Raw genomic sequence first — 144,179 nt, 5'->3', positions numbered from 1 at the left:
TGGCATAGTTGCTAATCCCTTGGAAGTATGTTTTTAATAAGCATAGAAGAGGAGGTCAGGGTGGGTGGTCCTGGGAGCTGGGATCTAGTGTCTGCTGTTCCCCCAGCCCTTGTTCCTAGGCAGGCACGGTGGGGTATGTTGGGGCAGGGGAACCACTTGGCAAGGCTGACCAAATCCACAGCAGATGGAGGTGGTGCCTGGTGCACAGCTGCCCCTGCTAGTGGGGCAGGGACAGACTTGTGCCAAGGGTGTGCCTGGTGTGGCTGAACGAAGTGCCCAGGGTCAGGAGGCTTGAGCCACGTGGAAGGATTAATTCTGAGCCTTGTATTGCTCACTCCTATGCCAAATGCTCAGGGAGGAACCACGGGTTTCAAGGATCTTCTTACCAAAGCAGCCCAGTTTTAGGCCTCCTCAGCCTCTCCCAGTCAGAAAAGCCCCAAGTTAGAAGGGCTCCATTTCCATTCCCTTAGTTTTCTCGGGCCTCCTGATCATCCCATTCAATCATTTAATTTATGTAATGCCTTTAATAATACATAATTATAACTGTTCTATTAACAATATAATCGCAGGCACATAATAAATGTAAACTATATGTTAATATATTACGTGTAATAACATAATTATTGTGGTTAACATTTTATTGACTAACTATTTTGTCAGGCCCTTTATATATATATTACCTCTTCTGTTCATAACACCCTGCTAAGCAGGCCTTATTATCCTGTTTTATATATGAGAAATCTGAGACCCAGAGAGGTTAACGTGCTCAAGATCCTATAGCTAATAAGGGGCAGGGCCGGCATCAACCCTAGGTCTCTGGCTAATAGCAAACCCATTCTTTCCAAGCCTAACACTGTAGGGAAGTTAAAGAATAAAATAATACATCATCAGTGCTATTTAAACACTGATAATCCAGTTCCTGGATATGTACACACACACACACACACACACACACACACACACACACACACACTGAAAGTTAAATGACAGCACAAAATAGCTTTTGGTGGGCTGGTACCAGGCAATGCAGCTGAGGACCCAGGGAGTGGTAGTGGCAGTAAATGTCACAGTTTGGAGGAGGAGGAGGCCACCATAGGCAGCAGGGATCACTGAAGACTTTTAGCAGGGAGGAGAGGGACTTAAAGGACAGTAGGAGTTGGTGGTGGGGAGAGCAGAAACAAAGGTAAGCAGATGGGCATTCAGTGGCAGTGAGTAGATCAGACTGGTCTACCCGCTCTGATAACTTCTATCCCCTCCACCCACCATCCTTGTACACAGGCTGCCTTTAACATTTGTGGGGCTTGGGGCATGAGTCAAATAAAAAGTCACAAACACAATTTCTAAATATTTAAAAGTTATAAATCAAGTGAACCAGTGTTAAATAAGATATATCCTAGCTTCTTACCTTGACAAATCCACTTTCTTAATAATGACTTTGGAGTTTTGCCCTGGAACCAGGGGGCGTTGCCCCATCCTCTCACCTACCCACCTTCTCTTGCCACCAAGAGTTCCTTTGTGTTCTGCTCATGAGAGGCCAACTCCCCAGCCCATGTGTGCAGGCCCCACCGACCCCCAAAGTCAGCCATCCCTTGACCACCCCTCAGCCCGGAGGGTATGCTCACTTGCACTTGGCCTGCCTTCAGGAGGAGGGATGAGGGCAAAGCGCTGCATTCCTTGGAAACAGTGTGGGGTCACTTAGGGAATTCTGAGGATCAGTGAGGCCCTCAGCTCAGGTGTGAAATTGAAGGGACACCAAAAATCTCAGTAATAAAGATAAATCGTATTTTAATGCAATATTTTAAAAATCAAAATGAATGCCAAAGATCGATAATGAACAAAATATCAAATTTGTAAATAAAGACAGGATCCGTAATTACTGATTTTGTTTTGCAGGCTCCAATATGGTTCCACACTGCGCTGGGCCAGGAACCCAGAGTACCGTGTTAGAAGGGAAAGTGGAGGGGGCTGTGTAGGCTCTGGGTGGGTACATCCCATGGACCCTTCGCTCTGTGGGATGGGCAGCACCTGAGAACCCAGAATAGGGAACCCTTCTTGCCTAGAGCCTGAGGTTGATATATGCTAACTGTGAGCTCTATGAAGGTATCTAGCATCAGATCTGGCATGTAGTAGGCCCTCAATAAACACCTCCTGAATAAGCAAATGAATAGGGCTAACTTTTCCAAAATCATCACGGTCTTATTCATTACAAGGTTACTGGGACAGTGACTCTCAGTGCAGTCCCAGCATCCCTGTTATCACGTTGGCTGGATCAGGGCCATGAGTCAGAAACAGGCAGGGAACCTGTCAAGGCTTAGAGGAAACTGATCTAGGATTCTGAACAGTTTGGGGAAGGAGGCAAGGCCATGGTTAAAAAGAATGTAAGCTCCAGGGGGAGATCCAGGAGAGATGGCAGTCAGGGGTCTCAGAGGCTAAATTAGACATTTGGAAGGGGTGCGGCGGTGGGGGTGGGAAGGGGGCTTTTAGTTGGAGATGAGGGGGAGGGAAGAGCTGGCTCCAGGAGGACCGAGGGCCAGGCTAGGGAATGAGCAGCAGTGAGATGCAGCAAAGGGAACCATGGAGCCTGGCAGGAAGAGTACAGCGTCTGGAAGGAGTGACAGGGGGGTGTGTTTCTGCAGTGAATAGGGGCCTGGAGAAGGGGCATCAAAGCCTCTGAGTAGGGATCCCAGAAGCCAAGAACAGGTCAGTTCCTCAAGAAAGGCTCTGGGCAGCCCCCTCTCCACCGACTCAGGTTACACACTGGTGTTTCCTATTTCAGGCCCTAAGCCCTTGCCGATTGCCCAGCCTCCACCCTTATCCTCCCTTCCTCTTGCCCCACCTTCCCTAGGGAGGGACAAACACACTTGATATATGAAGTGTTTCCACCTCGACGCTTGGGAGTCCCACAAAGACTTCAGTGTGTGGCGGCCCCTCCTCCCCTTCCACCCCAGCCCTCCCCTTCCTCCTTCTGTCTGGGAATGCCTCTTTTTCCGGGGGTGTCAGAGAGAAGGAGGACAAGTGGTAGGTGGAAAGGTTCCTTGTCCTCTCCAGCCTCGCCAGCCTCCCATTATGGGTGGGTCAGTATGGGTGAATGTTGGGGGTCAGGATGATGATCCCTGTTTCTTTGGCTCGCCACTAGGACCAGGCTCCAGAAGTTGAAGTGGTGGTTGGGGCTGTGTGGCTTCCACATTTGCCTCTTTGCCTACCCTGCCCATCTCACCCCTTCCTGCTGAAGCCCCCTCCCACTGGTCAAAAGAGTGCTTCATGCTCCCCTTTTCTCCATAGAGGAATCCAAAGGAGAAAGAAAACTGAGTTTTCAAATGAGCCCTATGTGCTAGGCACTGTGCTAGGCCATTTTACAAAAATCATCTCAATTCCTTCCCAGAAAGCTTTTGAGGTGGATATTTTTACAGCAAGTGAAGGTAGAGGTAGTATGGTGCATTGTTCAAGAGCATGGACTTGGGCCGGAGACAGACCTTGAACCAAATCCCAGCTCTTGACCTCATTAGCTGTAGGAATGGAGCAAGTTTCTTTACCCCCCAAAGCTTCAGTTTTCCTACCCCTAAAGGAAGAGTAGAAAGCTCTTCACAGGCTAGGTAGAAGTATTAAATAAGATATTGTGCATGAAATACCTGGCAAGCGGTATGTCGTAGGTGCTGAGATTATTGTCATTGCACAGTCCCATGAAAAGGGACGGGGCAGAGCAGTCCCTGAGCTTTCCACTTCCCGACAAGGCTGGTCTTAGAGGTCAGGAACCCCGAGCCCAGGGGAGTGGGCTTGGATCCTGGATAAGGAGGGTAGGTAGAAGAAGTGTACGTGCAGGAGAGAACTCCCTTCTAATTCCCTGGAGCCCTCTATGGAAGTACAGATTGGGGGCCCTGTGGACACAGATATCCCACCTTCCAGCCACAGGCAGGAGAAGGACCCACCTGAACGTCCTGGGTGGTCTCTCTGGCCAGCTCCTCCTCTGACTCAGGGAGAAGCTGCAGCTGGCCCTGGGCCACACCAGTACTCACACCGCCAGTCACACTGCATGTGTCTGTCACTCTAACCCTTCTTGCAACCCACAGTACAGTGAAGAGTAGAAATGGACACACTTGGGTATTTGGAATACTGCTGCATGTATGAACAGTGACGTTGTGTGCTGAACATGTAAACACAGGTATCAGAACCCCGTGTGGGAGATAAGCTTTGGGTGTACATGCATTATATCTTATCTACAGGTGAGGGGTGCCTGTGTGCAGACACATTTGTGGTCACACAACTCCCAGACTCACCCTGGGGCCCCTGGGTGCATGTGTGTGCCATGTGCCAGGATATGTGCATGTGTCCACGTGTGTGACTGCATGTCAGACAAACTCCCTGGAGCTGGGGCTCTGCAGGAAAGGTCAGACGCCAGTCTGAGACACTTTTCATGTGCCAGGAAAACCAGGCTCCCCTTTCAGGAAGCCTGCCCAAGGAAAATAAACTAGCCCAGTTCCTGGGGCAGAGGGGGCGGGAGCTAGTGATGGGGAAAGAGAGAAGGTGACTGAGCTGGTGGAGGAGGTCACAAGCAAGGCAGTCAAATGACACCCTTTGACCCACCCCATGACCCCATCCTGATCGCTGGAAATTCTCTTCCTTTCACTTTGTCCTAAGGGGCCTTTGTCCTCTTTCTTGTCTTCAGATCCTTTTTCTCCTCTCCATCTCTCTTTGCTTTCTTCTCTCCCTTTTCTTTCATCTGTCTCTTTCCCTCTAATTTTCTCTCTTCCTTTTGACTCCAATGACTCTGGCTGCCTGCCAGTCTCCTCTCTCTCACCTCCACTGCAGGAGCCCAAGCCATGGTCTACCTATGAGAACAGGTGGTCAGAAATCCCAATGAGCAGCTGTCCACATGCACAGGTTGTTCTTAACTTTTGTCTTTTGGTGCCAGATTGGCCACAAGCCTCTGGATCTTTTATGTGTCGATTGGCTAATTGACTGCATCAGTTATCATATGTTTATTAAATACTTGGTCTGTGCCAGGCTCTGTGGTTGGCTCTAGAGCTACAGTGGTGGGAAATAAGCAAGAGAAATAAAGGGACTCTGCCTCATGGAAATTTCATATTGATAGGGGAATCACAAATTAATCAAAGCCACACACATAACGTAAAATTAAAACAATGTTGAGGGTGGCAGAGAGAAGAATAATATGTGTATTGTGAGAGCCTCTAATGAGAAAATTAACATGGTCGGGGGATGGAAAAAATACAGTTAGGAGGAGATTATCTTAGGTTTGAGGGAATAGTAAGAATTAACCAGGCTAAGGAGTAGAGGGGGTAGGTGTGAAATGACACAGATTATTGGATTGTCAAATGCAGGGGAACAGCATGTGCAAAGGCCCTAAGGCCAGAGGGAGTGAGGCCCATTTGTGTAACTGAAAAAAGGCCTCTGTGGTGAGGAGAGAAAAAAAGCTTAGATGAGACGGGAGCAACAGCCTGGATCAAGCCATGCACACTTTTGTAGGCTGTGTTAAGGATCATCAATCTTGACAAAACGCCAATATGCTTTATAAAATTGATATAGTTAATACTTTTTTAAATAAAGAAAATATAAATTTAGTAAGACTTTTGAAGGATTTTATGTTTTTTTTCCACCATAATAGCATCTACTCGTATTCGAAAAACCATAGACCTAGGAAACTGTGGGAAATTTGAACTCTACATGTGATGCTCGGTCCATTTACGAATTCCCACAAGTTTAAGGTCATTGCACCAAGGAAAAGAGCCAAAAAGAGGATAGAGAATCACCTAGTGTGTTGCCAGGGCTTGGGTCAGATAGGAGTCAGGCTGAGTCCAGCTTCACAGCCTCTCCTCCAGGAGGTTGTGACCCTGTCCCTCTTCCACCCCAGCCATGTGCTCTGCCCCTAACAGCTGGGGTAGCTTGTGCTGGGTTGGGGGAGCAGGCAGGAGCTGCAAGAGGGATGAGACAGCTAAGTAAGAAGAGGAGAACGAAAGGGTAGAGTACTATAAAGTGTGGCCTGTGGACCCAGAGCACCTGCATCACCTGGGTACTTGTTGGAAATTCAAGTTCTCTGCCCTCACCCTTGACCTACTGAAACAAAATCTCTGAAGCGAGGCAGCCTTCACGGCAATATGTTTCCACAAGCCCACCAGGATCTTTTCAGGCACTACTAATGTTTCAGAAGCAGTGGTATAGATGGCAAAAGATTGGTGGGAAGTGCTCTAGGCTGAATCAGTGAAAATAGGAGTTGAGCCCCCCATTCAGCCGCCCAGCCATCATTATTGCTGGGTATTCCTTGTGACCCCAGTGTTTCCATGTGAGCTTTTCTGATGGAAAGGCGCAGAATGGAAATAACATGGCTCCTTAAGCCCAACCCCCTCTCTAATCTCTCCCCAGTCTCTGTCTGGCCTCTTGTTCTGGGTGGGTGGAGAGTACGCCGCCCCCCCATCTCAACCCATGTGTGTTGGGTGGGGGAGGAAAGTGTCTCGGGAGGGGTGTCAGGCGAGGCTTTCTGGCAGACCCAGCTGTCCTTTCCAATCCACACCGCCCCCAGCCCCCTCACAACAAGCACACACAGCAGCTGCAGGAACCACCCAGCATGGCCCACCTCTAGCCCCAATGTCCCCCAGCGCAGGGAAAGTGGAGTTCAACCTGTTCTTCCCTGACGGCCCCTCCCAGACTTCCACATGGGACCCAGACCCACCACAGCCTGAACCCATGACGTCCCCTGAACCCTCCTTCTCTCTTTCCTCCTTTTGGAGGGTATTGGGAAAAGCTGCCACAAGCCATGTTCTCACCCCACTGGCCCCAGCCTGAGCCCCAAACCCAGCTGTCAGCTCCTCAGGTCACAGCCCACCCCCACTGAACGCCATCCCACACTGTGGGTGGGATCTCATCTCCACACAGGCCAAGCAGCTGGCTAGACCACCTGCCTCAGGAGAGACCAAATGGAAGGCCGAGAGGAAGGGCAGGGGTGGGGGAGGCTCTGAGAGAGAGGAAGCAGGGGTGAGAGGGCTGGGGCCAGGAAGTCTAGGCTGTTAGAGCTGGAAGGGATCTTAGGGATCAACTAGTGCAGTCTGGACATTTTACAACCGTCCCCCAGAGGCCGGGAGAAAGTTGGGCATCTGTGCATAGAAACATGCCCTCCCCCAACTGGCTATAATCCCCTTCATTGCCTGGGAGCTTCCTTTAGTCAACTTTGCATTTCTTCTCCCCTATCACTCATTCTACTACCCCTGATACTCAGTTCACTAGGGCATCTTGTATTCACTGCATGTTTTCCACGTTTACACTTTTTTTGTCTTAGGAGGGTGTGTGTGTGTGTGTGTGTGTGTGTGTGTGTGTGTCCCTGTCCTGCCTTCACCCGCAGACTGGGGGTTTCCCAAGCACAGAAGCTGTGTCTCTATCATCAGACTAGGTGTTTCTAGAGGACAAAGATAGCTCCCTGAGGGCTGGGCTGTCTCCCTTATCAGACGTGGGTTCCCTAAAAGCAGAAACTGAGCCTCCAGAATGTTGAGCCTCTTTCTCACCACCACAGTTCTCTTCAACAGAGACAGCCCTGGTGTGAGTCCCTGAGCCATGTGGCCTAGGACTTAAGCACAGTGAGGTCCTTGGAAAAGGAGCACTCAGTTTAGAGACTATGCCTGAAACGGTTAGTGGCATTTGGAGCCACTGGGGCCACCACTTTGGGACATGACTTGGGAATTCTCAAACAGCTTTTCCCATTCCTTGTCCATCCCAAGATGCCCAGTTTTTCTCACAGGAATATCCAGTCTCGGTGTTCTGTGGTTCCTGTCCTCTTGGGAAATTCTCTGAAGTTTTGAAGGGAGCTCACCCTACCTAAGCTGGAGACCCTGTAAAGTAAGGGAGGCTTGTCGGGAATGAGGGTGAGAGGAGAGGCCTTTTTTCCTTCTCTTGGCCAAGGCCTCTGGGAATGGCTGAGGCAGATGACCCCGCTCCAAAGCTCCCCAGGCCCCTGCCCCTCACTGACCTTCCCTCTTTCATTTGCCCTAACCCCTCCTCACTATCTCCCCTGATGAGTTGAGACTGTAGTTCAGCAGAGACATCAAAGCTAACCCTCTCTCTAAGAAATTAGTCATACAGCCTCCTCCCTGCTCCCCAGAGAGGGTGCTGGGATATTTGTCACAGCTCCCAACCTATCAAAGTCCTAGCAGAGTTCATTCTGGAACCTATCTGGTATTATGATCCTGAGCATCCAACAGGCTCAGCTCTCAGCCAGAGCTGTGGCAGGGTCTGAGTGAGTTCAGTAAGAACCAGGGGACTTCATCTCTGTCCCAGAGGATCCCAGAGGATCCTGCCACAGCCTCCTCCCACACTGTGCTGGGCCTTACATTGTGCTGGGCCTTACGTTGTACAGGGCACCTTCATAGATGTCATCCCAACAACACATATGTAACAGGCTAGCCAAGAGTGCTTCCTCCTCTATTCTCCATGGCACAGTTAGAGCACTTTCCACATTTACATTTTATTTGTGTGTGTGACTAACCCCACCCCACCCCACACTATTAAGGATGAGCTCCTGCTGGTCAAGGTTCTATTCACTTTTGTGGACCCAGTAACCAGCAGAGTATTTGGCATATAGTAGCCATTCAAGTTTGTAGGATGGATGGATGAATGGATACACAGACAGAGAAAGGAACGTGATCTGTACAACATCTCTATAAAGTGCGCAGGACAGATCCTATCCCAATTTGTGGATAAAAGAAATAAGGCTCAGAGAGATTAAGAAATGTATCCAAGGCCCCACAGGTAGCCAGTAGAGCTGGAACACCCTGCCAGGCCTTTCCTTGGCTTTAGTGCATTACCCTTAGTACCACATCCTATAGCAGTGCTAGCCTGGAATCAACCCAGGACCCGAGACTCCCTGCCCCCAGGAGCGCTGTGTGTGTTTAAGCAGCTTTTACACTGTGCAACCCCAGGAGGTACTCCTCACATTGGAGTCTCTGTAAATGGCATCCCCTGGACTCGCTGCAGGACGTGACCTACGTGGCTGCCTCCACACTCACTCCTCAGTCCTATGTGCATGCATTCAAACACTTGGGGCAACAGAAATTCATTCCCTCCTCTTCTCCTGCTAGCCAGGGTTCTAGAAGGAGTTCTGGGAGGGGGCAGGTGAGGATCCCTGTGGGGTACACAGCAGCCCCTCCCAGGCCCACTGTGCGCCTCCTGCCTCCACAGGTAGGAGCACTTTTGTCAAACCTCACCATGCCCCCAAAGGGCCCCTTACATATGCCCACACCCCGCCTCCCCACACACTGCTCACACACATGTGCACCATGCAAGCGGGGTGCAGGGCCCCAGATCTCCAAGCTCCTGTCTGAGACTCAACCAAGCAGGGGGCTGAGGGCTGGGGGCTGGCCTCCCTCCCGTAGTGGAGCCCTGTCCCCCTCCACTCGTGTGCAGGGCCCTGGCCCCTCCCGGGGAACAAGGCTGGGATTAATAAGCGCCGGGCTCCCTCCCCTAATGGGCTCCAGCTGCACAAACATTCCCAGAATTCAGAGCCAGCTCTGTCTGGGGCAGCCCAGGCCTCAGCCCCAGCATTCCTGGCCCCCTCCCCCCCAAGCCTGGGACAGCTGCTCCGGAACTCTGGCAACTGGCTGGGGATCGAATCCCAATTCAGCTTTTCCAGAGGTGGGGGACATTGGAATGGTTGGGGCTGGGGGTGGGGTGGGGTGGGGAGAAGAAGAGAAGGGAAAAGGTGAGCAAACTCTGAAGCGACATCTCAGTTCCTGCCCCACCTGCCCCTCCCCCTCCTGCTCTGCCTCCTGCCCTTCCCCCAACAGTGCTCACACTCTTAGCAGTAGGTACCAGGGGCCCAGCTCAGTTTTACCTAATTTGTCTCACCAGGCAGTGCCCTTGGCTAGCAATGCCCAGGAGGAGGTGACAGGACAGAGCTGGGAGGAAAGATAAACATCTCCCCTTGTGTTTTAAGAGATCCAGCTGTGTCTCAGATGGAATCAATGGCCTGGCAGTAGCTTCATTCAAACAGATTCTTATCAAGCAGAGGGAGGAGCATGGCAAAAGGAGCAGGAAGGAGAAAAATGGGGTCCTCCTTCTCCTAATACCCCCTCAAAGAGGGACATTTAGGGACCCAGTGGCAGGAGTCCTAAGTGGACAAAAATGGGTTGTGTTGATGAAAACTCTGAATCTGTCTTCCCTTTTCCACCTTTGGATGAAGGGCCAGGAGGGGCCGTTCAACTGACCTTGCCCAGTTGCCACTGGTTAGGCTAGTTTGTGGGATACCAAGGGCTGAGGCCCGGAAAGGAGCCCTGGCCTGTATTTGTGCCAGGGTCCAAGTGAGTGGGGAAACTAATGGAGAGCATAGGTGATCCTAATGGAGGTGTGTGTGTGACTGTGTGCATGGGTCTTGATGCCCAAACATGGGTCTTGAATAGCTGTGTCAAGTAGCCCTGCTTGACAGTGTTTCGAAGTGAATGAGTATGTGAGCACACACGCCCATCAGCCTCTGGTGTTCAGAAATGCTGAAAGTCCCAGACTCACTAGGAAAGTCTGCCTGCTATCCATTCCCTCCCCTAGTTGGAAGTGCCCCTACCATGGGCATGTGCTAGAGAGAAGCCGAGAAGAGCAAGAATGGTAAAAAGAAAAGGGAGGTTGGTGAGGGGGAGTCCTGCAGGAGGCTGTGTAGGCAGCAGAGGGCACCAACTTGGGAGTTTAGAAATGTGGATCCTGGCCTCAGCTCTGCCATGAACACCCGGGGGACTTTGGACAAGCGACTTTCCTGGCCTTGGTTTCCTTATCTTGAATATGAGAAGGTTGGGTTAGTCTCTCCTGAGTCCTTTCTTAGATTCTACTGTGACTAGGGCTGGGTTTGGGGGCACAGGGAGAAATAGACTCTGGGCAGGCCACAGAGAGCAGTCAGCGGGGACCGAGTGGCAGGTGGCCAGATCTCCTGGCCCTGGACGGGCAATTCTGAGGAAGGGGGGTGGTGCCTGCCCTGGGGAAACCCAGTCTGTGGGGAGGCCGAATGCACTAGACATGGAGGCAGATAACAGCAGATTCTCCCTACTGGCTGAGCTCTTGGTGGCAGTCCTATATTAGGGGAGAAGAGGATCATTGAGACAGTGAGCACGAGTCAGTCACCCTCTCTCCTTCATGTGCACGTAGCAAAGACACACACCCCTACTCAGGTCCCTGCTGAGGCATACAGACAGACCTCCCTGGCCATGTCAGCACCTGCCATTTCTCTGTGGGGACCCAGAGGGTATGGCTTTCTGATTGTGTCTGAGTCCTTTCACTCATCATTATCATACATCTCCACCCTACACTCCGACCCAGCTATGGGACAAGCTCCTGAGTTGCATAAATGGAGAAACTGAAGGGTTTGGGTTGGGGACAGGAAATCAGGAATTGGACCCCATTTAGGACTCTCTAAAGTGAAGCTCATTAGCCATTCATCTAGCACTTAGTGAACAACTACTTCATCTTTAGCCCTGCGTTAGAAACTGAGGAATTCGAAGAAATAACATTTTCCCCAGGAGTCTGATGTCAGAATTTTTTTTTTTAATTCCTTCCCTAAAACTAAAGGTGGATTGGAAGCAACCCTAGGCTGACCCGAGGAAACAGAAACCAACCTGCAATTGGATGTCAGAGCTATTGTTGTGGGCACTGGAGAAACAACAGACCAGGACACCTGAACCTCTTAGACGGAAGAAGCTCTGGATTATAAAACTGCAGGTGTGTAGCAGAAACACTGGGGATTTTAAAAGTGAAAAAAAAAAAGAAAGAAAGAAAGAAAAAGAAAAGCAGCAGACCATGGTATGGAACTCCAAGGTAGAGACGGGTACGAAACTGAGGGCAAAACAAACCCCTCCCTACCTCTTCCAGTTGTCTGTTGACAGTCCACCCCAAAACTGAGTGGCCTAAAATAATAGCAGTCTTTCATTTTCTCACTATTCTGCAATTTGGGCAGGGTTTGGTGTGGACAGCTTGCCTCCACTCCCTGCGGTGTTGGCTGAAGCCTGGGCAGCTCCACTGGTCCTGGAGTATCTAAGATGCTTTACTAGTATGTCTGGCGCCTCCGCTGGCGTGGCTGGAAGAGTTGAGGGCTGGCTGGGCCTCTCTCTTTCCCTCCAGAGTCTCTCATTCTGCAGAGCGTATCTCTTTCCCTTTCTGTCCGTATAGCCTCTTTCTCTTCTGCAGGGTGGTTGGACTTCTTTACATGGTGACTGGCTTCCAAGAGAGCAAAAGTGCAAGCTGTGCCATGCCTCTTAAGACCCAGACATGAACAGTCAGGGCATCAATTTTGTTGCATCCCATCGATTGAAACAAGTCACAAGGCCAGCCAGATTTAAGGAGAGAGAAAAATAGATGAAAGTACACGGGAGGCATTGCTGCTGGCCCATTTTGCAGACCATCCACCACATTCCCCTAACTGTGCTCCCCTTTGGTTCCCCCTTGGTTCACTGATGGGTATTATCCTCCCTGCGGTGTCATCCCTAACCCCTTTCTCTTTCATACTCCATGTCTAATCAGTGTTCAAGTTCTGCTGTTTCTGCTTCCTCGATATCTCTCAAATCATTCCCACGGTTGCTACCATTCTCTCTTACCTGGAACGCTCAATAGATTCATAAAAGGTCTCCTGTTTCCACTCTGGCTTCATTACCATGTTGCTTTCCACATTACAGCCAGAGGGATCATTCTAAAAGCCACACTTGTGCAGAGCTGGTAGGTGGGGACAGGAGAGCCATGCAAACTGTGCTTCATTATATATATGCCTTTTTGTACCATGCGTGTACTTTCCAAAAACTTTCCAAAAACTCTTAAAAATAGACTCAAAATCAAATTTAACAATAAATAAAATAAACCAAATCCTCATTGTGTCACTCTTCTGCAGAAAACCCCTCCACGATGGCCATGGCTCTTAGGATAAAGTTTGAACCACTGAATGGAGCGTACAAGTCCTTCATGATCTTCCCTGCCTGGCCCTGAATCCTCATCTCTTCCTACTTTACACTCTATGCTCCAGCCAAGCGGAACTTCTTTGAATTTCTTGTAGTTCCTTGAAAGCACCATTTTCTCTCTTGCCTTGCAGTTTTTGCACAGGCGACTGCTCGCAACACTTTAGTCTCCAGATTGCACCTTAGATGTTTCCTCCAGGAAGGCTTTCGTGGTCCATAAAGTTGGGGTTTGACGCCTTTTCTATGAATTCCCATAGCACCCTGGACTTGACTAGCACTGTCCTCATCAGGTATTTTAATTACCTGCGGCTTCCCCTTGTCCCTCACTCCAGAGCACACACTTCCAATAGGGAAGGAACCAAGTCTACACTGTTCCTTGCTGTTTTCCTAGCACCTGTGCCTGGTAAGGAAAGAAAGGGAGGAAGAGAGGAAAAAAGAAAAGGAGGAGAGAGGAAGAAAAGGAAGATAAATTGGTTTAAAAGCTGGAGCCGCTCAGGATGTGGCCAGGATTCAACTATGAGGATGGATCTCACAGATATTAGATACAAAAGAGGGCATATTATATTATTCCATTTCTAGAAGTTCTAGAACAGGCAAAATTAATCGATAGTGATAGAAGTCAGAATAGTGGTTACTTCTAGGGCAGTATTCCCTGGGAGATGGCAGGAAGAAAATGTCCTATATCTTGATTTAAGTAGTGTTTACATGGGTGTGGACACAGGTAAAAATTCATTAATCTGTACTAAAAATTAAAGTGCACTTTATGCATTTTACTCTGTTATATTTCAGTAAGAAAGTAGAAAACAAGGGAAGGGACGAGGGAAGGTAGGAAGGAAGGAAAAAATGAATTAAGGAAGGAATTATGTGGTCAGAAATTCAGGTAAACTGCCTAGTTGGTTACAGTGGTAAATCAGTTATTATCTAGGACTGAGGTACAGAACTGGGATCTGGACAGAAAAAGGTGGTGTGCGTGTGTGTGTGTGTGTGTGTGTGTGTGCGCACGTACACTTGTGCATGCAAGTGAGTGAGGAAGCTAATAGGAAAGTAATGCAAAAAATGTGCCTGTGCATTCTTCACACATCTACCTGTCCCCTCCCCAAAGCCTCCACTTGTTGTCCATAGCTATAGCATAAAGCCCAGCTTCCCTGATCATTAAAACAGTCCACTGTCTGCCCCCTGCCCACCTGCCCTTCTAGACTTACCTCCATTGCTTCATGTCCTCTCTCCCCAAATCCACCATATGTTGCTGCTCCCATGTACACATTTACCTACACAGGTGTACCACTGAGAAGTCCGCTATCACTGCTTGTTGCCGATGGGACTCCTACTTACTCTCATGGGATTCACTGCTCCTCCATCCCATAACCGAATAGCATGTAATTTGACCTCTTGCAGATAATAGCTTTTGTATCTGTTTTTCTGCATGTCTAGAATATAAGCCCCCCAGAAGGCAAGGACAAGGTCACTGCTCAAACCCACAGCTCAAGCTCCCAGTTTTTATCTAAACATCAGAACCATATTTCCAACTGCCTACTGAATATCTCCTCCTCAAAGTAAATGTGTTCAAACCTGCATTCATTACCTACTTGTGGCAGAGACAACAATCATGCCCACCACGCATTCCGTGCAGCTGAGGAGGTGACTGAAGTAGCCATGAGTTCTAAATGGTGCAGATACAAGATGGTGGTGCCTCTGTCACCTTGGATCCCTGGGTGGCTGCATGGAGTCGAGATCCCAGCAGACCATGTGGGACCTATGGTATGAGTGAGAAAACAAAACAAACCTTTTTTTAAAAATTGAGGCAATGAGATTTTGAGGGTATCTGTTACTACAGCATAATCTACGTGATCCTGACTTAATAGATTCTCCACTCCCAAATCTGCATGTTATTTTTATTCCTTCCACTGGTAAAGGGTTTAGCATTCACCCAATAATCCCAGCTGGAAACTACCTCAAGCTCCTTCCTCCTTCACCTTCCTCCTGATTTGACAGACAATGCTTGGTCCAGGCCTTATTACCCTCCTCGAATCAGAATCAGCATCCCACCTGACCTATCTGACTTCTGCCTCCTCTCTCCAGCCATTCTCCATATTGCTTCAAGAGTTCTTTTTCTAAAACACAAATTTCATCACACACTCATTGGCTACAAAACCTCCACCTGCTCTTCATTTTCTATAGGATAAAAGCCAAAAACCTGAGGCTGACACCAAGCACCTTGACTGCGCCTGACCAACCTACCTTGACAGCCTCCCTTGCAACCTACTCCTCTAAGAGCCAGCCACATGGGATGACCTGTAAGTCCCCAGACCCACTAAGCTCTCTTGGCCTCTCAGTCTATGTCCATGAAGCTCTTATTACCCAGAATGCTTTTCCTCCCATTGTCTGCTTGGCAAATTCCTACTCATTCTTCAAAACCCAAATTGAATGTCCTCTCTCTGAGGCTTTATTTCTATCTCCAGGCAGAATTATTTTATCCTTCTTTTGTGTTGCCCAGGCACCTTGAACCTTCCTCTATTAGCACTTTTCACTAAAATTTTAATAATCCATTTACAAGTTTGCCTCTCCCACTTGACTGGAAGCTCCTCAGTGGCAGAAATGGTATCACTCATCTTTGTACCTCTAGGAGCAAAGCAGGTAAAAACATGTTGAAAGAACAAGTGAATGAATGGATAGATGGAAGAAAGAATTCTCTTATACCTGTTTCTTGCTTAATGTATACATTGTTTGTGCCCCCAAAGTTCCTTAATATGCAGTGTATTAGCTATCTATTGCTATGTAAAGAATTACCCCCAAACTTAGCAGTTTTAAACAATAAACATTTATTATCTTACAGTTTATATGAGTCAGAAGGTTGGGCACAGGTTAGCAGGGTGCGTTTGGCCCAATATACCTCATTAGATGGTAGTTAAGCTGCCAGCTGGGATTGGGGGCCCATCCAATGACTTGACTAGGGTAAGGTGGGGGAGGGGAGTCTGCTTCCAATCTCACTCACATGGTGTTGGCAGACCTCAGTCCTTCACCACACAGGAAGGAGATTACACAAGGACATGAACACCAGGAAGCAGGGATCATTGGGCGCCAACTTAGAAGCTGCCGACCACATGTTGTCATATAGTTTTTCCACTTTAAGTGACATGAGGAAAAAATGGAAAGAAAAGAAGGACAGGAGAAATTCCTAATGTGGGACTTTGAGTCAGATCTTTGAAAGCAAAAATCCTGATCCCTTAGATGGTATCAACAGAAATTTTTACCTAGCTCTGATGAAAATGGATGTGTGTGTGTGTGTGTGTGTGTGTGTGTATACACCCAGAAGTCCTAAAAAGGAGCTAGTCATTTTTGCACATCTACAGTGAATGGCAGAGATTGAAAACAAGCCTTTTAATACCGTGATCCTGGGAGAGGAGGCAGGTATGGTGGTCCAGAGGAAAGGTGTGTTGAGATAGAAGAATGTTCCATCCTGTTTTGCCCCCAGAATGAGACTCAGCAAACTTGGGATCTGGTCCTGACTCAGCAAAAATATGCTGTGAGGTCCTGAGGTAATTCATTTAATTCTCCTGATTCTCCATTTCTTTACCTGTAAAATAAAAGAATTCAGTCCTGTGATCTTTAAGATCCTTTTAATCTCTATTGTTGTACAGTCTAAGGTAGGGGGTAAGAGCATGGGCTCTGTGTCAGACTGCCTGGGTTCAAGTTCAAGTGATCACACAAACTGTTACCTTGAAAAAATTACTTAGCTGCTCTAGTTTCTGTATCCTCTTCTCAGGAATAAATGAGTTAACACGTGTCAAAAACTTAGAACAGTGCTAGACACATAATAAGTACTTAATAAACTTTATTATTAGTTCCATTTGTTTCAGTTGTCTATTGCTGCATAATAAAGTACCCTAAAACTTAGTAGCTTAAAACAGCAACCATTTTATTGTATCTCACAATTTGATGGGTCAGGAATTGGGATAGGGCTTTGTTGGGTGATTCTTCTGTTCCACAGGCATCGTTGAGGATACTTGATGATATTCAGCTGGTAGATAGCCTGGTCTGAAGGATTCAACATGGTTTCACCCATATGTCTGGTATGTGAGTGGGGATGGCTGAAAAGTTGGACTCAGCTAGAACTACATGTGGCCTCTTTAGCACGGTGCCCTCAGGGTAGTCTGACTTACATGGCAACTCAGGCAGCTCAGAAGGAGAGGGTACCAATGAACAACATTAAAGCCACATAGTCTTTCATGACCCATTCTTGGAAGTCACAGAACATCACTTCCACCATAATTCAACTGGTGAGAGTAGCCCTGATTCACGGTAAGGTGGCATGGACTCCATCTCTCAATAGGAAGAGTGTCAAAGAATTTGAAGTTATGTATTAAAGCCACCTCACTCTTTGACCCTCAAAAAGTTTCCCATATGAATCCCAGAAGGGCACCAATGGAACAATCTTAGCGTCTTTCTCTAGCAAGGATTTGGGATTATATCTCTCAGCTGAGAGTTCAAGGCAACCAATTCAAGCCCCTCTCCAGAAGTGTACACGTGTACACTCACACATATACACATACAGAGGCACAGTCACACAGTCAGATCTCGTACATACGTGTATCCAGGCCTGCCCTCATCTCCAGCCATGTCTCAAGTCAGGGAGACCCAAAGTCCTGCCCTAGAGCTCTTTCCCAGGAAGTTAAAATTCACTGACCATTCCTGCCCCTATTGGTGTGAAAAGGAAAGGGAGTGTTGGTAAGGATAGAATCCAGTCAGTCGTTGATTGGAGAGAGGGCATAGATCCAAAACCCACTAACGTTTGGCTTTAATATGTCCTCTGTGGCGTGTGCATGTGTGTGTGTGTGTGTGTGTGTGTGTGTGTGTGTGTGTACATATCTCCTGATTCAGATTGGCTGAAGTCAGTAAAGAAATGAGATCTGGTGTTGAGAGCAGGCAGGGGTGGCTCAGACATGTGCTGTACAGCCAAGCCAGCGTGAGATTTAAATTTTGCTGGGGATCAGCCCAAATCCTCACTTAGATCAGCCCTGTCACTCTCCTCCACACTCATCCTATGTCCCAGGCACGCTCTCCTTCTCAGTGTTTCCTGATCATGCTGTATTCTTCCATAGCTTTGCCCATTTTTCTCTCTGCATAGAATGCCCTTGTCTTTTTCCTGACAATCCCAGTGTTTGCCTTTTGTATGACATGATACTGCAATTATCTGCTTACATTTCCACTTTCTCCAAGAGCAGAGACCATGCTCTATTCACTGCTGTGTCCCTTGTGCTTGACACAGAAGAGTTCTCAACAACACTAGTTGACCCAGTGATTGACCCAGTGATTAAATAAACAGCTTTGCTCTGACTAGCTAGCTCCCAGATTCAACCACTATTTCTCCTCCACATCTCTGTGCTGTCCAACTCCACCCCAACGCCTTGGGCCCTATGAGAAGGGGCAGAGGTCTCAAAGACTAGGGGGAAAGTTTGGGCTGGATTTTTTTTTTAAAAGAGGGCACAGCTCAACGTGGCCCATGCAGTCATCGAACCAGCCATCTCAGTGTTAGTAGCAATGTGCTCTAACCAACTGAACTATCAGGCCCCCCTGGGCTGGATTTTTGAGCCCCCAGGGAGACTCTGTAGAGACTCAGAAACCAGGGAGGGACACAGTGCTGAGCTATAGTGGGGTGGCTAGCAGCAACAGAGGAACTCACACTCCTAATGAGAAAAGCCGGGGAATCCTGCAAGGTTCTTCCAGTGTGGGGAGGATGATTTGAAGTCTCCATGCTTCAGTTGAAATAGTGCAGAAACCCTCCTGGTCCTACAGGTCCAGATGATTCTGGCTGCTGAGGTGGGGGCCAGTGCAGTTAAGAAAAGAGATCCTCTGGACCAGTGCTCCTCATACTTGAATATACAAACAAATCCCCTGGGAATCTTGTTAAAACACACTTTCTGATTCAGTAGGTATGAGGTCAGATTCAAGATTCTGCTTTTGTAACAAGCTCAAGGCGATGGCACTGTTGGGGCGTTGGGAGGGCGGGGCAGGGCAGAAAGCTGATGGAATCACACTTTGAGTAGCAAAAACCTAGAAAATTGGCATTAAAATCTAGACACCGAGGGCTCAGGGCTCAAGTCTTACAGGGAGAGGCTGACGTCAGAAATGTAAAAAAAAATAAAAATAAAAAAAATAGTCCAGGTAATGATGCAGGAGACAACATAGTATAAAGATAGCTGACAAATACATGACGTGCTTGCCAACCTTTCCATTCTTGGATTCTGGGACCATGACCGGTGTCACTAGTGGATTCCAGCATTCTCTCCCACTAAACCAAGAGGAGGCCTCAAAATCCATCTGAACACAGTACTCCAGAATCCACTACTAATTATTACAGTTGGCAGGATCAACGTCTTCATTTGTATTTCTGGTATTGTGGTTAAGAATCTGACTGCCTTTGCTCTGACTAGCTAGCTAGAGGCTCTTGAAACAGCTGCTTCCATGAACTTCAGTTCCTTTAATCTGCTGTAAAGAGGTAAAGATATAGCACTCATTTCATAGTTCTTTGAAACATTAAATAGTAGTATGAATGTACAGTGCTTACACAGTGTCTAGTGTGTAAAAAGTGTTACATAAATGATAGGCACCTTGTAGAGAGGTGCATGGGTTGGTTGCACAATTAGAGAGGATGTGAGTGGTGGACTGGAAAAGAGGAAGTCCAGGGAGAGAAGAGCCAGAGAGCTAAGGGTGGGGAAGACTAGGTGGACAAAGGCTGTGCCAGCCTGGGGAAGGCTGGAAGATTTCCAACTCTCTCTGGATACAATGAGGGTTCCTATTGGCACTAAAGCTCTTTGATTGAAAAAAGTACACAGCACTTGTCATCGGCAGTAGCTGAGTTCAGAGCTTTTCATGGCAAACTGCTGAAGAATTGTAAATGGTCAAAAAGATGACTGTGTCCTTGCTGGTTATCTGAGTTTTATTATTGTTTAGTTATTTTGTAATTCAGACAACTGATCATGGAAATGAGTTTTGTCCACAAAAATGTAAATTGTGTCTGTTGGATATGCAGTTGATTATTGCCCAGTGGATATCGCCTAGTTTTACATTAAGCAAGTTTATTTCAGCATTCTTGATGGCCTGGCTATGTTTCTGTTCTGTGGAGTCTCCTTTGAACCTCTTACTGGGTCCTTCATTAATGAATGAGTTAAATGAAAAGATTGATGGATTCATTGAATGTTTGTATGAGAGTAATTATTCTGCCTTGTAGAAAATAAAATTCTTTCACATACTCATTAGCAGTGAAGATTGAGCAGGAGACTTCCAGGACCCTTTGTCTTGGACAAGTTTCCCCACATATTTCAAACACCAGATTACATATATCAAGTTTATAAGGGATCGTCCCCAATTTCATTTCTTGTTTTACACTATCCAAAGAAATACATCATGACTCCATCTGAGCCTGGACACATATAGTGAGCTTGTTTAACAAAATATATACCAAACAAACTCGGAAGTACCATGCCTAATACTTATCTATTCATTCATTCCACAAACAAGATGGTAGTCTCTGTGTGGGAAGGGACTAAATTAGTGCATCTCTAGAACTTAGCAAGTTCCTGACTCATGGAAAGCACTAAAAACATATGTACTCAGCCAACACATGAATGAATATAAAGCTTAATTAGCATTTATTAAGTACTTACTATGTGCCAGACACTGCTTTAGACATTTTACTTGAATTGGTTTAAACTTCAAACCTGTCTTGCAAGGTAAGTATAGTGTTGTTCCCCATTTACAGACAATACACAGAGAGGTTAATTAACTTTCCTAAGGTCAACGGCTAGCAAGGGGGCTGAGGCCGGATCCAAGCCCAGGTAGTCTGTCTCCAGTGCCTGTAATCTTGGGCACCCACTGTGTGCTAGGCCTATTGCTAGGCTCAGGGAGACAGATAAAAGACTAAACAGACTCTCCCTCAAGGAGGTCACAGTAAAGAATGGAGATGTATAACTAACAATAATGTGATATGCTGTGACAAGAGTGGAGACAGGAGTGGTGGCGGATATGGCTGTCTACAGAGGGGCCACCTGATCTCAGGTAAGGTCGTTAGTAGGAACTGATATCCAAGTTAGGAGATGGGAAGTACATTAGGACCACAGGAACAGTATGTGCCAAGTCATGGAGTATGGCTGGTCTGAGAACGAAACAGTTCTAGAGGCTGGCACAGAGGTGTGTATGGAAGAACAGTGGGCAATGAGACTAGAAAGCTAGAAGCCAGATCCAGATCTTGGAAAGCTTTATATGCTGAGTGAGGGAGGAAGTCGGGACACTCCTTGGAGGCCTTGCAGGATTTTAAGCAAGGGAGTTATAAGCTCAGACCCCACACTCTGTCCACTCCCCGCCCCACAGGACACTAAACCCAATACTCAGAATTCCCAAAAAGCCACATCCCTCCCCAGAGAGTTCCCTGGGAGGCCTAGAACCAGAGGGAAATGTACTCTGAGTCTGGGACACACCCAGGGCCACCTGGGAGCCACGGCTGAGAACCCTCCCCCACCCCCACCCTGCTGATCCCTGCTGTGACTCCCCACCCTACCCCAGCACAGCCACTCCAGGCTCACTTCCTCCTGTCACATTCCCCTTTGAGGGTGAGGCCAGAGATGAGAATTGAGCACCCTCCCTTCCTACATCCCTTCCCTGCCCATCCTCTGACTCCACCATCTTAATCAGCTACAGAGTCTGGCGAATCCTAGGCCCCAGTCAGAGGAAGGAGAATATGGACACAGGAGCTTCCTGGGGGAGCTGTGGCTCTGGGCTGTACCCTCCCCTTCACAGGACTGAGGCTGGTGATTAGCTAGGTTAATTATATCCAAGCCATTTCCGATTGGCACAAGCCCACCCACCCACAGAGCCTGTCCAGAGGCTGTACAGGCCCAGCCAGAGTCAGGATGCCAGGGTACCAGCTACCCTGGGAGGGGTCCTGACCCCTGCAATGGCCAAGTGGAGAGTAGTTGTCCCCCCACCTCCACCCCAGGACCTCTGCCCCTCCCCTCACCTAGGTCTCCTTCTCATCCCCAGTCTCCGTTTTGCACATCCCCACACAAATCCCTTCCCCTCCCCTCTCCCCCCAGGTTTGGAATGAAATCATGGGGCTCTGAGTTCCGCACAAGGCCCCGACATAAACACTCTGATTGGGGCTAATTACAAGGGCCAGGTTGGGAGGCTGGAGCCTTCAGAAAGCTTGGCTTTCAAACAAAGGGCCCACGGCTCAGCCCCCAGCCCAGGCCGGCTCCTCTCCAGGCTTCGTTAGGAATTAGGAGGAGTCGGGGGGCCATAGGCAGTCCTATGGATTAAACAAATTTCAGTCAATGGTCTCTGAACTTGTTCTGTGTCCCAAGTTCCATCTTGTCTTTTCTTCAGGCCTCAAATCTTGGCCCTTCCCATGTGTCTGTGGAAGATCCGCAAGTCTGCAGTGGAAGGCTAGGCAGCTGGAGATTACTCAGGCTGTGAGGCTGGGAATGGGGCAGAGCAGGGGGAGGGGGAGACACCGGGGAAGCCAGCTGTGACAGCCCTAGCCCTAATTAGCCAGCTTCAAAGCCAGCTGGAGAGAGAGCCCTCCCGCGTGTGTGCCCTGCTCACTCAGGCGGGTAAGACATTTCTGTCCTAATCAGGCGAGAGGGAGAGAAACACTGCCCACCACCACCCTGACAAGCCTCCAGACAGTGAGCTGGCACCCTGAGTAAGGTAGAAAAACTGGTAGCACAAAAGATCATTCTATTCTGTTAAAACTACCAGTCGTAATAAGTTGGAGTCCTCAAAACAAAACAAAACAAAAAAGCACATCCTTTGATCCAGTGATTCTATTGTATTTTCAGGAATTTATCTTAAGTAATTGGAAGAGTGCTAGACTTTATTGAGCGTCTTCTATATGCTGGCTGTGAACATGCACCATCTAATTTAATTGTCACAATCCTGCCAGACAGGTATGATCGCCTTTTTACCGATGAGGTGCTGAACTCAGAGGTCAGACTCACACAAAGCCTCAAAGCAGGCACTGTCTCATGCCAAAGCCTGTAAGCCCTACACGTGGCCAGTCTGTATGTCTCTTTCTCCTACTCTTTTTCTCTCAGCTATGAAAACACTACATTCATTCCACCCTGCTTCATCTAGATAACTTGTTACCTACTGGAGAGACAGGAGCCAGTGAATAATCTGGTTTGGAGTGTTCCTGTTTTTGTAGGCCTGATGATTTTCCCTCCTGTACTCCCTTTCCATAGTAGAGGCGATTAGAGACAGGGGGACACTGAAGTCTGAGAAAGTATAAGCTGCCTCTTGGAGACGTGGAGATACCCAGTAATAAGGACTAGAAAATGTCTAAACCAGAAATTGGAAAACTAGCTTGGGGGTAGGGAGGGGAGGAGGGCACAGATCGATGGACCATAAACCCTCTAAAGTTACATGCAAAACTGTGTGTTCACAGGAGTCTGGCCATTTCCTCCCAGGAGGAGGTCCAAAAATGTTTCAGGTTCTGAGATGGGTAGGTGACCCCTGGTTTAAAATTCATTTGGAAGAGAGGAGGGTGAGTCTAGAAACAGACGCACTACAGACCTACTACAGTGAGCAGCTCTTGCTCAAAGGGGCATTGCCTCAGAAGTGGCAGGAGCCTGGGCTCAGCTCTCCCAGACATATGCCCCATGCACCGTGAGACAGCATCTCCCCACTCCCAGAATCTAACCCAGATCTGGGGGCCCCAAGACCCTCTTGGAGAGGCTCTTGGAATAATCTAGAAGTCAGCAGTTCTACATCCCAATGATCCTCACTCTGTGGGGATGTTCAGAATTTTGTCTTAGAAAACTTGTGTCCTTTTCTGGGGCTGGCTCTTAAAGGACGGTTTGTAACTAATGGAACTGTTTTAGGGATGGGAGAGGAAAAGCCAGTCTGATCAATGAGGGAGAAGTCTGGAGGAGATGCCCTGAACCTTGACCTTTGTGGGATGTGATAAGGTGGGAGGGCCGGTAGAAAGCTGTTGTGGTCTGAGACCTGCCCCAGGACTGGGACCTCAGGTAAAGGGCATTTCCCCTGGGCCCTTGACCCTCCATTAGACAAAGCCTCACTCTTCCAGAGGGAGGCACCTACCTACTTAAAACCTACCCAACCCATAGGGAGACCTAGGAATCTGAAGTAACCGACCCCCAAGCCCATGTGCTTAACTGGGTTTTCCAAACAAGGGAGTGGAGACCCTTCTCCAGTATAGCAGTGAGCTCAGGTGGTTTACCTTGGGTTTCTGCTCCAGGCACTTTCTCCCCTAAATTTCCTACTCCATGAGCTAACACCTCCCTTCCTCTAAGAGTTATTTCATTAGAGCAATGAGAGCAGGTAGGGAGGGAGTTCCCTACTACTTTCTGTAAGGCTATCCCTTTGGAGAAGGGGAGGACATCTAGAAGAACTTTCCTTTCCATGGGGCAATTATCATCTACCCTCCTCCATAAAACTCCCCCCCCCCAGTTTTCTCCAGCCCTCTTCCTCTATTGGCAGTAGATTTTAAGGAGTTGAGAAGAACAATCTTTACCAAAGTTTCCTCCCTCCCACCCCCACTTGGGAAGGAAAAGGTTATTACTGCTAGTCTACCATCTCCTCCCACTGAAAGCATAGATGTTCCCTGAAAAATGTACCTAAAGCACACAGAGCTGGGGTGCTGGGGGCTTAGAGGTGGGGGAAGTTCCTCCCCAAATCTTCAACAGAGACCAGCACTCCTCTTCCCACTAGGTTCCATCCCAGCCACTGGAAAATCCACCCCTCACCCCCCAATCACAGGCTTTCACCATTCTTTCCAGGAGAGGGACTCACAATTTGTTTGTAATTTAACTCTTTCCTGCAGCCCTTGTGGGGTTCCTTTAGAATTTTGCAACAAATGGAGCTACAGGGCGGTGACACCTTCCTAGCCTGCTTCTTTGATAGTTGAGGGAATCTCAGATTGGGACTTCATACACATATCACCATTTGAGAAAAGCTAGTTTTAACGTGTAATGTTGGCCATCAGCACAAATGATTTTGGGGAAGGTTATATATTTTGGGAAGGGGGCTCTGCTAAAATCCCCAGACTTCATACAATTCCAAACAAAGCCCCACATACGACTTCAATTACCACCAAACATTTCCAGATCCCCTCCCCCAACATAAACTAACACACGCAAACACTAAAGTAGGGGTCTAACTTACTTTCTCCCTCGTCCCAAAGATTGCTAACAAAGGGGGCTAAGGCACCATACTCCCCTTCATCATTTAGCTAAAAAAGCAAGGTCTAGGGCAGGGAACCTCTTCTCCACCTCATCCCCAACCAAGTAGGTCCGGGGAAAGGGAAGGAGGAGGTGTGGTTTGGTTAAACTAATAAAAAGTTACAACCCTGTTAAAAACAATTAAAGAGCTAAGATTGCTAGAAGATAATTAAATGCACTTTATTATTATGATTATTAGCTTCTAATTTGCACTATTATCAAGAAACAGGAGATGGTGAAAAATTGAGTTCTGTGGCATACTTGTTCCACCCACCCCCTTGACCCTCAAATCAATCCTTTGGAGTTAAAATTCTAAAATATTCCAAATAGTTGGGGGAAATTATGTGTATTGGAAACTGCAATTCTCATACCAGTGTCAAAGATACTTTAAGAAAAGTCTTGACTTTTATTTGTGGGGGGTAGAAGGAAGATAAGAAACATCTGTTATAAACATTCTATCAATCTTGAGATATAGAATGTCATGTAAACATTCAACCCCACCCCCACAGTCACAAAGAGCCTGCCCAGAGCCTTCTTCCAAAGCAAAGATACCCACTTTTTTTCTTCTTCTTCTTTCTGGACAAGTTTGAAAAGAAACCAGTCTTTTGTCAAAGGAAAACTAAAAATCCCACCAGCCCATCAGTCCCCTCCCTCCAACCCAACCCATTTTTATTGCTTTTTGAAAAAAAAAAAAGAAAGAAAGAAAAAGAAAACCCAAGCAACAAAAACCCACACATAACACACAAACTGCTAACCTTAATGCCAGAGAAGATACTCGGTTGAAGGGGTGTGGGGAGCGGGCGGGGAGCAGTCTGCAGAGGAAGGGGAGAGATGAAAGTGCATCACCAAACCCCAATATTTGCGAATTAATGCTCCTCCTAAAAGTGGAAGCGGTCACGATCAGTACTCAAGGTTGTGTGTGTGTGTGTATATGTGTGTATGGGTGGGGGGTGTATTTGTTTCAAAATACACTTCACAAAGCACTTTCGGCTCACTCCAAGCGCTTGAGGCAGCGAGTTGAAAAGTCACGGAGAAAGATCTTCCTGCCTGCAGGGGAGTGGGCCAGCCGGGTGGAGGCCATTCCACACACGCTCTCTGCCCTCTCCCCACCACCCCACCCGTTGGTTTTTTTTTTTCTTCCACGTCTTCATCTCCGTTGAGAGGGTTCCAAAGATCGAGTGAAGGAGACAGGACAAGTGCGAAGAGAAAGGGCGGAAGAAAAATAAAACGAGAATCCAACTAAGTCTTGTTCAAAAGTATCCAACAGCTTCCCCAGGCCCAGCGTCAGTGAGAAGGCTCACGGATGTGGCTTTAGAAGTTGAATGTAACAAACCAGCCAACACCTCTTCCAGCTGGCCCAGGCCTGCCAAATCACCAAAAAATCCGAACCAAAGTGGGGGTGGTGTTTGAAAGGGCACTGAGGAACGGCGAGAACCCCCTCAACACCCCCCCACCCCCCTTTCCTCAGCCCTGGCGCCCCTCGTTGCTCCTTTTTTTTCTTTTTTCTTTTAAATAGAAAATATATAATTAAATTTACAAAGACTATTTACAATTTTAATTACAAACCTGATGGGGTGTTGGGCAGTTATCTTTAAAAAGCGACCTAAAAAAAGAAATGGTTTCGATTGTTCTTTATTTAAAAAAATAAAATAAGGAGTCTGTAGGAGCCCCCCCGGGCGGAGGAAAGCGCACTGCGGCTCTGGCCTGGGGACACCCTTTCACACTGTGGTCTCGCCGTGCCGGCTGTTGGTGAGACGCGTGTAGAACTTCCTCCACGAGTGCAGCGTCTTGCCGGACCAGATCCAGAAGCCCGACGTGATGCCCACGATGAGCGTCATGAGGTATTTGATCATATAGACGGTGAAGTCGGGCGACATGCGCGGCGTGTAGTGCGCCGGGCACGGGATGGCCAGGCTCTTGCAATGCTGGCTCACCCACGAGCGCTCCCAGTGCTCTCGGAAGGCCTGCTCGTAGAAGTAGCAGGCGATGACGATGGTGGCGGGCACCGTGTAGAGCACCGAGAAGACGCCGATGCGCACCATAAGCCGCTCCAGCTTCTCGGTCTTGGTGCCATCGTGCTTCATGATGGTACGGATGCGGAAGAGTGACACGAAACCGGCTAGGAGGAAGGACGTGCCTATGAACAGATACACGAAGAGAGGCGCCAGCACGAAGCCCCGCAGCGGGTCCAGGCTGTTGAGGCCCACGAAGCACACGCCACTCAGCAGGTCGCCGTCAATCTGGCCCATGGCCAGGATAGTGATCGTTTTGACCGCCGGCACGGCCCACGCGGCCAGATGAAAGTACTGCGAGTTGGCCTCGATGGCCTCGTGACCCCACTTCATGCCCGCTGCCAGGAACCAGGTGAGCGACAGGATGACCCACCAGATGGAACTGGCCATGCTGAAGAAGTAGAGCATCATGAAGAGGATGGTGCAGCCCTCCTTCTTGGTGCCCTGTACCACCGTGCGGTAGCCGTCCTCGGAGAAGCGCTCGTTGCACACCACGCGCTCTTGGAGCACGAAGCCCGCGATGTAGGCCACGGACACCATCGTGTAGCAGCCAGACAGAAAAATGATGGGCCGCTCGGGGTAGCGGAAGCGCTGCATGTCCACCAGGTACGTGGTGACGGTGAAGAAGGTGGAGGCGCAGCACAGCACTGACCAGGTGAGAATCCAGAGGCGCGCGAAGCGCGTCTCCTCTTGCGAGAAGAACATAGAGCCATCCGGCCGCGCGGGCTCGCAGGGCGCCGCGCAATCGCGCTCGCCCAGGAACTTGTAGCTGAGATAGGACGGCACCTTGAGGACGCGCGGGCAGTGAAACGGGTGCTCCAGCGTGGCGTAACGCGGGGGCGAGCCGCCGCCGCCCGGGCCGCCTGGGGTGCCCCCAGCACCCGGCTGCAAGCCGGGCGGTGGTGCGGTGGTGAGCAGTGCTGGCGAGCCGTCCTCCGAGTGGTTCTGGCCCACGCAGATCTGCTCCGCACCGTGGCGCGGGAAGTGCTCGCAGCGCAGGCGCTCGGGCCACTGGAAACCGAACTTGTTCATCAGTGCCTCGCAGCCCTGGCGCGCGCGCTCACAGATAGAGCGGCACGGCGGGATGGCCTGCTCCAACACGGTGCACACCGGTGCGTACATGGAGCACAGGAAGAAGCGCAGTTCGGGCGAGCACTGCACCTTCACCAACGGGTAGAACTGGTGCACCTCCAGGCCCGCGTCCTCCTGGTTCGTATGGCCCAGAAGGTTGGGCATGATGGTCTGGTTGTAGGCGATGTCCGTGCACAGCGGGATGGAGATGGGTTGGCAGAAGCCGTGGTCCGGGATGGAGATGCCCTTCTCCCCGTGGAACTGGGCCGGCCCCGCGGCGGGCAGTAGCAGCAGCAGCGGCAGCAGCAGGCGGGGCAGGGCGCTGCGGGGCCGCATGCTGGCCGCCGCCCCCCACCCAGCTCCCCGGCGCCCCCCCGCCCCCGCCCCCAGCCCCGAGACCGCGCTCCTTCCCCTCCGCCGCCTTGCCGCGCGGCCGCCGCCTCCCGCGCCTCTTTGCAAACTTTGCTTGCGGCCGCAGAGTTGGGGAGGCCGGGCGGGGGAGGGGGCGGCGCGCCTGCCCGCTAGCTCGCCGCGGTCGGACTGAGCAGCCGGAGACACCGCGCGCGCCTTGCCCTCTCTCCTCTTCTTCCTCCTCCTCTCGCCTCTCCCCTCCCTTCTCCGCCCAGCGACTCCTTTGTGCCTTCCTCCAGCCCTCACCTCGGCCTCTCCGATCCCAATTAGTCGGTTTCAAGGGGGCCCCCGCCAGCGGCCCCGCCCTCTCCTCAGCCCCCCAAAAAGGGAACCTTGAAACCGCCCCGTCGAGCTCTAAGTACCATCCCAAAATGTGCTCTTGGCCAATCAGATTTAAACCCCAGGACCAGCCCCGAGGGCTGGATTGGTCGACCACAACATAATGAGCTCAGAAACCAGATGCCAACAAAACTTTCCCCCCCTCCTTTTGCTTTTAAAGAGACAAGCTATTATTATATTAAGGGCTGTTTGCCCAGCACGGGATTTCTCCTGAGTCGAGGCGGTGAGATCCGGAGACAGGCATTCCCCAGAACCGCCGCGGACCCAAGCCACTCAATCCTGGATCACTTTTCTTCCGGGGGCCAAAGCGCTCTTCAGGGTAGGGGCTCTTTAAATCCTTGCCTCCGCCCCTGCTCCTCGAACCCCATCTATTTCAGTTCAATTTTTCAGATCAAGTGAAAAATCTCAAGTTAAAAAAAAGTTTTTCAAAAAGAGACATTTAAAAAACTAACAGTTCACAAAGACTTTTCTCTCAGTCCCTTCTCATGGAGTCCAAACAAAAGTTTCACTTCACTCTTTAGGTAGACCCCTAGGAGTTTGCCTCGCCCCTCCCCCTACACACACCCTTAAATAACCCTCTGAAAAATGAGAGCCTGTCTCTTTAAGAGGCTCTTAAAGGGGCCTGGACTCCGGGGCGTAATTGCCCCGTAGCGAGCACAAAGGAGCCCATTATGGTTCTTTGTGTTCGGTGGCACCTCAAAGTGAGAAAACTCAGGAACTTAGAGGCCCGGAGCTGGAGGGTTGGGCGGGGGTGTGAGAGGGGTGAGGTGGAGGAGAATGGTCGGGAGCTGCGGCTTCTCCCTCCCCCTTCCGAGGCAAATCTTAATTATGCAAAGTAAAGTTTAGTTGCCATAAAGAGGAGGTCTTAATCGAAGGTTAATGGTGGGGGGTGGGGGGTGATGGGTTGTTTTGGGTGAAGAGATGACTTTCTTAGGCCGTTTGGGGGAATTTTGCTTCTCTCTCCCCAGTTTTGCCTCCACTCCCTAAAAGCTTCCAGATATTGTCTCTTGGGAGAGAGGAGAGTTTTACCCAAATCTTAAGTGATTCCACACCAGAAAGGGATGGTGTGAGTGGTGAGGGAGGAGAATGGGGTTTGTTGTGGATTATCACCCTCCCCCCAGCTCTCACCTGGTTTGGGGTGGGTGGCAGTGGTCAGCAGGGTTCCTGCTAGTTTAAAGATTTTTTTCTTTTTCCCCTTCTAGGATTTTAAATTTGAGAGGGGAGTTTTGCGGGAAGAGGGAGGATTTGCATGTAAATCTCCTGGGTCTAGTACTGGATGATGGATCAATTATTTCTATTGTCTCTCCCCAGGGAAGGAGGGGGGCCGGTGGTTACTTAAAAAGAAGAAAGAAAATTGAGTTTAGAAAAACCCTTTGCTTCTCAGTATGGGCCAAATCCTCCCAGCCTGGAGAACTGTTTCGTGCTCTGATCTAGAAAAGGATTGCTTTACAAACAACAACAAAAAGAAATGTAAGGGAAAGAAAGAAGAAAGGAGTAGCGAGAAGGAAGAAAATTCTAGGTGGATTCATACAACGGATACAGGTTTGACAGGATTTGATTTTTTTTTCTTGATTGAATGATATACAGTACAGATTTTTCAGGTTTTTCATAACGTGAAAATGCTTCTTATTGTATCCTGGAGAAGTTGACTTTTCATTATTTTAGGAAGTTTTCCTTCAAAATCAGGAGGATATGCCTATGCTCTCCATTCCACCCATAAGTCCACTTCTGTCCCGGAGTCATCTGGGGATGGAAAAGTTATGCTCTCCTGCTCTGCGGGGCCCAAACTAAGCCTGAGGTGCTGTTCCTTCAGATCTTCTGTCCTACTCTACCTCCAAGGCATCCATAAGTTAGTACCAAGCCTCAAAGCTGAGCAGTGAAAACAAACATGAATAAGATAGGTTTCTACACTCCACTTAGGAAGCTGAGTCCCATAGGAAATTGAAAGCAAATCTCTAATGGAAATGCAGCATCTTCGATTTCCTTGCATGACAAACCTGTTTTCCTGCCCTAGGGTCAGGCTTGAGTGACAGTTATCCTTCCCCAGCTACCCCCAAGGCAAAGGGAGAGCTGGAACTGGAAAAAATAAAAGACATTCTTTCATTCACTCAGTCTTTCACACTTTCAACACACTTTTATGGGGTTTTCTTATTTCAAACCACTGTGGTCGGTGCTGTGGGGGACATAGAGGAAAATGGTAGCCTCCCTGCCCTTTCAGAGTTTATAGTATCCCAGAAGAAAATGATTCTATGAAGATCTTACATATATCTAGTATTTTTACATGAAATTGAAACCACGATATTTCATGATTACCCTTGTCCTTCATGTGAGGGACTTGGGGGTGAATAAGACCACAGGCTGCATCATCAGACGGCAGGCCTACCCACAGCACTTTTCACTCCGCCAACCTGCCTTTTAATCAACCTGTTTTGATTAAAACAATTCTGTAACTAAAGGACATTTACAGACTCTCTATTTAAACACTTCATGATGTCATTTGATAGATATAGCTCTTAGTTCTGATATTTCTTTTTTAATTAACTTGAGCATTGACCTGGACCTGATCCCTAACTACCACTAGCAGCATGGCCTTGGAACAGTCACTTCACTTCTTTGAATCTGTTTTCCTATCTGCAAAGTGGGGATAAAGCAACAGATTTTTAAAATATGAGACTACACATCCAAAATAATTTCTGAATAACAAAAACAAATGTCATAACAATCATGAAGCACCTTTCAAAACAAAAAACTACATTAATTAATATTCACTCAACAAACATCCTTGGGTACCTAGGGTAATTGCCCATTTATTGAGCTCCTGCTAAGCATTGCCCGTACGTCATGTATATGCCTACAAAGTAGGTGCTGCATTTTGTTTACAGTGAAGAATTGGACCTTAGGTGAAACTTGCCCACTTTCTCGAGATCACAGAGGAAGTGGCAGAGCTATGATTTAAACCCAGGCTTGCTTGGCTCTTAAAGCTATGTTCTGTCTCCTACACCACACAACCTCTACTGTCTACAAGAATTGTGCTCTTCTATGCACTTAACAAATATATGTTGACCACCAGACCGAACCCCTGTTCCTGTGGAGCTTATATTCTGGTGGGAGAGACTCAACGTCCATCAGATAGTCACTTACATGGATGTAAAATTGCCACAGGATTTGGTGCTGTGAAGGGAAAGTCTGTGGTGATGGAAAAGCATAATGGGGGAGAGACTCTGAGTTGGGGGTGGGGGAACACAATGGAGGCCTGTGTGGTTGGAGTGAGGAGTAAAGTAGGATGAGGAAAAGAGAGGCCAACAAGTATCAGACCCACAGGGCTCTGCGGACCATGTGTAAGGTACTAGTTGTAGAAATATGAACCCACAATTTTACAGTGGGGTGAAATAGATGGAATGGGTGGGGTGTACAAGTATACAAGTATTTTAGCCCTCTTAGAGCCCCATGTACATCTGGGAGAGTGATGGCAGACGAGGTTTTAAATAAGCGGGGACCTTAGATACCATGTACACAGTCTGACCTCCTGGAGATGGAGAAACACTGGAGTGTTTAGGGAAGGGAAGTGGTCACACTTAAGTTTTAGAGAGTGCATTTGGGCAGCTGTGACGAGTCAGAGGTACCAGTGAGGAATAGATTGCAAGAGACCAGGTGAGAGATGGTGAGGGTATGAACTGAGCTGTGGCAGTGTAGAGGCAGAGGAGAGAGAGAGAGATAAGGGAGGGCCCAACCCAGGTTTCTGACCTAGATGGCCTGATGTCATTAACCAGGGTAGGAAATACAGGGACAGGGTAGATAATGAGCACAGTTAAGCCAGGTCAGTCTGTAGTATGTCCAGGGGAAGGTGCCCAGAACCCAGGAGGCTCTTCTAACCCAGTGCCCAAGAGGGAGCTCTGGGCTAGACATAGTTTGATACCTTTAGCCTACAGTTGGAGTCACCTAGGGAAGGCAGATTTGGTGGAAAGACCAAAGCTTTGGGGATGTCAACATTTAAGGACTGTGAGACTGTGGAGGAAGGAGATTGAAAAGGAGTGGTAGAGCCAGAAGAGAATGTCACAGGCTTGTTATTGCTGGTCTGGGAGCCTCAAGTCAGAATTATTATTTACCTTGTTTCAGTTGTGAGAATTAAATGATATGGCATATGGCACTCACTTGATCTGCTCGTAGGTTAAAAGTTTGGTAAATCATAGCTATTACTTTTATCCAGTAAATTATATGCAAGCCTACAAAGTCTGCAGAGACCCAGGGTCCAGCTTCAGGGAACTTACAGTCTAGGAGACAACCGTCTGATGGAAAATCGAGCTGCTGTTCCACCCTGAGAAACATTTCTCATTGGTCTTGGGCTCCTGCTGTGGACTGGGAGCCTAAGTGTCCCCAGGGCACAGTGCCAATGCCACTTCTCCCCCAAATCCTGGGGCAAGACTGTCAATCATTTCTCGGCTTACAAATCTGATATATGGAATAATTGTTGAGTGCCCCCTGTAAAGACGCTACACACTCCATTCCATGGGATGGTCTGCGGCAGTAGAAATCACAACCTGACGGAAGAGCAAACCAAATAGCTGGTGGAGAGGAAGGAAACCTGGTCTGGGGCTCAGAATGTGCAGGCTGCAGGTTTGGCTCCACCCCACACCTGCTGAGGAGCCTTAGGCAAGTCATTTTTCCTTCCTTAACTTCTGCTCCCTCATCTGTATGAGGATCAGAAAAACATTGATTGATTTTACCTTTGGGCCAGAGGTAGGGGGCTGTGAGACTAATGTTTGGATCATTGAAACGGTCCCTGCTTGATGCGACCTTGACAAGGTGAAAGGCTTGTGTGTTACAGATAAGTAAAATGACAACCAGCCCACCGCAGGCACGCTCAGGAAAGCACAGGGACTTCTCCCAAATAAGGAAACATGGGGGCTCTGCCCCAGGCTCCCCACTCTTATGCAAAAATCCTCTTGTCTCTGGACTTTCCCTTTTCACTTGCCAAGGGGGTGAGTTTAGGTAACTGCATGCATCCCTGCGTCCTTGGTTCTTTCCTGTTAGAACCCCTTCCTTCCAGAAAACTCATCCTTCCTAGTAGAGTTATGGGTCCCCTCTTTGTTTCCTCAGTCCTAGGTTGGTACTCTTTCCTTCCCGAAGCACTGACGTCCTTCCATCCTAGAGGGGAAGGGGTGTGCGTGCATCTGTTTAGGAGTGGGAAGAGTGAGGAAGAGAACCTCTTTTCAGGTACTTTGAGATCCTTAGAGGTTTTATTCTTTGGGTAACAAAAATACTCTACTCTCAGTGGGGTAGGTCCTAGACCCTCTGTGGAAAACAGGTTTGAGCCTTCAGAGAATCTACGTAGCTATCCCCTTCCCCAGCCCACAAGGTGTTCCTCTGCTCTGTGAGAATCTTCCCATCCTGCTCTCTCCCTGAGCCTGGCCACCAAGAACTGGAATCCACCCTCCACTGAGCTCTCAGGGAACCGGCCCTTTGAGTCCGACACTGAATAATAGGGCCTAGAACTCCTAAAGCCCCCACTTTTAAGTCCCCTATAGCACCTCATCCCAACCCCTGGCAAGTACCAAGGCTGCCCCCGACTATGGGGACAGAGGGGGAGTGTAGAGTTGGCAGAGTGCAGGTGTTACCCCCTTTATCTCTCCAGCACCCTTCTCCAAGGTCTCTGGATGGCAAAATGTGCCACAAAAGGATTAAACAAATATAACAGATGATCTATTAATTAAGGACTTTAATTAGCACCTGCCTAGGCCCAGCAAAAGCAAGGTGTGGGCAAGCGGGGGGGGGGGGGGGGGGGGGAAACAAAGCTGAAAAATCAGTGCTGAGTTTGTTAGTGAGGTTCTTAGGTGTGACTATGCCTTATTGGCCCAGGAAATAAGGGTCCGTGGGAATGAATGAGTCAGATATCTTGTGTCTTGGAAGCTTCTAGAATCTAATGCCAAGAGGAGAGGAATGGGGGAACTTGAATCATAGATTTGTAGATGTGGAGGGGTTGTAAGGAGTGATGCCTGTGGGGGTACTCACTGAGGAAGGAGGACTGAGATAGGTTTGTTTCCCAGTTGGGGCTCCCCTCCTGCTCCAGCAGAGCACACACTTTCATTCCTGGCTGCACTCCATCTCCTAACTTGCTCTTTCTTTTCCCTCTTTCTTTATCTTTCTTTCTTTCCATTCTTCCTTGTCCCCTTTGCTTCTCCCAGAATTTCTCTCCTTTTCCTCCAGGCTGGGCCACCTCACCCCCTCCCCTTTCTCTTTCCTGTAACTTAAGCTGTTGTTGGGAGTTGGAGAAGCTGGTCTGGTTTGAAAGGAGGCCCCACTGCTTTTCAGGGAGGAATTGAAACCATGGAGCTGGGGGTGAGGGGAGGCAGAGGGGGAGGGGGGCGACTTGAGAAATCAAAGCGGCTGCAGCTCCATCTGGGAAACCAACTTTGATTTACTAGCAAGGACCTGGCTCTCTAACCAACCCCCCAGCCCTGCCCACTCCCCCTCCTTCCCTGGACACTGCTTTGTGGTGTTAACTGGGGGGTAGGAGTGCTGACTCCCTCCCCCCAGCCTGAAAGCCTGTTCTTGTCCTGAGAGAATCAGCCTGGGGGACCCTGGCTAAGTTGGGCTGCAGATGCTTCTAAAGGGGACCCTGGGTTTCTGGAGCTGGGTGTGGGAGGGGCCCCCTGGGAAGGAGGAACACCCCTCGGCCCAGGCAGCCTGGCCCCACAGCCTTGGCCCTGTTCTGGCTTGAAGAGACCCCTTCCCCAGAGATGTGGGGCTGGGCTAAGGAGAGGAAGCCAGGACTTCATCTGTCTGTGGTCTTTCCCTCAGAACTGGGGGGTTGGGGCCAGGGATGGGGAGTAAGAGCCAAGAAGAGAAAATGGCTGAGAAAGAAAAGGAAAATCTATTTTAATAAATTATTTTGTGTTGAAATTCAACGTGGATTCTGAAAAACACTGAGTTCCAGTGGGGACTCAAGGCCATTTTGGATGGCACTGCCATCTCTCCTCCCTTCCTCTCTGTCACCTGTTTCTGTTTCACCTTGCTCTTTCTCTAGCAAATCCTTAAACTCCTCAAGTTTTAAGGTGCTCTCTAATGGAAACTCTGCAATCAAAATCGGGTCCCAAGGGTCGTGAATGTCAGTGCCTAAGTTGGAATAGAGAAGAAAACAGGTCATGACTGAAGAAATGCCTGGGTGTATTGATCAACTAGTCCACCTCAGAGGGAGGGTGGAGATTTAAATCCCTGGACTCCTGGGTACCAAGCAGAGCCCCGTTCCCCTGTACCCCTAGCTCACCAGTATTTTTCAGGGTCCAAGCATCCAACCTTTAGGACCAGCTCTCAGGAAGGAAAGGAAGGGGCTAACTTGGTATTTGCCCCCACCCACATCAAACCTTTTCAGAGCTTACAGCACTATGTGGAACATCCCCGTCAGAAGTCCTGCTCCAGGACAATGTTCTCGAGTCCATGCATCAGAATCATGGGAGAAGGGGTGCTGTGGCAGTGTTCACTGATTGGGAATACAGATTGCTGGGCCCTCCTAATGATCTGAATTTACAGTCCCGAAGTGATTCCTGTACACACTGTAGGGTGATATGCTTCCCAGACCACTCAGTTAGCTTTCAGAACCCGGTTTATCCTGGCAGCTGCCGAATCCTGCTCTATCTCCCACTCCAAACTCATTCCACCACCCTTCAAAACCTAACCCCAATGTATTTTTCTAGCATGAACTTCCTCTGCACTTGCTACATTGTGGTGGACAAGATGGGCTGCGTCCATTCCCACTTCCTCCTAAGTACCTTCCAGTGCTGCAGAAGCTGGACGGCCAAAAACCTCATCTCAGCCTCTCTTGCAGCTAGATAGAGCTCTAGATACAAAAGGCATTTGTTTGAGACTTGGAAGGTGGAAGGGAGATGAGGCCCTGTTCTTGTTGATCCAGCTATTTCTGCTGGTAGACAAGGTCCTGGAATGGGATCTTTCCTGCAGCAGCACCCAGTGTTCAGTGTCTTGGACAGCAGTAACAGCATGGCACTGATTCCTGTGGGGCTACGATGTTACTTCCTATGGCAGCCTCCTGATTCTCCCTACCTTGTGGCAGAGGTGTTAGCTCCTACTGGAGGATCGTTTCTGTGGCATCATGATAAAGTCTGCTCCTCTAGCCCATCCAACAATTTGCAAGCATCTAATTCTGGTTGTTTTAGTCTGCTCAGGCTACCATAACAAAATACCATAGATTGGGTGGCTGACACAACAGACATGTATCATCTCAGTTCTGGCTGGAAGTCCAAGAGCAGGGTGCCAGCTGGGTTATCTTCCTGACTTGCAGATGGCTGCCTTCTTGTGGTGTGCTCACATGGCCTTTCCTTGGTGTGTCCAGGTAGAAAGAGAGAAATCTCTCTTCTTTTCCTTGCAAGGCCACCAGACCTATCAGATTAGGACTCCACCCTTATGGCCTCATTGAACCTTAATTACCTCCTAAAAGCTCTGTCTCCAAACACATTCACATTGGGGGTTAGAGCTTCAACATATGCTTTTGGGAGGGGGGACACAATTCAGTCTATAGCACCTGCCCTAGATATCTTTCTGCCTAAAGCACCTAGAATGGTTTCTGTTTCTTCCACCAAATGCTGACTTTACCTATAAACTAGACAGAGCAGCACACTTGGTACTTTCACACTCTATGTCCTTGCCCCTGGGGGCCTTTTTCAGAATGCCCTCCCCGCACTGTAACTCCTTTAAGTCCCCTTCTCTCCGGCGCTTCCCTGTTCCTATTCCCGCCCTCCTTTCTCTGGGTTCATGCTTATAGCATTTAGCATTTGGTATGTGTTATTTATGTATGCCTAATAACCCCTCTCAACAAGACAGACTCTTGAGGGTAGAGGCTGTCTTAATTTTTGTGAACACTCTAGTGCCTATAATAGGTGGTAAATAGTACGTGCTCAGTAAAAATTTATTAAATGAATCAATGCCCTCTATAAGTAGGGCAGGGCCTACAGAAAGCCTTAGGTTGGGTGGTCTAAAGACTCAAGCATCCTGCCCTGGACACCCAGCCTGACTCCCTTTCCCTGACTGCTTTGCCCACCTCTGGAACCCACACTTAGGGAGTGGAGAAGCTAAGCTATGAGGAGGAGACTAAGTAAGCCAGGTTTCTAGGGTCCAGGTTTCCAGCTTCCAGTTTGGACAAGATTATCCAGTTCCTTAGAGCCATATTTAATTGCCAATCTGTGCAGGAGTGAAGGGAAAATCAAATTTAACATCATGGGGAGAAAGTATGAAGTGGACCCAGGAGATCTAAGTGCTCGGGTCCTGGCCTTAGTACTTATTAGCTCTCTGACTTTCAGGAGTCGTTTGGCTTCTCTGAGTATCAGTTTCTCCATCTGAAGAACAGGTACAATAAATCTGTCTTGTTCCCTTTGAAGTGAGACTTGAATGAGAAAATGGATTTGTAGGGACAATTATTTTGGGAAGGGAAGCTTAAGGTGGTACATGCTGCTCTGTAACCTGGAAGCAGAATGTCAACCAGAGGTCACCCGAAGGCCTGAACAGAGGTATAGGAAGAGGCAGACCTACTGAGGAGGCAGTGTGCTGGGGCAGAGCACTGGCCTCCACAGACAGAGGAGATTGGCATCGTGGCTCTCTACTTCCTTACTGTATTCCCCTGGACAGGTCACTCAGGCTCTTCGAAGCTCAAACCCTTCATCTCTAAGGTGAGGATGTTAATCTCCTCTTTCAAAAGGTTGGGAGGATTAGATGAAGTGGTAAGTGAGCAGTAACTTCACTTTATGGACACTCAATACAAGTCTTTTATATTTGTTTTTCCTTCTCTCCCTACATCAGGTAGAGGCATCTGGAGAGGAGGTTTTCTAGGGAAATTCAGACTTCTAATACCTGAGGGATTCAGGATGCTTTTCCCCATTGCTGGGCCACTCTGATTAACGCTTGAGGAATTCTGTGGCCTGAGAGCTGGCAGTATAGAGGGACAAATATGCTAATGCTGGGTTAAAGTCAAAATCTACAGGGGACTTCAGTTTTGGGAACCGAGTGACAAGGTATCTTTGAAGCTGGGGGTGACCCAGTTACTCTCCAGGCATCTATCTTTTGACACCCTCCCCAATTCTTTCAAACGTCTCTGAGCATCCCAAAAGGAGAGGAGCTGACTCATTAGGAAGCAAAAAAAGAGGTAAGGACCTTAGCTGAGCCCTCTGAATATCTTCTTTTGTTGGGCGGGGACTTCATGTTGAGGCAGCTTCTGATGGGACCCCAAAGATGGAATTGGGAGAAGCAGGTCCTACCTTGTGGATGCGGGTCACTGGAAGGAGAAGAAAACACACTTTCCTTCTCTCTCCAGGAAGCTTTCCTTCCCTGCAGCTAGTGCCCCAAGGATTCCCCCCCTCCATTCCTGGCCCTTCCCTTAGAGAGCCTGCTGAGCCTGGAATGAGAAGAATCTGAACTACAAACAGACCTCCCAGAGGCACCCCCAACTCTCCCCTAACCACTCCAAGCCAGCGAAAGGCTGGCTTCCTGGAGCGTAGACTAAGAGGCAGGGCTGGGGTTTGGGCTGTGGAGAAGGGGCCTAGGTGGGGGGACTTTTTTCCTGAAGAGGGAAGGGAGGGAAGGATTGAGGGCAGGGTAGGGACTAGGCCATACAAGGACCATATTTTCTAAGCCAAAAATCAGAAGCAGTAAAATTATACTTGCAGGGGCCATGGGATTGGCGGGGGGGGGGGGGGGTTGAAGTCAAGCCTGTCCTAGAATAATCTAAGCTGTGAGGTCCCCACCCCAGGAATGACAAGCAGTCACCCAAATATAACCCAGGAGGAGAGAAAGAACCCAGTCAGTCTCCTCCCCCCTCGGCTCTCTTTTTCTCCCTCTTTGGCTTCTTGCTCCACCCACCTGAAACAGTAAGTTATGGTGGTCAGGAAGGGTCTTGTAACCCCTCCAGGAGCTAGTCTCCCCCCTCAATCTGGGCTGCATCACTGGGTCTGAGAAGGCTCTGAATGAGCTCGGAGGAGTTGGGGGGCAGGGGCTGGCATCAGAGGAAAGATGGAGAGACTAGCCAAAAGGACCGAAGGCACAGAGCCAGAGGGGCCCCCTCCTGCCTGCCATACTTCCCCAGACTCTGGCCCCCTGCCCACTGTCCCCCTAGCATTCCCACCCCCACCTGGACCCAGGCTGGAGCTTTGATATGAGTTAGCCAGGGCTGTTAGTGTCCACAAATGGCCAGGCAGTGTATCAGAGGGGAAACCCTGGGGAGGTGACCAGGGAGCAGAGGCTGCTGGAGCTGGAAGCTGCCTTAGGCACAATGACCTCTTTGCGGGGGCCGCTCTCTCCAGCTTGTATAACACAGCTCCTGCCAAGGGTGGTATAGAAAGGCACAGAGCCCACAGCGGGCTGGGGAAGGCCGCTGAAAAGGCAGCTTACGGGCTTCCTGCTGGGTGAGATGGATTAGGGGCCTGTGGGGAGGGAGCCAGGCAGTGAGAAAGGCACTGGCCCAAAGCCAGAGCCCCTTGCCCAAGGCCCTCTGGGATTAGGAGCCCCTGGGTGTCTGGCAGGCAGGGGGTCAGCACTCTCCATCTGGCCAAGGGGCCCAGCCAAAGCACACTGGGATGAGGAGATGCCATGGAGTTCCCAAAACGGGGAGAAGGAAGGGGAGGAGACACTCCTGGATGAGCTAGCAAACTTCTAGTAGGAAAAGGGAGAAGGAAACAACTGACTTACCCAGCTATTTCACCTGTGTCTCCCTGCTGCCTTCCAGAGGGAAGGTTTCATCTTAGAGGTTCCCAGGGTGGGCAACCCTACCCTCTAGCCAGCCCTCTGCTTCTCGGGGACCCCAATGTGGAACAGAATGAAGGGGGACCCACATAGTCCTAAAGTTACCACACAAGCATCAATTTAGGGGAAGAGCCCAGGTAGCCACCAAGACAAGCTGTGCAACTGAAACCCTGGGGGATACCTGGACTGTGACAGCCAGGGCTGGTTTCACTCTGGCCCAAGGCCCTGCTGTTTAATCTGTGAGATAGGATGAGCCACATGATGGAGTGGGATGAGCACTGAGGGAGGAGTCAAGGGATCTGAACTCCACTCTGAAATTTGGTTTCACCATCAGTCAAAAAAAAAACCACATCTGTTCCACTTAACATATTGTCAAGAGATGACAAATGCATTCTGGACAGTAAAGTGCTATATGAATGCAAAGTACCAAGATATCATTCTCCCTGGAGAGAGAGAGACAGAGAGAGAGACAGAGAGAGAGACAGAGAGAGAGAAAGAAAAGGTGTTCCCAGGAAGGTGTGGGAACACACTGAGAACCAGAGACTACCATGGTGGGGTGCTTTGTGTCTCCCTATATTGTCACAAGGACCTTAAGGGCCTCATTGCCCCCATTTTATAGATGAGTAAACTGAGGCTCAATATGTTATGTAATTTCTTGTCCAAGTTTATACAAGTTCATAAAACAAGGCATCTGAAGTAGAAGGAAAAACTCTCCAGTCTTTAAAAGGTGATGTGGCCCCAGGGTCTGGAAGCATTATTCCTGTGCTCCTATGTTCAGAAGATTTCTCCCGAGGTTTGATTCTTTCTCCTCCCTGGCTGGGCTCAGGCAGGAAGCAGGCTTAGATCGTTAATACCCTTCCCACTCCCCATAGTACAAAAGGTTCGTTGGGTTGCCAGAGTGAACTAGGAAGTCTGAAAGGGGGCCCAGCTGACCAGATAAGGTACATGTGGCCACTGGGGCCATTCTCTGAGGAGAAGGGGCTCTGGCGATGGGTACTTAGGCTCAGGGCATCCTTGGATCAGAGCTGCCCTGTCTCCCAACTCAGCTGGGTCAGCCCCCTTCTTTGTACTCAGTTTTTTCCCACAGCCCGGCAAGGGGGGTGCTGGGATCCCAGGCCCACCCCCGCCTGCTGGGCAGCACCCCATCAAGTCCCACCATAAAAAGCTTGGGAGTGGAAGAGGAGGGGGTTTTCCTCCCTCCGAGGAGGCCTCGGCACCCTTCTCCCTTTCTGGGGAACAAGAAGCTTGCTAAAGGCTTGGGCCCTTTCCCCATCCCCTGGCCCCAGCCCTGGCTCCCCCAGACAAAAAGCTGCTTTACATGAGAAGAGCAGCCTGGCCTGGCCTTACCCGGGCACTCAAAGAAACGGTAGCCCCTGACAGCGGAGAGACTGCCCCTTCCCCCACAAGAAGGCCTCATTTAGTTGCAATTAGCAATTCTTTGCAACCCCTGGGGCTGAGGGGGACAAGTGCCCTTACCTCCCAAACCCGGCCTCTGGGCCTGGGCGCCCCTTCCCTCATCTCTCTCCTCCCCTCCGCTTCCAGTCCCTTCCTTACTGCCTCACCCCCAGCTCTCCTGCTAGTCTGCCAGCTTCCTTGGAGTTCTCCAGAGATTGAAGCACCCAAAGGGGCCAGACCAAGGGTAGCAGGAGCAGGGGTGAGGGTGGGGTGAAGTTGGGGCTGCCTAGACTGGGGGACTCCATCCTTTACTCACACAGCCTCTTCCTCCTCTCTTCCCACTTGCCACCCTCTCTTCGAATCAGGCTTAGCTTTTTCTTTTTCTTTTTCTTTTTCTTTTACAGGACTTTATTGGGGAACAGTGTGTACTTCCAGGACATTTCTTTTTTTTCCCCAAATCAAGTTGTTGTCCTTTCAATCTTAGTTGTGGAGGGTGCCATTCAGCTTCAAGTTGTTGTCCTTTCAGTCTTAGTTGTGGAGGGCGCAGCTCAGCTCCAGGTCCAGTTGCCTTTGCTAGTTGCAGGGGGCGCAGCCCACCATCCCTTGTGGGACTCAAGGAATCGAACTGGCAACCTTGTGGTTGAGAGCCTGTGCTCCAACCAACTGAGCCATCTGGGAGGCAGCTCAGCTCGAGGTGCCATGTTCAATCTTAGTTGCAGGGACCCAAACCCACCATCCTTTGCGGGATTCAAGGAGGTGAACAGGCAACCTTGTGGTTGAGAGCCCACTGGCCCATGTGGGAATCGAACCGGCAGCCTTCAGAGTTAGGAGCACAGAGCTCCAACCATCTGAGCCACCGGGCCGGCCCTAGGTTTAGCTTTTCGATCAGTCAGAGGGGAGAGAGGGAAGGAAGAGAAGTTCTCAGAAAGAGAACTGAAGACAAGGCGTGGGTGAGTTGTTGGTATAGGGCTGGGTGGTGAGGGAGAGGAGGAGGCTCTGTCTCAGATAAAGTCTTCTTCCCTGGCTGGCCTAACCCTGGATGTTACAATTTGGGCTCCCCCTTCCTTCAGGGGGCCTAAGAGTAGGGCAGGGGGCCTGGAGCCCTGATTCAACACCATCCAGGCAGAGAGAGGTTAGGGTGGTGCAGCTTGGGAAAAGAAAAAGTGGAAATAGAATCAAGAGGTTCCTTTTAGGCTCCAACAAATCCATTCCTTGGTGTCTAATCACTTCCTCAGAAGGGGGTGCGGGTACGAGGGAGGGAGGGAGCCGGGAGAGGTCTCCAAGCCCCTTATCCCCGTTAGTAGTTTCCTCTGGGGTCCTCCCTTCCCTTTTGTCCAAGTCACCGGTAGGCTTTTTCTGTCGCCACCAGGGGGAGCCCTAGGCACAGTGGAGGCTCCCAGGCTCCCCCGGAGTGGAGATATCTAGCGAGGTCTGCACTCTGGCCGCTTATCCTTCCCTCCACCAACTGGGCTTTGCTTTCCCCGAGGAAAGTGAATGTTCTGGAAGACAAAAGTCCATCTAAGGAGGTTCTGCCCCTGCTTTAAGGGTTTGTGGGGGGTCGGACGAGATGTCCAACACTGTGATTCATCGGGTGATCAAGGGAGGAAGCAAGGTTAAGGGACTAAGGCTCCCCTGGAGTCATCTCAGTGCCACCTCCGAGTGCAGCTTATTTTGGAGGCCTCAGGGATTCCTGGATGGTATGATGATGGTGGGGCATCTCCTAGGGATCTTCAGGATTTATGAAAGGAATAGGACAAGGGGGACTTCAAGGCAGAGCAGGAGGTTCATGGTTGAGCTGAACTGAGCTGGGTTGTTTTGGGGGGTCTTCTCCCCATTTTCAGTATCGATATTACACTACCCAGGCAGATGTGGAGGGGGTCATTGTTTAGGTTTGGGAAGTGAGAAAGACAGATCTGGCTCCTTTTACCAACCTCCGGTGGGCTCTCCAAACTCACATCCTTAGAGCCTCCATCATATCCACAGAGGAAACTGAGATCAGATGATGGCCCCAGGTGGTTGTAGGGAAGGAATCACTTAGCTTTGTTTCCTGTGGAATTTGCACATAACCCCCCTTTCCCTTCAGAAACCCCCAACTTCTGTTTGAGTAGAAAAAGTGCCCCATAAATAAAGAAAGGATGTGAGTTCCCACCCAGAGCTGGGGGGCCCAAAGGGGTAAATAGGCCAAAAGGAAAGTGAGGTCCTTCCCCTCAGGGGAGAGAGGCAGGGTTGGGCTCCTCTGGCCTCCAAAATCTGTCAGAGGGGAGTTTCACTGTGAGGCCCGATTGCAGGTCCTCAAAAGGGCTGGGGGAGGCTGGGCGTCTGGATACCTGGGATCTTGCCTCCTTTAGTTGCTGAGGTGCTTGGGTCTCTGGACCTGCAAAGCCTGTGAGGCCCTCATGACCACCCACCTCCCCTGGGAGGAAGGAATTTAATGGGGGTCAAGTGTTGGAGCTCTGGGCAGGAAGCAGTTGTGAGCCAAAGGCAGGAAATGCTCCTCAAGAGCCATCCTCCCACAGCCAACCTCCTCTAAGGAGTTTGTTCATTGCACTCCCCTGTAGGAGCAGTGAGGAGGGAGGACCTGGAAAGGGGAGGGAAATTGGGGCAGAGGTAGGAGGAGGCAGGCCTGCCACTCACCGCCCCACCCCCTCTCCTATCCCGGCAGGAGCCTCCTGCTGGCAATTTCCCCAGTCCCTCCAGGCCCTCCCCGATTTTAGGTGTCTGGAGCTCCATCCTGCCAAGAGCCTTTGGCCCCACAGTCAAAGGCCCCTGAGTCCCAAGGTCTACCGGCCTTGGCTCCCTTTACTTATCCCTGGAGCACTAGATGCTCCAGCCTCCCTGATTGACTTGGGGTTTCCTCTGCTTTGCAGCTTTGGCCACTGCTGTCCCCACTGGTCTTCTCTCCAGGGCCAAATTCTACAGACCTTTGGAAGTCTGACTCAAAGCTGCCTGCATGATGAAAGGTTCCCTGGGCTCCTCCACCACTTTATTCTAATTTCTCAGAACACAGACCACATTTTCCCTTGTTTAGAATTATCTGAGATCCTGTCTGTCTTTTCATTGGGCTGAGAGCTCCTAGGACTCCACTCCACTCCACAGAAATAAAAGGGGAGCCATCTATGCCATTTAAAATATTCTAGTAGCCACATTAAAAAGTAAAAAGAAAAAGGTGAAATTAATTTTAATAAATATATTTTATTTAACCCAACATATCCAAAATCTTATCATTTCTACATGTAATCAATACAAAAATTGTTAATGCTAATATATATTCAAACTACATCTTTGGAATTCGGTGTGCATTTTACACTGACAGCACAACTCAGTCTGGCTCAGTCCTGTGCCCAGTGGTCACAAAGCTAGTGTCATATCGGACAACATTGTATTGAGATCAGAAATGGAAGCCCATGTCTACATTAAACGTCCAGATAAATCTTGTTTAAACAACCCAGTTGTTGGAACCAAAGAGCTTGAGCTTGAATACTAGCTCACCCACTAGCTGTGTGACTTTAGACATGTCCTTTAGCCACTCTGCGCCTTAACGATCTCGTCTGTAAAATGAGTCTAACAAGCCCCATAGGATTGTTGTGAGGATTATGTGAAGTGCTTAGAACAATGTCCAGCACACAGTAGGTACTCACTACAGGTTTGCTTGCCTTCATCTCTACATGATGCTAACCTTGGCCTGAAACAATTGTTAGCTGGAAAACTGAATGAAATAGTGCTCTGCAGTACAGCAGATTGAGGCAGGAGTAAACTGGCTGGGGTGAGGGAGTTATGTCTGGAGAAGATGGAACAGGACTGAGGAGGAAAAGGCTGTGGGTGGCTTGTGGAAAGCTCCCTAGAGGGCCAGACCTAGGTTTACAGATGTAAGGCCATGGAATTTGGAAACAGTAATAGAGCAGCGTAAAGCTGGGGTGATTCATTGCTGAAATGAAGCTTCTGAGGTTCAGAGAAGGGAGGGCTGGAGCCTTCAGAAAACGCCTCATGGAGCAGGGTAAGGTTTGGAAAACCAGCCGGCAGCGGTTGATAGGAGTTTGCTGAGTGCGTGGAGAAAGAGGGAGTACTATGGGAGTCAGGCCCACCCCCTTGCTGGTACCCTTCCTCCCTCCAGCAGCGGGGCTCGTCGGAGGGAAGGGTCTGAGGGCTGCATTTTTAGGCCACAGCGCCCTCTGCTGGATTTGGGAACCTGGGGCAGCAGCAAGAGTGGGGTGCTGGAGTTTAAGGGAGACGAGGTGACAAAACCCTGGGCAGCGACAATTCTGGGCTAGATACAGTCTTTTCCCATCCCCAGACAGTCCTGAGGAGATTACACAATCTGAATTCCTTGGTAAGAATGATAAGGAAGTTTATGCAAAATGAGCAGCCCCTGAAGTGTAATTGCTATTGGATCATCTTTATTTGCTCAGTTGGTGTAGATAAATGTGTGCTATATTGATTTCACCTCATCATCCTTTGGAGTCACAGGATTGTGAATCAGAGACAAACAATAATAATAGTAATGATAACAACAATAGTAGCAGCTAACGCTTACGTAGCCCTATTATGTGCCAGGTACTATTGTTTTATTATTTTATGGATGAGGAACTAAAGCACAGAGAGGTTTACACCACCTGACCAATGTGACGCAGCTGACAGATGGCAAAGCCAGAATGAACCGGGCAGTCTGTCTCCGGAGTGTGTGCGCTGAACCATCACGCTACCTGCTGCTTCTCTGAGATCATCAAGAACATTTTCTCCCTTACGTGAGAAATAGTCAGGTCCAGTTGCTCCATGAATCTAGACCTTTCTAGTTCTGTTTCAGATTTTCTCTCTATATTTTTACAAATTATGCCTAACATTTTTTGATTTTTATTTTGTACACTAAATGCATGCCAGGTAGTGTGCTAAACACAGTGTTGGGTAGTCTCATTGGAGCCCCACAATGGCCCTAAGAGATGACTACATTTTACAGATGGGCAGGTGTATTCATTTTCTATTGCTACATAACAAATGACCGTAGACTTATGGCTTAAAACAATACACATGTATGATCTCATAGTTCTATGGGTTAGAAGTCCAGGCATTCTCATCACAAGAATGTTTTCCCCCTTTTTTCTTTCTTTTCTTTATATTGTATTTATATGAGAAGATGGATGTTAGCTGAACCAACTGCAGCAATCATTTCATAATATATGTAAATCAAACCATCACGCTGTAAGCCTTAAATTTATACCTTTGTGTATGTCAATTATTTCTCAATAAAACTAGGAAAGAAAAAGAAGGTCAGGCATGGCTTAACGGGTCCTCTGCTCAAGCTCTCACAGGCCATAATCAAGGTCAGTTGGACTGTGTTCTCGTTTGGAGGTTTGAATGGAGAAGAATCTGTTTCCAAATTCGATCAGGTTGTTGGCAGAATTCATTTCCTCCAGGGTATAGGACTGGGGGTCCCAGCTTCTTTCTGGCTGTCAGCTAAAGGCAGTTCCTTTCCACCTGGGTTTTCCCATGTATCAATCAGGGTCCTCCAGAAAAACAGCACAATAGGGTGTGTGTGTGTGTGTGTGTGTGTGTGTGTGTGTGTGTGTGTGTGTGTGTGTGTGTGTATGTGTGTGTGAGTGTATGTGTGTGTGTGTATGAAGATATTTTTTTTCTGAGGAATTGGCTTACACAGTTGTGGGGGCTGCTGGCAAGTCTGAAATCCACCCTCATTACTGAGAATAATCTCTTTTACTTAAAGTCAACTGATTGTATATATCAGTTTACAAAATGCCATGTGTACAAAATACCTCCACAGCAACACCTAGATAAGTGTGTGATTGAATAACTGGGTACTGTAGCCTATGCAAGTTGACACATAAAACTAACCATCACACCTAACATGGCTGCTTGCTTTACCAAGTCAGCAACCCACTCTAGAGTAAGTTAGCTAGCAGGAAGGGGTCTTACAGAATGTAACCAATTATGGGAGTGGCATCCCATCCCCTTTGCCATATTCTACAAAGTTAGAAGTCGTGGGTTTTGCCCACAATCTAGGGAAGGGGGTCACACAAGAGCGTGAACACCAGGAGGTGGTGACATCTTAGAGTCTGCCCATCATAGAGCTAAGACTCAGACAAGTTAGGGAGAGGCCCAAGATCACTCAGTGATAAAGCTGGTGGTCCGTTAATGGCTCTTCTGGAAGCACCCTGCTCTGCTACTTGCTGGTTCCACTTCCATGTGCTAGTTGAGGTTCCCATCTCTCCCCAAAGAACTTGGCCTCTCATAGGTTCAACTGTCACATACAGGCTGAAGATGCCAAATCCAGGCCTCCTGGCTCCAGACAGTCTGGTTCTCATCTGCCTGTATTTTCATTCAGGTGTCAGCACATCTCAAACACAGTGTGGTGAAAAGACCCTGGTCTGGTCTCAGCTTTGGCTCAGCCACCAGCTCTCTGAGGACCCTGGCAAATCCCTGGACCTTGCCTCTCAGTTTCCTAGACTCCTCCCTTCTCACACCCCCCCACATTTAATCCTCTCCATTTATTCTTTCTCACATCTGCCCATCATGCTTCATCCTCACTGTCTTTCAGTGGTATCTCTGGAGCACTTCTCTGCTTCCGTTCATGTCTCCTTCCGATCCATTTTGCATAGCAGCTGGAATGATCATGTTATCCACTCCTGAAAACTTTTCAGTAACTTTCATCTGCTCTTGGCCTCAGGGGTAAGCTCCTGGGTTTGACCTAGCAGTCACTGCGTGGCTGAGCTCTGGTTCATATCTCCAGCCTCCTCTCCTGGCATACAGGTCCACGGACCCAGAGACCATGAATCACTGTGATTCCAGAACCAAGCACCATGCTCGACACCTAGGAAGACCCAACACATACCTGATAAATGACAGGAATAGATGTATGAAAAGCTGAACCAGATAACCCTTAAGGTCCTTCTTGTGATTCCTATAATGTCTGCTTTGTCTAGTGACACTCATCCCAGACAGCCAGGTGCTATTGTGAATACATTCAACTGGATCCCCAGATGGACCACAGCAGAACTTATTGCCATTCCCATGCCTTTGTTTTTATTTTTTTAGTGATTTTCTTACAAATTATATCCTATGGTTACATACAGGGCATATTGTTTTGTTCTGTACCCTAAAAACTACAATGTGCATTAAAGTTTAGAGAAAATTAATACCTATGCTTACCTTCCTCCTGAACCATGGAAGACTTTACCTTCATTTATCATTTATGTTGTACTTTCTAATTATTTTTTTAACCTCATTGGGCATTAGTATTGTTGTTTATATAGTCAATGCTTTAGATTTATGTACACATCTTTACTCCTCACTTCTTCTAAAAGTTATTTTTATTTTTTATTAAGATGTAATTCACCATTTTAAGTGTACAATTCAGTGGTTTTTAGTATATTCATGAGGTTGTACAACCATCACCACTATTTAATTCCATAACATTTTCATCAACCCCAAAAAGAAATCCTGTACTGATTAGCAGTCATTCCTTATTCCTTTCTATCCTTAACCACTGACAACCACTAATCTACTTTATATCTCTATGGGTTTGCGTATTGTGGACATTTTGTATAAATAGAATCATACAATATGTGGCCTTTTGTGTCTGGCTTCTTTCACTTAACAATGTTGTCAAGGTTTATCTATGTCATAACATGTATCAGTACTTCATCCCTGTTTATGGCTGAATAATATTCCATTGTGTGGATACACCACATTTTGTTCATCCCTTCATCTGTTAATAGACATTTGGGTTACTTCCACTTTTTGGCTATTATGAATAATGCTGCTATGAACACTTGTGTACAAGTCTTCTTTCCTTCTTCATCACAGACCTTCCATCTAGGATCACTTTCTTTCTGCTTGAATTGCATTCTTTAGAATTTTCTTCAGTGAGGCTCTGCTGATGGCAAACTTTCTTAGTTTTTACTTGTTTGAAAATTTTCTCTTAAACTCTAGGTCAGAAGTTATTTTCTTTTCAGCATGTTCAAGATATCATTTCACTGTCTCCTGGCTTCTGTTATTGCTGTTGACAAGGCTGCTCTTAAGACTTTCTATATTTGGCATCTGGAGTTTCATTGTGATACATCTACCTGTGGATTCTCTTTGATTGATCTTGCTTGGGATTCTTTGGGTTTCCAGAACTTGCGGATTGATGCCTTATCAGCACTGGAAAATTCTCAGACGTTATCTTTCGAATCTTGCCCTTGTCACATCCTCTTTTCTTTATAGGACTCTGGTTAAACAATGTTAGACCTTCTCACTATATTCTCCATGTTTCTCAACCACTTTTCTCTTTTTGCTCCTGTTTTCTGCATTCTGGGTCATTTATTCTGCCCTACCTTCCAGTGCCTTTATGAGATCCACTTTCCCTTAGGCTTTGCCCTGGAAATTCATAACTCTCTTGTCAAATATCTGTGATATTATTAAGGAGATTTAAAAAATCTTGTCTACAGCATTTGCAGTTGTTTTCAAGGCGAACGTTGGTCTGAATAATTTAGCCCATCATTCATGAAAATGGAAGTTCTACCATCCTCCTCATTCCCTCTACTTGGTATATAGTCTCCCTTCCCTGCTGCCCCAAGTTAGAGCTCTTCTCCAAAGACTGCCTCCAATTCCACCTCTTACACCAGCCCTCCCCCTTCCTACCCTTTTTGAGTTCTCCCACCCAGGGCCTCGAAAAGATTGTCTCCATTCAGTGGCAGCACTTACATTGTTAACTTATCAGTAAATTGCAGATTGATTTATTGTCTCCCACACTAGATGATCAGCTCAGAGAAGGGAGGAATAGCTCCAACCAGTGGCTCTAAAGCCTAGCAAATCAAGGGATGTTGTGGGAATGTGAGAGATTTGGGTGTAGTAGGTTTGAAGTAGTTTCTGGTGTCTAGCCAGGCATTCGGGGGTGCAGGTTAAGACCTTCCTCTCCCAACACTGCTGCATTAAATCCCTTTTGGCTCCACTGGACCTCCTTTCCCAGAGCTGGAGGATACTGGGAGTGAGAGCTTCAGGTCTGGAAACTAGGGTTCTGAGATCTCATTGGGGCAGGAGAGGAGACCCGAAGGCACTGCATTGCCTCGGTACGACGGTAGGTGGCAACACACACATTCTCATTACAGCTCTGGGAGCTGTTCGTGCACTTCCGGGTTGGGCCAGGACCTAACAGGGCAAGAAGGAATGTGACTGCCTCAAGTTGGACCTCCTTTTAGTCCCCAGTGCCCAAAATAGAATATGGTAAACAACTTCCCCCTCCAACCCGTTCCCTGTCCCTTTTTCCCTGGGCTGTGCTAGGCAATCACCACTAAATTCCAGTTTCCCAGTGCAGTTGTCTCTTGCCTGTCTAATCTTTCCCTTCCTGTACCACCTGCTGGAATGCTCTCCCTTTCAATCCACTCTCCTAACCATTCTCAGCTCAAGCCGTTTTTTGTTGTTTTTGTTTTCTGAACTGGTTACAATGATCTTAAACTTCACATATGATCATGAATGCCAAGAAAAGTATGACAAAGAAGAGAGTGAGCATTAAACCAAGCGTGGAGTTCTTCTGAGTACAAAACCCTCGGCGACAGGCCTGTGCCTCTGCCTGGAACTGTCTGCCCCAGTTTATAGCACCCAGCTCTCAGCTCGAATGTCACCTCTTTCAGAGGTGTCACCTGATTGTCGCTGAATTTAAAGTAGCCTCACCCAGTTCCTCTCTATCATATCACCTTCTATCACATCATTACCTTCCCAGCACCTGGCCATGTCTGAAATGATCTCATTTGTTTACTTGTGTATTGTCTGTCACCCCCACCCCACCCCCAAAGACCTTTCCTCCTACCATGCTCACTTCAGTATCTCCAGCACCTAGAACAGACTAGGCTGCTTCAGACTAGGCACATGATAAATAATTGATGAATAAAGGAATGTATATGCTGAAGAATGTGCTCCAGGAAGCTGGTCTAGCATATTGGCCACCTACCGCAGCGAAGTCCTATGGCCAGGAAGGTTTTCTTTCCTTATTTTCTTTCTTTCTTTCTTTCTTTCTTTCTTTCTTTCTTTCTTTCTTTCTTTCTTTCTTTCTTTCTTTCTTTCTTTCTTTCTTTCCTTCCTTCCTTCCTTCCTTCCTTCCTTCCTTCCTTCCTTCCTTCCTTCCTTCCTTCCTTCTTTCTTTCTTTCTTTCTTTCTTTCCCTCTCTCTCTCTCTCTCTCTCTCTTTCCTCCCTCCCTCCCTCCCTCCCTCCCTCCCTCCCTCCCTTCCTTTCTTTCTCTTTCTCTCTCTCTCTCCCTCCCTCCATCCCTTCCTCCCTCTCTCTTTTTTCTTCCTTCCTTCCTTCCTTTCTTTCTTTTTTCTTTGAATTACGTTTGAATGCTTTTGGGCATCCCAAACACCACAGGCTCCTTTTCTCCCACTGCCTTAATTCCATCCCAATTCATTCACTCAAGTTCCTGTCTTTCCTGGGGGTGGGGGGTGGGGGCGTGGGGACAGGGATGGACAGACCACATTTGAATCTTATTAGCTATGTGATCATGAGCAAATTATTTGACCTCTCTGAGCCTTGCCTCTTCATCTGCCCAATGAGGTTAATTACGCTACCAGCTATTTGGATTATTTTCAGATTAAAGCAAATGACACCCATAAACTGCATGTAAATACTAAAATGTTTAACAAATGCCACTATTATTAATTTAAGAGAGGAGTGATAAGATGGGAAGAACTTGGGGTTCCGCTTCTAGCTCTTCATTTACTACCTGTGTGACCTTGGCCACGTGACTCTATCAGCCTGAGTCTCCCTGTCTTCTTCCACAAAATGATTGTGATGACAGTGACAGCTATTTCATAGACTATTGGGATTATCAGAGAATGTTTGAGATGAACGTATGAGGTATTCTTACCTTTCCCTATGAAGCATTGGGGAGGGTACCATAGGAGGGGCCTAGGGAACAGCCCCTCCTGTAGCATGTAGCCCAGGGGCCTGCTGTTCTTTGCATTGTATCCCAAAAGATGCTAGGTCCACAGGGCCCAAATAGAGACAGCTTCTGGTTTCACCATCCAAACTGCCTCTCTCCAAGATGGGAAAGGGTCAAAAGTCTGATTTCACAGATAATCAAGGTACTTCCCTGCCTCTGACTATGCCAAAAAGAAAAAGAAAAAGAAAAGGCTACCCTTTGTGCCTTCCAAGATGTGCAGGTTCCAGCTAATGGGGTTCAGGACATGCTATCTCCAAATAATGGCAACCTGACATATTGCATATTTCAAACTGAAGGAATTTAAGAAATGGCGTGTGTAGGAAGGACTTTCTGACCTCCCCCTGAAGCAGATCATAAAACCATGTGAGAAGTGCCTTCCCTATACCAGGAAGAAAGGCACATCCTTATCTCTGAAGACTAAGGGACAAGAGAGGAATCTGAATGAACAGGCCTTGCTAACTTTCCCCCAGTTTACTACATGTAGCTCATACCCTCTGTCCTGTCAACTCTTTCCATAACCTTCCACTCTTCATTAATCCTAGTATAAAACCACTCAGGTTTAACCATTTCTTCAGGTCTTCATTTCCTTATGAAGGCTCCCATGTTACTTAAAACTTATATTAAGTAAATGTTATGCTTTTCTCTCGTTAATCTGTCTTTTGTTACAGGGGTCCCAGTCAAGAATTTTGAAAGGTAGAGGAAAAAGGTAGTTTTCATCTCTTATATAGCCCTCTATCCAACTTACTGACCCTATGCTTTTGCAGGCTGGGGGTTCATAGTATTAGTCTTACTTTTGCCTTTTGGCTGCCAAGAGCCTGACCTTGGGTGACGGTGAGGGGTAGGGATGTCTGGAGGAAACAAGGGCTTCCTAAGCCTGTCCCAGCTCCTTCCTCTTTTACTGTCAGTGCTCTGCCCTTCTCTTGCTCCCTGAGCAATGACTAAAAGATCAGCCATTAGTTTCAGCCTGCACTTTGCTTTCTCTCCCAAGCCTGTTCCTACTGGACAAACTTCTAGTCTGGTGGCAGGCAATCGAGGTTTAGCAGTGGGGCTCTGGAGCCAGGCAGACCCTGTTTGAATCCAGGCTCCACTTCTTAGTAGCTGTGTGACCTTGGACAAATTCATATAAGTCTCAGTTTCCTCACTTGGAAAATGGGGTTAACATAATCATAGTACTGACCTCCAGGGTGCCTGTGAGTATAAAACGAGATAATTCATGGAGAGCTGTTAGCATGGTGCATGGCACAGAGTAAGCCCTCAGAAACGGCTGCTAAATAAGGATAAAATTTTAAATTGTTTAACAACTGCTCTCCCTGACAAAATATGGGACAATTTGAGCATCAAGAGGAATAATAATGATAACAGATTATAAAATTGAAAGAAAGAAAAAAAGAATCCATGAGTCTACAGTGATATCGAAAAAAGATGGAGGGTGGAGGGGAGAAAGCTCTTTATAGAATTCCTACTAATAAATGTAGAATAAATGATAGAATTAAAGAATCATAATTTTGTAACCATCATTTATAATAAATAATTTGAGCAAGGATCATCAGTGGATGATAAAACCATTCAGTGAAAGGTGGTTAAAAAATAAGATATTCATGGTATTCAAAGTATCAGAATATATCTCTGAATACTAAGGTACTCAAAGTATCATTCTTTACCATGGAGTGGTCTGGCTGACAGCACCTTAACAAGAAATGAAACTCAAGATCACTGAGGAAGGGATGAATTGACACCATGTGCTTTGTGATATGGTGCACTGAGGAGGACAGAGTATTATCTATTTAGTATTCTTGCTATATGTTTAACCAGAATCTAATCATAAGCCAGACAAATCCCCATTGAGGGATAGTCTAAAAATAATGGGCCTGAACTCTAAAAATGTCAATGTCATGAAAGACAACCAAAGGCAATGGAACTGCTGTAGACTAAAAGATAGTGAAGAAACATGACAGTTAAAAATAATGCCTGATCTTTGATTGGATCTTGGATCAAAAACAAAAATTGGAGAACTTTGAATATGGACTTTATAGTAGATAACATTACATTGTATTAACACTACATTTCTTGAGTGTCGTAATGGCATTGTGGTTATGTAGGTGGATGTTTTTATTTTGGGGCAATACATACTAAAACTATTTAAGGGTTTGGGGGCAAAAAAAAAAATAATTGTCCTGCCATCCTTATATGTTCTTCTGGCGGGGCTAATAATCAAATTAACATGAAACAGATTAACAAGAGAAAATAACCAAATTTATTACATATGTACATACAGGGGTGCCATAAGAATATGAGACCCCAGAATACATTGGACAATTTAGGCTTATATGCCCCTCTGGAGCTAAGGATAAGGGGCAGTGTTGTGGTTTGGGACTTCAAATGGCTGGGGGGCGATTCACATGAGATGAAAAAGCAAATGTTTGGTAAATAAATGTTTGCTGGGCCATCTCTAACAATGGGCCTTGCTCGATTCTTCACTGTCTGTCACATACTATTTCATGTTAAATTATAGTTATCTATGATGATATCTCCCTTCTTGGAGTAGACCCTCTCTCTAAATTCTTTTAAACAGTTAGGGGGAAAGTCAAAGGTTTTTCCTGAATCTTTTGTTTCTTAAAAATAACCAGCTTTGGGCTGGCCAGTTAGCTCAGTTGGTTAGAGTGTAGTGCTAATAACACCAAGGTTGCCGGTTCGATCCCCGCATGGGCCACTATGAGCTGTGCCTTCCTTAAAAATAAACAACCAGCTTAAAATAGTCAGTATCCCCAAAAGACATATTTTGGAGTGGCAAACTCTGCTCCCTCTCAGGGGTGAAGTGTCAGGATATCTGTATCTTACTTTCAATGGTTCAGGAAAAAACAGCAACGTATACATGCATATACAGAGAGGGGAAGGCAGTTTAAGAATTGAAGAATCCTGAATTGTACACTTAAAAGTGGTTAAAATAGTTTAAAGTGTTGTTATATATATTTAAAAATTAAAAACAAAAACAAATTTAAGAATCTAATTGAAGAGTATGTGGATGTTCACTGTTCTATTCTTTTAACTTTTCTATAGGTTTGAAATTTTTCAGAATAAATTGGGGAAAAAATATTAACAAGGAAAAATTTAACAGCCAGCTGGCTTGGCACTCCCTCTTGTCAGATTTGGGGGTGGAAGGAGTCCAGGAGGCCCTTTCCTCCACCAGAAATTAACCCTTTAGTTGCCAAAGGATGGCCAGGGATTTGAATGGTTGTGGCAATGATGAACACAGGCAGTGCTTTTTATCAAAGATTGGAGGCTTTTCAATATTTTGATAACTGGTACAGCTCAATTTATGAATTCCGGCTTTAAATTAGTTTTGATTCTAACACATCCTCTGCTCATGTCACTTCCCTGTCCAAAAACCTACAATACTTCCCCATGGCCTAAAAGACATCAAAACTCTTTAGTTCCACCATCATATTAATAATAATGATAATAATATTAACAGTGGCTATCACTTATCTGGAGATTATGATGTCAGGCCCCGTTGGGTACCTTACATAAGAATAGCTACCATGGGATGGCCGGTTGGTTCAGTTGGTTAGAGCACAATGATCAATGCCAGCGTTGCCAGTTTGATCCCTGCATCATGGGCCAGTGTGAGCTGCGCCCTCCACAACTAGACTGAAATAACTACTTGACTTGGAGCTGACGGGTCCTGGAAAAACACACTTAAAATAAATAGAAGTTAAAATAATAATAATAATAATAATAATAATAGCTACCATCATCTTTCCAATAACCCTCTGAGGTGGGTGTTATTCTCCCAGATATATTGAAGAGGAAACAAACTGGGTGCTGAGGGACTTGGCCAGAGTCATACAACCTGGCTATACTTATCATTGCTGTAGGAACCAGGACAATATTCTTATCTCTAAGCCTCAGTTTTCCCATTTGTAAAATGGAGATAATCATGTTTCCTGCCACTTAGGTGATGAAAATTAATTTGATAATCCATGTAAAGTGTTCAGTATAATGCCTGATAAGCCAGCTCTCAGTTCTTTAGTTGTGGAACATGTTATTATTTCTTGTATTATTATATTCATGTGTTACTGTCAGGGATCATTTTTAGAGACAGAACTATTCTGATGTTCAGGTTTCAGTTCTTAAACCCTAGAAGAAATGCCAACATCTTAGTTTTTAAACCCTAGAAAAGATCTTGTCCTATTTATCTTTGTGTCCCCCACAGTGCCTGGATCATGATATTCAACATGTTTTTTTAACTGAAAATACAGTGACATAATCACATCTCTAGGTAGTGGCCAGGGAGCAGGCCTTCAGTTCACATTGTGATCTGTTATGGGGATTAAATGACTTAAAATATGTAAAGTGCTTTAAACAATTCCTAGTCTATAATGTGTAGTGGAATAATTGTCCATGCCAGCTAATCGTCTATTTTTTCATGATTAGAGAAATAAGACAGCATAGAAAATCCCAAATGGTAACTAGTCCTCAAATCACTTTGGTGGGCTCTGGGACACATTCTAGTATATTTCTCTATTAAGATCTACATTGGATTTGGCCCAGTAAATAAATGCGTTTGTAATCACTAAAGGATGACGAGAAGAGATTCCTTAAACATTAGCTATGGATAATCTATAATCAGATAATAATGCAGTATTAACTAATATTTATTGAGCATTGAATTTTTGTTTGTAATTGAAGTAATATGGATCCATAGGCTAAAAAGTCAAATAGTTCTATCTGGCTTTTTATGAAAAATGGCAATTCCTTTCCCTAGTTCTTCTCACCACCAATTCATGTTATTTGGGGCCAACTACTTTCAACTCTTTTAGCTCTTTCTTCCTTACTTTTATCATGCTTATTTCTAAATAATGTGCTCATACTAATATTTCTTGATTTTTTTTTTCAAATGTAGACATTACCTATTGAATTCCCATTATGGAAGAAGATTTAGCTCTCTCAAATTATCCTCCCTTTCCTCTCCCACACCCTCACAATATATTTTTATCAAACACATCCGTTAGATCAATATTTACTTTTTATATTATTATGATTGTAAATATTATTCACAGGTAAGCCATGTTGTGTAGTAGGCTTACAATGACTACATTTTTTCCTTACAATTTAATGCCCTTTTTTTCTCATGTGCTTAGTTTTCTATTTTCTTTCCTTCTTTCCTTCTTTCCTTTTTTCCTTCTTTCCTTCCTTCCTTCCTTTCTTCCCATTTTCCTTTCTGGAGGGCACAGCTCACAGTGGCCCATGCAGGGATCAAACCGGCAACCTTGGTGTTATTAGCACCATGCTCTAACCAGCTGAGCTAACCAGCTGCCCCCATTTTTCTATATTCTTATCACCGATTTTTGCTCCACACACTTTAGAGAAGTGTAAATCTTTTTTTTCAAACCCACTAGATAGATATTCCATCAGATTTCTTTTAGTGTAGCCAACAGCCTTCCCGGGTCCTCTGTCCTCCGGTATCCTTCAGTTCTCATCCAGAATGGGTGTTTTTCAGGCCCGCACAGTTGTTAATCCTGCCATGTCTCTACACAGTCACCCTGCGAATTCTCTTTGCCTTTTTCTCAGGTTGTATCTCTGCTTTCTGGATCTCAAGTCTCCCTTTTTCTTGTTTTACTCCTTTCTTTTGCTGTAGAACATCTGCTAGTGGCTTCCAGAGAACAGTGTATAGGCAATAATTTTTTTTGAGTTCTTGCAGGTCAAAAATGTCATTTTTATCTTTCACAGTTGGTGAATGGCTGGCAAGATATAGATTTCTAGATTGGAAACCATCCCTTTTTAGAATTTTCAGGGCATTACACCCAGTCTCCTCCTCTCCAGTGTTTTGGAGAAGTCTAACATTGTTCCAATTCCCAGTCCTTCAGATGTGACCTATTTTCCTCTTTAGAAACCTTTAGGAGCTGCTCTTTGTCCTATGTGACCTGAAATTTCACAATGCTGTATCCAGCAGCAAGTTATTTTTCATTCATTATGCTGGGTCCTCTCAATTTAGAAACTGTCTGTGCCCTTAGTACTAGAAAATGTTTACCTGTTATTTCTGTAGATGCTCTTTCTTCCATTTTCCCCGTTGTGGGGACAAAGCCCCAAAAAGCAGTTTCCAGGCTCTCGGCCTCACATAGAAAGGCGCTGGCTCGGGTAGTAAATGGCCATCAACTGTGATCAGATGGCCAGCAGCTGTGGCTAGTTGGCCGTCAGCTGTAACCTGTAAGCCATTGGCCACTAATATAACTGCTGTGGCTACGCTAGCAAAAAAAAAAAAATGGGGGCTAGCAAGAGCGGATTGCAGAGAGGCAGAGGCCGCCGGTGAGAATATAGTGATATGTTTCCCCTACTATGGCTCCGTGGGTGTTCCTTTTTGGCCTCACCATGTCCTGCGTTCTTATGTGGGGAGCGGGAGAAGAGACCCCACCTTACACCTCGCTGGACGCCCTGCATGACAAATGGCGCAGCAAGCAGGGTCCCCCGCACAACACCCGTTCTTTCTGGAAATCCTACTATTCAGATATTGGGTTGATCCTCACATTTTCTTATCTTTTCTTTCCCATTTTTCATCTCCTTCATTCAACAAATCCTTATTTTTTGCCTACTATGTTCCATTCATTAATCTACGTGCTGGGAGTATAGAAGGGAATAAAACTGAGAAAAATACCTGTTCTCATGGAGTAATAAATATGTACTGTGAAGAAAAATAAAATTAGGGAAAGAGGCTAGGAAGTTCACTCTAATTTTAAATAGGATGATCAGGGAATATCTTACTGAGAAACTGACATTTGAATAAAGACCAGAAGAGGAGGGGGCAACCCACGTGGATATCTGGGAAAGAATGATAGTTAGAAAGAACAGCATATACATAAGCCCCTAAGTGGGGCAGGCTGAGACAGGAGCAGGCTTGTGGGATGAAGGTATAACCAGGAGGTCAGTGTGGAGCAGGGAACTGATGTGATCTGACTGACCTTTTTACAAGATCACCGTAGTTCCTTTGTTGAGTGTAGGAGGTCAGAGTGGAAGCAGAACACTTAGTAGCTATTGTAATAATTAAGGAGAAAGTGAGGGTGGCTTGGCCCACCTATTTACTGTTTTTTTGGGAGATTTTCATAGCTTTATTTTCTAACTCTTCTATTGAAATATTCATTTCTGCTTAAGAAATTTTAACTTCCAAACTTATTTCTTAATGTTTGAATCTTCTTTTTTCTTTTTTGGCATCCTATGTTCCCTGATGATGTGATCTTATATTTCTGTGAATGTTGATTATGGTTTCTTCTGCTGTTTCCATTATCTGTGGTTTCTCCGAATTCCATTTTCTGTTTATTTTGTTTTGTTTTTGGGTGGGAGTGTCAGTCTTTCTTATTACAGGTTTCCTTCAAATGTCTGGTAATCCTTGGCTATTCCTTCTTACATAACAGCTGAGTGGAAGCTCTGTGTGGATAGGGCTTCCTGAATGATAGATTTTTCTGTGGGCTATTTGGGCAGGAACCACTTTATCTTAGGAAGGCCCACCCCTCATTCCCATTTTTTGGTACGTGTGTTTTTTCCCCCTTAAGCCAATTCCCAGAGATAGATTCTGTCTCTTGCTGGGAGAATCCTGACCAGAATGTTGGCTTTTACCAAATCTGTCAATTTTCAGCATGGTGTCACCTTCCTTAGTTGTGCCAAATATCTTAAAATCTCTCTGGTTCAGCCTTCCAGAGGAGAACCCTCCAGCTTGCTACCTGGGTAAGAAAGGGATTGAGTCGAAGTGCTCCCTAAACGGCCCTGTAACCAGTCCTCCTGTTTTCAGCCCCATCCACACCCTCACCTTCAGTGGTACTTCCAATTCCTGAGTCTTTCAGGTTACCTCAGCATCGATCAACTTGTTTCCTGGCTTCCCCACTCCAGGATTTTGCTTTCTCCATTCTACTAAAGCCATTTCTGTTTAGAAGCTTTCCAGTTTCCAAAAGGTTGTTGACATCTCTTGTCTGCTATTGTCCCTTATTCAGGTCTCTTTGTCCATGTGTATTCATTCCCTTCTCATTCTTTTACTGTCACTTTAGTGGGGTTTGGAGAGTGAGACGAGGTAAATGTGCCATGTGTATCCATGTGATTCAATCTGCCCCATTTACCCTCAAGTCTCTTTACAATTTTTAAATTCCGTGTGTTCTGCCTCTCAGTAGATAGGGACCTCTTTTCGCTGCTTAGAAATGTATTCTGCTCCGACTGGGGACTGGGTGAGGCAGAGGGTAACAAAGGAATAGAAGATACACACCCTTCCTCCAAAAAGTTACATTCCCTTTGACTCTGTCAGGGTAGGTAAGGGCCATTTTTCCATTGTGGGATTTCTGTCAACTACTCTTTAAAAAGCAGGGAGGTCCTACTACCCCTCCTGTGTTTTCTGTCGTTAGGCTAAGGGAGTAAGAGGGCTGGGTGGGGTCCTCAGGAAGGTCATAAAATGTAAAACTCTGATTCATAACCCACACGAAGTTAGTGGGGGACACTGGCGGTTAGAGGTTACCAAATTCAATTGCCTTATTTTATAAAAAGGAAACAGAAGCCCGGACAGCTTTACTTGATTTTGATCAACTTTAGTCTCTTGAGAAGTACTTCTCTGACATAATCGCTTGAAAATGCAGAGTTCTTATCAGGTCAAAGGTAGTTTCAGAGGTCGCCCCTCTCATCGCTGCCCCCAGTTTTACTTTATGTAGCACTCGTTAATTCTTGAAAGTAGGTAATTATTATTTATCTGCTATCCCTCATTGGAATGTTAGCGCTAGAAGAGATCACCGTTGAATCCTCAGGGCGAACTGGGATTCGAAACAGTCTGGCTCCAAAAGCCGCGCTTTCAACCAATCCGCTATATTATGCAGCTATTTGGTGACTGAAGCAGCGGATGAGCTTCTGCAAGCACAAGGAAGCATGAAGGTAGGAAAAAAGACAATCGCACAGAGGAGGCGAGCAGGTGGCAAACACCCAGCTCCGCGCGGACCGCGCCCCCTGTGACCTCTCCGGAAGCGCTTGCTGCTCTGCGGAGCGAGTGCGCACGCGCGGCAGCCGGGGTTGCCCTGGGCGGCGCGCGGAGCGGGGCCGCGAGGGCAGGTTCCACCTCCGAGGCTGAAGGAAAGGCGCCTGCGCCGGCTCAGCTCACGTCAGACGCGCCTTCTGGCTGCCTCCCTCCCTCGCCTGCGCGCGCCGGGTGGGCGTGGGAGGAGGCGGGGAACTGGGAAGAGGAGCGAGGGGGCGGGTGTCGCGGGAGGGCAGGAGCGAACCGGAGAGCGTCGTCCTGAGAAGAGTGAAGGCGGCAAAATGGCGGACCGCTTCTCCCGCTTTAACGAGGACCGAGACTTTCAGGTAAACACGGGCGTCGCCGAGGATCCGGGGACGGCGCTGGCCAAGCCGGAACCTTTTCCTCCTCCCCTCCTGGCTCTCTTTCCTTCCAGGTTCTGCTCCGGCTCACGAACCGGCTCCCTCTTCTCCCTCCTCAGATTTCTCCCGGGGCCTCCCGGCTTGAGGCGAGGCCGCATCTCCTCTCACCCCGTATTCTCTTCTCTCCTATCCTCAGGCCGCCGGTTTCGCGGCTTCGGCCTGTTTGGGCTTCTGGTTTCGGAACCCCGGCCTGTCCGCGGGTGGAGGCCTGTGCTTTTCTGGGTCTCCCCGCCTGTGGAGGAGCGGGGCTGGGCTCCCCGGGGAAAAGAGGGCTGGGTCGGGGAGATTTGGAGCGAGTGTTGCCCGGACCAGGGATTCCGAATCCCTGGATTTTGCTGGCACGGCTCTCTTTGAGAGTCCTTCTCGGTCTTTCCTCCTTCTAATAAATAAATCCCTTTCATTGTCTCTTTCTCCATCTCTTCACCCGGAAAAGGGTGCCTTCAGGGTTAGTCAAACATGGAGATTTCCCGGGGCATAAATGTTGCTGTGGACATTAGGCCGTTAGTTGGATTTGGAAAACAGTAAGTTATAGGACTGTGGTGGATGTAAGCTTCGTTCCAAATCCCACCTGGAAAGAAGGTTTGTAAGAAGCGTAATGATAATGGACTTTCCAAGTGTGTGACAACTAGTGCCCAAACCTTAATTTTTTTTTGTCTTCAGTTGCGAACGTCGTATGGGAAAATGCCCTGGTGATGACAACCATCCATTAGGGAGGAAAAAATAAAGGCAAATTAGAGTAAGTCGTCTTTCGACGGTTTAAAATACCTTCCTGTGGAGCATTGCTGCCGCAGAAATCTCGGCGACGAGAAGGGATTCAGTCGAGAGTGGCTGTTTCTAGGGTAAAACACATCCTGAGAGTCTCAAAGAAACTGCTGCATTACAACCGCATATCCTGGCAACAGCAATTTGGGTCAGAGGATGGACATCAGAACTCAAGGTTTTATCCTGCTGCAGATCTTCCTAAAAGTATCAATCGCACGGGAATACACTGTAGATATGTTTCAGAAGGCGGTTTGAAGGGTTTGAATTCCCTCCGATCACTGGGTTGGTAAATAAATAGGTTAAATAAGCAGTTAAACCAACACAGAACAGTCGAGTGCACAGAACGCTTATTTGAAGTTTTGCAGCAGTAAGGGATCTGGGGGCTGTTCAAAAGCCTTGTGATCATGCGCCTGCTGTACAGCTGCAGCGCAATACATGATCTCAAGGTGCTTAAGGATATAATGCAGGTCCAGTCTGAAGCAATTTGAAGGATACAATGCAGGAAGTTTGAAGCAGTTCGTATTAGCTGTTTGATCCCTGAGAAAGATTGCCCTTTACGTAGCAGCATAAAACAGGAGTAGTTTGCAAGAGGTGGGGCTTTAGTAGTAATTTTTAAAGAGACATGTTGATATCTAAAACCCACCGTGCTTTTTCAGAGGAGACAATTTCAAGGTGACCTAATAAAATTGAAAATAGGTAATGTGGACAGTTACATTTTGAGGGAAAATGTCTGTCAACTACAGGATTTCAGCAGGCTTAAACCAACAGGGTTTGCAGGGCCTTTAAAGAAGATTTTGAAAACTGGATAGCCGAGTATGAATACTGTCACCTGGAAAAAAGGAGAAAGCCTCTGTCTTTTCAAATAAAATGACTTTTTTCTGATGCTCTAGTTGGGCTCAAAGCAACTAAAACCTGTTTTGAGTTGCTTGGTAGTCTTTTGAATATACTACATATATTTTAAGTTTAGTTCCTGCCTTTATGTTGAAATGATGAACTCATGCTGTATTGGGTCAGCTAGGGAAATGATTTTTTTTTTAAAGTCAGGTGTCCTAGCATTATGGGTAAGTAGGGTATTGGGAACGAAAACCTTTTAGACAGTTATAAGATGTTCAAACTTGCAAGTTTTCGTGCTAACGTTTCTAAAAAACATTCATTTAAAAATAGTTAAAGTATTTTTCTGGCTGTTTTATTAAAGGGAAAAATATAGATTGATTTTTGTTAATTATGTCCTTCGATTTAGGTTATTGGAGAGAAAATGTAATAGGATGCTCCTGCATATAGTATATCTAAAACATTTTTCGAGGTCAGGTGATTCAAAATTAAGTGTGGCCTTTTGGTGAGGTTTTAAGCGATAAACAAGGTGAAGACACTGAATACACTTGAAAACAAATCCAAAGTAGGTTTCCAAACACAGTACATAGATCCTGTTGCTTTAAACAGATCTTCTTATAGCACTGGAAATTTTTCCATTCATCTTCTCTGGTAAATTCTAGATGGCTATCATTGTCTTTGCCTTTAATTTGGAAAGATAATTTAGAATTGTAGAATTTCACTCTTTCCCAGTTTACCATTAAATGCAAATTTTGGAGAGTTTGAATGTTGTCTCTTGAACTTAGTATGGAGTCTGAGATGGGTTTGCTATTAGATTTTGTGAACACCTAAAGTTTCAAAGGTGTTTTGTATACTATAGTGAGGAGCTTAACTGTGGTATGCCACTTGAAGCACTTATGAATATAAAGAGTATTCATTACCAGGGACATTTAAAAGTTTTTGATAATTTCATTATAATAATGAACAGGTACTATTCTATAGGCTTTACGTGTATTACCTCATCATCTTCACAATAACCATGTGAAGGTGGGTACTATTACTCCCATTTTTAAATGAAGCAGCTAGCTGAGGCACAGAGAGTTAAAGAACTTGGCCAAGTACACAGCTGATAAATAGCAGACCCTGGATTCCAACTCCAGCTTTTTGACTCTCGAACCTGTGCTCAGTACCATTATCTCTACTGGCAGTTATATATTTTATATCACTAATTGAGTCATCAACCATGGAGGGTAAATTTATAGGTCACAAAGAATAAATGAGCTTTTAGAGAGGTGATACCATTAGTTTTTAATCTGTTCTGTTTTGTTCAGATCTGTTTCTTGTTGGTCTCCCAAGGGCTTCTAGGGAGGCTCTGATGGTGGTAAATTACACGGTCATAGAGGATGTATTGTTAACTTGTTTTAGTTTGACATTCTTTTGTGTAGCCTTTTTTGGTAGTATTTTGTCTTTGGAAATCTTTGTTATCTAGGCTGATGTGTTTATTTTTTTAAATGCTTTAAGAATTTTAACTTCTTTAAGAATCTGTCTTCAGTTTCTGAATGAGACATGACTTCTGCCTACATTAACCAGATTGAGGCATATCTGTTTACAGATTGAAATGCTACACAAACTAATGGAAAATACATAATAAAATTTAGGATATGGATGTAGTCAACACTTTGAATAACAGGTTTACTAAAGAAAGTTTTATTTGTACAGTGACATACAACTAAGGTGTTAAATACACAGCTTAGCATTTAGTCGTTGCGCAGCTATTAATGGTGATGCAGCTGAATACTAGTGAGGAAATGTTCTTCAGTTTGTGTACCTGCAGCAGACTGGTGATTTAAAATAGCCTTTCATTTCCTTCTTGTTCTGAATGTATTTCACATTAGATTGCTAATGAAAAAGAGCTACCATACTAGTGAGTGATAAAGTAATGAGAGAAACAGATATTAAAGGTCATAACAAAAACATAAAAATTTTCTAAGAACTTTCTAATGATAAATAGCAATAAGCAAGTCATGTATTAGTTTTATATAGTATGTTTGTAGGATTCCTCTTTGTGTTCATATATGATACCAGGATGTGACCTTCAGATCATTTTTATTTGAGACCATTGAGGAGGTTTACCATTTAAAAATACTTAGGTCACAGAAGCATATTAGTATATTTTCTGTGTGGCACTATGTAATGGAGTTGGCATTCTGATGCAGGCATGCTGGGGATGATACATGGGCAAGTGTTCTCATCTCGGTTTTCTGAATCTCTCTCCCATCATCTAGAAAAGATGCCACTTGCTATGAAAATCAATGTCACCTTTGCTTGGGATGTTAAAAACTTAGGCAAAAGCATTACTATTCTCTTTCCCATACATATTGTGATAGGGAAAGGATTAGAACCAAGGCAGTACGGATTTCAAAATACTGATGATTATTAAGACATGTAAAATTACTGGTTAATATATTCTCGGGATCAAGAGTGACGAAGTAAGGTCGGCATAAGGGAAGGCTTCCTGGTGGTGATTTGAAGGGAAAGGGTAAATATTTAAGGCAAAATTGCTTGAAAACATGGGCCAAATCAAGGAATAACATTATAAAGACATAATTTGCATTGGAGGGAGAATGGGGTTGGAAAGAACTATGATCATAGGGCTTCATGTGATGGTATGCTTATTTGTTTTCAAAGTAGGCATGGGAGACCAAGAAGAAACAGATCGAGACAAATATGCTATTAGGCTGATTATTACAGGGCTATTCTAGTGCCATCCACATTATAGAAAAATAGGTGTCCTGTTGTATTCTTTCCTTTTGTTCTGTATATGTCATACAATTCTTAGAGTACTGCAGAGACTTTTATAACATTTTCTCAGGTCTTTATGGTAAGTTACATAGCCAGAATGAAAATTTGTGACTAAATATATGTATATATTTAGCTGTCCTGATTGTGCTGCTTCATAGCTGAGATCCATTTCCATATAATTTCTATCTATTTGGGTACATGGTAAAATGAAAAAAGGATAGTGTTTTCTTGATGTGGTCAAGATTACCATTTTCTGAAATGGAATAGCAGAAGTTCATGAGATCTTGAATTATGGATTTGAAACCCATGTAGAGGTTTCTTTGTTCTTGTGATTTAATAAGTTTCTAATATTTTATTAATGAAAATGGATTCCAGCTTGAGTTAGACATCCAGTTCTTGAATTCTATTAAAATTCCGTCCCTGAAACAACTTGGTACTTTTGCTTGTAGTCTGGCATTAATTCTCTTTTCATAATACTAAATTGCCATTTAGTATTAAGTGACAGCTGACTCATGATAATTACCAAAGGAATTACAAATGACCACCACAAATACTGAAAGAAGTCATTGATTTGATATTGCAGTGAATACCAGAAGATGTTCTAATGATTTTTCAGTTATAAAAAGTGAATTGTCCATTTAACTATGGAAGTCCAATCAGATGTGCTTAATGCATATTGTATTAGTCAGTGCAAACATTAAATATGCCCAGGCTGAAAAATAAAATATGCTATATTGTCATGCTTATACTAAATGATTTCTTTGGGATTTAACAAATACATTTAGTATTTTGTATCTAATTTAGGAATGTATGGGAGAAAAAGTAGCTAAAATTGCTTTGACATTGTATATAGGTTATTAACACATAATGTTTTAGTAAATGCTGTAGATAGTAAGAAATTAAAGTTAGAGCCAAAATGGGAGTTTCCTATTCTTTGCCTTAATTTTTGTTTTTATTGACAGTGTTGAGATCAGATAAATCTTGCATTTTGTGTTACTCAAGCAATGAGAAACTTTCTTCGTAATAGTATATTTGGTCTCATGTCACAAGGTATCAAGTCATCTTTGCCACTCTTTGGCAATTATATTGATTTCAAAGAGGGATTTCAATTTATCTCTGTTTTGTAGAACTGAAATACAAAACAACTCTCCACGTTTAAAATAGTAATACAAAAAAGTCATTGCTCATGTTTTGTGACTGACATTTTAAATGATTGTTAGAAGAGTCGGTACTTGTATCTTACAGTTCATGTAACATTTTCCCAGAGTTGATGAGGGAATTTTTCACCCTTTTTAGGCAGTACTGATCGAAAATCAAGAAATGAATTTCATACTCTAGGTCTTGATTATAGAAGAAGCGAAAGCTGATGTTTGTGGATTATATGCTGTAGTGTTTGTTCCTTGTGGCTAAGAGTAAAATTTTAAGGTCTCTTGAAAGAAAGGGCAAAAGAGGTTGAAAATTTAATTGGTTTATACTACTTTAGGGTATCATCTGCACCAGATATAACGGGATATATTTACCTTGAGAATATTTTCTAGAATATAAACTAATTTTTATAGTTTATAAAAGATTGTTGAATAAAACTATTTGAATAATGGTTGTACTCAGAAGTATGTATATGTCTGTGAGGGAAGTTGGTTAAGAAGTGGTGTTTTCAAGCTTTTGTTCTAGATGGAGAGATAACAAAAGTAACACTATCTAGTTTATTACTCATAAGACCAGCATGATTATCAGATGAATAATAAATGCAAAACTCTAAGGAAAGGAGAGAACCCTTAAAGTGGGGTGAGTGGACCTGCCTTTAATGAAGAAATTAGCATTTCAGCTGAATCTTTAAAGATGATGGGATTGCATCCTTATAAAGGAAAAGAGTGGGAAGCATTTAGTTGGAGAAAATAGCCAGGACAAAAATATAGAAGTGAAACAAGCAGATTGTTTTATTTTGTTTTTTAGGACCAGTGAATAAACCACTGGGAAAGGGAAAAAGTGAAAGCTAGGGTTACAAAAGTAAGTTGTATGTTAATGCTTTAAGCATGAATGTACTAGCTATTTAAGGTGTTTAAATGGGAATAGACATCAAAGCAATTTTTCAAGGAAGGTTAATTCAGATACAATTGTGTTAGATGTGCTGTACTTATATATTTACAATTAAAACTGTGATAACCAGTGTCCATTAACCCGAGTTTATATGAGTGGGGGAAAGGATGTACAGGGGATGATTATGATAATGGACTATATGAATTTAAGCTTGGAAGGAGGATAAGTGAGGACCTTTGGGGTCACGGGGTAGGAAGGGAGTAGATTGAAAAGTTGGATCAGTGGGTTGTAGTTTCTGATGGGGTTTAAGAATCAGAGTGGAGGTACTAAAGGGAATGAGCTGTAAAGATAGGTTTGTGGTTGGAGAGCACAGTATTTGAAATAGAGATTATGGAAGGGTTGAGAATGTTGATAATGACCATGAGAGTAAAATGGCTAAGGTGAATGGACAACAAGATCATTATAGGAAAGGAAGTGAAGGAACTGAGACACCAGGATGTTGTAAAATCATCTAACCTGGATATTAGAATGGTAATATTGTATACTATCATGGTTTAATAAGTGCCCTTATATGCATTCTTATCTAATTCTGCCAGTAACTCAGGGAGGTAAAGAATAAGTAGTAACTCTATTTTATGGGTGAGGAAACTGAGGCCCAGATAAATTACTTTACCTAGTGTAGAGCTGAGTTTTGAACTTTAATCTTCTGATTTCTTTTGCAGCGTTCTTTCTGCTGTGGTATATAGATTGGCCTCTTTTTGAGGAGATGAGTGCGAGTGTTACCTACAGAATGCCAAGCATTGTTTCTCTTTAATACAAGGCAGCATTTTTCACCAATTTACTGGTAGGAAATAGTTGGTATGCTTGTCATTAAACGTATTTTTTTTCCAAAACATCTCAGTGTTGTAAGTTTGATTATGACCTGTTGTTGGCCTTTTTACTGTGCTAGGTCTACCAGACAATTCCATTCCATTTTCCAAACATTTATTGAGTGCCCATTTGTTAGCATGGCATGATAAAAAGGATAAGAAGATAAAATCAGTCCTTTTTGTTCATTTGTTCAAAAAGTAGTAGTAAAAAAGAAGATGGGAGAGGAGAATGGTACTTGTACAGGAGACTGTCAAATTAGGGTACTACAAATTTATCTTTGACCAGTACCAGCATCAAAAGTTGACCGCTATGATATTTAGTAGTGATATCGTCAGCTATTATTTGTCGAGTATGTATTACATGCCAGGCCCCATGCCAAGGCATTTTGGAGATTTTTGTCTATTCCAGGTAACCATCCAAACCAGGTGGTATATCCCTCATTTTACAGATGGGAAAACAGGCTCAGAGAAATTGAGGCCACACAGTTAGTAAATTCAGATTCGAACCTCGATCTCTCCTAAGATGTGACTTTTCCTGTGGTTCCAGATTGTCTCAAGTATAAGATCCAAACTCATTAACTTATATGACTTATAAGATTTTAAAGCATCTGGTACCCTTGTAATGGGTGTATCTCTTTTCCCTTCATTGTCTTGCCATCCTGCAGTTTCTGTTGTTGTCTGGACGTCCTGGTCTTTTTCATTATTCTTGTTTTTTTGCGTATGTTCTTACCTGTCTGGAATTGCTGGTACTCATTCTTCAAGACTCAAGTTGATGTTATCACTGACATCTTTCCTAGGCAGAGTTAGTTGCTTTATTTTCTGTGCTCCTACAGCACTTTGGTCATATTTCAATAATAGCACTTTTACTAGTAATCGTAGTAGGTAACAGCACAGCGTGCTTATTACTCTGTTAGGTGCTGTGTCATGCACTATTATTTCATGCAGTCCCTCAGTAAGGTAGGTACTATTATCCCCATTTTACAAATGAAAAACTTACCCAGTTTACACAGCTATCAAATCAGAGGTAGCTTTCAGGTTGGACCAGCTTAGCTTTTAGGCACTGTGCTGTTTTACCTCTTCTACTTACTGTGTTTCCCCGAAGATAAGACCTAGCTCTAATATTAATTTTTGCTCCAAAAGACGCATTAGAGCTGATTGTCCGGCTAGGTCTTATTTTCGGGGAAACTCGGTATATGCTTCCTACTTATAATTTATCACATCACACTGGACTGAGAACTGCTTGAATGAGAGTCTTTCTTGTTTTATTCATTTTTCTAGCATTGAATCAGGGTCTGGCATCTCGAAGTTGCTCAGATATTTGAATTAATGGTTGAGTAAAACCAAGTATGTAGGTTTAGTAGAGTCTGAGAACAATGTCCAGACTTGGGGACTCAGCTTCCTGCTGTGCTGTGGATTACCTAGGTTGAACTATTTCTGTGATATCCTATAAAGCCAGTTGAGGGATATTTCAAGTGTGAAGGTTGTGTTATGGATAGTTATAGTCTTACTTTATTATGTATTGTATATCATTACAGCAGTCATCTTTTAATTATGAGTTTACTTTTGTGTGACACATTGTACATACACTTGTTTTTTTGTGGACTAGTGCAGAATTTATGTTACATGTCTGAATAGATAGAGCTCTATTACCAGCCAGTGGTAAAAGAAATAATATGCATTACTATTCCTCCCAAAGGAATTCTTAATTTAACTATTGTCTTCCTACCATTTTGAATGCCTCAAGAATGATTTGCTGTATTTTACATGCGTTTCTGAAAAAAGTTGATTTTTCCTGTGGGATTTTTAAAAGTTACTATTTTTCCGGTGTAGTGCCTTTTTTGGAAACCAGCCCTTTCTTGTTCTAGTCAAATTATCAAGAAAATTTGATATGTCAAACAGGTGTACGTGTATTTTTAGACAACTGTGTGATATTCTCATACCGTTGACCCAGTGTAATATGTTTTCAAGTTCTTAAGTTATTTGCTGAGATTGCTAGCCAATTATCTTTCCTACCAATTTACATAGAATTAAATGTAATAGCTGAATTTATTCTTTTGTGTTATTGGCTGACCTCAGTAGTGCTTTAGAATGCTAATTTATTGCTTTGTACCTCTTTAAACCTTACAACCTATGCAGTAATCTGTAGCGTAATTATTTGGATCTTATAGTTAGAGAAACAGGCATAGTCCTAGAGAGAGGTTTGGGAATTTGCCCAAGGTTATACAGCTAGCAGATGGTAATAATGATTTCTGGTGTCTCTGACTTCAGAGATCTTTGGTTTTTATAATAATACACTGAAAGTCATTGTAAATCAAACTATATAATCATGAGAACAATAGTGAAGAATTAGGGTTTTTGAGGAATTGACCACAATGGTGTTTCTACTTTCTAAATTGAGATAAATTTTAAGTATGCTAATAAAATTTTGACACCGATAATCCCCAAGAATGTCCATTTCTTTTTGGATAGGCTTTTCCTCTTGAGACATTTTTTTGAATTAGTTTATTTGGAATGAGTAAGGGAGAGCGGGACAGAGATGAAGTCTCTTATTTATTTGGTGACAGAAGAGGACTGGTTGTGTTCATAGGTGGAATATGAAGCTATCCCGTATGGTTCTGTCTGCCAAACATAGCATTTTTGTTTTCTCATGGCAGGTGAGATCAGCATTATTATATGCTTTGAATTTAGGAAGTCCAAATTATAAACAAGTATGTTATTTGTTGTGAGGTAGGGCTGTGATTAATTGATCTACTTAGTGACATCAGACTATCTCTAAAGGAATAATGCTAAATACAGTACAAAACATAAATTTGGTTGGGGAGATTTGAAGCAGAGAGAGACAGGGACGTCCACAATATGCAGTTTAATATCCAGAGTCAGGTGCTAAAAGATAGGGTTATGAGTGATGCAATATACTGCCAAAGATGAAACTACTTTAAATTTGGCTCATACCTAGTCTAAATGGCAAAAGTCAGACAGGATTTAAAACTTTAGTCTGTATAATCTTCATGTTAATAATTGATTTGTTCATCAGAAACTTTCGATCCACTGATTTAGACTATGAGTAATATTTTTCATTAAATTTTTAAAGAAATTATATTAAATTTTAATAGTCATAGGAAGACAAGAGAATATTCCCTTTTTAGGGTCTTAAATATTGTGTTTTGCTGTTTGAGATTGTGGGCTGTTGATTCTGATCTTGGAAGAATTGTCCTGATAATTTCTTCGTCTAGCTCTAATTTTTCCTGTTAATTACCATACAGTTAATCACTGGAAAAGGTACAGACAGCTGTGGGATTACGTGGATTCCCAAATCAGCACTGGTTAGCAAATAATAAGATTCCACTTATATGGATAGATTTAGGGCAGTCTGTCTCTATATTTAAATAATCACCACAGCTAAATTTGTAATAGTTTCCACATTTGTCCTTGTGCTTGAAAGCAGAATCCTTGACCTGTAAGGAAATAAAGCTACTATGTATTTTGCAGGTCATCCAGGTTCTATTAGTTTTTCATTAGACCTGCCTGGAGTTGAAGCTTTTTTTGAGAGTAGAGGCAACTGAAGGAAAGTCAACTGGGTGTATGTGTACAGATATGTGCATTAAAAAATCTTTTAACATTTTTTAGAAAAGTGAAATTGCTTCTAGTCTGGTCCCTTTGAACTTAATTTTCTGATCAGCATAAATGAAAAGCTATATTTCAATTCTGAAAGCCGATAGTATTTAGAAAGGAAGAGTTGATTTAGACAATGGAAAAAAAAAAGTGTTCCATGCAGTCCTCATTAAAACTAAATTTTAGAAATGCTTTAACATAGAACCTGTGTATTTTCACTAGAATGACCATATGTTCCAGTTTATTCCTTTTGTCTTGGCATAACTATTATTAGCACTTCCTTTTACTCTAAAAGTGCCCTGGTTTGTATGATACATTATGTATATGATCTTCCTAGCTCTAATGGGAGTTGACAGATCTAAATGAGGTTTTGAAAGCAGGGTAAAGCTGAAAAAAATACTTTTCAAATCCCTGTAGGGGCCTTCAAATAATCAGATGCCATACTATTTTTGAAAAGTGATCTTATTAAGTCTAAGTTCATAAGAATGACTTGAAAAAAATTTGAGGGGAGGAGGCAAGAAATAAAATATTTATCATCACACTACCACCACCACCATTTGTGCCCTGGGGATTTGAAATCACATTTTATATTCCATTCTTCCTTTTTTTTTTTTTTTTTTTTGCTTTTCTAGTGCGCATTCAAAAGGACAAATGGATTCAGAGTGAAAAGTAAACCACTTACCCTTCTAAAAGACAACCACTATTTCCAATCACATGTTTATTCTTTCAGAGATACATAATACATATACAGCATTCTCCCTTTCCAAAGAGTAGCTGTAAACACATTTTTCGACACTTTGACTTTTAATAATATGTGTGGAGCTTATCCCATAACTAAAAGGTTTTTGTTTTTATTTGAAACTAATTTTAGATTTATAACATAGTTGCAAAAATAAGAGTTTTGGTGTACTACTCACCCAACTTCCCTTACTGCAATAACCATAATATGATTATCAAACTAGGAAATTAATATTGGTACAAAAATATTAACTAAACCATAGACCTTATTTGAATTTTACCACTTTTTCCACTAATGTCCTTTTTCTGTGCCAGGATTCCATCCGGGATTCCACATTGATTACATTTATTTATTCTTTGTCTCCTCTCACCTATAACAGTTCCTCAGTCGGTCCATGTCTTTTGTGGTAACTAGAAGGTTTTGACTAACTCTGCTTTCTATAGAGAATATTGTTTCAGAATTATGGAGGCAAGGTGATTTTCTTTTTAATCTTTGGGTTTTATATAATGTAATACAATGGTAGGAATATAGGACTAAGAAGCCTTTGTGAACTTATGATAGTCTCTGTATTAGTTTTTGTATTTGTAAAATAGTAATGGTAAAAAATCCCCTAAATTCAACTGATTGCCGAATCCTGTACAATTAAGTCCTCACTTAACAACATCTATAGGTTCTTCGACTTTAAGCACAGCTACTTATAAGGAAACCAGTTTACCATAGGCTAATTGATATAAACAACAGTTAAGTTCTTACAATGTTGTAACAAATGGCTGAATAAAATGATGTTATTCCAGGACCTGCTGTGTTGAGCACCTCACAAGCATTTTAGGATAAGGTTTCTGAAAGGTATTTTGTAAAGCTTAAAGAAGCTGTACATGTCCATGTATGGAGTGGTATTGACCTGTCCCAAAACGTTTATTTTAAACAAATCTTTTATTTTAGGACAGTTTTAGATTTACAGAAACATTGCTAAGATAGTACAGAGTTCCCATATACATATACCTCATATATCCTGTTTCCCCAAAAATAAGACCTGGCCGGACAATCAGCTTCAATGTGTCTTTTGGAGCAAAAATTAATATAAGACGCTGTTTTATTTTAATATGAGACCGGGTATAATATAATATAATATACTGGGTCTTATATTTCTGCTCCAAAAGATGCAGTATAGCTGATGGTCTGGCTGTCTTATTTTCGGGGAAACACGGTATTTTGTACTCAGTTTTCCCTATTATTAACATCTTAGTATGGCACATTTGTTACCTTATTAATGAAGCAGTATTGATAAATTATTATTCACTAAAGTCTGTACCTTTATTCAGATAGCCTTAATATTCCCCTAATGTCCTTTTTCTGTTCCAGGATCCCATACAGAATACTACATTACATTTAGTTGTCATGTCTCTTTAGATCTTCTTGGCTGTGACAGTTTCTAAAAACTTTTAAAGTATAACAATTTGTTTAATGTTATAATTGTCATTAATTTTGGGTCTAATTTAATAAATATTTCCATTTACCCTAAGTATCTATATATGCTCTATAGCACAGTGGGACCCTGTGTCTAATTTTTTTTTTTTTTAAGGAGGGCGCAGCTCACTGTTGCCCATGTGGGGATCGAACCGGCAACCTTAGTGTTAATTAGCATCATGCTCTAACCGACTAAGCTAACTGGCCACCCTATAATTTTTATTGTATATTTGTTTAATCTTTTTAAAGCAAACAGTTTGACTTGTACATTTGTGTTTGTGACATTGTTAGGTACACTTATGATTTATTTGATATAAAAGCCTTTATTAGGAGCATGGATCTGAAATTTAACGTTCCTATAGGAAAAAACAGATTTGCTTTAAATGATCTAGTTCAGGGAAAACCAAGGACTGCTCGCTTATTTTGGTTAAAGAAAGAGGCAGAATTTATGTTCTTTGACCACCTTAATGGCCAACAAATATAGTTCTAACTCCTCTTTCTTTGAGGAAGGAGCTATTTAATCTTTGAGGCAGTTGCCTCCAAAAATCCATTGTCTTTGATCTTCTCAATTTTCCCCTTTGTTAAATCCTATATATACCACTCTACTAGCTGCACATAGAGTAAATCATAGCAAATAAATCCTGTGCCCTATAAAGTCAACCTTGTACCCTTCTGCTTCCCCAGTGCTCCCACACGACTCCATGGCACCTGGCTAAGATCAAGCTCGCTTCCACTTGGAAATCTTGCCTAACACTTCTAGTCTGTACTCCCTCAGCTTTTCATTTACACCTCTGTCATGGCACTTACCTTATTGTAATCATTGTTTACCTGTCTCCTCCTTCATGAGGCGTATTCCTTAAGTCCAGGTATTCCTTTCTTTTTTTTAAATTGACGTCTATTGGGGTGACAATTACTAGTAAAGTTACATAGGTTTCAGGTGTATAAGTCCAGGTATTCTTTCTTCACGTATATGTCCTGTGCCAGAACAGTTCCCAGTAGATGGCAGAAAATTAGTGAATATTATATATTGGTTTAGACTAATGTCCTTTAAAAAGAGAAGAGGTTGGTTCATACAAGATGATTATTTTTTTTAAGTTAACCGCTGTAAAGACACGGTGCTTCTACATCCTTGCTCTTGTCCCCTAATTTTTTCAGTCTTTTTAAGGTGATTTGCACTGTTCACAAATTATGCCCATAAAGGGCGGTTTTGTAAAATACTTTCCTCCAGATATTTTTTGTTAGACTGACTTTATAGGGAGAACTTTAATCTTATACGTAGGTATGTTACTGAATCCAGTAGTCTTATCACTGGAGAGGAAACCTTCTGCTAACTATGTCTTTAATGTCTTAGAACATTGTGCTTCCCTTTATGAAAATGTATTACTACAAACAAGTAGTACAAATGTAAAAGTGGATATTGTTAAATGTTAAGGCTACAAACAAGTAGTACAAATATAAAAGTAGATATTGTTAAATGTTAAGGCTACGTTGTTAACAAAGTGAAAGAAAGCCCTACTTTTATGTTAACATTTTTTAGAGACAATCATTGTTATCAATTTTACAACTTTGTAGTAAAGTGTAAAATGAAAGAAATGCTTTAGGAATGAAAAATGCTTTAGAAATGTATGGGTTTACTCAAATTAGTAACATTCTCTTTTTGTTGCTTACTGTTTTTTTTTTTTTTTAATGAGGAATATTGGGGAACAGTGTGTTTCTCCAGGGCCCATCAGCTCCAAGTTGTTGTCCTTCAATCTAGTTGTGGAGGGCGCAGCTCAGCTCCAAGTCTAGTCGCGTTTTTCAATCTTTAGTTGCATGGGGCACAGCCCACCATCCCATGTGGGAATTGAACTGGCAGCCTTGTTGTTGAGAGCTCGCACTCTAACCAACTGAGCCATCCGCCTTCCCCTCCGGCAGCTCAGTGCAGCTCATTGCCTTAAATCTAGTTGTGGAGGGTGCAGCTGGAATCGAACCGGTTGTTCAGAGCTCACGCTGTAACCAGCTGAGCCACCTGGCTGCCGCTTTGTTGTTTACTTTTTTAAAAATATGTAGACTTTATTTTTTAGAGCAGTTTTAGATTCACATCAAAGTTAAGCTGAAGGTAGAGAGTTCCCATATATCCATTTTCTCCTTCACACACATAACCTCCCCACCATCAACATTTCGCACCAGAGTGGCACATTTGTTACAAGAGACAACCAGCACTGACATATCATTATCAACCCAGGTTCTAGTTTACATTAGGGTTCACTCTTGGTGTAGTTCTGTGGGTTTTTACAAATGGAGTATAATGACATGTATCCACCAATATAGTATCATACAGAATAGCTTCACTGCTCTAAAAATCTCCTGTATTCACCCCACCCCTACTGCCCCCATGCTGGCAACCACTGACTTTTTCCCCCAGTTCCATAGTATTGCCTTTTCCAGAATGTTATATATTTGGAATTATACAGTATGTAACCTTTTCATTTTGGCTTTCACATGGAGGAACCAATGTCTTTTTGTGGCTTGATAGTTCATTTCTTTGTAGTGCTGAATAATACTCCATTGTATGGATATACCACAGTTAATCTATTCATCTATTGAAGGACATCTCAGTTGCTTCCAAGTTTTAGCAATTATGAATAAAGCTGCTGTAAACATTGTGTGCAGGTGTAGACATTAAGTTTTTAACACATTTGGGTAAATACCAAGGAATGCAATTACTTGGTCAGATGGTAAGAGTATGTTTAGTTTTGTAAGAAACTCCCCAAACTGTTTTCCAAAGTGGCTATACTATTTTGCCTTCCCACCAACAATGAATGAGAATCCCTGTTGCGCCCACATCCTTGCCAGCATTTGACATTGTCAGTATTTTGGATTTTAGCCATTTTAGTATGGTAGTGGTATTTTGTTTTAATTTGCAATTCCCTGATGATATATGGTGTTGAACATCTTTTCACATACTGATTTGCCATCTGTGTATCTTCTTTGGCGAAGTGTCATTTCAGATCTTTTGTCCCATTTTTAATTTTAAAAGGTTATACACAGACACACACGTGTGTGTGTATATATGTATTTTTTTTTTGATAATAGCCCTTTATCAGATGTGTCTTTTGCAAATATTTTCTCCCAGTCTGTTGCTTGTCTTCTTATTCTCTTGACAGTGTCTTTCACAGAACAGAAGTTTTAAATTTTAATAAAGTCCAGTTTGTCAGTTATTCTTTCATGGATCATACCTGTGGTGTTGATCTAAAAAGTCATCACCAAACCCAAAGTCACCTGGTTTTTTGTTTGCTTTTTAGTTGGTTTTCATGTCATTGGATTAAGGCTACATTTATTTTGGTGGTAGGTGAAATATATTTTATGCTTCACCACCAAAAATTATGCTCATTGCGATTCACATTTTGCTTTTGTGGGAATTGATGGCATTTATGTTTTTATATTGACAAATTTTAAATTAGTCAATTAACCCTTTTCTGTAGGGTAAATTTAATTCAGTTTAAATCTGTAAATTCCTGGAATTTTAGACCAAGAAATGACATAAGAGAGTGCCTAGTTCAAGTTCTGCATTTTATAAATGAATACACAATGGATGAGAAATATAATATGATTTGTATGAGGTTATACAGCAAAATAGCAATAAAAATAGTACCTAGAATTGGTGATAACTGGTTTAAAGAACTGAGATGGAAGATATATTGATAATTTTTCTTATATGAAAAGTACTTTTTTGTTGGTAGGTGTTTCTTATTGTGGTGGTTGCTATACTATGATACATTTTGTTAAAACTTGAACTATGCACCAAAATGGGTGAATTTCACTGTATCTTATTTACATTATATTTTTAATGAAAAAGGGAGGGAAAAGTCAGTATTTGTGTATCTCCCCCCCTAAAAAAAATATTTTTTAAGCATTGCAAAAGTTTAAATTATTTCTCAAAACACATTATAGTGGTGGTTACAGGAATCTCTGTTAAAATTCATAGAACTGCACATCAAAATAAAAGTCAATATTACTGTATGATAGATTTTTAAATAAAATAAAAAGCATGCATAGACAGTTCTAGAAACACATAAGAAGCTGGTACTAGAAGTTAACTCTGAGAGAATTGAGTGCCTAAAAGACAAGTAAGTTCGTGCTTTTATTATATCATCTTTGATATTGATAAACTTTGGGACAATTCTCTTTTGATTTAAAACATGGTTGTCCTAAATTAAATACTTTATAAAGCCTTAATTACTTTAAAAGTAGTACCAACTGGTGGTAGGATGAGGTTTTTTAAATTAAATCATATAGAGCTGTAGGGTAAAAGAGAATTATGAGATTTGACTGGCATTGGCGTTCTATATTATTGTGAAGTTTAACTTCATCTAAGTATTTGAATGTTTATTATTTAGAAATTTAGAAATACTTGCAATTAATACCTTTTAAGTAGCTGCTAATCTTTCAAATGTTGCAGTAGAAGTTAAAATGCCAAGAAGCAGGTGTTATTTTAAAGAGATCACTTAACAAAATATTGGAGGTTAATTTAAGACAGACTTTCAGGATCCATAGCAGTTTTTTCACTTTTTAGTATTTGTTGATGATTGCTTTTCCTCGGTCTTGGAATACCTACTCTTCAATCCTATTCCATTTTTAAGATTTGCTTTTTTGTCTTTGAAAAACATGTTCCTGTTATTCCTTTCGTCTTTTGGAAAGACTGCCATACAGTTTTATTTTTATTATTTTTATAGCGGTAAAATATACATAACACGAAATTTACCATTTTAACTATTTTAAAGTGTACAGTTCAGTGGCATTAAGTACATTGATAATGTTTCATGACCTTTATCACCTCCACTATCTAGTTCCGGAACTCTCTCCTCACTACCACACAATTTTAGCCCCTAATTATTCAGCTACCATATTAAATTTTTAGGGTTGTAAGAGGTAAACAAGACTCAGTTCTTGTCCTTGATGACTTTGTAGTCTGGCCAGAGAAACAGTAAACATGTATTTATGATAAAGTGTAGCAAATTATATGTTAGTGCTCTTTATTGTTAAGTTTTATTTATTCAACTAAAAGTTTACCTTGAGAAAACAAAGTATCTTTTTGTTAGATTAACGATCAAGTTGTCTAGCATTCCACAAACTGAATTAGTTTAGCCTAGACTGAAGTCTTTAGTCTTTTCACTTAGGTCAATTCAGGACTCACAAATCCTCATGCCTTCTACTTTGTAACAAGAAGGGAACAGAAAAATTGATACTCTGATTTAAAGCCAAATTACTAGCTCTTCTTTCTAATGGTGAAGAGAGATCAGAGAAAACCATGATAGAAAACATTCTAGTTGCAGTGACAGCTTGCCTGATTATGGTCAAATATGGCATTATGAAGGCATGTTTATCTCTCTTGGCAGATCAGTTGAGGAATAACTGCATTTGGGATACTGTGTCAAGAGATTGTTTTTGAATTCCTTGAAACTTAGGAGTTAGCTCTTGATAATTTAAAGTTGAATATTTTAGCAGTTTTAGTTAAAAGCAATGTTACCAACATTGAACAGTATTATATAGATTTCATTTGCATTCTCCTATTACTATAACTTATTTTCTTTGGTACAGGATTATTTATGAAAAGTAAAACAATACGCCCTTTGTTTTTAAGAGTCTTCCTAATATAGTCAGTCTAAGAAAGTTGAAAACCCAAATGGTTGGTAATATTTTAGTTAGCAATTTCAATGCTAGTCATAGGAAGTAGAGTTCATATTACTAGACCTAGACTTTTAATTGTTTTAGATTTCTAAAAAGTCTGAATTTGTGGCACAGTTTGATTGTCTACTTACTATAAAAGAATGAAAAGTTAAAAATAACCCCTAGTTTGATGAGGTTATTAGAAATTTTGGTATTTCTTTTGAAAAAATAACTATAGTCTTATTTTTTCAGGGTAATCACTTTGATCAATATGAAGAGGGACATTTGGAAATCGAACAAGCATCACTTGACAAGCCTATTGAATCGGTAAGATGATCAATGCTTAATTTTGGGTCAGAGCTAGTTAGTTAGGTAGTGTTCGTGTGACATTTGATGTGAATGAAGTTAAACTTATTAATAACATAGTACAGTTTAGAGCTGTTTTCTTGCATGCCTGATAGTAATCAAATAGAGTTTGGGATGTAATCTAATATTTAATATGTTGGGATATCAGTCTGAAAAATCTAGGAACAAATTAGAATTTTCATGGAAAAATATCATTTTGGCCCATACTGATATTCTATTAAGATAGCAAGTTAAAAGTTTAGTGTTTTTGTAAATTGAAAAAAGGAGTAAAATGTATTTTGATCCTTTAAAAGATTCACCTTTCTTGGGCAAGACAATCATATAATGTTCCATTAGGAATAGTTAAGGACTATACACTTCATTTACCAGACTCTTGTGAAATATGGTAAATTTGGTTTCTGTAACTTAAGAGATGTCTGGGTTTTGTCAAAAGTTGATTCTATCTCTTTACGCAGCTTAGTTTTGGATATTGATACAAATCAGTAGAACAAGGAGATTTATTTTCCTGACTCATTAATTTTTTTTTAATCTTAATTTTTTAACATTGTTTTTATTTTGAGAAGCCCTTTATTTTCAAGTTGCAGAGTCCATTGTTAAAAATGTCTAAACTTGTCAGTATCGTCAGTATTTAATATTTGTGCTTAAGTGTACATATTTCATAAGGGTTTCAGTGAATTATTTCCACTTGAGTGAAAAATGATCAAAGGGAATCTTAATCTTTATAACAGTTAAGACGTCCCCCTTTCCCTTTAAGAAACACTAGCTGCTTCTCCTCCTTCGGGAAAATAAGGCAATTTAGAGCACAGATATTTTAACTTTAACTTTTATTTTCAAAACTGTAACATAGTAAAGGATCAACATATATTTATGTTCCTAATTAGGTTGGTGTTGTGTGTTTGTGTGTGTGTTTAGATGTTTACAGAAATTTACACAACTTGGGGTGTTCGACATTTTTCTTCCACAGCAGTTGGCCCATATTAGCTAAGCAGCCATGATCTGGTTTGTATTGCACGGTCTGCCTTTTTTTAATTTCTTCTCTAGGGTTTCTTTCTCCCCCACCTCCCCTTCTTATTTCTGTTCTTCTGGTCCAGTGAACACTGCATATAGTACCTTCTGTCTTAATGTGCTGGCATGATGCTAGACTTAGGCATGGCAGTAATTGATGACGCATGTGATAATGCTGCAGAGGGAGAATTCACATCTGATGTACTGAAAGCCCAGTCTTGTGTTTTGACTTAAGGTTAAATGCCAAGCCCACTTTGCTCATTTAAAAATCAATGAAGTTTTTGCCTTGTTCTGTATCATCTCGGGAACTGTCACAAGGCAGAATTTTACAATGAAATCTGTAGGCTAGCTAGATTAGTATTTTGTACTTGAAAAATAATTTCATTTTTCTATTTTAATTTAAATGTTTCTTTGGGTCAGAGTTTAAGAACAGACAGCTGTCAGAAGCAAGACCCAAGTACCGTATTCTACAAGGTACATGGTTGGTTAATATTCTTATACAAGCTATAATTCTGTCGGTACTCTGACTCAATAATTGCAGGAAATTTAATTAGACTAAATTTGCAGCCTAGTATTCATTATCACTATACTCAAGAAAGACTTTTAAAAAGCACGAAATTAAATGATATTTAACATTTTTTAAGCCTTCTTTATGGCTGCATTTTAAGGTTTTTAGAACATTCATTCCTTTGGCATGTGAGACTAGTGCTTTTCCCTCTCACACTGTCCAGGATTTTTTCAGCACATATTACAAGGAGAACACTATGAGAAGACAGTCTGATTGAATAATTATTGTTGAGTAATATCAGTTGGAATTGATATATGCCTTATTTATCAAATAATGTCTTCTCCACTTAAAAATTGCAAACGATACAGTACTCAGACTGGATATTTAATTTTTAATAAATAAGTGTATGTTCAGACGTATATATTAATAAATTATACTTCTAATATAAATTAACTTCCAAAATACATAAATATGTGCATTATTTGTGTTGTGGTAAATTTAGGTGTGAGGAAGAGGAGCTTCATAGTCTATATTATGTTAGAAGTTGGACACATAATATAGGAGGGATTTTATTTCTGTTATCAAATCATTTGGGGATAAATTTGAAGTTTTTAAAGAAACTCCTAAAATGATTGGCATTAATGTAGATTGTGTGGTTACCCCCCTGCCTGCCAAAAAAGAAGTGCTTTATAACCTAAGGAATGCCCACCAAATAAGTATATATTATATAACTGACCGGCTATATTGAGCTGTCTTGGTCTTCGTGGGAAACGGTTGCTTCTATCACACAGATAGAGTCTGCTGAATTAAAATCTTTCTCTGCAGCAATATCTATTGAGAGGTGCTGACTGTTTTGCTACAGCATGCAACTCAAAAGTGGCTGGAAATATGCAGCTTTGGGAGTCTACAGATCATTGCAGGAGCTAAAGGTCTAGTCATTGTTTTTTTAACAAAGGTAATCTGCAGCAGCTGGTAACCGTGGAAGTCTCTGCACAGGTTTGTGCCACGAATATGCCTGTGTAAAGGGTTATTGTGAGTATAGGATTAAGGTCTTTATGTTTTGTAATAGGGTAACTTTGTTGCAAACCAGCAAGATGGGAAATGAGATACAAAGATGCAGTAATGCATTATTCTTTTAATAAATTTCGGAAGCTTAGATTTGTTAGTGAGATGACAGGTATTTCAGTTTCAGTGAGGAAATACAGAAAACACGTCAAAATCTAGCATTTGTAAAGTATTTCATAATCTTTAGTATAAAGTTTAATTTCCCCCACTTTATTTCAACCAACCAGATACCTTTCAGTAAAATTTCTGGTTAAGAATAAAACACCATTCTAAGAAAATTATGAAAGAATCACTACACAACTTGATTATGTGAATTAAAGAGAAAGTGTTAACATTTTACCTTTATTACAAAAAGCTTTTTAGAACTTGAATTTTAAGTTATTGCTTTATGAGATTTTTAGATCCCAGCTATAATAATTATGACCTCCACATACTTAAAGATAAAATATTTAAAAAACAAATAAAACTTAATCTAAAGCCATAGGTAGCTCAGTCAAGGATTCCACCATAGTTGCAAGAAGCGATTGATGTGATTTAGGATATGTGGTCCTTTATGACCTTTACTATAGAAAGAAGATGAGAAATCAGGCAGGAGAGTGATTATAAGCTATACATAAGGCAAAATGCCTGCATCATAAACTTAAAATATATTGTCATTGTTGCAGTTGGAAGTGAAACTACCCGTCAATCATTAGTTGGTCTTTGTTCTACCTGACTGATGAAAATCCAATCTTTACAGTTGTCAGGTTGACTGAGCAGGTTTTAAAAAATTAATGTAAGTTTTCAAACTCCTGTGGCTGATGTTTACTTTGTTCATCTAGAGATTTAGAAGTATATGTGTAATTGGGTTTTGTCCTGTTACATATCTGTTTAGATCTGTGGACTCCACTAGTTCCAAACTGTAACTCTGTACGACTGCTGATTTGACATTTAGCAGTGACCATATGTGGACTGCACTATAAATAATGTGCTTCTTGGAGCTGAATGGTGTAGCATTACTATATGGCTTTTCTCTCTAGTCTTCATTGTGTCATCTGTAGTGAGCTATAGATTTTTCGTTTGGGGAATTTTTACAACTTGTTTGCATGGGTTCACCTTAGTAGCATTTGGTTTTTGCTTATAGAGTCTATAATACACAATCAGCAAAGCTTACAATCCACTCAAGAGACTTAACCATTTTTGTCACTGTTGACTATGAGCTAAATGGTATAAATTGAAGGTGGCTGTCAACTAAAAAAATATTCAATGTGGAATTAATATTCATCCAGTTCTTGACATAATTGTAGGATAGTTTTCTCTTGAGGCATGATTGATATTCTATTTCCTGCTATAAAAACTTTGAATGAGCCTCATATAATGAAGTAAGTTTTTATCTGTGTTTTGGCAGACTCCCATTATACAGATTGGTGGTGCTGTTGCCAAAATGATCATTGTTACTGTGAATGATACACAGCTTTATGGAACAGAGAACAGTTCCAGGGAAAGTTTTCTACTTGATACTTAATAAACAGAAATGTTTAGGAATGACTGGAACAGTAATGTTTCGGGTTTGTTTTTGGTTTTTATGCTGGTATTGTGTTTTCAGCATATTGATAGTTGTTTATAATATACTTTTCTTGCTTTCAAAGATCTTACTTAAAAATGATATCCTCACACGTATAATAGAGGGGAACAAAAGATAAATACGTAGCGTTTTTATTATACATTTAAGTTTAGAAATGGGGGGGGGGAGTAAAAGCCAGCTGAGGTAATCTAGGTTTAAAAAGTTTGGGTTCATCTCGGCTTCATGGTTTAACCAGAATTAAGAACTTTATGCCTAACCAAAGAAAATGCCACGCTGCCACCATTTTGGAATCTTGATCACAGAGAATATAACAACTAGGTTATGAGAACTCTTTATGAATCATGTGGAAAACCAGCTTTTTGCCTACCTCCCATGAGCAAAGTTCAGTTGCTTTATTGATTATTTCAAAATTAGAATTTCCCTGCAGTTCTTCATTGTGCATTTAAATTATAAACAGGCTGTTAGGCTGTCGTGCCCCTTTGTTAGTCATAAATCACACTTACAAAAGAAAACAATTTCTATTTATTTTTGGTTCTATGAGATTATAATTAAACCCCAAATTATATGTTTTATTTAAAAATAAAAAAACTAAAATATTTTAGTCACTATTATAATGACTGAAATAGTAAATTGTTAGAAGTAAAGGTAGTCGTCATTGCCCTTGTTATATCTAGATTGCCTGTTTGGACAATAAACTGCTTACTCTTTACGGTTATAAATAACATCTGTGGGAATAATTGGCAAAATCACAACCCTAAACAGAGAGAGTACATTATTTCCGCAGACTGGCCATTGGGTCTCTTGTTCTTTCACAGTGAAAGTTCAATGAACGTTTTGGTCATTTCAGAGGTAGACAAGTCTGCTTAGTTTTACTTTGTCGTAAGGTAGTTTGGTGTGCGTTTCTTGTGTTACCCATCATCCTTAAACCCACTGGATTTTTGATGAGTGTTTATAAAACTTTTTTTTTCTTTTTTTGGTAGGAAAAGGGACCATACTGAATGCTAACCCTTTCTGCAGAGTCACAGAGCTGCCTTTTTCCCTCCAAAAGCAGGTAGTCTGGAATGACAGGAAAGGTCCAGATTTTCTGTATTAGTCATTCGCTTAATCTAGGAGATTGGTGAGCGGAAGACGTTCTGGGATATATGTCTCTTGTTTCTGTTGCCTTTGTTATAATCACAAGGACATAGAGTAGCATGTGTTAATAATTTTAACATAGTTCCTGACATTTCATTCCCTGTTCATACTTGGGAACGTAGATTTAATTAAAGAACAGTTTTCACCTCAAGTTTTAGAAGTGCCACTGCCATTTCGTATCAGTAGCTTTTTTGAGAAGGTGACAGCCATCTTGAGTGGTTTTGTAAAAGTGGTGCTAATGTGTATAACCCTAAATTTTTCTTTTTTCTCCCTTTCCCTTTAACATTTGCTTTTCCTTTCACTGTTGTCAGTCACAACACGCTGCTCTTGAACCTCTCAGCTGGTCTTGACTCGTGAATTTACTTATGCTTTCACTCTTTAATAAATACATTAATTGCAAGCAGTGAATTGAAAACAAGACAAAAAAAAAAAAAAACAACGACCATTAGTGAATGGACAGTTTCTTACTTTGTGTTACATTTAACTGTTCTTTTGACAGCCCAGTTTTTAAAGCCAGGTTCGTATGGAAATGCTTTCACTCCACTTGCACTGCTTTTGGAAATAGCATACTGCTTCATCTGTCTGTTTATTTTAGTGCATTCATAATATAACACAGTCAGCATAATGTCTCATCTCCACTTAGCCAAAGATTGAGTTTTCTTTAAAAAAATAAAATAAAAGAGGGGCAGCAATTTTTGTCAGCATGGTTTAATACCCTAAATCTCTGTGCCAAGTATAGTTATAATAACATTAGTCTATTAAAAGATTAAACAATAATTTAATCAATCATATAATCTTAGAGTTATTCTGCTATCTTTGTCCTTTCCATAGTTATTCAGTTGTAAGAGTTATGATGTAAAATAAGGATTTTATTTACAGGTAAGTTCATTTTCAATAGTATAATAAAGGCCTCTTTACCTTTTCATTTACTGCTAACATTACTTGTATTGAGGTTTTTGTTTATTTATTTTTTTACAGTAAGGTTATTTATAAATACTTAGGTACTCAGTACTGGTTAAGGGGATGCTTTTCCTGACAGTTCATTTGGAAGGAGAGAAGGGATGAAGAGGCCACATTGTTGGGTTAAGTATTTATGATGTTTAATAATGTGGAAGTCATCATCTGGGATTACATATAACCTTAGCATTTTCTAATTCTTTCAGTTCCTAGCAAAAAATAATTTCTAGTGACCTTTTGTGCCCCATGATGATTTTGTATATATATGTTTAAAACAGTAGTGTCCTTTGTTTTAGAAAAAAGTTTTCATTATCTTTTGACTTATTTTTGTTTTTAAAAAAGTATCCTCATCTCCCTCTTCCATCAATGAAATAATCAGCTGCTCAGCCCAGTTTTCCAGTTTGCATGCTGTCATAAACTTGTAGAGGAAATTGTCCTTTGTGTGTGTTTTTTTTGTTTGTTTTTTAAAAACAGCATCGGAGAGGCTGAATCTTCCTCTTCTAACTTACTTATTCTAAAGAAGATAACAGTAAAATATTTTTTTTCTTTCCTCTATAACTCCAAAGAACATTTTATCATTGATATGGAGCTAGAAGAGAAAAAGCAGTTTAATATGAGATGTTTAATTTCAATACAGAGATTTATGGTTTTGTTAGCTTTATAAATTGATTTCAGAAACTAAGAGACTATTTTCAAATGTTGATACCAGATTAATAATACAAATTACACTTTAATACCTATAGAACACTTTGTGTTTATAATTTTTAAATGTCTTCCTTTGGATAAGTAGTGTCATTTTATCTGATACAGTTAGTGGTTATTTAGTGTTGTCTCCATAGTGGACGGTATTTCTAAAAAGCAAAGAATTGGACAAAGGTTTGCAGAGGTTTCTAAGATCTTGAATCCATACACAAAAGCTGACATTTAATTGTTGTTTCTGGTGTCTTTTCATACAATTTACATTGAAATATCTTTTCTAGTGTGCTCCTAGGAAGATGAGACATTATGTTTATTGGTTTTTTTTTCCCCCTACATGCACTAATGGTTCTTTACTGTTAACTTATTGCTAGGCCTGTTTCATTCTAACATTTTAGCATTTTTGTTAGATTACATGTTGAAATGCATCACTCAGTCTGTGCTTGAGCTCATTTTATTTTTCTGTTTAACCAATTTAATTTCTTGTTTTACTAACCTCACTGTTTTTTCAGTTTAATATTGGCTGCATGCTAGTTAAATATTTATATTTTTTTTATATATATATATAAAAACCAATCAAGTCTAGCCTGGATTTTGCTCTGATTGTGTTTTCATTTCTAGTGGTGGGGCAGTCTTACACTTACAACTTACTTTGTATCATGAAAGCCTGACACAAAAAAAATAACTAAACACAACGTAGATTTTCTTTAAAAAAATCTTAAAGTGGTGCTGTCTAGGTGGTGGATATGATTGTATAAGTTCCTTGATTTTATGCCTTTTTTAATGTTAGTTTTAAACTTCATAAATGTATTCTTCCCTCTTCCCCTTCCCCTTTTTCTCCTTTTTAAAATGTTATGTACAAAAGTTGCCCAGCACACCATCAGAAAGGACCCTTACCCCCTATGTTCCATATAAAATACTAGTCAGCATTTCTTTTACATGAATGCCCCTTTTGTTGGGCACATTTACCCTACTATTAGCACCTTTTTTGCATGCATATATGTAGAATTATCTCTTGCTCATCACCTGTTTTAAATGTCACTAGGAAGGGAAGAATATATTATTGGAATATTTTTGGTTTGTCTCTCTGTTCTGTCTGTCAGGATAATATTGGACATCGCTTACTCCAGAAACATGGGTGGAAGCTGGGCCAGGGATTGGGAAAATCTCTTCAAGGTAAGTTTTTTAAATGTATCAAACAAAAAAGAAAGAAAGAAAGAAAGAAAGAAAACAATGTTTCTGATGCAGATCTTGTGCCTGAATGTATTTGTTGTCTTTTAAAAGAAGTGTTTGGGTTCTTTTCCCCCTTCGCCCCACCTACTCCAGGACAGTCTTGTTTTTTCTATAACTGTATTTTAACTATTAAGCTAATAACTTGTAAGAGTAAGCTGCTGTGTCATGAATACTTTCTAATCAGACATATTGTGTATGGCTCAACCTGTTCTAAATTTTTTTGGTGGAGGTGATGGGTAGATGGAGTAAAAGAAATACATAGTATCAGGGTGTGCTTTGTATCATTTAGTGATGTACTGTGGCTTTGGTATTATAAAAGTAACCATTCTGTAGCAGAGTTTAACTCTCCCTGCCCCCAATTCTCTTTGAAGCTGGTTATTGCCTTGGCTCTTTTTCTCTGCAATCACAATCCATGTAGTAGCAGAGAGAAAAATTAACCCATATGAAACATAAAATGGAAGCAGAGGTTTCCTGTGGCTCTGAGCAGAGAAGCCATTTCTCATGTTCAGGTCATGGGGTGGAAAATGTATGGCTTAAAGTTTCCATTGTATAAATTTTTCCCTTTATACTAATCATTTGGATAAAAACAAAATGCTAATTATTTCTGCTTCCAGGTTCTTGGTAGTTGGAAACCAATCAATTCCATTCACTTTTTAGCTCCCTCACATTCAAAAGCTACTCATACTTTGCAGATGTGAACACTACCCTACAAATAATGAGAATCATTGTACTTTTACATCAGATCATAGAGGACCTCATTGTATAAAGGGATCTTTGGGGAGAGGTATGCTACTGTTGACTATTTGCATTTTTGAAATGGATTTCCATAATTTGAATGGGAAGTCTTAATTTCAAGTGTGTGTGTGTCTGTTAAGGGATACAAGAGGACAGGGCATGACAAGCAGGACATTTCAGCCTTTAAAACTTGCTTTTTAAAGTTATACTTCTACAGTTTCTATTCAGTGGTGACACAAAGGAGATGTTTAATAAATATATTTCAAATTAATATCTATTAGTAAGCATTAACCTCTTTTGGGGGGAGACGGAAAGATTTGATTATCATTAAACTTGTTTTCCCAGTGGCACAAGAACTAATTGCAAACAACTCAAAAATACAATAAAGAGCCATTTGTATGGCATAGACTATAGATTTTTGTAATAGTCTGAGAGAGAGAGGGTAATCAGGACTGAAATAGAAATGACTTCTTGACAGAATTTCTCTTAGTGGTTTGATTACAAGTGTTGGGTTGAATTGAATGGAGGTGATTGCTCAAAAGAAAGTCTGAAGACTGGATTTGGTCTTTCCCTGCTATTTGAATCATCTTTTTTTTTTTTTTTTAGATTTTTTTTTTTTTAAAGATTTTATTGGGGAAGGGGAACAGGACTTTATTGGGGAACAGTGTGTACTTCCAGGACCTTTTTCCAAGTCAAGTTGTTGTCCTTTCAGTCTTAGTTGTGGAGGGTGCCGTTCAGCTTCCAGTTGTTGTCCTTTCAGTCTTAGTTGTGGAGGGCGCAGCTCAGCTCCAGGTCCAGTTGCCGTTTTCTAGTTGCAGGGGGCGCAGCCCACCATCCCTTGTGGGAGTCGAACCGGCAACCTTGTGGTTGAGAGGACGCGCTCCAACCAACTGAGCCATCCGGGAGCTCAACAGCAGCTCAGCTCAAGGTGCCATGTTCAATCTTAGTTGCAGGGGGCGGAGCCCACCATCCCTTGTGGGACTCAAGGAATTGAACTGGCAACCTTGTGGTTGAGAGCCCACTGGCCCATGTGGGAATCGAACCGGCAGCCTTTGGAGTTAGGAGCATGGAGCTCTAACCGCCTGAGCCACTGGGCCGGCCCCGAAACATCTTTTTCTATTCAGAGATGTCTGGGAGCACGGTGAGTTGTTACCCTCTTAGTTCAGGCACACAAGGGAGTAGTAGAATTTGGGGGCATTTCTACGGGACTAGCAAATCTGTTTGAATCCCAGAATTTTTCATTATAAGCATCAGAACAACTAGAATCTGCAGAATACTTTAGAATTTTGGTTCTCTTTAAACTTTGAGCTCCTTGAAAAGAGGAATTGGGTTTTTATCCATATTTTACCTCCATCTCCATGGTAACAGGTATATAATAAGCACTCAGTAACTTCTAAATCCATTATTCATTTAAAATCCAAGGGAGGTTTGAAGCCCATCTTTTTTTTTTTTTTAAATGGTGGTAAAAAACACAACTTAAAATTACCATCTTAGCCAGTTTCAAAGTATACAGTTTAGTAGTGTTAAATTCACATTGTTGTGCAAAGCCCATCTGTACTGAATGGCTAGTACACTGTCTTCACCCTTCAAAACGGATGGAACCATATTCTATTGCAAACATTAAGGGCTGAGTTGTCTTATAAATGGCATTGTGCTGCTTTCTCTTATGTTGTTCTTTCTGTAATACCCACACGATTTGACCTAGAATTTATCCACATTTATGACATATCGAGGTAACTCATGACAGATTTTATTCCTTGTACCAAACCTTTGCCATAAAATAATCATTGAAGAAAGCCTTGTTGCTCTAGGAAAATAATAATGCCACCTTAGTATGGCATAGACTAATCACCACATAGAATTTCTAGGCTCACGGCTTTGTAAATTCTTTGTACTCAACTAGTTTATACTGTCAACTTTCAGTTCTCCTTTTTATTTGACTTTAGGGCTCTAACATTTTTAACATTTAAACTTGATCTCTTTGGGATTTTTTGGTTAATGTTTAAAATTATTTTGACCCATGCAAGGTTTTTATAGAGTGCCAGTTCTTGGGGCTACAGTGCAGATATCTTGTCACAGGATAGATTGGGGCATAGGGCATGCTGACTCTAGAACGAAATTATCTGTGGGAGGATAGAAAATTGTACTTTGTAAGGTGAGTTTGTTTTAGTACTTGAATTTTCCTTATTATTCAGCTTTTATTCTCCCTTAGTATTTATTAAAATATTTCAAAAGTTAAAAAATAAGAGTTTATATTGTGTGGGGAGGATAAGTGATTGCTAGTATTAAAAAAAAAAAAAGACCTATAGAAAATATATATTGACAGAGTGTCTGAAGGAAACAAAACAAAGAAAGGCCTGTTGATAAGAAATATTATGGATAATTGCTTATTGTAGAAGCAGAGGACATGTTTAATTTGAAATAGAGAGGCAGTGAACGTTAGTTGTATTTTGTGGCAATTGGACTGGATTTGGTTCTTGAAATTGTTTTGTAACTTTCTCGTGGCTTTGAAAAGGAATGGAATGTAGCTCAAAATCTGCCACATGTTTAGTCAATAATAGTTGTAGCCGGGAACTGAGCCTAAACTTCCTTTGTTACATTGTCTAAGAGCTACTTGATGATTTGGCTGATTTTCTTTTTTTTTTGGTCACAAACAAAAGTTCAGCCCCTGAGACAAAGGAATGGGGTCTGATATTATTTCATATCTTATTCTGTCTGTAAGGTTCAATCAATAAGACAATCAACAAATATTTATTGAGCTAATAATACATTCATTCTGGCTATACCGGCTATGAATATCATAAGCCATGGACAAATAGATAAGACATTTTTCCTTCCCTTTAGGATTATTTTCTAGTCTCCCAAGTCTTTTTTTTCTCTCTTTTTTTAAATTGGGGTATATTGGGGAACAGTGTTTCTCCAGGACCCATCAGCTCCAAGTCACCCTTCAGTCTAGTTATGGAGGGCGCAGCTCAGCTCTAAATCCAGTCATCGTTTTCAATCTTAGCTGCAGGGGGCGCAGCCCACGATCCCATGCGGGAATCAAACCAGCAACCCTGTTGTTCAGAGCGCATGCTCTAACCAACTGAGTCATCCAGCTGCCCTGGTTAGTCTCCCAAGCCTTGCTTTTTTTAACTACTATTGACCTTTGAAGGTTTCTTGAGGCCAGAAACCATGTTTTATACTTTTATGTATTTCCTTCCATGCTTTGAGTTAAGTATGTGATCATTCTGAATATTTGACAAATTGCTTCAAGTTCCTTTAGAGTAGGGATTCTCATTTATTTTTGTGTAAAACTACTTGGTGTAGGGTATGAAGGCATTGTTAGCAGCGTTGGGTAACAAAATCTAGGTTTGAGTTTGGTTCTGCCACGTAAGTAAAGGGACAGGTTACCATCACTGAATTATTCTTAGCAACAAATGGGAATTAAAATCTCCACCCGTCTTCTCAGAGTAGTTATTAGGATGAAGTAAATTAACATAAGTGAAATCACTTTATAAAAACTGTAAAATTCTTTATAAATGCTTATTGTTGTTGACACCTTTATCATATAGTGTATGTTTAGATATTTTAACTGAATTGGAGATAATGCATCTTTAGGTCTTAATCAGAAACATAAGTGTCATAAAAATCACAAAATAGAGAAGTCACTGTCTTGCTACTCTCTATTTCCCAGAATTTATAACATTAGTAGCCAATATGCTTAATAAGTGCTAGACATCTGACTCCCGGATCTGTGTTTTTAATGCTATTTGCGTTTTAGTTTTAGATCCCTAAACAGCTAATTTCTAGCTCATTAGGTACCGCCACTTCTGAGCCGGACTTACGGTATATGTAAAGAGCCTCAACCACTAAATAGTGATGTTGGGACAACTGGATAGCAACCCAGAAAAAAAAAGTTGGATCCCCACTGTCATACCCAAAATATATTCCTGGTGAATAAAATATTTAAATGTTAAAAAATGAAATCATCACATCATTGGCATGAACAATGGGGTCATTATTATTTTAAAAATAATCTTGGAATGAGGAAAACTTTTCTATTAACCCCAAACCCAGAAGCCATTAAAAAAAATAAATTTGACTGTATGTCATCATAAATAAAGTAAAAATAAATAACAATCTGGGGCAAATATCTGTAATGTCATTATACACAAAAGAAATTTCCTTCATGTGTTTATCAGTATGTAAAAGACAACCTAAATAGAAAAGAGGAAATGATATGAACACTTTACAGAAAAGCAATGCAAATGACCTTTAAGCATATGAAAATCTCAATCCTTCTCATAATAGAGGTATGCATTAAACTACGAGATACCAGTTTTCACTTGTTGGATTAGAAAAAGTAAAAAAATAAAAATAAAAAATTAGCCTGGTCAGATTTTGGGAAAAGAGGTACTTACATCATAGCCAGTGAGAATATAAACTGGTAAACCACTGTGGAGAACAATTTGGTTTACTTAAAGATTAAAATGCATGTATCCTCGAATCTAGCAATTCTGTTTCTAATTATCCTTAACTTGTAGTTAAAACACACAAAATAGTATGTGACTGAGGTTATTCATTATACCACTGATAACAAAAGATGGGAAACTCCACCATTTTCATTGATTCTAAGACTTTTTTCATATTTTAATAAAGGTAAACTCAGATGCATCTTATTAATGGCATTATAATTGGCAGAAAAAGCTGATAATTGCAAATAAGAGTAGATTAGGGAGGACCAGAGAAATGTAGCTCCCCCAAATCATTCTGGATTGTTAGAATGGCTTAGTTGTACTTTGAGCTGGTCTAGCCGAAGGAGCCTATAATGGCCTCTGTTTCTTTCTAATTAGATGAGCTTTGCAGTATTTATACAGTTGCCAAAGGCAAGCATAAATTTAGTAATTCATGTATCAAATATAGTAAGATACAGATTCTATAGAATCTCTGACCTTCTTAATAGAATTTAGTTAATTTAAACAAAAGATGCAGCTAAGTTAGTAAACAAAATTAGTCAGAACTGGCAGTCTGCAATAAGAGGTCTAGGTTTTATAGCAAGACTAGAAAGGGAAAGTGATTGGGGGAGAGGAAAAGGGGAAATGGTGAGCTCAGAGGCTATATAGACTACTTGTTTCTCAGTACAGAGATCGTCACATTTAAAGAATACATCAGAAGACATTAAATATATGTTAAATTCATGGCAAAATAACCAGAAAAGAAGTGGCAATTTTTTTCAAATTAAGATTTAGAATAGTTAAGTATAAAAGGCTATTTTATCATTCTAGTACCTTTTTTATTAAGAAAAGATAGAGTGAATCAGTTACAGAAGCAGATTGGACATTATCAAGGTAGATTAATTTAAAAGAGACACTCACTGGTGAAGAATTACATGGAATTAGTTGCACATTCGTTAAACAGTTATGTTCAAGAGACCATAATAAAGAGCATACATAACATTATAAGATACTACCCTTTTGTAAAATTTGCCATTTGTTTCAGGAGATAAGGAGGAAAAACCTTAAGAGTAAATACTATAATGGCTCAGGAGTAATGACTAGGGAAGACTTCACAGTAAAGTCTTAAGGAGGGAGGAATAATAGGCATCCCCAATACAAAGTGATTACATTTGGCAGAGTATGCATGACTGGTTGGATCAGAGAATTCCCATAGGGCAGTGGATTCCTCCCCCTTTTTGCTGCCTCCCCCACCCCCATTCCGGTTCAAGCCGTTGTTTTTCAGTCTAGTTGTGTAGGACACAGCTCCCTGGCCCATGCGGTATTATGAGCCTTGCGCTTCCCCCGCTGAGGCAGTTGGTCGCCAGGCGTTGGTCGGCTGCTCACAGCAGCTTATGGCAGCTCTCGCCGGCTTCCAGCCGCTCACACTGGCTGCCAGACACTCACGCTGGCCACCAGCCACTCATGGCAGCACACAGTAGCCCACGGCTACACACAGCAGCCCACGGTAGCTCTCGCCAACCTCCGGCTGCTCACAGCAGCCCAGCTCCAGGGAGAGCCACTGTTCACAATCTTAGTTGTAGGGGGTGGCGTAGCTCACTGGCCCATGTGGGAATCGAACTGGCGATCTTGGCATTAGGAGCACTGTGCTCCAACCACCTGAGTCACTGGGCTGGCACAGGGCAGTGGATTTTATACATTTTTTTTAAAGCATAAGAACCTCCCAAAATATATATGTATGTATATTTTTAAATTTTGAACCTTAATATATAAAAGCGAGAGGGAAACCACAGTTGTTTTGGTTGAAGTAGAGTTCTAGATCTCTAGAAGTAGCTTGGAAACCATAACGATAAGGCAGCAATGGGAAATTGGTTCAAATAAGCACATATCTAATACTTACTGAGTGTTTATTAAGTATTAAGCACTTAACAAATACCTCATTTAATTCTTACAAGTGTGAGATTATTGTGATTGGCATTTTGTAGAAGAAGAAACAGGTTTAGAGAAGTTTAGTAAATAAATTGACCAAGAATAAACAGCCAGTAAATGACAGTATCAGATTTCAAACCTTGGTCTTTCTGACTCCAAAACCAATGCTGTTAAGTATCACACTGAATGTGGAAGGCTTTAAGGCGGCTCCAATTTGGAACTATTTTGTAAGCCAGGAGCAGTTTTTGATCAGAGAAGAGACAGACTTTATAGCAAGAAATATTAAAGATAATTTAATCTAAAATTCATTTTACAGATGAAGAAATTTAGATTTAAGTTTCCAAAATGTCTTAGTACTGAAATCCAATCCAAAATTCTCTGATTTGTGTTCTGTTGTTCTTTTAATTATGCCAACCAGGATATTTGTGGTAGAAATTCAGTACTAGTCTGGTCAAAGAATGTCTGAAGGTGAAGGTGGAAAACCATTTAGAAAGTTGTCTGGGTATGAGTTGATATGGGCCTAGAATAGAGGGATAGCAGTAGAAATGGAATGGAAGGTACAAATATAAAGGATGATAAAAGAAATAAACTATAAAGCACAATGTAGTGAATTTAGGCATGTGCCTGACTAGCAAGCCCTTTTTCACTGGGTTTAGTGTTAATCCTTTGTAATAGCTAGCATTTAAGTGTTTACTGAGTGGTCTCTATGGTAGGTATCATTCTTATTCTACAGATGAGGAAACTGACATTCTGAGCAATAATACTCTGCCCTAGATCTTATAACAAATAAGTGTTAGAATAATGGTGCCAAAACCTATCTTTTAATCAATATGCTATAATGGATCTAAACTCTATATGGTGGCTCACTTCTGTGTCCTAGAAAGATAAGATGGTGGTGAGAAATGCAGGTACTACAGAATTGAAATATACAGTAGTTATTCTGGCCAAAAAAATGTATAGTTTTGAATGAGATTTTTTTAGTGCGCTTGAAGTAATCATATATATTCTTCATGATTAATATAAATTGGTATATATTCACTAGAAACTTGAAGCTAGATTGAGTGGTAAGAACCTTAGCCACATTTTTGGTATGATTGGTAATTAATTGGTCTCCAGAGAGAAAGAAAATGCTATAACATATCTCATACTATAATTTCCAATTTCCTCCCTTATTTTTTCTTATACTTTTTTTCTCTTCTATGGCATTTTAAATATTTTACCTTGTATAATTTGTGTTTATGTGTCTCTTAACTTTCATTAGATTATAAACCCCTAAATGATAATAATTGTTATTATTATCACATAATTACGTATCTCGATTGTTATTTTCCAAATTTTTTTTTATTCTGCATACATTTATTGAATCCTTAGAATGTGCCGGATCTGTTCTGTCTTAAAAGAGTTCAGGAATGAATAAGATATAGCTTCTGCCCTCCAGAGAGGTTCACGTCTAACAGGGAGACAAATGTAACAAATAAATGTAATGCAGTATAATGATATCATAATTGTTAAGTTAAAGGTACTATGGGGACTTAATAGAGAATTGAACACTTAGAATTTCAATTTATTTCTTGAATGATTTAACAAGTGAAAGATCTCACATTGTGAGAATCAGGAAGCAAGCAAGTACATCACGTCTACCCAATTTTGTTAGTAGATATATGGAATCTCATTCTTCCAGAAGAAGCACTGGTATTTTAAAGTAGGACCAAATTTTAAACATAACATAAAATAAAAAGTGTGTTTTACAAGAAATCTATTTTATTAAAGAAAAAAACTTTTAATAATGTCATTAAAAATGGCTGCCAAAATTTGAGAAAACGGGTTACACATTTAGAAAAGAGAACAAAATAATATCTCTTTCATGTATAAATGTAGTTTTAAATTTAGTCTTTTGTCTCTCACTGAATCTTCCCAAACCTGTGAAGTAGATAGCTACCAAATGAGAGTTACAGAAAAAATCCAGTGGGCGCTCAGACAGCAGGAGCAAAGAACATAGACTTTGGAGTAGGATTTGCAAACTGGGATACCTGTTAGGGCCAGGTGGTAACAAATCCATTTAAATCCCACCAAGTGTGAGATGATAGGAAGTAGTGAGAGCTAGCTCCTGCTCATGTGTGCCATGTAGGAATAGTCTCAGGTGTTGTCAGAGCTTCGGAACTTTTTAAAAGAAAGCAGAAATCCAGATTTTTGTGTGAAATTTCCTAATTGGTAAATGTTGGCTCAAAGTTTAAAATAATCTGGGATAAACAAAACAAAACATATGTTTGACCCACGGGTTACTACTTTGTGACCTCATTTGAAATTTGACCTGGGTTTAAATTTGAGCTCTGCAGCTAATAAGCAGTGTGACCTTGCTATAACAGTATACCCTTATTTTAAAAGATTGAGAGGTGGTTTGGGGAATTAAACATGATGGTATATATAAGTTTTCTATATACTATCTCAGTTTCCTCGCCAACATGTAGAGTGGGAGATAATGCCACTTAATAGATTGAGAAATTTAAGTGTTTATCCATGATGAAACCACTAAAGATTGGAGGAGCTGTTTAATAGCATAAGTCTTCTGACTTCTACTTCAGTGCTTTTTCTATTAAGACTTACAGTTCTCAACCTTTAGTGAGCAGCAGAATCATCACCATGGGTACTTCTTAAAAATGTAGATTGTCAACCACAATTCAGCAGGTTTGGGGTGGGATTTAAGGAATTAACATTTTAAGCAAGCTCCCGAAATAATGTGCTTTGGAATGTATGAATAAAATAGGCTTCTAAGAAAATTACCTTCATTCTACCAAGTAGGGTTGACAGTTGATTCTTTTACTCATCCAAAATGTATTAGTGGGTTTTGGTCTGAATTAGTATAACACTATTTAATTTTCTTTATGATCACATCCTTGGCCTGATTTACATTGTTTCCTATCTTGTTACATATGGACTTCTTGCCTTAGGTTAATTTGTATGATTAAAATGAAAATGGTTTATGTACAGACTGATTTCTTAGGCAAGAAAGTGGAGTGTTCTTTAAAAATGAGCAATATGGGTGTATATAACGTGTTTCCCTGAAAATAAGACCTAGCCGGACAATCAGCTCTAATGTATCTTTTTTCTTTTTTAATTGGGGAATATTGGGGAGTACAGTATAGTCCCGGTATTATTTTACTATAATATAAGACCAGGTCTTATGCAATATAATATAATGTAATGTAATATAATAAAATATAATATAATGTAATACGATACCTGGTTTCATATTAATGTTTGCTCCAAAAGACGCATTAGAGCTGATTGTCTGACTAGGTCTTATTTTTGGAGAAGTACGGTAGTGATAGTGATTCCTTTGTAAGAAGAATAGACCAATCAGGTGGAAATAGTTAAAAATATAAAAATTCACTAGTTAACCAATATTTGATAAATGGGAACTAAGATGAGACAAAAGTGCTTTCAAAACTGTTTGGAATCATAGACTGTAGAACTGGAAAGGAAAATTTCTAGAGATGACCTAAGATCTCTGTGCTCTTAGCAGAGACTTCAAAAGAAATAAGGGGATAGTTGAGTAATTTCAATCTACGTGGCTTTCCGAATTTACTCTGACATTCCATGTGGACTTCGTCTATTACAATTTGACATACCATGGCTTAATACTTTCTATTTAGTACAGATACATAGCGTGTTTCCCTGAAAATAAAACCGAGTCTTCTATTAATTTTTGCTCCAAAAGGCACATTAAGGCTTATGTTCAGGGGATGTCATCCTGAAAAATCATGCTAGGGCTTATTTCCCTGTTAGGTCTTATTTTCAGGGAAACTGGGTAGGTGCTGTTGTCTTCCTTCAGGTGATGATAATAGTAAGCATTTTGACAGTATTTAATTGATTCAGTTTTGCTTAGGCTAAATTAATTTTCTTAGATGATTTGTACTATATGTTTAATTTGGACACGTCTAGCTAAAATTATTCTTTAAGTTCATTCTTTTGGCTTTGATTTAGTATTTGTGTAACATTGCTTTTTAAACTCAGCAGTTACACATTTTGGGAAGGGGGTTGGAGGGCAAGGTGAAAAGAGTGAAGGCATTAAGAAGTACAAATTAGGGGGTGGCCGGTTGGCTTAGTTGGTTAGAGCACGGTGCTCTTAACAACAAGGTTGCCGGTTCAATCCCCACATGGGCCAGCGTGAGCTGCACCCTCCACAACTAGATTGAAACAACTACTTGACTTGGAGCTAATGGGTCCTGGAAAAACACACTTAAAATAAATGAAAGTTAAAAAAAAAAGTAGAAGTACAAATTAGTAGTTATAAAATAGTCGTGGGGATGTAAAGTAAAGCATAGGGAATATAATCAGTGATATGGTAATAACTGCGTGTAGTGCCAGGTGGGTACTAGACTAGACTACGTCTTAAATTATGTAAATAAATAACCATTGCTATACACCTGAAATTAATATAAAATAATACTGAATGTCAGTATTAAAATACTATAATTGAAAAATTTTCAACTGTAATTGAAAAACTTTAAAAAGGGAGAAGGTGAAGGGAAATAAAAGGTTCAAATTTCCAGGTATAAGACAAATAAGCCATGGGGATGTAACGTACAGCATAGTGAATATAGTCGATAATATTGTAATAGTATGGTATGGTGTCAGATGGTTGCTGGACTTACCATAGTGATCACTTAGGTATATAAATGTTGAATAACTATTGTGTACACCAGAAATATAATAGTGTATGATATCTACATTTCAATAAAAATCTTTTAAAAATAGTTACTCATTTTGTTAATAGAATGATTTAGGAAAGATTTGGGGATGATACTTTGGTTATTGATCTGGATAATAATTTCCTTCATCTCTCAATTGGGTTGCTTCATCATCACCAAATTGTAGGTAAAACATTAGAATTTATCACAGCTTCTGGTTTTGAGTATCTTTCATTTTAAGGTATTTATTTTCCAATATGCCAAATTTGGAAGTGAAAGGAAAACAAATTGATTTTTTAATTTTCTGAAGCCTTAAGGAGATGATTTCATTAGAGTTTAACAACATCCTCTAAAGTGAGTTATGTTTTTCAAAGTGTCTTCTCTTTGTTATCTCTTTTGATCTCCATGACAGTCCTGAAAGTGAGGATAATACCTCCATTTTGCAGGAAAGGCTGCTTAACTGGAGCACTGAAATTTTGTATCCCAGCTTTTTTAAGGACTACTTAGAAATATATACTGGGGGTGCCAAAAAATGTATACAAATGGACAGTTTGGTCAACATTGCTCAAGCAGTAGTTCGCGTAATCAGAAGTGTCTGGACACTGATGGTAACCACTTTGAGCAACTTTTGTAACTGCAGAAGTCAAACGTGACTTGTGTTCATCTTTTGTTATCGTTGTATATTGAGTATTACAATTTTAATACAGTTTTCCTTTCTTAAAATGTGTATACTTCTTTTGGCACCCTCTGTAGAAAGAAAATAATTTAAAATGAATTGGGAAGAGGATTAATGTGGAAAGTAAAGGAGGAGCAGTTTAAATGAAGCTGGAAACTCTTTTTTGGGTTATAGATTGATCCTGGTCTCGTAAAAAATTCTTTGTTGTTATGGAAAACTGAACCAATAGTAAGACAATACAATACTAAAAAGGCATTGGATTGTTGGATTATTACACTACTACAGAGCTGGCTACTACCTACTTAACTCCCCCAAATATTTTCTGCTCAAATATTTTCCGTTCTTCAAACCTAAGAATTGAAGGGAACCTTAGAGACCATTAAGTCTATCTAACTCCTTAAACATTTGATGCCTGCTTCTCCATGATTGCTTGCCAATGAGTGACCATAGATAAAACATACTGAACGAAGCCTCTAATGAACAGTAATACAAAACTCAAATACTTCTTTATAATAGCTTGCATATTTTTTTGAGATATGGAGACCTGTATAATATAGCCATATGTCTATTTGATAAAATAATTCCTTAATTACAAGACAATTAATGATAAATCATCAATATCTTGTAGCATTAAGCAGAAAATACCAGAATGCCTAAATATTTACACCTGAAGAAGTTTGAGACCCATTATGAATATGTTCATTATCTTGAGACAACAAATGCTTTTTACTTAAATGCTGCTCTATGCTAGATAGATACAGTGTCAGTTATGCAGGATACAAACATAAGTAAAACTCAGGGCACAAAAGTGTTTCCCAACTGTTTTTTGGTTTTTTTTTTTTTTGATAAGATCCTTTTTGACCTAACAGTTTTTTCCCCTCTCCCCTAAGTCTCTTGTTTTGGGTTATTTTATCTGAAATTGTATTAAATTTGTTTTCCCATTTAAAAAATAAATTGATGTTAGCATAGTATTTAGCATGAGACAGCCTTTAGTGAGTCGATATAATTTTTAGCCCAAGCAGTCTTATCTAGAATAAAAGTATAATTTCCTTTAGGTGATTTTTAATTTTATTTTGTTTTTAATTGAAAGTGCCTCCTGAATTCCCTTTATTACTCTCCTTAGGCTTGAATATCTCATGTTGTCCCTGAATGAGATACCCTTTCCAGGCTTAATTGACATTCTTATTCTATAACACTTCTACTAAATAAAGCCTTTTTGCCCCTTTTTCTGTCTCCATTTATTAATATATTTAGATGATTAAAATTGAACTATTTTATCCTAGAAAGCCACCTTTGGTACTGTGTAAAGATGGAAGGATGGAGATTCCTTTAGGTCACAGTTAAACGTCTGTATCCTTAGAAAACATACTTGAAAATCAAAGTAATGTGGTTGTTGTATAGATCACTAAACAGGCTGTGGCAAGAATATAGTCTGTTTTTGTAGTATTGGAGAACTTGAATTCTGCTTTGAGTAGGAAGTCCTTTTTTTTCTTTTTTTTTTTTTTTTTAGATTTTATTGGTGAAGGGGAACAGTGTGTATTTCCAGGACTTTTTTCCAAGTCAAGTTGTTGTCCTTTCATTCTTAGTTGTGGAGGGCACAGCTCAGCTCCAGGTCCAGTTGCCATTGCTAGTTGCAGGGGGCGCAGCCCACCATCCCTTGCGGGAGTCGAAACTGGCAACCTTGTGGTTGAGAGGAACTGCTCCAACCAACTGAGCCATCTGGGAGCTCAGGAACAGCTCAGCTCAAGGTGCCGTGTTCAATCTTAGTTGCAAGTGTCGGAGCCCACCATCCCTTGCGGGACTCGAGGAATTGAACTGGCAACCTTGTGGTTGAGAGCCCACTGGCCCATGTGGGAATCGAACCGGCAGCCTTCGGAGTTAGGAGCATGGAGCTCTAACGCCTGAGCCGCCGGGCCGGCCCCCCCCTTTTTTTTTTAAACATAGAAACTCTGTAGGGAATAATTAATGTGCTTGGTTTCCAGTTAGTGTTTCCTGAGAGGTAGCATATGTCATGTTACAATTACTAAGAAAAAATATCTAAATAATGCTAAAAGTAATCATTGTTTTTTATGCTACTGAAGACTCAATTTCAGGAGAAATTTGCAAAACTGAAGCTTTGATTTGGAAATAGATGTACCTTTTTTTACTCAATAAGTGTTTCTCAAAGTTGTATGTAATCACCATTTTAATAAATAAAATTATATTTGAATGCACTAACATAGCTTACTATAGAGACCTATTTTGGATGGTTTGGCAAATCAAAATAGTTACCATCCTAATTTTCTATTATTCTTGATTTTCACATATGTATTTGAGTTGTTTAAAGTAAGAAATAAATAGATTTAAAGTTGTCAGGTCAGAAACTTGGCCTTTTTATCAGTTTAATTGCCTGTTGGAAGTAGATTTTGTGACTTTTTGGTGGGTTTCATTTTTGATGCTTTTACTTCTACTTTATTAGGGTTAGTCTTTAAAAACAATTTTAGACATCTTTAAAAGATGACTTTAAACATTTTAAAGCTTTTGAACCATACATGCATTGGCTCCAGAAATGTTCTGTTTCCCCCCAACTCATGCCAGAAGTTTAAATTGGTAAGATTATTTTTCCTCATTATAGATAATTCATAGGATGTAGGACTTTGTTTTGATCACTGCCATATGCCCAATGCCTTCCGACAGTGTCTGGTATGTAGTAGCAACTCAATAATAAGTATTTGTAGTACATATTTGTTGTTGAATGAATCTCACTAAGGGGAAAGGCAGCAGAGATAAATTGTGTTCTTACATCTGTTGACTCTCTGACCAGTCAGTGTTTAATGACTTTGGAAGCTTCTTTTCAAATTTAATTCTGTAGGGAAGTCATGTGCCTTCTGTTTCTGAAGTGTACCTGATTACCAGATTTTGGTTGTCCTTCAGTATTTTTTCCCCCAATTGTTCTATTCCTAGATTTTGTCTCTTTAAAAATAGCATTTCTCAAAAGCAGATATTTTCTCACAATCCAGTTCTTTGGACCAATTTTGTAGGTTGATAATCCTTAACTGTTTTAAAATCATAAGTGATTCATGAGGGATTGTTCTCAGAAACAGGGTGGCTATAAGCAATCAATGGATTTTTGTATTTGGCCTTATTCTCAGTTATGATAAGTCATAATGTCATCACATTTTAGCAAGAGATACATATATGAACATTTTAGCTTTTTTTTTGGTCATTATAGAAGTAAAACTGCCTTTTCAAATATAGAAAGTACAATTCTAGTTGGTCAGTGAAACATCATTTAAAGTTTTTTCCTCTTCAAAAACTTTATTGAGGTAAAATTGACATACAACAAAAAGTTGTTAATTTAATGGATTTTAAGAAATATTTGCCCCCTTTAAAAGAAACCAAGAAATAGGAAACCAAGAAATAGTTCAATTTATTTTAAAAAGAAGTTCAGTTTTCTAGAGAAATATTCTCTAGAAATATTCTGTTGGTACCTACCTTTTGGAAATTCATCACTGTAAATTGTTACTCAAGGGTTCCACAGTTGTGGTCTTTATGACAGAATTTATGATCGATCACAACTTAATAAATTGATGGGAATTTTTTTCTTTTTTAATGCTGCAACCTCTTCCTGTATATACTGTTCTGTGTCTTTTCCCACTGGGATTTTTCCCCTGGTCTGGAACTTCTTTACTAATGGAAAGAAATTACTACTTGGCCTGGGCAGTAATGTCACCTACAAACTGTTTTTAAAGCCAAACTGTTTATTTTCTGTGAGTTACCTCTAAGTAGACTAACTGTAAACGTGACAACCCTTTTGATGCCACTTTTTCTGGAGTTCCTGGTCTCTTTCAAAGCGTGGCTTTGTTGTGTGCAGAACGAAAGATGTCCATGGGCCTGGGAAGACTTCATTAAAAGAAAACGAAGTTCTAAAAAAAGCTAATTCAGAAATTTTATTCATTCATAACAGACCTCAAGTGCATATAGTTTTCCAAGCACTGAAGATCCAAGGTTATTTTCCAGACCTTTTACTGGTTATATATTTTTTAGTAAGGTCTTGATGACTCCCCTTCTGCCCCTCAAATCTTCTTAGAGTGAAGCAAATAAACTTGATCATTGTCCAGTTGATCTGTCTTGGATGTTATTTCTTTAAGGAAAAGTCCCCCCTAGGGCCCTAAATGCCTATTTACCAGAAGTTGTTAAATGAGAGATTGGAAGCTAGAGCTAGTTCTCTCACTTAAAACTAATACCTTCCCCTACCACTGCATTATTAAAAAGGAGGTTGTTCGTGTTCTCAAGTAGCAGTACAAAAATCTCACACCCTGGTCCGTCCAGTATGAAAATAACTGCTGGAGCAGGAACTGTCCTTTCTCTGTCCCCAGCTGAAATCGGGGGAGGGACAAAGCCCAATTGTTACTTTACCCCATCCTGTCTGCCTGCTAGAAGGCCTGTTTCCTACCCTAATGGTTTCTGCCTAACAAATGGTGTTTCTTTTTTACAGCATTATGATCCTGGACTTGTTGTGGTGATGGTAAACTTAGCAGTGGTAATTTTTTATTTTCAGACTGAATTACTCCTTTTGTCATCAGTGCACCAATATGTTAGGCTTACTTTCTCTGTTGTAGCCTTCATCCTTCTGCTTGGTCTTTTTCATTTTCCTTTCCTTTCCTTATGCAACTTGTCTGATCCTTGTTCATTAAAGGGTAATGTTAAGAAGGGATGTATCTATTTGTGTTAGAACTGCCAAAAAAAATCAGTTAAAACATTAAATTCTAATACTGTCAAAAACTTGATTTCCCCACAATGTAATGGGCACTAGCACTTGCTACTGCAATTTATAAATAAATTAAAACAAACTTTGACTGCCTTAGAAGGCAAAAGTACTAATGCAGAGTTTATAAACAGGGGTTTACAGAGGTAATGAATTTGTACCAAAACTTTCTAGATTCTTGCATGACAAATTCAGATAGACCAAAAAAGAACCAAAAAAAATAAATAAATTCCGTTGTCATTTTTTTTTCCAATTCTTTCATTGGACCGTTTGTTTTTACCAGTAAATCCCTGATTGAGACGTTATGAAAGTGATATTGCACCTAGGAAGTCATTTTTATAACCTGTCTTAATTTGGTCCTTTTGCTAAAGATTGCAGTCACTGCTTATTTATTATACCATTGGGCATAAGGTAGTAATTCATTTCCATTGTCACTGGCAGTCTTTGATAGTATCTAAGAGAAGGCTGTATTTTAGAACTTTTTTTCCTTTTTCTGGCATGAGATGTTCTTTATTTACTTAAACATTTTTTTCACTATGGTAATTATTCCTAATTATCTCCTTATTTATTGTTTAAAAAATCATGGGATATTGGTGATAAGTATTAATAGTTAAGCTTCTGAATTTGATTTTCATTATTTTTTAAAGATAAAAAGTAATCCCACAAATGCAGAGCAACTGAGTACAAATGGTTGCTGGTCACTTTGAAAACAGTTTCTTTTTTCGCCAGGACCAAACCTAGTCATGATCATGGCATTTATTATTATTTTTTTTTAATTTGGTTTTGATAACACTTCACATTTAGCCTGACAAAACTCAACTTTTAGCCCAAAGGTATAATATATACGTGTGTATAACAAAAACAAAAAACAAAAAAGCAGTTGTTTACACCAGCCTGAGTGAAACGATGAGGGAAGTAAACATTGTGTTTTTTCACTAAAGGTGTACAACGGATAAGGTAAGTCCTCTTTTCAGTGGGCTTACATCACAATAAACAGCGCAAGTTGTGATGTAAAACAGCTGTGGTAGTAAAGTGCTTGTCTGCCCCATTTTGCTTTGTTTGGCTGGTTATGAGTGGATTAAATATACATTTTAAAAAATCTCCAGCATAGATTGATTAGTTTAAAGTCAATTTTCTTCGCAACTAGTCCTTTTCACAGCTTACCGATTGTCATAGCCAGTGTTAAATCCACTCTGGAAAATGGGATCTCCGGGCACCAGTTCAAAGAACTATTCTTTATTCTTAAGGGCAACTAACTTGCTCTTTATTTGAATTTTTCATAGCCCCGTTTAACTGTAAAGCATCTTTTAAAAAACCAAAAAAATAAACATACTGAATTGCAATTACAGGGTTTTCCTGTATCATGTTTGAAACTGCTTTTTTGATTTAAGCATGTCAGTTTTAAAAGTGTGTGTGGGAGGATGTCAGTGGACAGTAAGTGTGAACTGATTCTTGGTGAAAAGTTATTTTAAACCTCCTGGTGCCATTGTTTAGAAGTGCTTTGCATTACTTATTTAATTTTGCCATAGTAATCTGGAATTATCCTCAACTGGAAGGTCAATCAAAGTGGTTAGTCGGGCTTAAACTAGAAGAGGTAGGTTTGGTTGTAAGCTGTGAGAATGGCTTGTGTTTGGTTCACTGTAGCTTTCTGGTCTCTGCACTCCAAGGCAAGATCTCTAACCACCCAAACCCAATGTGTAAAGTGAGTTGTTGGCTTAGCTTTGCAGCTTACCTTGATTATGTGTTCCTGTTACAGGGAGAACAGATCCCATTCCAATTGTTGTCAAGTATGATGTCATGGGCATGGGTCGCATGGAAATGGAGGTAAATCGATCTCCTTAGCTCACTTGTTTTATCAGATATTTAAAATTGATATTAAATCCAGATTTAGATGCCAATGCAAGAATACATTTATTAGATAGGAGGTAATTTTAATATTTTTCTTTGGAAAGTTTACATTTATTTTACATTTTTATTTAGTGTTGCCTTTCAGGTGGGTAGGTGGCAAATAATAAGCCTCTTTTAAAGAAGTTGAGTGCTTTGCCCAGGGTTGTGCCATAAGGCAAGTTCAGACTTACACCCAGACCCTGGTGGTCCTTTCAGTAGCTGGGTACAGCTGTCATGTGTGGTATCTTCTTTTTATTGCCTAAAATCTTTTCTCCGTTTACTTCTCATTCTTTAGCAATGAACATTGAGTTCAAGTCTGTTATCAAAAACTGTGCCTGTTGGGAAGCACCAATGTGAAAGGATTAATGGATTATTTTGCATGCTATTTTTTCTGTGGGGTGACAATAAAGCAAGAAGTTGCTGAGCAAAATACAGTTTTTTATTTTCATACAATACTGTAGTTGTGCAAATGACTTTTTTAAATAGCTAATTTGGGGCACTTTAGTAATTAAGACTAATTCTATCTATTTTTGTTAAGCTCGATTATGCCGAAGATGCTACCGAACGGCGCCGTGTCCTAGAAGTGGAGAAAGAAGACACAGAAGAATTGAGACAGAAGTACAAGGTACTTAATTGAAGCCTTTCTTGCATGTGGGGTACTCACCCTGAAAGACAGAATCATTTTTGGTGAAAAGGATCTCTGTTAATGACTGCATTTGTTTGACATTTGGTGGTGATTAGTAGTAGCTCTCAACTTTCCATTACTTTTCCTATTACCTCTAAAAACTATAGAGATAATACCCACATTTTAAGCCTGCTGGGAAGATTGCATTAGTGTTTGAAAACAATGCCTGGTACATAGTTGGTAGTAATAGCAGTAAAAATTATTAATTTAAGATTCCTTTGAGAGCTTGATACCTATTGATGAGCCTTTTTTTTTTTTTTTAAGATTTTATTGGGGTAGGGGAACAGGACTTTATTGGGGAACAGTGTGTACTTCTGGGACTTTTCCAAGTCAAATTGTTGTCCCCCCAATCTTAGTTATGGAGGGCGCAGCCCAGCTCCAGGTCCAGTTGCAGCTGCCAGTTGCAGGGGGCGCAGTCTACCATACCCTGCGGGAGTCAAACCGGCAACCTTGCAGTTGAGAGGACGCACTCCAACCAACTGAGCCATCCGGGAGTTCAGTGGTGTCTCAGCTCAAGGTGCTGTGTTCACTCTTAGTTGCAGGGAGCGCAGCCCACCATCCCTTGTGGGAGTCGAGGAGTCGAAACGACAGCCTTGTGGCTGAGAGCCCCGCGATCCAACCAACTGAGCCATCTGGCCACCTGGGAGCTGAGCGGCAGCTCATTGACTTCACTCTAGTTGCAGAGGGCGCTGTGCGTTGGCCGATGTGGGAATCGAACCGGCAGCCCTGCTGCCCAGAGCCGGCGCTCCAACCAACTGAGCCACCCATCCACTCCAGCTTTTTTTTTTTTTTTTTTTTTTTGATAAGCCTTTTTTAATGGATGAGGTGTTTTAGAGGACCTGAGTATTTTCCTTTTTAAGGGCTAAGTTATAGAAAACTGCATCTTAGAACATGCTACGATTTAGCTTTCAAAAAGACTGACCAGGGAACATGTTTTTCAAGATTCAATCTGTACCATAAAATAGGTAAATTTGAAAATGAGAAACAGGCTTAGCTAAGATTATCATATAGAAACTGATTTGGTCATGATACTTAAAAGTGGGAAGAGAGAAAAGGGATTTATTTTTTAAAATCTGTTCTACCAAACTACATAAAGCTGACAGAACTAAAAGGAGAAATATTACAGCCATCACAATAGTGGGAGATTTTAGTATACCTCTCATAGAATGTGGTAGAAGAAGTAGAGGAAATATATTGGCAAGGATATTTTAGAAGATTTCAACAACACAATTAAGAAATTTCACCTAATGGTTATATAGAACTATGCACCCAATCACTTTGAAAATAAAAAAATTCAAACATATATGGAGCATTTGTTTAAACAAAAGTTTTTATTATGTTCTTGTGTTATAAATAAAGTACCATCAAATTTCAAAGAACTGAAATCAAGTTATCAAGCCACAAAGCAATCAATAAAAAGATAATAGAAAAATTCCTATGTTTGGAAATTATGAAATATATTTTTACATAACCTATCAATAAAAGAAGAAATCACAATGGTAATTGGAACATATTTTGGACTGAAAGATTAAAAACACCACATGTCAAAACTTGTAGGATAAGCTAAAGCAATGTGATTTTTGATAACAAATACATATCCTTAATGGTTATGTTAGAAAAAAAGAATGGCAGGAGATGAATGAAGTAAAAATTCCTCTCAGGAAGTTAAAAGAGAATAGCAAAATAAACCCAAAGAATATAAGGGAAAGAATAATAAAGATAAGAACGGAAATGAATGAAACAACGAACAAACATACAACACAGCCAAGTGTTCTTGTGATATTAAGAAAGAAGATAGAAAATCAATATCAATAATGAAAAAAGAGGACATCATTTCAGATGCAGCAGGCACTAAAATATAACTTTATTCCATTGAATGTAAAAATTAGATTTAAGTGGACAAATTCCTAAAAAATATAACTGAAAATGAAATTGGTATTTAAAGCAATAATAAAAAATAATTCCAGTAATCCAGGTTGATTCCTCTGATCTTTATAGTAACTGACCATTTTACCCAGAGGTGAGTCAGAAAGAAACAAAGTGAAAAGTAGGCTCAGGCCCTAAAGTGTATATTTTGATCTCTCCTATAGCTTTTATACCTTTACCCAATAGAGACAGTGAGGCCTAGGGCAGTGACAAGAGACAGAGAAAAACTGATCAGTCTGGCATGCTTGCTGGTTTACACAATACCTCTCACAGCTCTGTATGTCATTGGTTGGTGAACAGATTGCTACAGAGGCCTCAACTAAATCTTTTAACTTTTGAAACTGCTGTCAGGAAGATGTGCAGCATGAAATACCCAACGTCTGACTCATTAAAAAAAAGAAGAAACTTCAGTAATCCTATAACTATTATATAAATTGAATCTGTGGTAAAAAAAAATAAAAATAAAAACTTTCCATAAAGCCCAATAACTTTATTGAGTTCTGTTAAAATTCATAAAAGAAAGAACTTGAGTCCTAACCAGCAATTTCTAATCTTCCAGAGAATTGAAAATGAATAAAAACTCATTTAATGAGAAACTAGTACCACCTTGATGGTGAATCCTGATATGGATAGTATGAGAAGGATAATTATATGATACTCTGATTTATAATACAGGTGCACATCTTAAACACTAACAAACACCAGGACCAGTTTAGGCTATATGACCAAGTTATCTCAGGAATGCAAGATGGCTTTATGTTAGAAATCAATTTATATAGTCAGCCACATTAAGAGATTAAAGGAAAAAAATTATATGATCATCTCAATAGATGCAAAAAAATAAAAGCATTATGTAAAATTTAGCATTCATTCATGATGAAAAGTCTTGTCCAACTTGATAAAGAAAGGACTTTCCTTAACCAGATAGACTGCCTACAAAAACCATGTAGGAGACATCACGTTTAAAATATTGAAAAGTTGAAAGTTCTCCTTTTGAGATGAGACATAACAAGGATGTCTGTTGTCTTTGTTTCTATTAAATGTTGTGCTGGAGTTCCTAAGCAGCATAATAAGGTAGACAGGCAGAAACAAGCAAATAAATAAAGATGTAAGAGATGATAAGAAGAGACAAAACTGCAGGTATTATATACGTAGATATCTAAAAAAATACACAGATGAATTATACAAATTAATAACAGTTTAACAGGATTTTAGATACAAAATCATAAATTGAAATGTGTGTATCTATACAGTTATATCAGCAAGAGTTAGAAAATGAAGATTACAAAAATGTCACCATTTGCAATAGCAAAAATATGTATGAAGCACTAAGGAATGGATCTAATGAGATGTGTAAGATTTAGGGCAAAGATTCTAAGACATTGAGAGCCATTGAAGAACAATGAATAAAAAGTGAGATTTTTAATAATTTGCTCATGAATTAGAAGAGTCAGTATTATAAAGAAATCTGCTTTCCCCAAATGTTTCTGTATATTCAATGCAATCAAGTCAAAATCCCAACAGGATTTTGTATGGAATTTGACAAGCTGATTTGCAAAATTTATATGGAGTGTAACGGTCCAAGAATAGTCAAAGCAGTCTCAAAGTATAAGATAGAACGACTTGCTCTACCAGCTATCAAAATTTATTATAAAGCTATGGTAATTAAGACAATGTGATATTGAATCAAGGGTAGACCAGTGGAACAACAAAGAGAGCCCAGACACAGACCCTTACATATCTGACCACTTGATAAGACAAAGATGGTATTGCAGGAAAGTGAGGGAAAGAATGAACTTTTCGATTAAAGGTTCTGAGACAATTGGTTACTCATATGGGAAATAATAGATTTGCACCCCCTACCTCATACCATACAATAATCGATTGCAGACAAAAATATGATCCAGCCTATCTATCCATGTATATCTATGTCTATATCTCACATTCAGAGAAGAAAACAGACTACAGAATTAGTGGCTTAAAATATAAAATAAACCGAACTTGTCACATAAAATACAAAAAATTAACTCATTAAAACATTTTTTCATATTGTAACACAAAGCAAAACCCAACTCCATGATGATTATCCAATTCAAAGTTACCTTTATAACTTAATAAAATTACCTTTGTTCTCTGTTTCTTTTAGGGATAATCTGTTTTTATACTATAAGCAATGAAAAGTTAACTTGTTTCCTCTTTTTACTCCCTTTCATTTCATCTACCACCTAATAATAAACTTAATATGTAGCATACATACAATTAAATATGGTTATATAATACTTACATTACTTGGTTTCCCATTTTGAATAAAGTTCTTTTTACTTCTATTACAGATGCAGCAATAGGCAAACTCTAATTTCCATTTGCTTATCTCTATCCACCCTGTTATATTAGTTGTATTTTTTCTATGTTCCAGTTGTTTCAAACTGTTTGTTGTATTGCTTGAATGAGCTATATATCCTTGCTAATTTTTTTTGTTTGCTTGAATCATCAGTTACTGAGAGAGGATTGTTAACTTCCCACTGATGGTGGTTTTTTTCCATTTTTCCATGTAGCTTTGGCATTTTTCCTTATATATTTTGAAGGTACTTACAACTTTACAATTGTTAGTGGATTGAACCTATTACTATGAAGTGATTTTTATTTTTTTTTTGGAGGGGGAGCCTTAAAGTTTCTTTTGTCTGATACTCAATATTGATAGCTTTATTTTGGTTAGTATTTTTTGTGGTATAGCTTTTTACAGCCTTCTTTCAGCTATTCTGTGTGCGTATGTTATAGAAAGCTTTGTGAGACTATCTAGTCTTCCAGCTTCTTTTTCCCAGTCTCTCTTAATTGGAGTTTGTTTTTTTTTATTTAAAGATTTTATTGGGGAAGGGGAACAGGACTTTATTGGGGAACAGTGTGTACTTCCAGGACTTTTTTCCAAGTCAAGTTGTTGTCCTTTCAATCTTAGTTGTAGAAGGCGCAGCTCAGCTCCTGGTCCAGTTGCCGTTGCTAGTTGCAGGGGACACAGCCCACCGTCCCTTGCAGGAGTCGAACCAACAACCTTGTGGTTGAAAGGATGCGCTCCAACCAACTGAGCCATCCGGGAGCTCAGCAGCAGCTCAGCTCAAGGTGCCGTGTTCAATCTTAGTTGCAGGGGGTGGAGCCCACCATCTCTTGCGGGACTCGAAGAATTGAACTGGCAACCTTGTTGGTTGAGAGCCCACTGGCCCATGTGGGAATCGAACCGGCAGCCTTTGGAGTTAGGAGCACGGAGCTCCAACCGTCTGAGCCACCCGGCCGGCCCCCTTAATTAGAGTTTTTAATCTAAGTATGGTTAATGTCATTTCTGATATATTTGGATTTAAATCTGCCATCTTATTTTGTCCTCTCTTCTTGTCACCACTCCCTCACCCCACTCCGCTAGTTTCATCTTTATTTCTGCATTCATTTGTACTGATTTCTTTCTTTTCCCTCTCCATTAAACCGGGAATAATATACCCTTTCTATTATTTTAGTAATTACAATGTACGTACTTATATTTTACTCTACCTTCTTCATGGATAATATAATATCTCAGAGTATTTTAATTCCATTTTAACTCTCTTCTCTTCCACTAATAATAAGTCAGTTAAAAAACTACTTATTCCCATTATGTTTTCCACATATATCAATATCTTCTATGTTTAATCAGTAAAGAAGAAAGAACAGATGGTCTGGGTGGAATGAGTTCAATTTGGAGCATCTGAAGTTTGTGATGCTTAATATACATCCCATAAAGATAACCACCAAAATATTCAAATCTGGAATATAAGAAGGGAATTGGTCTCAGCAAGAGATTGGGAAATGTCTAGCATATTGTTGATTTTAAAGTCACAGGAATGGATTAAATTACTCAGGGAGAAAGGAAAAATACAATATCAGATATGAAGAATTCTTTCAGTGAGCTTATCAGCAGAGTAGACACAGTGAAGGTGGAATCAGTAAATTTGAAGACAAGTCAGTATAAATTATCCAAACTGAAATTAAAAGCAAAATGGAAAAAAAAAAAGAAACAGAGTATCCAGGATCCATGGGATAATATCAAACAGTTTAATACAATGCTACCAAAGTACTAATAGAGATGGGGTGGATTTTTCTTTTTTAGTGGGACATAAAATAATCAGTGACATTCAAACAGTAAATGAAATACTGGTTTCAACTGGTCTCAGGCAGATAGTGCCCTTAGGAAGAAGCAAACTTCTCTCAACTTAGACTTCAAAGCACTCCTAGATAACCCCCGCCAAAAAAAACACAAACAGATTATGGTTTTATCACAAACCCAACCAAGAAACTAGACAAGATGACCAGAGCTAGCAGGGGAGGAAAAACAGAGCAAAGTCAGACCCCTTAAGATTAAGATATTGGAATTGAATACAGCATATAAAAGAAGCATATTTAATATATTTAAAGAAATAAAAAGGATTGAGGTTATGAATAAAGGGCAAGAGACCATACAAAAACTCAATGAGAGGATTTAATAACATATTACACAAGACTGAATATTAAATTATAACACATCTGAAGAAATATCCACAATACAACAAAAAGTGGAGAGGAGGAGTGCAAGAAAAAAAGGGAGAGAAACGGAAACTGTAAGAGAAGAGTTAGATGATAAAGAATGAGAAGCTCTAATGTGTGTCCAGGCAGAGTTCCAGATAGAAAGAAGAAGACGGTATAGGGTCTAGTCAGTGTTCAAAGGGAAGATTCCAGAAATGATGAAAGGCACAATTCACAGATTCAGGAAAGCCTAATGAGTCTCAAGCAAGATTTAAAAATAAAAATTTAAAAAATCTACACATAGACACATTCTGGTAAAACTATAATACCAAAGATAAAGACATAATCTTCAAAGAACTGTTGCAGTAATAAAGAAGTCAGAATACAATGTCAATTCTACTAGAATCTAATGGAATCTTGAATGTGCTCAAAGCAAACAACCATCAACCTAGAATTTTACACCCAGCAAAATAATCTTAAGAATAAATATAAAAATGGATTAATTTTTAGATAAACAACATTAGTTTGCCACCAAAAGACTCACTTAAAAGAAATTTCAAAGAAAGTACAGTAGGAAGATAGAGTGTGATTTCCATCGAAAGGCCTGAGATGCAATAAGGAATATCTTACTATCAATTTAGAATTAAGTTGTGTGTGTGTGTTTTAATCCAGTCTTCTGATCTATTTTGGAAAAATAAATCTATATATATATAAACACTATAAAAACAATATTTTGTAGAATGAAGTAAAAACCAAGATATTATAGAATTAAAATATACTTCTGCAGTCACCATTGCTAGAAGATGGATTCTGCTTGGTACTTGCTGCTTCATATACTGCTTGCTTTTTAATCAAAGTCTCGTGTAGATGCACCTGACAGGAAGAGAGTAAATTACATTCTGCATCCTAGTTTTAAGGGAGGTTGGGAAAGTGAGTTTTCTGATTTCTGTCTTGGGGAAACCAGTACTGATAAAGAAGAATATCAGCCAGACAATACAAAACTGCCCAGGATGCTTAGAAAACATTATTGTGAAGGATTCAATAGGGCAAAAATCACAAGGTGCTATATATATTCACTTTTCAGTTTTAATAAATTTATCCAAAATAGTTCAATACTAGCATTCCACAAATACAGCAACCTTTTCTTGCTTACTGATTAAGTAGTTCATGTGAGAAATGGTAGAGAGATTGTAAATAGAGCTGCTTTGAAAGTGTATCCAAAAGATACAACACTGAATAGAAGAAAGGCCGGTTTTAGAAGCCTTCGAAATGACACTTTATGTCTGTTAACCAAAAGGAGCTACTTATTGTGAGAGTAATGCATCTACTCTGCTGTAAAAGGCTAGCAAGTACGTAAATCATTTATCATTTCTTTTCCCTTCTCATTCTCCTGTGCTACCTATAGCAAATGAATGCACTCAACTGTCTTTTGATGTCTAGTTTTTAAGTGGAACAGCTGAAGCATATTGGACCACCTCTTTGGGTCAGTCCCATAGTTTTGAGCCAAAACCTCATTAAGACTAGTGGCTAACCAACATATCTGTGTTAGCATTTCAAAATTAACAGTGCAGCTTATTTGGAGAATAATCTCATAATATTTAACTCTGCAACTGGCCACAATCTCAAGTAATCTGTTTATGTTAAAGTCTGAAAAATTGAATATTAATATAATTACTCCAGCTTTCTTTCAACTTTCTAAGTCCTCATGTTTTAGGGGTATCTCTTGTAATCAGAATGGGTTTTCTTTCTCTCTTTTTTTTTTAATTTATTAGGGTGACAATTGTTAGTGAAATTACATAGATTTCAGGTGTACAATTCTGCATTACATCATCTATAAATCCCATTGTGTGTTCACCACCCAGAGTCAGTTCTCCTTACCCTCATCTCCCTCCCCCCCAGCCCCCTTATCCTCTGGTAACCACTAAACTATTGTCTGTGTCTATGAGTTTTTGTTTCCCATTTATTTGTCTTGTTCTTTTGTTGTTTTTGGTTTATATACCACATATCAGTGAAGGGTTTTCTTTCTCTTAACAGTTTTTTAGTACGTTTACATTTCTTGTAATTACTTATAAATCTGTTTCTGTCATCTTTTTACTTCCTATTTTCTTGTGTGTTATTGTCTTTTCTTGCATTTATATAATTGAATTTTTCTTATTTCCCCTTTACTACTTCTATTCTAATAATTACCCTTGGTATTTTAATACAAATTATGCTTAATTTAACAAAATCTAATTGTTAACTCCATCTCAATAAGTAGAAGGACTCTAGAACATGTTTAATATCACAACCACACACAGACACAACTGAAACAAAAATTTTACAAGACAATATTTACCCTGATGTGAATTATACTCTATATTTTTCTATTTTTTTCTTTCTTATGCCTAATTACAATTTGCTTAATGCCATGACCTACTAGTGGGTCACAATCTTTGATTTCAAAATACTGCTATAAAGAAGGTCTTTTTTAATGAATCCATTGGTCTGCCTAAATTTTTTATAGTGTTTTATGTTTGTTGATTGTTGTAATTTCATTTTCTACATTTTATAATTACATTATATTCTGTAACAGACTATTCCACTATCGGAGTCTTAGGGGTCCAAATCTATTGCTTATTTCCTGTGATTCTAGCTTGTGATAGATTTATTTCCTTTTGTATGTATACTAATCTTTGATTCTAACACGTATTTTGTTAATCTAGGAAAATTTTTAGGGCCAAAATTGAGGATGTTTTCGAAAGTATTTTTGATTCCCTCTGCCAAGACCCAGAGATCCTGGGCTCTCTCCAGTCCACTTCCAGGTTCTTTTGCTTATTAAATGAGGCTTCTCAAATTTAGCTCCCCCACCTTACTCAAACCTCAAGCTCCAGTGGTACCCACATGTCCTAAGTAGAACCCTTGCTTATCACACTCTGATTTCAGTTTCGGATCTTGGTTGATTTTGTTTATCTTGTTTTTATCCCTTTGCCCCTCTTGGGGATTTACTTTTCCTTCTATGGTTCCTGCAACACAATAAAAATTATGTTTCAGATATCTGGTTTGTTGGGTTTTTTTAAACCAGGAGGGTAACAGTAGGGGATGCCAGAGTATCTAGTCCACCATACTGCGAAAAGGGAAAATAAGATTAAACTTTGGAATGTTTGTTTATTTGAAGACAATTGTTAGTACAATTGCACACAAATTCCCTCACCAAATTGCCACTTAACGTTTCACCCGACTTTTACTGGTATCACTAAATTTTATGAAAAGCCCTTTTTTCTCTCTTCAGGTAAGACTATTTCTTTACAACATTCACTTGAAATTCTACCAAGTTCATTTTTTGGTTTGTATTTCTTACAGGATTATGTTGACAAAGAGAAGGCAATTGCCAAAGCATTGGAAGACCTCAGAGCCAACTTTTACTGTGAACTCTGTGATAAGCAGTATCAGAAACATCAGGAATTTGACAACCATATCAACTCTTATGATCATGCACACAAGCAGGTGAGAAATAGTTATTCGCTAACAAAGAAAAAGGTACTTCATTTGTTATAACTATTGAATTTTATGAGTGAACCCAAAAAGAAACTTGATGACTGGTTTCTTGTATCTGCCAGTCTTTATCTGAGGTCATCTGACTTACTTGATTTTTTTTCAGTGACACAAGTCCTGACATAGATCTCCCCCTACCATATTTTATGTAGAGTGAAGAATTGTGAGCTTCATAAATCTTGCATAAAGGTTTTGGTTTTGAGTGGTTTCTAAATTTGTATTTGACTTGGTAATTCAACTGAGGACCACTGGGAGCTTTGTTTTTCTTTCCTCTCCTTTCTCCCCTGAACATGTTCAACTTTAAATAGTTACCCTAGACTGGTCATTTCGTCTTTTGTATAGAAGAATTCATACTTTATTGGCTAGTCTTATTAGTAAGTCATTTTGTTATATGGTATACCTTGAAAGGTAGATAAATTTTGAGAAGGATAATAAAATCAGATGCTATCTTAACTTGAACAAATAACTCTGATGCTGCATGTTGAAGAGCTTGCTTAAAAATGAATTACACATTCTTCGAAATCTTTTTCTTTCATTGATTTAGAGAAGAAACTTGTGCCTAACTAGTTACTGGCATAAATAAGGCAGCAATAACTCCCCTGAGGGACTGTAGAGGAAGGAAATTAATCTTTAAATCTATAGAACAGTTCTGGCTTATTAAAGAATTTTGAGCCATTTGATCTTGGGTGACTAGCAGAACTTGTTAGGTCTTTGGGGGGTACAAGTTGTATTTGTTAAATTTGTAAGATTATGAGCATTGCTGGAATGCTCTCTTTAAGCTGGACCTGTTGAACCTACATTTTTTTTTAACCTTTCCTTCATCTTTCAACCAACGAAAAGATTTCAGAGCACAGGTAAAAGGCAGGCTTTGACTAAGCTATACCTTTTATTAGCATAGGGATCATTTTTAAGCTGGTTGTGGTATTATACTTTATGCAACAATCTCTTCCACATTTAACCACACACCTAACTAATTAAAGATTCTTCCACTATTTATTTAAGACAGCTTTTCAACTTTTTATACATCTTTGGACATTGTTTTAATATATTGTCAGCTCTGCTTGATTTGGAGAAATTAAGAGAGCGTACATGTGGACAAGATACATTGTCCATTACCTTAGTCCTTTATAGAATCATCTGTCAAGAAAGGAGAATGCAACAGTGAATATTTAGTGGAATTATTTAGTAACTTCCAGCTTTTCAGTCTATATATAATTCAAATTTTCAGGTTAGTTTTTATGGAATTAACAAAGACATTTAGCATCTAAGTATATATGTACCTTTTGGGGTTCTTGAGAATTTCTTCAATTAAGCACTGTTTGTGATTAGTTAAAAAAGATTCTAGAAGAAACCTTAGGCACCAAAAGAACATTTAGAAAGGTTACAGTTTTAGTTGGTGAGAAGTCTCTTGCATAAAGTTTCAATTAGTAAAGAATAAACAAGGAAAAGTGTAATTCAAGCTTGAATAATATTCAAGCTTGAATAATATTGAATAAAAAGTGTAATTCAAGCTTGCTTTCTAAGGGGAAAAAAATCTACCAAAGCAAAACAGATTTACAAATTAAAAACAGAACTAACAGACTTCACTTAACACATTAATAAGATGGATGATAATGTTTTAGTGATGTTGCTTTCAACTTGAGAGTAGTAGAAATTGTTACAGCTCTACTTCATTTGAATTTGATATGTTTATTATTCTCCTGTGCACTTTGGTTTGGCTCACTTCTCTAACCACTTTTCCTGTTGCAGTGGTTCTCCACCTGGGGAGATTTTGTCCCCCAAAGAATACTTAGCAATGTCTGGAGAGAGTTTTGATTATCACAACTAAGGGGATGGTGCTACCGGCATGTAGTGGGTGGTACTGCTAAGCATCCTACAGTGCACAGGAAAGCTCCTGGCAATATAGAATTACCTGGCCCAACATGGCAGTCAGTTGTGCTGAGATTGAAAAACCCTGTTCTATTAGGACTACTGAAAATTTGCAGATATATATGGTATTGGGATATCATTTGGCCTTTGCTGGGTACAAACAAATACCTATCATTTTAACTCCCCAGTTACATTGTAAACATTTTGTAAAGTACTTATCTAGATGATCCGAAATATTCATTTATTATTCTTTTTTAGATTATCATCAAAATGAAAATTCAAAATTAAGGATTTCTTACAGAGAACTCATGGATTACCTTACCCGTTAATAGAGAATGTGTCAGTGATCTGGGCAAAAATCTTTAGTTAGTATATTAATGAATGCATATTAGCTTATTTTTTTACCTTGAGCAAAAGCCCGTCTTAGGTATTAAGGAAGAGATGTAGTATGAGTTTGTTATTTTGTTTGTTTTTGGTGAAGTGTTCTCTCTTCTCTATTTGGTTGAAGCATAGGCCTTTTCATCTTTCTTTATACTGCTCTCTTAATGCAAATGGTAGAATCTTGAAACAATGCTATAAATATATAAACACAAAAATGCACAGAACTAATTTTTTTTATAGTTCTACTCTTCCCTGCACTTAGAATTTCTAAGGGGCCTTAAATTGACCATGGTACAACACAGCTAAATAACCCCTAAGAGGAGGTAGGTCCTGTTGTTCATTCCTGTTTGATGGACATGAACTTACCATACAAATGGACCTACCATTTTCCAAATTTATGCTCTAAAATCATAAAGACACCGTGTCTTGTCTTCCAGGAAGGCACACAGGATTATTATGAATCTGAGATAATAGGTAAGTACATTCAACCCTATGTTAGTAATCCCTAGTTTGCATCTTCCATCAAATTTTCACCATTAAAATTTTCCAGAGAGGTAATCTATTATGTTAGTGGTAAGCTACTAGTATAGTTAGGATTCTGAACATGCCCTAATCCTCATTAAGCACAAATAATCTCTCAGAAAGGGGCTACATGGTCACCCTCATTTGTGGTGAATTTTTTTCCCCTCTCAGTATTCACTAGTTTTTCCTCAAATTTTCTAGGATATTTTGTGGAGAAAGTCATTAATACACAAATATTAAGACCCAGCTTGATCTTCAAAGATGAAAAAGCTAATTAGACATTTTGGCTCTTTTCAGCAGTTTTAACCCTCATTTTAAAGTGATAATTTCAATACATTTTAAGATATTCAAGAATATGCCTTTCCATTCCTCAAGAGATAACCCAATGATTCCTTCTTATATTGTAAGTTAGTTCTGATAATTCCCCAGTGCTCAATAAACATAGTCTCCATCTTCTGCTTTTGTTGACTTAGTTATAAATTAAAGTTGACTTTGAAACTAACTTTGAAACTAAACATTTTTCCATCTCTACTTCCCTGCCTCTCTGTTTTGAATATCTTTTTAAAAAACATGTCTGCTAATTGATCTGACAATGGAAACCATTTTCTTTAGCTTTTCAGAGTGCCTAAATTTCAAACTCCAAAGAACATTCTCTTTCCCAGAGGTAAATTTGTAGCAGCACAATAATAGTTAGTGCCTTATTTTAACATATTGTTTTGTTTTGTTTTTCTTTCTTGGTGCCTTGTTACTTCTTCAGGATTCTTCCAATCTTATTCTTTTTTTATTTGTGCCACTAAGGCCTCCTCACCAGCCTCTAGTACATAAACCAGAGATCACAAATTGTCCCACAGATATATTTGTCTGCCCTTTGTGGTGTTAGTTTTTTCCCCTTTAATTTTGGTTGGTTCCCAGTTTTCAACATGAGGAGATTTTATGTAAGTCAGACTTTGGCTTATCTTGAAAAATTGAAATATCTGAAAACATTAGGCCTACATTGCAACATAACAATTGGCTAAAGCTGAATAGTTGCTATCTCTTTAGAGAGGCATGCTTGCACTCACTCTCCAATTAGCTGTGGTTTCCACTTCATCTTTTTTCTTACACAGCCTATGTGACTCATTGTTACCTGCCACATTTCTTCCAAACATTTGAGTGGTTTTTTTTGGGGGGTGGGGGTGGGGGAAGGTGAACAGGGCTTCTATTGGGGAACAGTGTGTACTTCCAGGACTTTTTCCAAGTCAAGTTGTTGTCCTTTTAATCTTAGTTGTGGAGGGCGCAGCTCAGCTCCAGGCCCAGTTGCCGTTGGCCCAGCCCACCATCCCTTGTGGGAGTCGAACTTGCAACCTTGTGGTTGAGAGCCCCGCACTCCAACCAACCGAGCCATCTGGCACTGGCCCATGTGGGAATCAAACCAGCCGTCTTCAGCGTTAGGAGCACGGAGCTCCAACCACCTGAGCCACCAGGCCAGCCCCAGACATTTGAATTTGTGACCCAGGCTTGTGCCTTTCCTTCTTGTCCACCCAGGCTCCCTCCCAAAGATTCTGATTGACACTGGGAAAGTAGCACATTGAAAAACTGCCTTAGCATTGGGTCTAGCTTCCTTGCAGTTTGAAAACCGTCTGTGGTATTCTGATCCAAATATCAAAATCTGGTACTGTAAAACAGCTTTGAAAAATTACTTTTAACTTGTAGAAAGAATTGATAGCTCAGTCAGAGAAAATAGTGCTTTCAGCCTGCCTCTTGTTTCTGCTAAAATAGCTTCAGTATGAAAATACCTATACTTTTGTACAGTTTTTTAAAAGACTGAAGTCTCATTTAATACCAAGGTCTGTTTCAGCTGTAAAAGTAGTAGCTTTCTGAGCTTTAAATAGCTGAACTAAAATGATTTAAGCCTGTAACAACCATCAGTAACTTCTGTATTCTAAATTACACAGAATAAAATCTATTGCTACCTGATTTAGTTAACTTTGTCTAAACTGTTACAATTACTTTTTGATAGCATTCCTTACTTTTAGTTGGCTATTTCAGTACCCAGTAATATATAGTACCAAGGAACATAAAGTTTAGAGTTTTTCTCATTACTCAAATGAAATAAGTTCTGAATTTACCTATTTTCTGAGAAATTCCGTAGTGGTAGAAGGAATAATCACTTACAGATTTCATTCAAGTTTGGAGTGGTCACTTTCCACTTGAAGTTTCAATGTTTACTGGTTGGATTTTTGCCTCTGAAGAGGTTTTACTACTTTTGATTGATTCTCTGTATATTTGGCACATAATGACATCAGGACAATAAGCACATAAAAACCAATTAGACATCTGGCAAGCCACTGCAGATTGAAGAAATGTGAACTGGATTCCTTTTTCAGTGCTACTTTGATATTCATTGGGGGCAAACAAGTAAATTTACAAAGGTGAGAGAAGATATTTCTAGAGCTAAAATAAAAAGAAAATGACCCTTCTAAGAAGCAGGAACACTAAGATCAGATACCAATGAAGATATTTCATAGATACTTTGTATTTTGGGTTTTTATAGAATGTTTATCCTTAGAAAACCATAAGTTATCGTAAAGATGGGAAATAGGTTAGGAAAATCATAAAGTACTTACAAATTCCAAAGTTTTATAAAAGTTCACTTAAACAGCACAATTCACCTCTGAAGAGATTATGCTTTGAAAAGCAAAGCAGTTGTGAAGAGAGGAACACATCTCAAAACTTGAGCATATTGTAGTTTTATTTTAATAATCTGTAGTAGGGAGGTGAACGTTTTAGGTTCAGTAATACTCTGCACCACTGTGGATGTCATTTTCTTTGGGACTGTTTTGCTTTATAAGATAATTAACTTCCTTTGTCCAGTTTTCAAAAAAATTGAGCATTTTTGAGGCTTTTTACCTGTTTCATTTTACATACCCCCTTTGATGTTGTTGGGAATAGACTTCTAACATCTAGCTCTCACAATCAAATTAACCTTGGAAAACTGCTTCTGTTTTGGGAAACTGTCTGCTTTTGTGAGCAGGGGTACCCCTAAACAGACCTTTTGGGAGCCAGGGTTACTGGTAAACCCTGTATTCTCTTATGTATTTCTAACTCTGTTCTTCATCTTGGAACATAATCCAGATTTGGATTAAAATGACTTTATTTATGTTCTGTAATTTTCAACTTGTCTTCTACTCCTGTACAGTAAGTCCTCATTTAACATTGTCAGTAGATTCTTGGAAACTGCGACTGTAAGTAAAATGATGTACAACAAACCCAATTTTACCACAGGTTAATTAATATAAGTAAGCTCAGTTCCTACAGTATAGTTCTGGTCACAGAAACATCACCAAATTTCTAAATAAAGACCCAGACACTTTTAATATTAAACATTGAAATGGGAGCTATACATACATCTAAGAAACCTTAGTAAATCACAATGGCATATCATTTCACATCCACTAGGATGGCTAAAATTAAAAAGAAGCCACATTAACAGGTGACTACAGAGCCTATCCTGGCAGCTCATGGAGCCAGGCTGGACCCCACACTGGACAGGATGCCTTTCCATTGCAAGGTGCACCTGCACTCAGACTGGGACAATTTAGACATACCATTTACCTCACCTGCACATCTTTGGGATGTGGGCGGAATCCCACAGACATGGGGAGAACCCGTAAACAGACAGTGGCCCCTGCCAGGAATTGATTCTTTTTTTTCCCTGTCAACATTATAACGAAACATTATTCGAGGACCTGCTGTACACTTACATTCATCACAGTGATATACTGTGGTGTAGATTCTGGGATAAGGCTCTATGTTCTATTGTAATTTGAAAAGTTGAAGCAACTTAAGAAATAATGATAAGTTTTTGAGTGGCAATGCTGAAAAGAACTCTGAATTGGGATACTGCTGTTCCATTTGTTTTGGGCCTATATGAATTATGCTCCTTCCAATTTTACATGGAAGGCAAATCTTTGCCTCCAGATATGACCTGGAGGGCTATATAGATATATACTTAAAACTCATTATTTACAAAACCACAGTGGCATATCATTTCACATTCACTAAGATGGCTAAAATTAAAAAGCCACATTCATAGGTGCTAGAGAGTATATGAAGAAATTGGAATGCTCCTGCATTGCTAATGGGGTTGTAAATTGGTGCCAGCCTCTCTGGAAAACAGTTTAGGAATTCCTCAAAATGTTAAATATAGTTACCATATGACCAGTATATACTCAATAGAAATGAAAATATATGTCCACGCAAAAACTTGTACAAAATTTTTCATAACCACATTGTTCATAATAGCCAAAAAGTGGAAACAGCCCAAATATCCATTAATTGATGAATAGATAAAATGTGGTACATCCATACAAGGGAATATTATTTACCAATAAAAAGAAATGACTTCTTGATAAATACACTGTGCATAAACCTTGAAAATAATATGCTAAGTGAAAAAGGCCAGTCACAAAAAGACCCCCTTATTGTATAAGTTTACTTATATGAAAAGTCTAGAATAAGCAAATCTATAGGGAACGTAGGTTAGGTTTCCAGGGACTGAGGGGAAAGGGGCAATGGGATGGGGAGTGACTGCTAATGGGGATGGGGTTTCTTTTGGGGGCGATGGAAATGTTTTAAAATTAGATAGTGGTGATGGGTACACAACTCTGAGAATGTACTAAATCCATTAAATTTTACGTTTTAAATGGGTGAATTTTATGGTGTGTGAATTATATTTCAACGAAATTATTTTTAAAACCTCATTATCCAGCTTAAATTTTGGTGGTGGTAGTTATACATGGACCATGTGTGTGTATGAAAAAATACCTTAAAGCAGGCACACCTGGTACTATTAAAAAATACGCCATACTTTTAAGGCTGTTGCTGAATTCTTGAACATAACAAAGCAAGTATTACAGTGATTTTTATGGCAAATTAATTTGCTTATCACTAAATGATAGTAATCATTGTGTTGCAAAATAATAGGGTATAAAAGATAAGTTGTTATAAATGACTAATTAATACTACTCTTACCCAAGCAAAAAGAATGTATGCTTCTTTTTTGCCTTGATTGTTTTTCAGTATCTATAATCAGCATTAGTGTTTACTTTTCTGTTACCAAACATTTGGTTTTCTCTGTTACTGAATACAATTCATTTTTATCACTTACCTATATGCATGTGTGAAAAGAATTTACATCTAATCCAGTAACTTGAATTTCCTTAATCATTCAACTATAATTTTCCTTCCCTGAGTACTTTTAAGACAGACTTTCTGTGTTCTCTCCTGGTCTTTTTCCTCCCTCACCACATGCTGATGTCCTAGATGGTCTCTAACAGAAGCATCAGAGACCTGAATCAGGGTTACCTGGCCACGTAACAGCTATGGCATGATTACTCCAGTTTGGGAGAGGAGATGCACATTAATGTTATGTCATGTCATAAGAGAGAGGCAGGAAACAATGGGGAGAAGAGACCATGGATTTGGGGTATGCGGGAATGTTGACATAGAGGAAAGAAAGTAGTTGAGATTCAAAACAAGCCAGATTATGCTTAGCCAGAGAAAGAGGTTGAGGTACATACAATCACCACTTGACTCACTATTTCTCCTGTCTGTTCATGACCAACAGCTAATACATAAAAGTATGTGTATTTGGTCCCTCTCCCAACAACTCATTTTAAAACTGAAACCAGTTTGGTAAATGTTTATTGAGCATCTCTTTTGTGCTATGGACAGCAGTGTGTGTGTTGCAGGGTTAGTTACAAAGGAAGATAGCCTCAGTTCCTATTCTGGGAGAGTGGCATTGCTATCTGGTAAGAGACAGAAACTGTGGGTAATCTTTTGACCCTAAAGAAACAAAATCAGGTTTTCTCTTTAGAGTTGAGTAAATATTAGAACATAAGATTTTATTATTTTTTAAAATATATTTTGATTTATTTTGGGAGGTGCGGATATTGGGGGACAGTGTGTTTCTCCAGGGCCCATCAGCTCCAAGTCGCTGTCCTTCAGTCTAGTTATGGAGGGCGCAGCTCAGCTCCACGTCCAGTCGCCATCAGTCTTTAGTTGCAGGGGGCACAGCCCACCATCCCATGCGGGAATTGAACCGGTAACCTTGTTAGGAGCTCGCACTCTAACTATCTGAGCCATCTGGCCGCCCCTCCAGAAGCTCAGCAGCAGCTCGTTGTCTTCAATCTAGTTGTGAAGGGCACAGCTCACTGGCCCATGTGGGAATCGAACCAGCAACCTTGTTGTTCAGAGCTTGCACTCTAACCAACTGAGCCATCTGGCCGCCCCAGAACATAGGATTTTAGTGGCAATACTCTATGCCTACTTTCTGATGCTTGAAATTGTTTTCATATGGAGACAATGATTTCTATTCTTCAAATTGAGACCGTAGATTTAAAATACTTGAGAAAGAAAATCAGATTTATTCCTAGTAAAGTATATTCAACAAACAAACTTCTAGCATCAAATTTTGTTTTGATAGAAGAGAGAAGAGTAGCACCAAAAGATAACAAAAAACATTTTCTTAGACCCTTATTATGTTGTTGTTAGGGCAAACTGTGGAGAAGTGTCTTTGTCTCACTCATTCCCAGCTGAAATAACAGTGCCACTCGTTGCTGTTGACACTGCACATTATTGATGATGTGGGCAAATTTATCACCCACATTTAAAACCTGGTAAAATTTACCAGATTCTCATTTCCCTGATTTAATTTGTTTGCAGTTGGATAGTGGAACAGGAGTTTGTTTCTGTAATAGACATTTTTCTGCCAACACAGCACTGTTTAGCTGTTTTAAGAACTGGGATGTCATTTACATTTGAAGTGGTCTTTAGCCCAAATAGCCATAGTTATGTGAATGGATATTTCAAACTCCAGATTATTTGTTAAGGTCTTCCCTCTACTGGTCTTTTGGGAAATTTAATGGAAACTCCAGGTACTATGTGAATTTCAGAATCAGTGAGAAATGTTTCTTCCCTTGTGTTCTATACCATAAATGTATACGTTTTTATAAACATGCTATTGTTTTTCTCAGAAAAACAGGATCTTCAAACCTTTTCATTTGAATGGGGTTGTCTCATTTTTCATGAATCAAGTTTTTTCCCAGCTAAAAATGTGTTGTTTGGCTTAACTTTTTATTGATAAGTGTCAAATAGTTCAATAAATAAGCCAAATTTATTAGCAACTCTTTAGAAAGCATACTTTATAATTTTCAAAGATAAGAACATATAGTGGCTTTGGAATCAGTGTAAATGATTAATTATCTCCATTAAGATAAGACTGTGTTCCAGTTTGAAGTCTAACTTGAATTTTTGTGTCTGGTATGGAATTTGCTCAGCCTTTGAAAACAGTTCTGGATTGATGGCACATCTCTAATTTTGGTCCCCTAACATGAGCTCTGTCTCTTCTCTGATAGACAGGTATGTTGCTCCTCTAGTCTCATCTTGAAGAAGTTATCTAAAGTTGTGTTTCTCTTTAGAATTTAAGAGGGAAGTGACACAGAATTTCATATGGGCGTTCAGTGGCAAATGAACCGGGCTTGGTAGCCTTTTGAAATAAAATTGGCAACTTTCAAAAACCTGATTCTGAATTAGGGCCTTGTACCTTTATGAAAATTACTTTTCAGATAGGAAATGGAGAAATTTTTGGTCAGTATCTTTTTGGGTGTTCGGTCCAATTCTGTCCAGAAATAAGGAGCTTAGAATTTGAGACTTTTTGATTCTCTAAAGAATGAGATTTCTTACTATGTGAGAGTAACAGCTAGGAAAACCATATTATGTAACCTGAATAAGTCCCTAGTAGAGAAATGAGAATATTTCATATCAAACTTTTCTACAAATGGTAAAAATTTCATTTGGGGAAAAGTCAAGGATCCAATGTTTAAGCCAAATTATTCATCAACCATTTATGCTTTTTGTAGACTTAGTATTGTTCGATCCACTGCAGGGTTGATTATAAAGATAAGATTAGTCCTTGCCCCAAATATAGGGGAGGGGCAGTATTGAACAGTTTTGACATGCTTTACATTTATTTTGACAATCTCATAAATCTGTTGCTAGATTGCCCAGTTTTTCTAATGAGGGAAACTGAAGCTCAGAGAGGTGAAACCACTTGGCTAGTAATTAATGGATTTGAACCCAGGTCTTTCTGACTCTGAAACTTTACACATACACATACTGCCTTTCTGAAAGACAGGAATAAGTATAGTCAGAGCAAAATGATGGTTGCTAGATGAATGCTCTGACAAAGTGCTAATGTAGTTCAGAAAGAAGAAAAAATCTTATCTTTTTAAGAGAGATCAGTAGAGACTTGAGGGGAATTTGGTTTGACATTGAGTAGAAAGGAGAGACTTGGAGTTAGGAATCCATTCTGTTGTCAGCATACCCTTATCTGAAAGAGGCTTCAAATATACATTTTTGAGTTTGAGGCAGTTGCCAAGCCCTGTCTCTAAGGTTTGGGTTAGAATTTTGGGGCTCCCAATTCTCCTTTTGAGATCCTAAAAGTTACTATGAAGTTTGTAAAAGTGATAGAAGTGTTTGCTACACCTAATGTAGGACTAGGATAGCTTTGCCTAGAAGGAGCTGCAATTTGGATTTGTTATTGACGTCTCTTTTTCTTCCCTCCCTACCTCCAGTTATATTGTGGTAGGAATGTCACATAGGGTGTCTTCAAGATGATGGGGACATAATCCTAGTCCTTCCACTTCAGGGTCTCACTAGGTAGCTGCTGAATTAGATTAAAAGGCTTAATCTCTGTCTGACTTATCCTGGAGACTCCAGACTTGGATGAAATGCTCATTCTTTTAGACAATGTCCAGTAGTTTGGGAAATAACTCCTAAAAGTGATGAAATATTTGTAAGAGGAAAGGAAATGACTGGGCATGGAGAGATTTTTTTTTCCAGGCCTATGAGGTGGCTGGAAAGAAGACAATAGATATGAGAAAAAAACATATATTCTATATAAATCTTGGCTAGAGGGTCTATTAAGTGTTTGGGGGCAGAGGAAAATAAAAAAGTAGGTTTGTGACCTATAATAATCATATATTAGTCCTGACACTCTTTCTCTCTGCCCCATTCTCTTCAGAAGGAGGGAATTAGAATTCATGTTTATTTAACATAGTTGATTCTCCATCTTGAAGTGGTTTTTATAAAAGTTGTAATTTAGGCAGCCAGCCTCAGTGAAACAATTTTGCCAGCTGCTGGTTACTTGAACGTCCCCAAAGTAAAGGTAAATGAAAATAAGACTGCTTTTAGACAGCAGTGGTCTTTCCTAACGTTCTATAACCATTTTTCCTGAAAAAATGCGATAGTTCCATTTATCTATGAGGGCTTATTACTGTGTCAGTCTGTGTGTATGTACATATATATGTGTTGTTCAGGTTCTTCCCTTCTCCCCAATCCTTTTAGAGTTGATGGCTTTGTCCCTGATTGTTCAGTATAATAGATTGCAGATTCACTAAGAGAGCTCGTGTAGTAATGCTTGCTTTATTTTTTTTTCTCTTCCACTCTTGTTTTATTTTTGCTTTTTTTTTCCTTTGTGATGTGACATTTTCAGCTGATGTATTGAAAGCAAATCCTTCTAATTTGGGAGCCCAGATCACAAGAGTGAGTTTTTCTACTAGTGTCTTTAGCTGTATATCTTTTTTTGTGTGTGTCCACCCTTTTCCCTTCCCAATTCAAAAATATTCAAAACACATTTCATAGTTAAGAAAATTCCTCTGTCTGTTAACCATCATGCCTTTCACAAAGCAATGTCCACTTTATATTGGGTCAAATTCTTTTTCCCAGTGGTGTTGTAAAAGCATAGGCTAATGTGTGTGTGTTTTCTTTTAGTTTGTTTTTTGTGTCACCTGGTGTGTTGAAAGTAATATTAGTTCCGCCTTCATTGCAGATAGGTATGCCTGGACTTTGTCACCAGTGTGTCATAGCACTGTTCTTTTTTTGGTTTATTGTTCTTTTAAGGAAAATTATATCGCTGCTTCTGAGAATAAAAGACCCATTCTTTTATCAGGATTTTAAGTAATCCTTTGGCTTATCTCTATTCCTCTTCATCCCCTGGATGTTGGGTCCTCTCAGGACCATGAAGCAATGAAAAGCTACATTTGTTACTCTCTAATTTCAGCAGACTGACCAGATGAAAAGTGGTCAGACTGGTGAGCTCTGAACATGCTAGCATTGGAAGATGGTTTGTTTGATAGTTAACAGGAAAACTGTCCTTGCTGAAAATAAATGATAGCACCTTTTTATGGTGAAATAAAAGTATGCTTTCTATTTGTTAGTTCTGATTCAAATCCTACCCCTTTCCGCCCCCCCTATGTAAGCTGTACATTGCTTTTTAAGATCTTACACCTGGGTAATTTCCTGTACTAGTGTAACCCCGTTCTGTTCTCTTTGGCTTGCGTTATTACAATTTATCTCATGTTCTGTTTGTCTAGTTTGCATCCTGGAAGAGCAGGTGATTGAATGGTCCCTTTCCTCCTAGTGTTCTAAAATTTGCTTGTTGCGTCTGATATCATTTAAGTTTGCCCAATAAAGCAAATGGTACGCCATCCTAATTAGAAATGCAGATACCCAAGTGTTTTACCCAAAGTAATCAGCCATCGTGTTTTCAGTTATCATAAGAGTATAACAATGTATTCTACACTGGCACTATAACCATTGATTGAGAGTAAATTTTAAAGGCCTTGCTTTCAGGATCCCCAAGTTATTCTAAATCACCCACCCTCTGTTCCTATCTTTTGTTACCTCAGAGATTGAAAGATCTCAAGCAGAGAGAGTTTGCCCGAAATGTTTCTTCAAGATCCCGCAAGGATGAGAAGAAACAGGAAAAAGCCCTTCGGCGGCTCCATGAGTTGGCAGAGCAAAGAAAACAAGCTGAGTGGTGAGGCTATTTTCTCTAAGAGGGTTTTACAAATAATTATAATCCTTAAGGGTCAAGATTATAAATTTAAGATTATAATTTAAGATTTAAATTAAGATTTAAGAATTATAATCCTTAAGTTTTTAATAGATCTTTCTTTCAACCTAAAAGCACATTTACACTTAGAGTATAATATGCTGATTAAGCGTATGCTCTTTTGGGGTTGTATCCAACAATCTGCATGACCTTAAATTATCTAAGCTCTATGCTTCAGTTTCCTTATCTGTAAGATTGAGATGATAACAGTCTACTTAGAGTTATTATGAGGAGTGATTAAGTTATTACATCAAAAATGCTTATAAGAATACCTTAACTCAGAAGATGTTCAATAAATCAATAAATTATGCAGGTATTATTGTTTCCATTCTTGTGTAGAAAAGCACATATAGTAACAGTATTCTATTTTATAATTAAAAAGTACTGGGGCACAGATTCAAGTGGTATAACTTTTAAGTACTATACGGTTAGTACTGAACACTCTAAAACCTAGGGAGTTTTCTATGGTTCCTGCCTTCTTGAGTGTTCTTTTTAATGCTCCTTCATGGTTCTTGATTAACCATTTGGGGCCGTTATTTTGCCTTATGTGGAATTTATTCTACGTACGGCTGAATTTCCAAGCAAATAGTTCTTGCGGACCCAGTCTTTGAGCATCTGAGGATTCCTGGGGTGTATGCCCCAATCAGAAGGACTAGATCCCCATGTTTGTTTGACTTGCCAGGTCCAAAGGAAGGAACTGGTTACTGTTAAAAGAGAAATTTGTTGTGTCTTTTAAGTTTACAGCCCAGTTGGCACCAGAGTTTCCAAGTTCCTGGACTTAACTAGGTTTATTTTTGTCTCTAGATCCTTTTTTACTTATTTACTTCTCTTGTGTTTTGGAGGAAGAAGGAAGGGAGGGAACACATATAGTGTAAGTTTTGAAACAGAATTAACCTGTGAGTTCTAATGTTAAGTTAAACTGCCTATCGAGTCCTTCTTTGGTAGCTCTCTATGTAGTAAATATATTCCTCTTTGGTTTGTTGCAAGGGTCCCTCCTTAAAAAGTGTATAACAGGCATACTGTAATAATGTTTTCCTTCAGAGGTGACTTTTTAGTTTCAGTTTTATAAATAAACATCTAAAAGATGACCAAGTAATATCTTGGGAGAATAAAAGAAGGTTTTGATCCATGATCAGGTATTTCATTGTCCTAAGAATAATGCATGACCCCATAGTAAATATTATTGAAGTAACGTGACAAAGACTAATCAAAAGATCAAAACGAGCCCCCCTTTTATATTCAGTTTGAGGATTTCTTTGCTGTGGAGTAGGTTTCGTGACAGTGTAAATATCTCTTGCTATCCAAATCTGTTGGGTTCCCATCTTCCAATAGCAGCAGTTCAGATAGCAAGGGGTACCACATTATCCAAATAATACGTCGTTCCTGAGTTTAGGACAGCTAGTAGCTAGGGTTCAGATAATGAGGACTTGATCCAAACAGATACCAAATTCTCTTCAGTTTGGCTTGAGAGAGACCTTTATAATCTATACACTATAAAAATTTCAGACATAACAGGAGTTTAAAACACTGGCTTTGAAGCTCCTCAGTGTTCCTGTTTTCAAAGCTGAGAAAGTCCTTGGTAGTATCCTTGTATGGGATGCCCAGAAAGTATGACAAAACCAAAACAAATGCTTAGATGTGCTGCCAAGGAGATAGGCACAGACTCTTAGTTTCCGAAACAGACATGCTAACCACAGACTTCCATTGAGTAGTATAGTGGAGGTTTCTGACTGTATTTAACTCAAGAGAACATATACATTTTTAAAAATTAAATTTGAAAGTGTAGAGGAAGTTAGGGTTTGTTTTTGTGTTTTTTTTTTTAGCTGAATGAAATACAACCTTTGTGACATGTTCGGCCACACATTTGATAGAATACTGATGGGCAGGATGATACAATAAGAAATGAGAATGGATACAGGACGAGTAGACTGTGCCAGATGATAATGATAAAGTATTTGAGTTTTAGACAATTTAAGAAGAAACAGTAATAACTGTCTAGTTTGGGGAATGTAGCTTGATAGATTAACAGTACGAGACTTTGTCTAACCTCACTGAGGGAGTTCCCTTTGTTTGTACAAGGCTAGGGAATGACCACCACTCAGTGTCTTTCAAACCTACCTTTGAAAAATGGTAGAAGTATGAAATGTACCCCTAAACTGTTTTTCGTTTGTTTTTTCATTTTTCTAAACCATTATGTAGTGCACCTGGAAGTGGACCTATGTTCAGACCAACCACAGTGGCTGTAGATGAAGAAGGTGGAGATGATGATAAAGATGAATCAGCTACAAACAGTGGCACAAATGCCACTGCCACTTGTGGCCTGGGATCTGAATTCTCCACAGATAAAGGAGGCCCTTTCACTGCAGTACAAGTCACTAATACCACTGGACAGGCACAGACCCCTGGGTTATCCTCCCAAGGCATCAGCTTTGGCATTAAGAATAATCTCGGGACCCCATTGCAAAAATTGGGAGTATCGTTTTCCTTTGCCAAGAAGGCTCCTGTCAAACTCGAATCAATAGCATCCGTTTTCAAGGACCACGCAGAGGAAGGGACCTCTGAAGATGGAACAAAAGCTGATGAGAAAGGTGCTGACCAAGGATTGCAGAAGGTGGGAGACTCTGACGGTAACAGTAACCTCGATGGTAAAAAAGAAGATGAAGACCTTCAGGATGGAGGGTCCCTTGCCTCAACGTTATCTAAGTTAAAAAGAATGAAGCGAGAAGAAGGAGCTGGCACTACAGAGCCAGAGTATTACCACTACATCCCCCCAGCACACTGCAAAGTAAAACCTAATTTTCCCTTCCTACTCTTTATGAGAGCCAGTGAACAAATGGAAGGTGATAGTAGTACACATCCAAAGAATGTGCTAGAAAGCAAAAAAAGCAGTTCTCCCAAGCCTAAAGGCTGCAACAAGGTGGCGGCAAGCCAAGGAGCAGAAAAGACAGTTAGTGAAGCCTCTGAGCAGCAAATGGAAACTGGTGTAGCTGAGACCTCAGAGCCTGGAAGCAAAGCTGAAACAAAGAAGGCCTCAGGAAGGGAGCAGAGCTTAGAGAGTCAGAGTCAGAAGGCTTCAGAGATCCAAATGTGTGAATCTAACCCTTCTAAAGAAACCTCTCAGACCACCCCAGCAGGGAAAGAAAGCCAGGAGGGACCCAAACATCCTACTGGTCCCTTCTTTCCAGTTTTGAGCAAAGATGAAAGCACTGCCCTCCAGTGGCCATCAGAACTATTAATTTTCACCAAGGCAGAACCCTCCATTTCATACAGTTGTAACCCTTTATACTTCGACTTTAAACTTTCAAGGAACAAAGATGCCAGAGCTAAAGGGACAGAAAAACCAAAGGACGTAGGAGGCGCCTCAAAGGACCATCTCCAAGACCTTGATCCTGGCGAGCCAAGTAAAAGCAAGGAAGGAGAGAACGTAGAACATTCCTCAGGAGGCAGAATGGATACACCTGCTCCAGGGTCTGCCTATAGCAGCCTCAGTAAGCAGGAGCCTGGGGGTAGCCATGGGTCAGAGGCAGAAGACACAGGCAGAAGCCTTCCTGGAAAGAAAGAACGATCTGGGAAGTCCCACCGACACAAAAAGAAAAAGAAGCACAAAAAATCCAGCAAACACAAACGGAAACACAAGGCTGGCCTAGAAGAGAAAAGTTCTAAGGTAGAATCTGGGGAGAAGTCTAAGAAGCGCAAGAAACGAAAACGAAAGAAGAATAAGTCATCAGCCCCGGCAGATTCTGAACGTGGCCCCAAACCAGAACCCCCAGGGAGCGGTAGCCCTGCACCACCAAGAAGACGGCGGCGAGCTCAAGATGATTCCCAGCGGAGATCCCTCCCAGCTGAAGAAGGGAGCGGTGCCAAGAAGGATGAAGGTGGAGGCGGTGGCAGCTCCCAAGATCATGGTGGGAGGAAACACAAAGGTGAACCTCCAGCTTCATCCTGCCAGCGAAGAGCTAGCACCAAACGGAGCAGCCGGTCCAGCCATCGCAGCCGGCCTAGTAGTGGAGATGAGGATAGTGATGATGTTTCTTCACGCCGGCTCCACCCGAAGTCTCCGTCCCAGTACAGTGAGGACGAGGAGGACGACGACTCCGGCAGTGAGCATTCCCACAGCCGCTCCCGGTCCAGCCGGCGCCATTCCTCCCACCGTTCCTCCCGCCGTTCTTACTCAAGCAGCTCAGATGCTTCTTCAGACCAGAGCTGCTACAGCAGACAGCGCAGTTACTCTGATGACAGCTATAGTGACTATAGTGACCGATCCCGGAGGCACTCCAAGCGCTCCCATGACTCTGACGACTCCGACTACGCCAGCTCCAAGCACCGGTCCAAACGGCACAAATACTCCTCTTCTGATGATGACTACAGCCTCAGTTGCAGCCAGTCCCGGAGCCGCTCTCGGAGTCATTCCAGACAGCGCTCAAGATCCCGGGGCCGCAGCCGCAGCAGTAGTTGTAGTCGCAGCCGGAGCAAGCGGAGAAGCCGCAGCACCACAGCCCACAGCTGGCAGCGGAGCCGGAGCTACAGCCGCGACCGCAGCCGCAGCACCAGAAGCCCTTCCCAGAGATCAGGCTCCAGGAAGGGGTCGTGGGGTCACGAGAGCCCTGAGGAGAGGCGTTCTGGTCGTCGAGACTTCGTGCGCTCTAAGATCTACCGCTCTCAGTCTCCCCACTATTTCCGATCAGGGCGGGGAGAAGGTCCTGGGAAGAAAGAAGATGGCAGAGGAGATGATGGTAAAGGGACAGGCCCACCCTCCCAGAACAGTAACGTTGGCACAGGAAGGGGGTCAGAAGGTGACTGCAGCCCTGAAGACAAGAACTCCCTCACTGCCAAACTGCTCCTGGAGAAGATCCAGTCAAGGAAAGTGGAGAGGAAACCCAGTGTGAGTGAGGAGGTGCTGGCCACCCCTAATAAAGCCGGGCTCAAGCTCAAGGACCCCCCACAAGGTTACTTTGGGCCCAAGCTCCCCCCCTCTCTTGGCAATAAGCCTGTCCTTCCACTGATAGGGAAGCTACCAGCTACCCGAAAGCCCAACACCAAGAAATGTGAAGAGTCTGGCTTAGAAAGGGGAGAAGAGCAAGAACAGTCAGAGACAGAAGAAGGGCCCCCAGCAAGTAGTGACGCCCCATTTGGACATCAGTACCCCTCAGAGGAAACAGCTGGCCCCTTAGCAGACCCAGCCCCAGAAGAGCCAAAGCCTGAAGAAGCTCCTGCTGATCATCCTGTGGCTCCGCGAGGCACCCCAGTACACTCTGATGGCTATCCTGGGGACCCAACCATCTCCCATAACTACCTCCCGGACCCCAGTGATGGGGACACCCCAGAGTCCTTGGGTAGTGGCAGCCAGCCGGGCCCTGTGGAGTCCAGCTTGCTGCCAGTAGTGCCGGACATTGAGCACTTCCCCAGTTATGCACCTCCCAGGGGGGAGCCTAGTATTGAGTCAGCTGACGGAGCCGAGGATGCTTCCCTGGCCCCCCTGGAGAGCCAGCCCATCACCTTCACCCCCGAGGAGATGGAGAAGTACAGCAAGCTCCAGCAGGCCGCACAGCAACACATCCAGCAGCAGCTTCTGGCTAAGCAAGTAAAGGCCTTTCCGGCCTCAGCTGCCCTGGCCCCAGCCACTCCAGCCCTGCAGCCCATCCACATTCAGCAGCCGGCCACAGCCTCTGCCACCTCTATCACAACCGTTCAGCATGCCATCCTGCAGCACCATGCCGCTGCAGCTGCTGCCGCCATTGGCATTCACCCCCACCCTCATGCCCAGCCACTCGCCCAAGTACATCATATTCCCCAGCCCCACCTGACCCCCATTTCCTTGTCCCACCTCACTCACTCAATCATCCCTGGCCACCCTGCCACCTTTCTCGCTAGCCATCCCATCCACATCATTCCTGCCTCAGCCATCCATCCTGGGCCCTTCACCTTCCATCCTGTCCCACATGCTGCCCTCTACCCTACCCTCCTTGCCCCACGACCTGCTGCCGCAGCTGCCACTGCCCTCCACCTTCACCCACTACTTCACCCCATCTTCTCAGGTCAGGACCTGCAGCACCCCCCCAGCCATGGCACATGAGTTGGGGGATGGGAGCCAATTAGGGCCAGGGAAGGTGACCCATAAGTCTTCCCTTGGGGGTGTTGAGCCATTAATACCAGCAAGTAGAAGCTGGGATGGGCAGTGTCTGACAGCCAAAGAATCGGGTTTTGGCTTGCAGGGGTGGTTTTAGATTTGAGATTTGCTTTGGGTTCACTATCAGGGATTTTTTTTTTTCCCTTCCCTTTTGTTCCTCTCCTGTGTTTCTAAGCTAGGGAACACCAATAAGTGCTACCCACCCCTCTGCGGCAACATCTCCAAACTGTCAAGTTTAGATACTCCCCTCTACTTTTTGACCTCTGCTCTTCCCTTCTATACATTTTGAAACATTTTCCTCCTCTCTGGCCGGCGGGTCGTCCATCTGGTTCTGCCTTCCCAGGGTCTTTGACCATCCCTTGGTGACCTTATATTTTCCCGGGTAAGGTGGAAAGGAAGTCTGACCTGGAATCAGATGCTACTCAGACTATTCATTATTCAATTCACTTCCCACACAGAGCCACACATTTGGCACTGTGTCCTCACGTCCCTCATCCCAGAAGAGCTATCTGCATCCCCCACAGAAGAAGATCTTATCATGATGAGAAGCTGCAAGGAGCATAGTCGCCCATGTGCTTCCCCGGAGAGGAGCTCGTATGTCTGAAGGGTCTATTTTCTTCTGTCATGTTGATGTTTCCTTCTTAATTTATAGGATTTTTTTTAATGTAAAAAATTGCACTGAACTCTAAATGCTGCTTTTTGTAGCTCATATAAAAAAGGTTCCATATTTGTAGTATACTGCAATAATATTTTTTACATCCAGCTCTTTAAGTGATCCTTGTTCTGGTGGCTTTGTGTAAATATGTTTGCCCTAGTTGAATTAAGAAACTAAAGGTTATAAAAGGAAAACAAAAAATAAAGTATTTGTTTTCTGCTAGATGCAAAAATGACTAAGCATGTATATTTTACCGAGCTCATGTATTTTTTGAAGTTATGAACTATAAAAATGTTAAAACGAAAAAGGAACATTGTTTAACATTTTTGCTGGGACAAAATGTTCAGCAATTTGCAGGAAGTGGTGCCCCGCACTGGGATTTTTGAACTAATGGGCAGCAGTCAGCTGGGAGTGTCAGAGGGATGCTCAGTTACGACAGACTCCCTCGTGTGCTTTGTCGTTTTATACAGAGAAGCAGGTGGCCCCACAGAGGAGGACGGAGAGGTTCGAGAGCTTTATTCTCTGAAAGAGTGGTTGTCTGGGGGTTTCCTGGGTGCCTTGTTCCAGGCATTCCATTTGCCTTCCTAGTACTTAGCCCCCTCTGACAAATTTTTTTTTTTTTTTAAATGTGCCTTTTGGGTTGGCTAGAAACTGAAATAGAAGTAGGCTGGAGGATGATAGAGTTGGGACAGTTTTCTTCCTCTTTTTGTTGGGAGGTGAGCACATTTATAGATACTGCAAATTCTTTTGCTTCATAGTTTCCATGCCTTCTGCACAGCTTAGTTTAAGCAGTAAAGATTCCTTTTTTCTCTCCTGTGACATCACGACACCTACCAGCGGAAGTACCACCTCAGTTCCTCTTCCTCCTCTTGCCTTTCACCCAGGCTCTCACACCTAGTAAACACACTGACCCAAAGTTGTTTATATGGCAAATTTCATCTTTGCTGTAGTCAGTTCCCTATTTGGCATTTCCTACCTATTCTTGTGGCTAGAATTGGTTGGGTAGTCACCTGACAGGAGAAACAAACCCTGTTTACCTGGGCCAAGGCTCTGTGTCCTACCTTTCTTCTCGAATTCCCCAAAGAGTTCATGAGCAAGTGCTGGGCAAACAAGGCTCCTGACTGAGCCTCTTACCTGTTCAGTGCCCCTCATCTGATTCAGAAGCGTCACTCTTGATAACTAGCACTGGAAAAATGAAATGATCTGTTTGAAGTGAAGGGACTCATTTTTCTTTGCTTTCAGCCCATGTAAATATTTAAATAATACAGTATTAACATTTTTGTGCTGCTTCCCGTTAGCTTGTAGATTGAGCCATACTCTGGCTGCCTCTCTACCTTCCTGGGGGCAGTTTTCTTTAACTTCCAGAATAGTGATTTTAAAAGTTAAAAAAGGAAAAATGAAATAACCTATCCTCCCTTACAAGCATAACAGATTGTATTTAACTTTATCATATATGATAGAGATATATATGCTGTAAAATTAGGGAAAGGAACTTTCTAATAAACCAATGATTTGTGGAAACTTAGCAGAGTCTGTTGTGATTGTTGCCCCATCCACTCAAGTTGGGAAGGGATGGTGTTACGGGTTACAAATAACATCTTGCTTGAGGTAATCAAGGAATAGACTCTTGTGAACCAATTATTTATGACGTTTAGAATTGTGCTTCTCAAAGCTCAGGCTGCCCAAGTAGAGGGGAAAGACTGCTGAGAGAGGAAGAAATAGCAGTTTCTCTCAGAGAGCTGTCTTGGAGTGTGCACCTCCTTTCCACTCTCCCACAAGAGTTTGCTTCTATTTCTATCCTTCACCTCATTTTAGATGTGTAATCTGTGTGGTAGAATGTATGGAATGTAGGTGCTCGTGAAATAGGTTTGGGATTTCTGGCGTTGATTTTTAGGATTTTGGATGCACTTCAGGGTAATGGGATTACACGAGTCATCTGCTTGGCCTTTGCCTTCCAGATGGAGTTCTGTATACCAGAACCATTCTTGAATTAGGCTCCTCAGCCCTTTAATACTACTAGTGCTTAAGAACTACCTGTAAAAGGAAATATAACCTAATTGTTACTGAACTGATAAAAGCCTCTACTGTATCCAAAAAATCACAAAAGGGAAAGTTTAGCATCAAAAGCTAACCATAAATTTGTAGTGATAAATTAGTTTCCTCTCTCTGAGCCTTTCAGGAAGGAGTAATACAATGCCTATTTCTTTCCTACTCTCTCATACAGCTGTGTTCTCCCCTTGACTGAAGAGAAGCTATTCAACTTGAACTTTGGGTTGGATGCTCAATTTGCCACTTTTCATAAATTAGCAAAATCCCTGTGCAGAAAGAAAGGATGTTAAAAAACAAAAAGTAATTTCCTGAGCAGGCAAGTTGTCGATGAAAGGAGCAGACCAGCCTGTACAGAGTATGCTTACGTGAAAATACGCATATGTGCCTGCCTGACTCCAGTAAGGGTTCTTCCTGCCTCGGCCACCTGGGCTTGCAACATGGGCATACTCCCTCTTCTACACCCATGATGACTAATCCAGGCCTTGTCAACCATTTCCATTCTATTTGCCAGTGACACCTTCACCTCCCCCTTACCAACTCCTACCTGAATTTTTGCAGCATTTCTTGGCTGACCTCTCTGACTCGGATCTAATTCCTTGTCCCAGGTTAGCTTACTGGCTGTTCAGAATCTGATTACAGTTCATGTTATATTCACTGCTTCTCAGTAATACTAAGTTCTGACAGGACAGGGACTGGTTGTTATACTTCCTTTTTTTCTTAACCCCTCAGTGTTTTTTTCATAGAGTTGAATACATAGTAAACAGTTTGATTTTTATGTTCAAGAAAGATGAGCAAAGTAAAGTACCATTGACTGAGGATTATGCATCAGGATTTAGAAAGGAAACATCAAAAATGATTGTATATATGTGTATGTATATACTTACAAAAAGCGGAGTACAGCATTAGGAATAGAGACAGCGGAAATGTAATGGCTCTGCGATGTCAGAGGGATAGTGGATGGGGGCGGGGGGTTCACACAGGGATATCAATGATAAATGTCTAAGTAAAAAAAAAATGATTAAAGACTTTTTTCTCTATATCCACATCACCCAGCTCGGGGCCAGGCACGTAGCAGAAGTTCAATAATTGTTGACTTAATGAAGCCTTAGCAGAACTTCAAATTCACTGAGGGCTTCAAGCACTCAGGCGGCTGATGGGATAGGAAAGTGGGAGCAATGTGTCAGCACTCTGCCTGCTTTCTCAGAATACAGACCAACCCAGTGCCCACCCCAGAGGAACAAAACAATCCTTAACTGAATACCAAACTCTTCCCAAATCTGACCCTCCACCTGTTTCCAATTTTAGTTACTTGTGCCACTGTCCTATCAGCCAATCAGGCACCAAAGCTTTGAATTCCTTGTGACACCTCCCCACCTCATCCAGTTACTGATTGTGAAATCGGCTGTCTCCTGTTCCTGCCATCAGTACCCTGGTTCAGGCCTCATCACCTTTAACCAAGAGGAGTGCAGTTGCAATCCACCTGATCTAAGTCCTAGGTTTTCCGGTTCCTTCTATCCACAGGCAGCCAGTGTAATTGTCCAAATTGGAGCACAATTAATAAATCTCTTATTCTCTGACTTTAAAAAATCTTCAGTTCTCCATCTCCTACAGATTCAAGTTCAGATTCTTTTGCAGAGCATTCAGGGACCTCTAGTTATTTGGCCGCAGCCTTGCATTCCACCCGCATATCCTGTCTTCCCCTTTAAACACCATATGCTGAGTGACTACTTGCCCTTCCCTGTAATTGACTTCTGTGTTCCATGCTCTCTTTACTAACGTTATTTCCTGTGCCTAGAAGCCCCTTCATTCTCTGACAAAAGGCAACGTAGTGTAATGTTTAAGAACATGAATTCAAGCACAAATATTTGAATCCTAGTTTGCCACCCATTGGCTGTGTAAACTTGGGCATTTTACCTAAAACTCTCTGCCAGTTTTTGGCATTTATAAAGTGAGCATAGTTTCATAGGATTGTTACGAGGAGCAAATGGTATAAATAATTTGAGCTAGGCATTATCTCTACCCTTTTCAAAGCATGCTTTTCTATCCCTCTGCTGCAGTCATGTGTGTTTATGTCTTAACTCCCTCTAGACTAAGTTCTTGAAGAATCCTTGATAAGGATCTTTGTATCCCTTATCCCTCAGTGCCTTGAACAGAACAAGTACT

General features: G+C 41.2%; 2 protein-coding genes across 9 annotated transcripts; one reads left to right on the top strand and one right to left on the bottom strand.

The window, feature by feature from the left end:
• Positions 1-25,504: 25,504 nt before the first annotated feature.
• FZD2 (frizzled class receptor 2) lies at positions 25,505-28,890 on the bottom strand. Its single transcript, XM_081028215.1, has one exon. The coding sequence runs from the start codon at positions 28,567-28,569 to the stop codon at positions 26,869-26,871; it is 1,701 nt and encodes a 566-aa protein (XP_080884341.1). The 5' UTR covers positions 28,570-28,890; the 3' UTR covers positions 25,505-26,868.
• Positions 28,891-62,210: 33,320 nt separating this feature from the next.
• Positions 62,211-141,487, top strand: GPATCH8 (G-patch domain containing 8). 8 transcript variants are annotated; one of them, XM_081027491.1, is made up of 11 exons: positions 62,242-62,363; positions 81,438-81,512; positions 82,516-82,564; positions 89,584-89,656; positions 106,658-106,702; positions 108,684-108,751; positions 109,353-109,439; positions 119,286-119,429; positions 131,785-131,834; positions 132,980-133,110; positions 135,385-141,487. In XM_081027491.1, the coding sequence occupies exon 11, from the start codon at positions 135,404-135,406 to the stop codon at positions 139,256-139,258; it is 3,855 nt and encodes a 1,284-aa protein (XP_080883617.1). In that variant the 5' UTR covers positions 62,242-62,363; positions 81,438-81,512; positions 82,516-82,564; positions 89,584-89,656; positions 106,658-106,702; positions 108,684-108,751; positions 109,353-109,439; positions 119,286-119,429; positions 131,785-131,834; positions 132,980-133,110; positions 135,385-135,403; the 3' UTR covers positions 139,259-141,487. The 8 variants fall into 8 exon arrangements, with proteins under 8 accessions (XP_080883614.1, XP_080883611.1, XP_080883612.1 ...); XM_081027485.1 differs by lacking the exons at positions 82,516-82,564; positions 106,658-106,702 and adding an exon at positions 122,165-122,201 and having other exon boundaries at positions 62,221-62,363; XM_081027487.1 differs by lacking the exon at positions 131,785-131,834.
• The last annotated feature ends 2,692 nt before the right edge of the window (positions 141,488-144,179 follow it).

Source organism: Rhinolophus hipposideros, assembly GCF_964194185.1.
Source record: "Rhinolophus hipposideros genome assembly, chromosome: 20".
NCBI lineage: Eukaryota > Metazoa > Chordata > Mammalia > Chiroptera > Rhinolophidae > Rhinolophus > Rhinolophus hipposideros.
Note: the sequence above shows the minus strand (reverse complement) of the source record. Positions and strands in the feature narration are given on the sequence as shown.

What these genes read in the sequence shown, in the direction of transcription:
- FZD2 (XM_081028215.1), bottom strand. Translation starts at nt 28,569, where the DNA reads ATGCGGCCCCGCAGCGCCCTGCCCCGCCTGCTGCTGCCGCTGCTGCTG.
- GPATCH8 (XM_081027485.1), top strand. Translation starts at nt 62,319, where the DNA reads ATGGCGGACCGCTTCTCCCGCTTTAACGAGGACCGAGACTTTCAG. An exon ending in ATTGGGAAAATCTCTTCAAG is followed by an intron (nt 89,657 to 108,683) that starts GTAAGTTTTTTA and finishes TTCCTGTTACAG; the next exon opens with GGAGAACAGATCCCATTCCA. An exon ending in ATGATCATGCACACAAGCAG is followed by an intron (nt 119,430 to 122,164) that starts GTGAGAAATAGT and finishes CTTGTCTTCCAG; the next exon opens with GAAGGCACACAGGATTATTA.